Genomic DNA, 143,332 nt, shown 5'->3' on the forward strand with positions numbered 1-143,332 from the left:
TTCAAAGTTGTATAAGTGGTTAGGTTACAACTAGAGTAAAATTTTTGCATCATAATTTAAGTGAGGCACCTTATATCAAGGGAGCCACAGGTGAGAACATAGTTGTTTGTTATCACTGCCTGGGACTTACTCTAGAGTTTGTAATTGCATTGCATTTGGTTTCTAAGAGTTTGCCCACAGTGTTTTACATTGTACAAATGTGGAAAACTTTCTAACAGTGCAACTTGATTGCGAGAAGATTGCGAGAGAGAGTCTGGTCAACAATAAATAAACTAGGAGAGCCTCTGACCAAAGCTAATGTTTTAACAAGGGGACTTGTGCTTGTTGGGGCAGTAACTGTGTTCATTGGCAAGGTTTATTTTTTAACACTATTGAATAGTTTAGTCTAATAATAGCATTTATAACTTGCATTTCTGAAGGTAAAAAAAGAGTTTTGGTTTTGCACAGGGAACAGTTGAAATAGCAGACCACGTGGAGGTGCTACAATGGCTGGCCCAGGAGAAGGAGTACATTGACTTGTCCAGGGTGGCAATCCACGGCTGGTCCTATGGTGAGCACTTTTTGACATTTTGTTGAACCATACCATTGTTAGCATTGCAGTGCTGCCCTAGCTATTTATCTAAGATGACATTCCCAACGCACAAAAAAATACATGGGCTCACAACACCTCTGACGAGAGGTGCGGGACATGCTTGATGTTAAAGGACACTTCCTAAGGGTGTGGGAATAGTACTCGAAAGCGTTTGATCCAGGATATACTTAATTCCGTGCAAAAGCATAGTGCTCTGCTGTGTCTTTATCAAGCCCCAGTTCACAGTCATATGTATTCATTATACAGTTAAACCTCGGTATAATGATGTCCATAAAACGGGCACTCACTTTGTTATATCCAGATTTCTTAATCATACGAGTTGCAAAACTGCCCCATGTGTCAAAATCCATACATGCCATTGGCCAAAATTGTGATCTGCTGATTGTAGTGCCACCTGTACATAAAAAAACAAGCTAATAAATGTCATTTTTGTGTGTTGCATATTTAGCAGTGGTCATTAATGTCATGTTCTTCCGAGACAGCACACACACGAGGCTCAGTCGAAATGCTGACTGATGTATGCGGCCAGCAGCACGTTTATTTCAATGATTATAAAAGCGATAAGAACGCCATCTTGTGGCGCTACATCAAACCGTCCAGGCTGATGCACGGCCACCTGGATCGGGGCGCGCGGCGGTGTTGCTCCGGCCGTCCCATTCGGCGCGCGCCCCTTTGAAAAGTTGTAATTGAGGTAGTTCAGACGCGCGCCGCGACGCGGCGCTCTCCTCCTACCCCCTTGCGAATGATGCCGCGCTGACCGCGCCGTAGGCAGCCGCAGATGTGTTTGGAAAAATGCACACTGGACATCGTGCACGTGGTGACTGGAATCAAGGTACCCTATTATGTAATGTTAATCGGGCTTTACACAGTGAGTGTTCTCTGTAGCATGTTACAATCGAGATAGAGCCAAGCAGCGTGCTTAAGAGACTTCGTGTGGCGCGGCGCGTTCATGTGCCATATGACCACGGCCGCTACATAAGTGCCATGACACATATATTGTGCCGAGTACGTGATTTTCCGTGCTTCTCATTCTTTGTTTTGGCAATCGTTTCTCCCACGGCCGCCTGGACCGGCGCGCGCCATGCTTCTTTCTAAAGGAAATACATTTTGTCGTCGTCGACACTGCATAGCTATCTTCTGCGGTCGAGCGCTGTCTTAAGAGCATCACGTTGCTGGAAAACAATTGCGGTAATGATAATGCTGTAGTCGTTTTCTCCTTGCCCATGATAGGCAACATTTTGATATGGGCACGTCTCTTTGCATTCTGAAGTTCCCACGATACGACAGTGATGTGAATGCGACGTTCTTATTTAAGCGCAGGCCGCATGTAGGCGAATTTGAACGCGAAAGCGATGAGTGACGCTTGTCTCCTGCGAATTAGCTAAGGGTCGGTCGCGCAATGGCCACTTTCTCTCGTTTTGGTATCGAATTGTCGTTTTAACGCGACAGCATGAAAGAGCCCGTTTCCCAAGCAACATTTTATCCTTGGCAAAATGTCGGCCTGACGTCGCTGGCCAACTGCACTCTCGTTGGCTCAACCTTGGCAACCAATGTAGGGCCGGTCTTGGGGATTGACATTGGCCTCATGTGGGCCTGCGTCGGCACCCGATGTAGGCCCGTCCACCGTGGCCGACGATGCCGAGTGCATGCCGCTCACGGGTTGACCAAGGCCCGACGTTACATAAGCGTCGATTTACCGACGGCCGTAGGTCGGTTGCGGACGTTTCTCGCTAGTATTGCTCTGCTTTTTTTTCTTATTTTTTGTGCGTGTTATAACAAAACGCATCAATTGTTTTTCTGGTGTGTTGGTGCGTGTCGTATTTAATGTGAACGGGCAGTTTATAGAGGCGTTTAACTCTATCTGAATTAATTACGGGCAGAGACGGTAATGAATTACGGGCACATGTAAGACGGAAATAAACGCCTGTAACGGTCTGCACTAATTAACGTGTTAATACGTAACACACAATAAAAGAAAGACGTGAATATAAGTTTTCTCTCTTTAGATGTTTCACATTGTCATACCACATTGACTTCAGGCAAGTAATTTGTTTTTTAGTCTGCGTTCCACGAGGTTACGCCTGTTAGCTGTAGCTGCGACTTTTTCACAATAAAAAAAGACGTGAATATACGTTTTCTCTCTTTAGATGTTTCACATTGTCATACCACATTGACTTAGGCAAGTAATTTGTTTTTAGTCTGCGTACCACGAGGTTACGCCTGTTAGCTGTAGCTGCGATTTTTTACAATAAAAAAAGACGTGAATATACGTTTTCTCTCTTTAGATGTTTCACATTGTCATACCACATTGACTTCAGGCAAGTAATTTGTTTTTTAGTCTGCGTTCCACGAGGTTACGCCTGTTTGCTGTAGCTGCGACTTTTTCACAATAAAAAAAGACGTGAATATACGTTTTCTCTCTTTAGATGTTTCACATTGTCATACCACATTGACTTCAGGCAAGTAATTTGTTTTTTAGTCTGCGTTCCACGAGGTTACGCCTGTTAGCTGTAGCTGCGAGTTTTTCACTCGCTTGCCTCATTTACCGTGTTTTTCAGAAACGTGCCGTACTGCCGCGTGCCTTACTGTAAGTCAACACCAAGAAAGATTACGTTGCCCCGACGCCAAAGTGGCATTCCTTCCAGCAGGTAAAGCTCGCGCACTCAAGGCCGCAGCATCCCAAGGGAAATCCGCCAACCTCCTTTAAGGAACCAACCTTCGGATCGTTTCCCCTATTCTGGAAGCACTCAGAAAAAAAGGTTTTTTTAATAAATCTCGTGCTTTCCTTCGCATGCACGTATACTTTTTACTGATATGCTGCAAAGAACACCAAAACAATTTTCTTGAAATGTTACTCGCGGGTGTTTTCGCTTCGGTCACCATCATCACGACAAGGACTGGCGCGCACACACACAAAAAAATAAAGAATATAGCGCTAGCCGCCATTCATCCTTTTATGTGCTTTTTGTGAGGGTGGGGCAAGTGCTATGCTAACTCACGGTTACTCTACAGCGATAGCTTCAAGGCGCCGCAAACCTTCCCGCATAGAGCGCAAAGGAATGGAGGGGTAGTAGGCGCGCGCCGCGGTGCGGCGAAAGGAGCGGTCACGCCCCTTTCTGCAATTACGCCTCCTCCGTCCGAATGGGACGGCCGGAGCAACACCGCCGCGCGCCCCGATCCAGGTGGCCGTGGCTGATGACAGCAACAACATAACAATTAAAACCCTCAAAAACCCTGACGTTTATTATAGTATTTTCAAGGCCTCGAAAACTAGGCTTGTGTGAATATTCGAACAGTTTGAATATTTGAAACGAATTTGAGTTATTGTAAATTTTGAAGTATTCGAAATGAACTAATAACATATATAAACCGCATGTAACCCCCTGTAAAGGTGGTTTCACTGCGGTGGAGGGGCGCTATACCGTGAATACACCTTTCCAGGGGAAATCTGTACTGCTGCGAAGCCCCACTTCAAGGTTAAATAAACAAATTGCCCTCACATCGATTCATCCTTTTTTTTAAGTTTAAAAGCTTGTTATATTACCTTATATGCTCTAAGTATAGTAAATTTTAACCCTTTGCTGTCCGTTGTCGGGCGCTGTCCGACAGCGCAACACGGCCGTAGCGGTCGGCTGTCGGGCACCGCCAGACAAGGGTGTTTGTGGTTTAGATTTCGCTGTTTTCTCACTGCGAGTAGCGCGCATTTTTTGTATATATGAAGTGCCATCTCTTGAGGAATAAGTGAGGTTTACTTTCTTTTTACACTAGGGTGCAGCACTATGTTGAGATCGGAACTTAGGGCGTACCCACTCGTGCGCGGTTCGCTGAGAAGCATGCGTTTGCGTTTTCGGTTTTCACTTTGCGGTTCGCTGAGAAGCGCGTGCGTTTTACGGTGCTGCTTTTAGCGAAAGCGAGGATGACTTTAATGAGGAAGAGAATTACGTGCCTTCACCAGACAGTGATGACAGTGATTCGACAGAAGTGAGTGACGAAGATGACGACGGGGGCGGTGGAGACAACACCTCTGTTGACACACAGGAACAGTAACAACCCTGGCCTGCACCCAGGAGAATGCTTTGAGCGGTATCATACGCTGCCGAAATATCGCTAAAGGAGTTGCCTGCAGAATGCAGGAGCAAAAATAAATATCCTGTGAGTTTTTCTTCCACAGTTTGTGCTTTTCTTCGCGGTGCAAGAGACTGGCAAAATAGTTTCGGACAGGTAGAGCCGGAAAGTGGGTAAAAGTTTTGGACCGCAAAAGGTTTAAGTGTAATGTATTTTACAGGTTATTACTTGCATTCTACCGAAAGTCAATTCCTGCTACTATTCAAAGTTGCTTCCGCTTCCCTTTGAACCAAAAAGAATGACATTTGCACATGCCTTGTTTCAAACTTTCAAGATGTGCACGTTAGTTGAGTTATGACAAATATGCTCATTTTTCTTTATAATATGTGATATATGCTATTTGAATTCGATTTGAAATTATTCGACCAAATCACTATTCGCTTTGAATTTGCTTCAAACCTAAAATTTACTATTCGCATAAGCCTCTTGAAGACCCTTAAATTTCCTTGAATTTCGTCAGTACTTTTATACAGTCAGTTTTTAGTAGTTGCCTTGTGAATAGACCTGTGCGAATATTCGAGCTCTTCAAATATTCGAACGAATTTGCTTTGACATGAATTCAATATTTTCAAAATTCCAAAGTATTCGAGACGAATGAATAGACGTATTGACAGTATGTAACGCATCCGAAAAAGATGGTTTCAATGCAGCGCAGGGCTGCTAGGCAACCACCTATTCAAGGGCACTGCCGCGAAGCCATAGGGTTACCTGCACTCTGATCAACTTTTTAACACGAAAGTGTTTTATGCCGGGGTCCACCAAGACTTCACTGACGTATTTCCGTCACGGAAATGACGTCGAAAAAATATACATGATTAGATGGCAAAGAAAAAAAGTTTCGTCCAACGGGCATCGAACCCACGACCACTCGGTTCGTCAACAACAGATGCCGGGCATGCTATCCACTGCGCCACGGTCACAGACTCTAGAGGCTTTACAAATGCGCCTTTTATATCTACCACTCTCCCAGTCGGCGGGGTGGTGTTGCCCTCTGGGAGCGGTAAGGTAAAGTAATTCGTTATTACTGTGGCCTCCGCGATTAGCACCTGCAACGCATTACACGTCCCTCCGATTCGGCGCATTTTCAATAGACGTTCAATTTTGTCAATGCCTTAACATACCGCGAGGTGGCGACCTTAGCCTAGCGTCGTAACAGTGTCGGCCTCGCTCATAGCTCTGCGACATGCACCTGTGTCACGTGGCTGTAACACCGCGTTCCCCGCTCACACGCTCGCCCCTAGAAAAATCGCGGCCGGGCTATCGGGGCGGCACGACGCGCTTTGCGTTTCCCTCTAGTCCGGCCATGGTGTTAAATCACATTTTAACATGCCCGGGATGGCGACCAAGTTCTGTGTCCAATATGCGACGCTCTTCTGGCTATCTCACCTAGTTCTCTGATTACGCTTTCACCAATAACTACTACAGCTACCACAAGGGTTTGTTTAATCATTTGGCAGGGACGTCAGTCGTCGGGATGGAGATGTACCACCAATCATCAAAGTGGGCACATCCACGTTAAACGTGCTATAGCTGCCAGACATCAATGTACATTGTGCAAACTCTCTTATATCCCTGTACAGTAAACATTCAGTTACTTCTGTGAGGGCACGCTTTACTTTCGTGTTATTCCGATTCCTATGACGGAGGGATCAACCATGTTTTTTTTTTTTATTAAAGGGGTCATGAAGCACCCCTTGGGCTTGTTGAAAAAACACATCCTGCGGAAAGCTGACACGGCTATGAACTGCTCAGCCAAATATTGCAGTCGTGCGCGCCGTGTAAAGGCTACAAGCGGAACGCGAAGTTGCTGTTTTCTCAGGCGCCCTGTTTTCAAACGGAGGCCGGTTCTCACTCTCGTCGGTGGGCGGGGCGTCTGCCTGTTGACGTCGCGATCTGCATCTCCACGTCGCAAAAGACATAGCATCCTCATTGGCCGATAGCCAACATAAATCGAGAGCGGCGTTCGGATCAGATGCTCTTCTTGCCACGGGGTGCCACCACTTGCCGGCGCCACACTCCTCAGTACATGGTAGCCGCACTCACGCACGCGAATCACAGCGGGAGAGCGATCATGTTTCATGATGCGCGCTGACGTAACTTCTTTTCCCCGTGCCATCCCTCCCTGTGTAGCTTCCAGTGCGCTCGTCGGCACGAGAAAAGAGAGAAAGTGCTGAGAGCGTGCGCCAAACCCCCGTAACTCCGCTGATTCTTGACGGATTCGAGAAATTTTTGCGGCAATCGATTCAGGAGGCAGTAAACTCCGATACTGATGTCATTAGATTATTACTTGGAAAAGTGGTTCATGACCCCTTTAAGGCTCCTTTTATGGACTTATATGGGCCAAGTATGGCAGATTTTGCAGCTTATATCTTGCCCCCCTCTATTATTCCAATCCTACTACCTTCAAAGTTATTGTATACCACCAATTACTATTCACTTTGAACCAAAAAAGTGATTTGCACAAGGCTTCTCTTGAATAGAGAATTTTACTTTGTGTTAGGAGGGGGCATGTCTGACCCCATCATAATAGTGCACGTGCATGTTTGTATGTGTGCGTACATATAGTATACTCATACAAGTTGAAAAAGTAAAGCTACCCTAATGCAGTACTTGGGAGCCTAAGAGTGGCACTCGCACTGACGTTGGTTAATCTGTGATTAACGGTGAGCCATTTTCCCCCTGAAAGCTTTCTGCACCTAATGAGGTTTTGCACTGCCTCCAGGATCGGAAGCATTGCAAGCTTTCTGCGCCTCGGCTGATATTGCACTGTCTCGGGCATCGGCACACCCTTGACTATGCGACGATTTTGTGTGATGACGTCGTCACGTGATGTCATAGTGAGTTATGTCACAAATTTTGGCGACCTGTGACGCCATGATGGCATCATCAAGTCTTATTACGTGACTTTTCACATCGTTCGTCTTGATGATGACAGTAATTTTTCTCGTTTGATTAGGCACGTAAGGTTTTTGCCTTAAAATATAACTTCACTTAAACCACAACCATGGGTGTCCAAAGGGGGGTGCGACTTCCCTTGGAACTTCAGATAATATTTTTCTATGCAGTAGCACTAAGCTACACAGCTTGATTAGCACACTCAGGACCTGGCCTTCAGGATTGCCATTCAATTTCACACGTTACAAACTATTGACTAATCTTGTCTGTCATGCCACGGCAGTGAAAGAAAGGCTGCCAGTGCTGGATGCCTCCCCCATCCTTGCAGATGCACCCCCCAGCAAAAAATTCTGCGGATGCCCTTGACCACAACCATCAATATTATGCCAGTCAATTTCATACCAGTACAACCATCATTCCGTACGAAGGATAAAGAAGACAAATGTCTGAGCAGACAAAGGTGTCAAAGAAAAGCAACACTGAAAAAGAGATACATGATTACCTATCTGAAGAAGTTGGAAGCAATGATTGCTGTTTCAACAGTTGGTGCCAGTAATTATGCTGAATCAGGCAAAAGCCACATGCGATACGACCTTCTTTGTCAAGTGAAACAGCTTCAGAAAAACTACAAAAGAAAACAGCCTAGAGCTTGCAAAATGGATAACAACTTGAAGTGGAAGGTTCACAAACTTAATGTCAAGTCCACTGTTTGAAAATGGGACTCTTTTTTTTGTGTTTGCAATGTGGCTAGATAGTGAGGTTAATCAGTTTAAGCAAACCAGCAGAAGGAGTTGAACTCGTTTCTTGAGAGCCAATGCCCATTGTTGCGGTTTGATGGCACGGTTTTCATGCCAGGCGTATACAGTATATGGCATGCGGAAAGAGCAAAGAAAAAGACGCAGGTCCAGGGTGTTTTGGTGACTGATCTTAGTGAATTTTCACGTTTATCTGCATGGCTTAACAGCACAACCTCATGTGTTTGCGCTGAGTGCAGGGATGAGACAGCTGCGCATATTGCGCATTTTTGATATGATTCTGTTTTCCTGCACCAAGCTGCTCCAAAAGCATAAAAATTGCAAAAATTGCGCTGATCTGCCCCAAAACAGTCTCAAAAGCCAGAATTTCGATGCCCACGACAGCTTCAGCAGGGGCAATTAGGCAGAGTGCTGAGTTGGCAATATGATTTGCTAGAAATTCCAAGACAATGAGACGTTCGCAGACGACATAGACGTGCCCAAGCGTGTTTCTTCTATGCACCTTTCTAATGAAGGCTCCCATGGTGCCGTCATAATTTTCCCTGACTTGTTGTGAAACTTAAGGGAGGACGTGGGGATCAAATCGCGAAAATAGCCAAAAAAAAAAAAACAATTTTTCGAAAACACTCGTTTTGGCATCTGTGGTCTCTTATTTACGCAGTATCTAAACGATTACGCTGAAAACGCACTTTTAAGTGCCCGAAAAAGAAATAATTTTGTAAGTGAGGTCGGGGAAAAAGAAGCCCAAAATCGCGCTAAAACGGCGCAATTCACGGCGTCGTATCTCGTCATTCCTGCCTATGAGCGCCGCCATCTTGGCGTCGTTTCAAAGCTCAAAGTTCCGCCATTCTGGCCCTCTTCGCTTATGATCACAGCATAGAAAAAGCGCAAAAAAAAAACATTGGAGGGGAGTTCTCACGAACCTTGCAATGTACGCGGCGCTCCTATTGGCGAAGCACGTGGCACCGTTGAGAGGCGCTTTTCTATTGGTTGTCGCCACGGCGACGGCCGCTGTGTTTACTGAGTGGAATGCTCGCTGCTTGATCACCAGCGATTCCAACCCTAGGGATTTATCCCTAGATCTAGGGATTTGCTGTGTCTTAAGGGATTTGGTGTTTCTTTTTTTTAATCTAGGGATTTTTGTAAGGTTCTGGGAATGTTGCAATTTGCGACCTAATGATAGGTATGACTCAGGAATTATGTTTTTTGAACTAGAAAAGCTGTAGGGAACGATAATTCTCGCTATTTGCTGTTTTTCATTTAAAATAGCGGTGGTGTTCTGCTGGGCCGAGTGAAGATGATCGCAGTTCTGTGACGAGAGACTCATATGCCGCATACTGGGAAAAATAAAACTTTGTCGTCCTTAGTGTTTAGCATGCACGCGCGTGTCATATTGAGCACCCTGAGCGATTGATGCTTTGTGAAACAAAGAGAAATTTTGTCTTGTAGTGCATATGAAAAAGTGCCAAGTTCAGGCTCGCCGCATGCCTTTACCAGTGCAAAGTATCCGTATACACCTAGTGCGCGCCGACAAAAGCGCCATATGCGGCGAACTCAATCATTGCTCTCGGGAAAGCAATCAGACGGCCGCCGTGGTTTCCTACGTCGTTGTACGTGTGTTTCCGCGTTGTTCACATTTCCGTAGTGAAATAAGCAACGTTCGTCGTATGTGTGGTGGCCGAAACTTCGAGGGATGTCGAATAACAATTGCTGTGGAGTGGAGTGCTCAAACACCTACAAAAACGCGCCCGGAACACGGTTTTACTCACTTACCGCGAGGCCTCCTGAGCAAGAGCGACGGAAGCAATGGATCGCTGCTGTTCGTTGGCAAAGACGAGCCGCTTCGTCATTGTGCGGGTTAACACGTCGCTTCTTGTTCTAATGCATTCGTACTGCCATATCGGTGCTCGCTGGATGCACTCGATCATGTTGACACTGGTAGACGACCAAAGTTATCAGCCTGAGCATGCGTTGGTTTCGTTCGACCGCCGTGCAAGGCACTTCGCTCAAACGTTCTATATTTCAGAAGTGTTGTAGCTCGGGCGAGTTGGTCATCCATGAACTTAACTTGTACTAGCGCGGTACATGTACCGCGCTATTACAAGCTAAGTTCTATATTTATTATTTACAGAAACAAAAATGCAGCAGTGGTTGACTTCAGAAAGAACAAGAAGTGATTGAGACGTCACCTTTGTAAACAAAACAAAGCGGATGTTCACCACCAGCTGCACCTCATAGCTGGATCTTGTTACGCTGGTCTGCGCGACGCACCTTTGATATTCACCGGCATGACGATTCACTCCACGCGGACGTTCGTTCTCCTCCGCAGTCGGTCATCACATGTCTTCTCGGCGACCCTCTTCAAAACTTGTCACTGTCATCTCTTGATACTTAACTCACAGCACTAGATCATCAAACAACATGTCTTCTGCGGTCGAGTGAACGATGCTATCACTAGAACGACATAACTTCTTCGCCGACTAACTCCTCACTGACTGACTCTGCCCCCGCGCGCTTGCTGCGCTTGCATTGCCTGTATCGGCTCGCGCCTCGGTTCGGGAAGGTGCGCATGATTCGTCTGTGCGTAGCACAGCGAAAGCTAGGGAAAGGGCGAGATCCTCTCACCGATTCGTCTGCGGAATCAGACGGCGCCGCTGGCTTGGCTTTGCTTTCTCGAATATCCCGACCTTTCACGTTCGTTGGCTGTGTCGGTGGCGTCTTCTGCGGAGAGGGTAAGAGGCGCCTTTTTATACTTGTTTTTTCGATGCGCGCGCTCTGTCGCGCACGAACCGTCGGCGCCAGGCTTTCATGCCGTCGTTCGAAATCGGCGACGTGCGCTTAGTTAAGCGTTCGTTTGTGACAGACATCGTGCACAAGTCCACTTTCGTAGAGGCCCACGCCTTTCCTGCAGCTGCCAGTGCAGAATTAGTTGTCTGGCACCCGCACGAAGGGGAAATAGCAGCTGCGAACTACATTAATCTCCTCACAGCAAAGCTGTGTAAAGCGCTGTCGTCTGCTCGGCTTCCCGCACGTACTGTCGGCGGCGCCCGCTATGTGGCTATCAGTGGCGCCTCTATAGACGGTGCACAAGGCGTATAAAATAACTTCTGGACCAGGAGACCAGTACTATTGGGCGAGTTGGTACGGATTCTTTATTATGAAAACGGCGTGACGGAAATAGACGAAAAGACTGTTCGTGTGTTTTCAGTATTTCCGTCGCGTCGTATTCATAAGAACGAAAACAGTGACAAAAATATTTGGCAGCGTCTCGTGCACCGCACGGAAGTGACGTCACCTCATTAAAATAAACTTAAAACAACTCACTTGGACAGATTATTACTTTATAATGTGTTAAACCTACACAAATAATAAACAAAAAGTGTTTGACGAGTTAGTTAATGTACATTTGTTAATGACATATCGCAAACACCTTAAATCCAGGGGGCACTGCGAGAGGTAACAGTTTTCTCACTATGATGTGCGGATTGTTGCATTGCTGTTGGAAGTACTGCATTTTCTAGTGTGCGAAATTGCGATGTCAAACGTGGTGTCGTCGAAGATGAGAGTGTCCTTGCAGCCGAGTACCTCATTTTGCTTGTCGAGAAGGGCAAGGTCGACGATGAAATAGATGTTGTTGCACAGTTTATGTGAGTTAACGTCCGGACCCACAAGAAATCCCAGTGCGGCTGCGAATGTTTTTACTAAGCCTGTGATCTGCGATGGCCAATGCTCCTGCACTGCAGGCTTTTCGCAAAGTGCGAACACGTATCGGCCGTTATCATCCGTTGCTAGGTAAATCATGCTGTGCTGTCACCGGCCGTGTTATTCAGCTAGGCAGACAAACTGTTCGGCACTGTTTTGTAGGTAGGTGGGCTAACGCAGTCGGCTGTTGCCATTGGGCATCGTTTATCAAGTGCTGATCGCCTAGAGTACAGCGTAGCCTAGAGCATCACGGCGACACGTCAGTATTTTGAAGCGACTTAGTCTGCCGATTACTTCGTGAGGCGGTGACGGTACACTGAGCGACATAACAAGGTTTTGTGTTGCATATTCGTCGTGGCTACAAGAGACGAAGAGAAACAGTAACTGCTAGCTGCTAAAAAAATGATGGCACGAAACGCGTCCATCATTATCTGTTATGGTTATCATCTGCCAGTCATGCCTTGCACTTGGAACACACGCAATGCGATAGTGCCAGCCGGAGCAAAATTCTAGCGCTATGGTGTCGCCGGCCGAAAGCACAGACTCGCCCAGCGATAGTCAAAGCATGTTGAAGTTCGACTGTACCGAAAGCCACGCTTTACACTGTTCGCGTTCCTTTTCATCGCGACAGTACATCACCACGAGCCGTTCGCGAAATATAGGCGCCCAGTGACTCAATCATGAGACCACGTCTGTAGCAGTACGTCTCCCTGTCCTCAGAGCCTTGATAAACCGTGCAAATCAACATTCTGGACGCGGATGCTGGATGAACCGATGCAGCTAGTGGAGAGGCAGTGATGCAGCCATCTGCATCTGAATTTTGCGTGTCCTCGTGTGTTCGCCGAGAAAGTGCATTGATTCATAAAACAGCGTATCATAGTAAATAGAGCCAATTCTGCGGCGGTCGTCAAACATCGAATATCAAAGGACCTGTAGACAGGACCACCAGCAGCGCTGTAGCAGCAAGTCCGGCTGACGGGAGGCCGATGGGGAGGCATACTCGCTTGCTGACTCGGCGAATTCATGGCATATTCAAACGGCGCGCCAAACCGGAAAACGCATGACGTCACTTCCGTGCTGTGCAGGAGTCGTTTCTGTGTGGGAGCGGCTTGTGCACCGTGCGGCGCAGCAGTCTCTGCCAAAATATTTGGCCATATAGGAAGCTGATCGAAAGTACACAAAATGGCTATTAGCTAGTAAAATAAATGGTCCCTGTATACCTACTGCAAATCCAGCAACGCTGATTGCAAATGTGGAAAATTCACTTCAATGAGTGGCAAAGGGTACTTGACAAATTTGTCTGTCTCTGTAGCGATTTGCGCCATCTGCAAGCCCTTTATGTACAATAATACCGCAGAAAGTGTAGAAGAGCTTCAGTGGCTGTTAATATGATAATTTTTACTTCTTGATAACGTTCATATGAATTAAGCCATAGAGCGAACTATCTTTATCTTTGCTAAAGGTTAATTAACGAGTAATGACATCAGAAAGTCAATCTAGGGATTTTTCTAGCAATCTAGGGTATTTTCAGGGTCAGTCTAGGGATAAAACGATGACTTAGGTTGGCATCACTGTCGATCACTCCGCGGCCGTAAGCACGTGAATCGTCGCTGTTCGAAAGGTGACGCGTGTACGGAGGCAAAGTGCAAGCCTGTTTAGTTTCGTACGGGGGACAGTATCACATGGATCGGGTGAGCCAGTGATTAGATTGGGGCGTACCGACTGGCTTGTCGGCACGTCGTGTCATCGCTTGCCGGGGCAGTAATAAAGCGACAGTGATGTAAACCATAGCGCTTTATCATCAAAACGCTTACTACTTATCAGATGACGTGCGAGTGCCGCTTTACCGGCTTACTTCGGAGACGCAGGGGTGCAACAGCTGCGCCAATGTGATACAGTTCCTTATTTTTGCGCCAAGCTGAGCCAAAATTGTTAAATTTGTTGAAATTGCGCCACGCTGCGCCAAAATGCCCGACCAGCTTCAAAATTTTCTCAGTTGCGCAAATTTTAGTGAGAAATGGAGGCCGCGTTGGTCATCTGCGGTGTGGGCATCATCATCCAATACAGACGCGCAGACCCTAACCCCCCCCCGCGAAAGAAAAAAAAAAAGTCACAGTTTCACCCCAAGGACGAAGCAATGAATGCGATAGCAACAAATTGTAATATTAATGAGACTTTGTAACAAATAGGATATAAATGTGAAGAAAGTAAAGTGGACGAAAAGATAACTTGCCACCGGCAGGGACCGAACCTGCGACCTTCGAATAACGCGTCCGATGCTCTACCACTGAGCTACGGCAGCGGTCATCCTCTCGTCCACTTTATGGGGTATATATTTAAACTTAGGAGCGTTAGTCAGCGCCAATAGCAGCCATGGCGGTGAGTATGGAACACTCTTTCTTCTGCCTGTTGGCGTCACGTAACACGTGATCTTTTTACGAGCTGGCAGCTGACCAATAATCTCTCGCGTACTACCTAAGGCATCGAGTCTGCCAGAACGAGACCCTTTGCTATGAATGAAGGAAAGAAGATGGCTTTTAAGGGCTCGTTTTTCTTTGTTAAACACAATATTAATGAGAACTAACAGACAATAATGCCAAGGAAAGTGTAGGGGGTGTTTTTTGAAGTAATTAGAATGTAAATGTGAAGAAAGTAAAGTGGTCGAAAAGATAACTTGCCGCTGGCAGGGACCGAACCTGCGACCTTTGAATAACGCGTCCGATGCTCTACCACTGAGCTACGGCGGCGGTCATCCTTTCGTCCACTTTATGAGGTATATATGTACATTTAAACCTAGGAGTGTTAGTCAGCGCCAATCGCAGCCATGGCGGCGAGTGTGGAACACTTCCTTCTGCCTGTTGGCGTCACGTGACGCCATGCGCATGCGCATACCGTCTCTCTGCGCACGCACATACCCTCTCCTTACACCTCCTCCCCACTTCCCCTCTTCTCTCCTCCTCTCCCCTACCCCTCTCCACTTCCCCTCTCCTCTCCTACGCTGCCCCCTTCTCGCGCGCCTGTCGACCGCGTTCCCCGCTCGCCCTGTGAGAATTAACGGCCAGGCTAGAGGGAAGACACAACGCGCGTAGCGTTCCTCTTCGCGTTCCACGACGCGAGATCGGTAACATGCCCAACGAACGCCAACGGAACGCGATCGTGCAAGTGCTCCGGCTTCGCATCGCCTCATGGTCCCCTTTAGCGGGAAAGGGTGTAATATTTTTTTTTCGTTTTTCTTTTGCAAACGTTTATCAAGGGAACCTAGTTTGCAGGACCTTTTTCAATTATTTTGCATGTTGTTACTTGGGCTGATAGGTCGTGTGGTTTGTGAAAAGGTAGTGTAGCTCATACCTGGCGATAATCTGTTAAAACACTTTCTCCAGAGGCTGTTTCATTGTTGTGTGTTGTATTCTAAGCCAATTAAAATATGTTCTTGTCCCCCTAAATTGCGGCAAATTAATTTTTTCAAGCTTCTATGACAACATATTAAATGCCGCTAACTGCTTCAAGTTAAGGTCTTCCTGCTCCAAAATTGAAATTTTGCTGCTCCAAAAACTGCTCCCAGTTCAATTTCAGCTGTCTCACCCCTGAGAGTCGTATGACACTGAATACTACGTTCACTGAACCACTCTTCACGAACAGACTGTTGAATGTGGCATCAAAATCCATCGTCCGTGACAAACAAGGATTGCTTAAAGATGCTTGGGAGCAAGGTGACAACATGGAATGCAGCAACTCTGCTCATTTATGCCATATGTTCTGTTCTGTGACATTCTGCTGATCATGTCAGAAAATTGAGCAAGAGCCAGGCTGGCACCGGTTTTATTTGAGAACCATGTGGTAGTAAAACCCACAAATGTAAAACCATGTGTAAAATAAGAATAAGATAAAGTAGTGTGATGGATATTTAAATGTTTCAGCCAGAAATCTTGTCTTTGTCAGGGCAGTCTGTAACGAAAACAATGTGCATTATATTCACAAGAGTGTTGGCTGCATGCTCGTAGTGCCATAAATCACTGTGCAAATGTAACTCAAGCCGGCGGTTATGCAGGTGGCTACCTGTCATTGATGGGGCTGGCGCAGCGGCCCGACATTTTCAAGGTAGCCGTTGCTGGGGCACCGGTCACCTCGTGGGAGCTCTATGATACCGGCTACACAGAGCGCTACATGGGTTCCCCCCAGGACAACCCTCAGGGCTACAGAAGAGGGTCGGTGCTCTCCTACATCTCGCAGCTGCCCAGTGAGCAGAATCGGCTGCTCATAGTGCATGGCCTGATGGACGAAAATGTGCACTTCACACACACCAGCCAGCTGGTGGCCGCCCTTGTCAAAGCGGGAAAGCCTTACCAGCTTCAGGTACTGGGAGGCCGCTTGCCTAGGCATTGCCCATGTGTTGGTTTTTCTGGTAATTCAATCAGTGCTCTTCAATTATTTGGCAGTTTGCATCACTGAGCTGGCATTGGTTGGGTTGCAGGTGTACCCAGCTGAACGACACAGTCTACGGCACTTGGACACAAGTGAGCACTACGAGACCACGCTACTCAGCTTCCTGCAGGACAACCTCTGACTCTGCCAGTAGATGGCATGGTTGCAGATCCGTGTTTCCAAAATGGTGCGAAAACCAGGGCTCCCAAGCCAGCCGTCGCTTTGCCATGCCGTGGCGGTTATTCGCACTACTTTTCTGGTTGTGGAAGGCGATGGAAGGTATTCATTCACGGCTGCCACGTAGCAGCGCTGCCTACTGGCTCCTCCACGCTACAGAGCAGCACACGCCCTGAAAGTGAGCTGCATTCGAGTGGCTAAACATCATGCTCAGAGCACACAGGCTGATGCTGCTGCAGTGGCCCAGAACAAGGTTTTCTGCTTGTGCTTTGCCCAGCAATGTGACCCTTGCTGTCTTAGCAGGCACAGTGGTAGTGCAGCTTAGGCTGGCCATTGTGGCTCAATCACATGGGTTGCAAGAAACCAGTGCTCTGGTACCAATCAGCTGCCGTGTCGTTGACCCTGCAGTGTCATAAGGGAAAGTGTTTTGGTTTACTCACCAAGTGTGTCATATGCCAATCAGCATTGATTGCTGGATGCAGTCACTAACAGTGTGCATTCTTGTCAGCGTGTGAAGTCTTCTGTGTGATTCCCCATCTGTGCCTGGTGATAACAGTGACTTGCTAGGTGTGACTTTTAACAGGACAATTGTGTGTATAAAAGTGATCAAACACCCTCACAGGGGAAAGCCTGCTCTTGTGAGCAGGTTTTTGCAGTCTCTAAGGCAGGGGAGTGTCAATGTATGCAGTTATCTTTCCTGACTGTTTTTTCTGAACTTGCGGCGATATTTTATTACATTTAACTAGGTAGGTCTCCTATGCATACTTTACAATGTGTGGTTACAGAGGTGCCTTGAAAATTGGCACGAATGTGTTGTGTTTGACTGCAGACCTTCGCATGTCATTTGACAACACACTGATGTGACAGCTCTTTTTTTTTTTTTTTTCGATCATATCACCTGTAGTGGAGGGCTGGAATGACTGTGCCATTGGCTCTCACTTATGCCAGTAATGACATTGCAAATGCTAGGTAGGAAAAGCAAGATTAATGCTTACCTAATGTCTTTTATTTATGTTAACACATGCTCCAGCATGTTAGTGCTGATGTTGCCAACATGCTAGTACGTATTGCTATTGTGAAATAGTTAATTTACATGGTGAGGAAGTCTGTGTGGTATCATGAATGAAATCATTGCAGGATCTTCATAAATGATTTTGGGCAGATGTAAATTCCTTCTTGAAGGTTGTACTAGATGGATTGCTTGTGGCAAATGACATGGAAATCTGATTGCTGTGTCATTCTCGTGAGCTGCATTTGGGGATATGTTCAGGTGTACTGGTTGGATAGTTAAAGAAAAAATATTAAGGAAGAAATACAAAATTTCAGCTTTCTTTTTCCACGATTTATTCGACTCCACTGCTGTCAATAATTTTTCCGCATGACTTTTGCCTGCTGGTTGAGCATGAGACATCACTACTGTGCTTATGTTCTAACTCTTCTTTCACGAGTCAACAAATCAAGTGCTGCATTGTGGGAAATAAAGAAAAGTGCTGTTCAAACTACTTTCCACTTGACCAGACATCCTCCTTTCCCTCACATTTCAAACTTTCATAGTGCGGAGGCTAATTAATTTTTACATTTGTAGAAATAGTCCATTTAGTAAGTGTATTTGTCCCTCCTTTTTTTTAGTGAATATATGAATTGAGAGAACCTGACATTTCATGTTAGCATGGTGATAGATGCTGTCAGAGAATCAACTGATTTGTATTTTTACTGCAGAAGCCCATAAGCTTTTCAAACCATGGTGTTATTACCCCGGAAACACGCCTGCTTGAAGGGCATAACAAATGTCATTGCAGAATCAAATAGGCACACTGTGTAAAAAAAGCAGGAGGAATAAATGGTTCTTCTGAAAGCAAAAAATAAAAATCAGCACACATGCACAAATGTGAAATACAGGAGTTTGAGGCCAGTATTCACAAACCAACCTTATCTTAACGCTATAAGGCGGCCTTTCGTAAGGAAGGGAAAAGTGTAAGGATAAGAAAAGGTCTCAGTGCAGTTTCATAAACTCGCCTTATTTGGTTTTAAGGCAGCCTTACGGAAGGCGGCCTTCGTCATAAGGAACGAGCATGGGAGCGAGGCTATCAACTTTTACTGACTCATTGTTGGTTTATTAGCAAGAAAAAAAAGCTGTATGCTCGTCAAAACAATAAGAAAAACGCAGGAATGCATACCCGTGCAAATTTCGGTAAGAACGTGCCTCGTTTTGCCGCACAGTTTGCTCCTTTTCTCTGCTAACGTTTTACCGTTGTCATAGCAACCGGCGGCTCGCGTAGACGCGCCGGTCCACGAAACGCTGGTTTCTACGAGGGCACCGACAGGCGCGTGAAGTTGCGAGCGGTTTTTCTCCGTCTGCCTGCGTGTGTGCGTGTGGCTGTTTGCGTGAGTCATACATACGCTTCTTACTGAGTACAACAGAAAGGCAAAAATTGAATTTCAATGAAGATTCAGCGCTTGTATTCGACTTGAAAGCGTCGCATTAGGTACTTTTAGCTGGGCATTGACGGTCCGCTCCGGTCAGACCGGCGAATGCACACGAACGCGTAGAAGGAACTGTAGTGCGCGTGACTCAGTTAGCACCCAAACACGTTGAAAGAACTGTAGTGCGCGTGCGCAGAGCGATCGTGGGACCGGCGAAACGTAGAATGCATCTCGCTCCGCTCGTGAAGCCAACTGACCCGAGCGTGAAGATGCGTCCACTTGGTTTTGCCGTCGTTTTGCACCCGAGCTCACCGCGTCTCGGCAAAAGGCGCTCGTCAAAAACACGAAATGTATGTAGTGAAACCTCGGTGATACGATCACAGCTCATACGAATTTTGGGGTGATACGAATTTTTCGTTGGTCCCGGCCAAGGCCCATTGTCCTGCAATGTAATGGAGTACGGTTGTTGCGAACCGATTTTCACCCAGCGACGTTTGATACGAACGTACGCTAGTGCTGTCCACGGTGTCGCGGAAGACGTGCCAAGCACGTGCGAGCGCGGGAACGCAAGCGTGGGCATGCGCGCCGCACCGCCAAATCGTCAGAATCATGGCGTAAGAAAAACAATTTTCTTATGGTCAGAATAAACCTTCAGACACACGTCACGGCCTCCGAGATTGTGTGCGCGAATCTTTGAGGCTCTTATGTGCCTCGGTGTGCCTTCGTGTTTAGATTACAGAGGACATTAGCGCCATACTTTTTTTTTTTTCTCTAACGCGTTGACGTGGGCTGCGGCCCTGAAAAACAATAATTGAAAATGTTCGCCAGCTTTCTTTTGTCTCATGCTAAGTTTCCATGCTTTCTGGTGATACGAATTTCGGATGATACTAATATTTTTGGTGATCCCGCGAGATTCGTATCACCGAGGTTTCACTGTAGTTCCTGCACTCTCTCTGGACGCTACATCTGTGAGGGGCTGAGCGTAAGCGACGCTCAGCAAGAGCCTATTGTGATAGCGAAGAATTGTGATTGCACGCGGTGTTAGTGAAGGACAACGCGAGAAAGCAGCGGCTACATGAGTGCAAAAATGGGTAAAAAATATCCTATCCTGCAGTGAAACACGTCGGCTTCCGCACCGTACCCCGACTGATTTTTTCACACGTTCAATAATGCGGGGCAGTATGGCAGAGGTATCTCCACCAAGTCACCATTCACAATTTGAAGAGTCCCTGCGCCGTAGAAACAGAGCGCCACCAGCAGGAGCGGTGGCACGAGAAAACCGACGTAGTGGGGGCTCGTTTCTTGCGGCAAGCTCGGGGACAAAGTGCTCGCTTCGAGAAGCGGAATCTGCTCAGCAAAACACCGTCGCTGAACTCTTCCCTGAAATTTTGATGGTTGCCGAACACTCGCACCGTTAATTGCACATATGGACGCTCATCGTGTACGTCACCTTTTCTTTAATGACTTTGTAGAGCTTCTTGCGTAATCAGCCATAGCGGGCCGCATAAGTGGCGCCTTAAGGTACCTGCCAGGCTACCTTATCGAACGCCACCTTATCACGGCGATAAGGTTAAGGAAAGGTTGAATTGAGGCATAAGGTTTGTTTATGCAACGCGTTAAAGTGCCGAAAAGGTAAGGAGGGCAAAAGATAAGGATAAGGTTGGTTTGTGAATACGGGCCTGAGTGCAGTGATTTAAAAAGAAAATGTTGGTTGAGTTAGTTTTGTGCTTTGACTTTAGCATTTTATAACCCAGAAAAGCCAGTCTTTGAATCCTAGGGTTGTCTGGAACCTGCTTTGAACTTGTGCTGCACTAAACACTTCTGTAGTGCCATGTGACATAAGGAAAGCTTTGAGTGACTTCGCAGGCAAGATCTTTATGCCCATTGCAGCGCATTCACCGGTGGTTTGTGGCATCGGTTGAGTTTGGGTAGTGGCACCTTGGAGAGTTCACATGTTCAACAACTTTAATATGCAGCATTTTGCTGCTTGACTGGCTCTAGGGCTGTAGTGGCGCTCTATTTAGAGCCTGGTATAGTAAATTGTGTTTTGAATTGCATAAGGCAATGGAAGAATTGAATAAAGTGATGAACAAGGGTACATACAGACTTGTGGCACTGATTTCTATGTTTCAAGTTCCTGTGCAGGAGCTGGTAGAGCTTGAAATGCAACTGCCTAAGCAGTAGATGTGCATCATTCACATTTGCTCTACTTTTAGTTGACACGACCCTGTTGTTTAAGTGACGACATAGCCAGGTGTGCAGCTAGGATTTTATTTCAGAAGCCACTCTGCATTCCTGTGTGTGTGTGTGTGCGCGCGTGTGTGTTAATGGCCGATCACCCGTAGTGGGTCGAGCCATATCACAGGACCCAACCAATCAACGCGCCGACCCAGCAGCGGCGACAGCCAGAATGGAACACTCGCTACCTACACGCGTCAGCATCGTTCACTCTGGAGGACATGGACGCGCCTGAGAAAGATCCTCCGGCGACCAAAAGCGAAAAGCCGACGCAGAAGCGGGCAAAGCGGGACGAACGTTCTCGCCGGCGCGCCGAAAGCCATGAGGTATCGCAGGCTTCCCGACGTAGCGACACGGCGGGGTCGCAGCTAAGCTCGGGGTTGACTGGTGTCGACGACAGGTCTCACGTCTCGCGGCGTTCTAGCGGTTCCCGTCGCACTCGGCGTTCCGCGTCCCGTGAGTCCAGCAAGCATGTGCCTCCCGATAACGCGCGGGCCGAGGTTGCAGTGTCGCCAGTGTCGCGTCCCGAGATTACGCCGGATATTCACGTCGCGCCGCTTGCTCGGATTGCTTCACCACTTCCGGATGTTCCTCATCCACCGGTCACCCCGGCGTCGCCATTCGTCCTTCCGTTGGCCGGCGACCCGGCTCCAGCGGAGGCGTCGGGAGCCGTGCCCTCGCTGGATGAGACCTCTGAGAAGCCTACGTGCGTGGCGCCTGGCGCTTCGATGGAGCCGCCAAGGCGCGCGTCCAAACAGGAAGCACCGGCAGGGACGCTGCAGGCCATCGCGACAGAACCGGAAGCGGCGCCGGCTGAACAGCTGCGCCCCGAGGAAGCCGCTGAACAACGGCCGGAGCCTGTTCAGACAGCTCGCACCAGCAATGCACCGGTATACCACTTATATTGCGGGCGGTCATTATAGGCTCGTATTCAGACTTCTCCATGTTCAGCCTGCTTGTCAGATTTTCGCTGCCTGCCTCGTATCCTAGAAAGAGAATGGAAATGGGTGCCAGCTGGAGATCTTTATATATCTGCATGTCCATCTGCATGTCCATGCCGACATCGAAACGTGCGCGCTCTCTCTCCCGGGACCTGTCGATTGCCCACGGTGGGCGGACACCGCTTTCGATCCACCGCTCCGACCGATCCCTTTGAAATGCGCGCCTGAGAGAAGAAAAGGCAAGTTGTGCGCGCGCGACATCCAGCTGGCAAAGAGCCTACATAAGGGACTCGTGCTACAGTGCGGTAGTCGTACGTACGCCCTCTGCTAGCGGGCTTTACCAGCGGGTAGGGTGCCTTGATGCCCGCGCTCTCCGCGCATCGAGGCACTCTACCAGCGGGCCGTACCTCCCGCCACCTGGTTACCTAAAAAGGAGCCCGAAGAGGTGGCCTAGTGAAAGATCGCCAACGTCAGTGTAAGCGCTCGAACCAACGATTTTAGACTCGAACGCAAGCGTCCTAGCTTCCGTTTTCTATGTGGGAATCGCGTCAATGCTCATGCATTGGTGGTGAGAGAAATGCCCGACCAGACATTAAACGTGGGTGTCTGTCGAAAACGAGTTGTTTGAAATTTTGAAATTCTTAAAACTTATCTCGGCGGATCGAGGGTTCTGAATCTGATATAATCCAGGACAGTCCAGAAGAATCGCGGTCCAGAAGAAATGCTGTAGCTCTGAGGATCTTTACTATATTCACAAAACGAAGCAGGATACCAGGAGCGTAGCCAGAAATTTATTGGGGGAGACGGAATGGGTTCGCGACCTCCCTTTATGTAACGTCTTGCGTTACATGCATACACACAAAATTGAAAATTCCGAGGGAAGAGCTTGAATCCCCCAAACACCGACGTCATTTCCGTAACGAAAATGATGTCAGTGAAGTCTTGCTGGATCCCGGCATAAAACACTTTCCCGTTAAAAACGCATAGCAAGCAACCGCAGACAGAAAAGATATGGAGAGTAGTGGTTTCGTAGGACGAACTCGCCGCAGTATAGACCTTTTCAAAGGAGAGAAGAAACACCTCTCTGCAGGGCTTAGTCTCCCTTCATCGGAGGGGAAGGGGGGCCCTAAGGGCGGCGAGCGATATATATATATATATATATATAATCTGTGTGAAAGGCAGTTTCGTCAGAACTCTCGCAGGCCACAGAACTGGGTTATTTTTGATATACGATCACAGTGTAGTAAAGCCGACTGTCTAAAAATTGAGCGAATGCTTATGAATGCTACACAAAGAAATATATCATTCAGAATCTATCTCGCGTGTTTGATCAATGTGCCGATCCAATCAACCACTACAAACAGGGCATTTTAGAAATATTTTTTTCAAAAATAACTTGGGATGTCAAAGGACAACGATATGCGAACTCATACCAAATAAGTCTAGCTGCAAAGCAGAACATTAGTTCGCTCACTGCACTGAGAACCTCAAGCACGGCAACGCTATATTTCATTTTTACACGTACCTCCCTAAAAAGTAGGCAAAATACATGCGTATTTTGCATTGCAACAGACTCGTAATACACAACTAAACGAATGAAGACTGGCTGTTGAGCTAAAGAGACGAAGGTGAACCTTTACCGATTGACGAACAGGCAGCCTCACGCACAGGTGCCTCGTTCAAAAGTGTGTTGTAGAGCACTGCACGGGCCGATTTTTCCGGCCCGCTCGAGCCCGGCCCGGTGTTCCTAAATGTGGCCCGTACCCGGCCCGGGCCCGAAAGGTTTGGGCCCGGCCCGGCCCGGCCCGTTTCAGCTAGTTATGCCTTGAGCATAAAGGAGGCACTGTCCAACCTTCGGTGATTGTGAAGATACCTGCCGCACACAAGATATTTTCTAGAGATTGTTTTAGGAACTTCTTTCAGTGTCACAACTTTCACCGGTACTGTGTATACTTTCGGTGACTTACGCGCGTAACACTCTTGCGAAATGATTGCAGGGCAATATAAAATATAATTGGAGTCGTAGCTGGCTCTTTCATGTACGCACGCAGTGCTAACCATGCAATCTCATTTTTGCATTTCAAAGAACAACTACAAAATATAATACTTTCATAAAGTGGAGAAAAAAGCATGGCAGACATTTTTAGGTTGAGTCTACATCAACTGCATACGAGCTAGGGCTGTTGAGTAAAAGTAGCAAGTCTCCTGCAAACTTCATCTATTGCACAATGCAATGAAAAAAAAAAAAAAAAACGTGCTCTAGCTGCTTCTGGGAGGATTACACCAGGCTGGGCAGCGTTACATAAATTAAAGCTGTCGTGTTGACTCCTCGGCAGGCAACTGCATCCAACCTACTCTACGTTTTCGTGTTCAAAACAACAAGTTTCTTTGTCCCTCCCTTCTTCCCTGAGTCACCGCCACCGTCACCGTCACTCGGGGAAACGAGTGTCTCTATGGTCTGGCGCATCGCCACTAGTAATGGGAAAATCAACAACGGCGTTTGCCCTGGGATAAGAGTCGCTCCGCATCTTGCACTTAAAATGCACGAAAAACAGCTCCTGAGATATTAATGACTCACAAGTCGCGTTGGCCAGTCTACGGGCATGCGAGCGTAGCTGCATACTCGAAATGTTTCCCTAGATACAAACGTGCACATCTTATACACACTAATCTAGGCAGCTTACCGTTGTTTTCCTTACACGGTACCCAAGAACGTCTTTCACTCACTATAATGGCGGAAACTTATATTAGGCGTTTCTTGAAATCCCGTGTAGCATACCGATGGAGCAAAATTGTAGACGTCTTGTACTGTGCAATTTCTATGCACGCCAATGCACTCCAGGTGGTTTAAATTACCTGGAGCCCTCAACGACGGCGTCTCACATAGCCTGGGTCACTTCGGGAAGTTGAACCCCACAAAACAACAAAAACAAAGCCACACAACGTACACACGCAATTATACCTATACGTATGAGACCCGGGCCTAATACGGGCCTGGCTCAGGCCCGAGCCCGACCCGAGCCCGAAGATCAAGGGCCCGAGCCCGGCCCGGGCCCGATCCAAGAACCCCTTACCCGGCCCGGGCTTTCGGGCCGGCCCGGGCCCGTGCAGTGCTCTAGTGTGTTGTGCCAAGAAGCTCAGTCGAACATGGCATGGTGTGTAGCGTTTCGGGCAATTGCATCCAGCAGTACGATGAAACCTGTTTCTTTTTTCGATGATGCCTCATCAACCAAATAATTGTGATTAAATCATTATTCAAAAGATTGGAGAGCTGTAATTCTCCTGCATAAAAAAACACTACTGCATAAGCACTACTGCATAAAAAAAATCAACTCCATTGCTTGTCAAATGAGTGCCGTAGTGCTACAGTTGACCAGCCAAGTGGGGGCCGAGCCGCTCCTTAAAAATTGGGAAGAAGGGGGGCGCCCCCCGCCCCCCCCCCTGATTTTAAGCCCTGCCTTTCTGGACTGTGGCACGGGAGTACAAAGGCTGACGTCACAGCCTCGGCAGTTCAATTTAGGGGGGTCATGCCTATTTAGCACAGCCCAAAGGGGATCATGGCGGCGCCCGAGAGCCTTCTGTGAAAAGGCCAGGAGATGAGGGCGAAAATTCTCGATGGTAGGTAATGTTGTTGCAGACGCCGTTTCCCTGCAGATGCCTTACTCAGTCTTGCTTTTCTTGCATCGACGTGCACGAGGAAGAGGGACCAGAGTCGAAGCGCCCTGTTGTCATCGCTGCGATGGCCATAATCGTCTTCGTACTGGTGGTGGCAATACTCAAGCACCTTCGCGCCTCAACCGCCGACGTCACCGGATGCGTGGGCTGCGCAAACAGCACGCAGTCGATCTAGCTGGCTGTTCCCGATGCCTCATGGGACGACGACACGGAGTGCACGTGACCGGGGCCGGGAACCGGCCTGCGTGAACAGGGGGAACACCCATTGGCTTGCTTGTCGCTCTCGGTCGTGGGTCCTGGGCAGAGAACTGATGTTGTTGCTTTGCATACGTTTGCCTGACATACCGCTGCTCACGACCTGCCGTCGGGCCGCACGCGCAGCCGTTGTGTTTTGAACAGTACGTCGAGCTGTTTTACGCAACAGGCTCGCCGTTTGGTTTTGCACTCGATTCTTTTACATTATTGCGTATTTTTGCTAAACGTGTGAGCGTGAATACAGTGCGACCGTTTTCATTACCGATGCTCTGGCGAGTCTATTTTCATTGACCCGTTATTGTTGGAAGCTCGGCTAAATCGTTACTGACATTCGCATGAATAGGCTCACATTCGCGGTGAAATTGGAGCACATTTCACACATCACCCCTATTGTTCAGCTCCCGCGTCGTGTACACTAATTAATAACCGCTAGTTCCCTCAAGTAATTACCATGGTAAATGCACAATACAATGTACGCAGATGCATGAACTGACCGCATGCAAAAACGCGCGCACACACTATATCAAGGCTACAACGCACGCGACATCTACTCTGGACTGAGGGCCCGACGAAACTGCCTGCATTTAATTTTTATTTCTGAATAAAGTTTTTTCTTCCTCTTCCCCCTCTACTCTAACGGCTGCTTGACGGCTATTTATGCCCTCATTTGGAATTGCACACATTGTTCTGTTTACAAATAATCAATGTTTTCTACGAAGTATCTTGTGCCCTATACGCAGTTTTCATATATGTGTGCCATCGCATAATAAAAAAACGGCTATTCCAACATTTTTATTCATTTGTTTCAACATACTGCAGACCTTCTCGGTCCAAGCAGTAGTGGTACACATGATAGTTACAATGGTGACGAAAACAAACCAAAGAAAACAATTCAGTGCTGGGTGAAGTGTTAACAACAGTTTCGAAGATAACAGTGTTTAAATCACATGAGAGAATACACAAGCTTAAAGGGACTGTCTACCGTCCTTCATCGCTTTTCTGTTTTGTACCGCAATAGGAAGCGTACCGTCTGAAGTATCAAACCTTGCAGCGGTTTCTCCGGAAAGTGAGTAGAAATTTTTAAAACGGAATTTTTCTATCTGCGTTCGGTCTTTTCCATTGGCGTGAAACATGCCCACAACACTGGTTAGTGAACGCGATGACGATTGTAGTGCCGGTAAAAATTAAGATCGAAAGCATATGTGTTTTCTGTAGAATTACTTTATTTTCGCTGAACACTAATGTAATGAATGTAAAAGTCGTTTTCAGTGCGCTAGCGGTTAAATGAAGCCTTATTATACGATTACAGATTGTTTTGCTGTAATATCGCAGTCTATGCGTTTATTTTAGCACTGCTGCAGCAAGTTGATTCGTCAAAAAGAGACGATAAATGCACGCCTTCACAGCGCAGCACATGTGAAACATCCTAACAACATACAGCGGCACGGTACGAGCAGCTCGGAGGGCCGCATGGCATAGCGCATGAGTTGAAGCAGACGAAATCGAAGACGGCACCGCAAGCAGCGCCACCGGGCGCCGTTTTGGATGCGTGAGAAAAAAAACAACAACAACAAAAAATTACTCTCTGACGCAACCGAAAGTTGCTTCAAGTGCGTAAAATACAATTTCAAGTTATACATGTTTGTTTTTAAGCAAAATGAGTCTAACTGCGAGGATTTCTTGTCCTACAAGTAGATTGGCCACATCGCTGTTGGGTGACGCTAGCGGTCATTCTTTCACGATTTTCAACATCAAATTAAAAATATAATTCCTTTTTTATGGGGCAAAAGCATGCTCGTTGCCGCCAATTTGACGAATGATCTCATTTTCACCACAATCAGAAAAATTTTTTCGAGTGGTAGACAGTCCCTTTAATACAAAATGTAAGAAGAAATAACAGTTATAATAAACCATGTAGCCCTACTGATAATTTTAATAATTTATTCACGTGTTAATACACTATTTAGATAAAAAGATGTCTTTGATTTCTTTAGCAAAAAATTCTACCGTTTCACAGTTCACCCCAGATGATGGTAGTTGATTCCAGTATGCTATTGAGGTTAGAAAAGCAGTCTTTTTGTGAATGTTGTTGTGACTTTTAGGTAGCCTTATTGTTGTGGTTATCGTTCTTGAGAAGTGCCTGAGAGGTTCAAGGAGATGTTCTATCCTGGATATATTATAATGCTCATGATACAAAAGATATAAAAATTTAAGTTTCGAAATTATTCTACGATGATCAAGACAGTACAGTCCGGCTTTTTTACGCAGGGTGGTAACACTGGTATACCTGAAATAACTTGAAAACACAAATCGGACTGCTAAATTTTGGACTCTCAATTTTGTTGAGAAATTTTCTTGATGAAGTAACGTTTGTCTAAATTTTGCATAAGGTTGTCATAACTGCAGCATAATATACTATACGGCATCTACGAAACATCTGGCAACATAGGTGGCTTAGTAGTTACCTAGTTAAAATCACTAAAAAAGCCTCCCTGGTTAGTAACGGCAATATTTAAAAGCCTTACTAGCCGCTGGCTAGTAAAGAGATGCCGCGAATATAGCAAAACACGCTAGAAACTGGTAAATACATGCAGTTTACTGACTTTTTTTTTAAAGAGAGTATTTGTCAAGTGTAACTCACTCGCAAAAACGTTGGGAGGTTCAGTCTTGGCGCCCATGATCAACCTTTATCAGTGTGCAGTTGAAACTCGTTTTAACGAAGTGTTCACCATGCTCGAATTATTTCGTTACGTCGGGAAGTTTGTAAAATCGAGAGAGTTTCAGGTCCTTCAAGATCTAAAATTGTAACGCTGCGACACTGGAAAGCTACCACGGCATTGTTCTTGCCGCCAATCCGCCTATGAAAAGTCAGCAAGGGTGGTCCGGACATAAAATGTGACTAGATCACTTTATAAGCGATTTATAAACATTCTTACGTAGAGCATTATTCTTAGAGCATGTGCAACATATGTATGTAAGTTACACGTACAGTCGAGCGCGATTTGACGGTTATCGCGCGAGCGTCGACCGGCCTAGCATATACCAGGTACATAGCGGCACGTTTCGGGACAGGGAAAATCAAGATTTCGCAATCTTCTCTCCATCGTTGGCTTTTCCATGCTACAGCAATCGCCCCTACGACGAACTCTGCACCATTTATCTGTATTTTGAGCTTTCCATTCGTTGCAATCAAGCGTATAGTTCCTTGGCTCTTCGAGAACGATAGCGAAATTGATTTGAAAGATATGCATGGTAAAGCTGGTTCTTGGCACAGCTTCATTTAAACGGCTTGGAAGCTGCAGAAAATATAGACATCGCATCGTTATATATACAAAAAAAATAAAAAAGAGCTAATGAAGCTTGCCTGGTGCCTCCCTCTCCTGGAAAGAGGATTCTGGGCCGAGGCGCTGTTGTAGTTGTTGGTCGACGCTCGTGCGAAAACCTTCAAATCTCGCTCGACTGTACAAGGAGCCATAAGCCAACACCTAGTAACACATTACCCAATTTATGATCGGAATCCAATAAAAGGGCATTGTGCCGTTTTTAAACAAAACATTTCCGATTGTGCGTCGTACCTGCGTTGACATACTGTAATCCTCCCTGCCCTATAGACTTACAATATGATGATGATATAATGTGCACACTGGATGGAATTCGTTGTCGTCATCTGTCTGTCCCCGTTCGTTTCATTAGTTCAAGAAGAAATTATGAACGTCTGATAAGATGTGTCCAAGAAAGCTGCAAACTTGCAACAGCCGCAGCAGTGGAAATTTCATGATGAGTTAACTAATTTGTTGAAGTAACTTGAGATACAAATGACAAGAATCGTATCTGGTAATTCCTACTGCTAGGAGCTTATATCTGTGTCTCAGATACTTAACGTTTCGGTATCTTGCATCGTATCTTGCCAGCCCTGCCTGTGCTGTCCTTAGCGTTAGCTAAAGTGACTAAAGTTTTCCTATTCGCGGAAATGCTTACATTTAATGCGAAGCATCCTCGTACAAGTTAGCCCGATGTTTCCTGCCGTTCCCCAAGAAAGCAACGCCATCCTCATATTGTGCTGCTGTTAGAGCGCGCAGATGTTATCAAGCACACGGTTGGCGCTCGACGTGACCTTTAGAACCGGTAGAACGCCGGTGAAACAATGCGAAATTACTTGTCACTCTGGAATTGTAGACAAAGCACGGCGGGCCCGGTTTTCACACAAGTGCGCACTGACGAAAGGAAGGACGCACTCCGTGCTCTGCCCTGACCGGTGAAAGCGGTTACGTCACCGGTGAAGACTTGGTGTAAATGAGAATCGATAAACCACTGAGTACTCATTTCAAGGAATGCATAAACGCATAATTTTGTATGCATGATCTAGCAATGTAAATACTTCAAGTATCATCATCTCCAACAGTGGGATGTCATCTTCACAACCTGAGGTGTGTGTTACGCTTGTGAAAATTACCACAGCTTGTGAATGCCCTTCTACCTCAAAACGGGGCTTCGCATTATAGAGTGTGTTTCACGTACAAGAATCTAGATTAAAAAAAAAAAAGTGCTTAACTACAACCGAATGAAACCAACGACATATGGTTTGCCGTCATGTGGAACTAGTTAGGGTATTTTTACATTGCGCTTAACTGATTAATTAACGGAGGTCAATTATGCAACATTATTAGTATTCACTTTGGACCAAGTGCGTTTTGTTACGTTGTAGACGACAATCCGAAACGACCGATCCCATTTTTTGTGGCAACGTACAGAGTCCGTTAAAAGTTCCCAAGCCACCCTGCCATAGGAATGCATGGGATAGTGGCCTGAGAACTTCTGACGGACTCTGTACGTGCTACGTTTTCAACGTTTTAAGAAAGCCCGCGAAATATGAAATAAAACCCCGTGACTGCGCTACTTGCGCTGCCGCATTGCAGCGCTCTCAACCATGCTTCGAGCGAAACAACCGTGGCGAATGAGCGGTTTTACAACGCGTCAGCAATTTTTACGGCGACACACGGTAAGGAAGCGCATCGTCACTGATGAACGAGGCTGATGGTAACGCGCGCACGAGGGCCGGTGGCAGGCAATGCTCTTTTTAGCAGGGGGTCTGTGCTGAGAACCGACCTCCATTCGTGACGCCACCCCTGGCAAGTGCTCTGACCTCCTCCCTTCCACCACCTCTTATGTGAAGGACATTCCGTAATCTTCTGATTTGTGCCACGTAATAAAATTCTTTCAGCCCTGAACGGATTGCCATACCGCTACGGGGTTTCAAATGTGGTTGCGCTATACCATGGCAAGCTTTAAACTTCGGGAGTAAACTACACATTTTGTAAGCCTGTCGATTTCTGGCAGGCTTTAAGCCCCACATAGGCACACTCCGGTCTCTCAATCAACAAACGAAGCGCCGAGCTACGCTTGTGTAAAAGGACGTGAGACTGGGCGGCTTGGTTAAGGTTAATTTTCAATCGTAATTGTAAGGCAATTTCTGAAGGAAACTGATATCGTCATCAGGCACGTGTATGCAAAAACGCACGCGAAATCAACGAGGCATTCCCCATTAACAAAAATTGTGATTCTTGTATCTCATTTACATCCATCAGCCTAATGGCTTGTGAAATCAACTTTCTTGGACATTTTTGCACACAACGGTGACACCATGGATGCGCACGCATGTGGTTCTTTTGGGATATTTATTTTATTCCTTCCAGTTTGCAATAAGTTGGTGGTTCCGCGCCTGTGGTGTTTCTTGCCTTGTGCTTCTGTTTTTTGCGCTGTCTTAAAAATACGCTTGCGTGAATGGTGCACAAACGGCCACATTCAGCACCAAATGCGGTCGTGCGTGACGCAACAGTGGCGTGACATGCATGATTGAGTAGTAGCCTAATACATCTCCGCAAGAACGCCGAAGGAAGGAGCGTGACAATTAGTCACGCATTGGTAATCTTAACGTGTCATGAGCTATGCAAGTTTATGCACTGCTGATTAACTCGTCACACCTCAATTGTTTAGACAAGTGTACTAAGTTCGCTGATCATTCCCGTACTCGTAGCTTTCACATACTAAACCTTTCAACATTTCATACTAGAACAGACATGTTCAAACAATTTTTTCCTGTCGTAAATAGAACGTTGAAATACCTGGAGATGTTCGTGCATTGCCATTTTGTGTTTTTTTGTCTTCAAATGTATGATGTTTTAGCCCCATTCCTGCAATGGCCCCGGTGGGGCTGCAGTATGCAAAAATAAAACAAAAATAAAAAAGCATAAGTGCTGACAGCAGCAGGTAATGCTACTGAAGTCATCACACGGGCGGCACTTCGCGAACGGCAACATCACCACCTCCACTGAGCTTAGTACGCCTTTTATGCAGTTTTATAGCATTCGATCGACCCTTTCCTGGGTCATCTTCGACAGAAACAGTTGTGTGATCTTCGAAATGAGTCGTGTACCGAGCAGATCGAGTGCGCTAAAAATAAGGCTCAATCGCGTGACACACTTCGTGACGAATGCCGATTTGAGCGCCGTCGCGGTGAGGTGCCACCGCGGGCGGTTCAGGTGTGGCGTGCGGACGACCACTGCGGATGGGGCGGCGATGGGCTGCGCAGCGCTGAAGGTGCCGTGCGGCGCTCGTCGCCGACGCACCGGTCCGACGGTCGACTTGGTCGTCGGCAGCGCAGTACGAGCAGCGGTTGCCTCGCTTTCCGAGAAGAGGCTTATCCTTGTATTTGGTAAGCCGCATTGCTGGGGTTTTCCTTTAACAAAACCGGCACGCCGTTGTCGCGGACTTTCGACCACCCAGGGTTCTTTAACGTGCTCCTCAAACTAAATACACGGGTGAAGTCGAGGCTCGTGATCTCGTCTGGTCGGGATTCATCTTTGGTGAAAATATTAAAAGACGCCGACCAAGGCGAAAATATATTTACTTACGTTTCGGCTCCCACGCGCGAGCCTTGTTCTCATGAACTGCCTCTTTTTGAGGTAGTTCATCATTCTCGGTCCCTGTAATGCGCTGCTCCGTGTAAAGAATCCGAACCAACTAGCCTGGCAACGTGTCCTTGCAAATTATGAAGAAATCTCCCGTGCGAGAGCCGAAATGCCAGTGAATATCTTTTCACTTTGGTCGGCGTTTTTCAAAGTTTTCGCCAATAAATACGCGGGTGTTCTTCGCATTCCGGCCCCATCGAAATGCGGCCGCAGTGGAGCAGAGTTCGAGTCGTTCATTCGTCATTGTACTTACATACTATAATGAAATTCATTCGAATGAGAAGAAAAACACGAAGAAAATGGCTTTCGATCGCCTTGGAATCGTCTTCTTAGGCAAAAGGGAGCGTGTGAGTTTTTGTTTTATTCATTTGTTTCTGTATTCCCGGTCTTCTAATGCTTTAGTTTCGGCCACCACTCCAGAGAGGGCGCTAGAGGTTCCACTTTAATGCTTTAAAATTCACATTTGCAGCGACCTTCTGGAAAGCTTTGCTGTAAAAAGCAAACATGAGCGACATTAGAGCTTTACGGTGATTTGCACGTAATGCAGAAATTCAACAACATATCATTAACGAAGTCGGCTGGACAATCGCAAAGAGCACTGGACAAATGGTAAGCTTTGTTTTTCCAGTCATGGATGTGTAAATATTGAAGGTTAGCGGCAACAACAACGACAACAACAGCAACAACAACGACAACGACAAAAAAAAAACAAACAAACTGATTCACAAGCATGCCGTTGCAACAGTCCGAATTAAGGTGTAAATATTGCCTGTCCTGTATACTGAAAAAAGTTGAATCCACGCACAGAACGCACTAATTTAATTGTATGTCTTTACAACACCGCCTTCCGATAAGGCTCGCCCTTCGAATCCTGAAAATGAGGAACATTTCGCGCTGGCTTGCGCACTGCACCATAGCACGGAAGATCACGACTTTTTCAAGGTTCGACATTTTCATGATAACACAAATAGCGATGTCACATTTCTATAAAATGTAGTGTGTTGCGGTGTGCAGAGCATTATCGGCATCCTTTGCCGTTGCAGTGATTAAAGGGACCGACAACTGATTTTTCTCGACCCAGTTTTTTGCGGCGTGGCAGGAAGCTCACCCTTCGTAGCGTTTGTAGCTGCAGTGGTTTATCCGAAAAGCACGTAGTTATTTTATAAGCAGCATTTTTCGACTTGAAAGGCTCCAAACACGCATGGAGGCTTGCTCCAGCAACGCTGAGAATTGATAGCGATGCCGCTAGTCCTTGTGAAAGCTGTCGTTGTTCTGCTTTCGCAGGAGTTTCGTACGCGCGAATAAACAGTGATTTAATTTACATTTGGTACACGGCTTGTATCTGTCACCTCATGTTTACTGCGGTGCAACGAAAAATACGAACGCTATAGCTAACTTGGTCTCAATTGCACAGGAGGTCCCGGGTCTCGCAAAGGTCAAATCGTGAATGACCTTGCGAACTGCTTCGGCTTCGAGATGGTCAGTGCTGAGAAGTTAATCCTGGCCTACTTTGCTCGTCACCTGCACCTGCATGAAGAGACATCAGGGCCCGTAGGGTCAACTCAGTCCGTCGAGGAAATGCTCAAGGTAAGTGCAGTCCATGAGGGGCGTTCTTTTATTCCACTTCCGGATACATCCTAACTGTCTGCCCGTTGCCGGTTTCCACGGCAAAGATTTCCAGTTGCGACACCACACGAGACGCATTTCTGACGCATTGTGGCGTCGCGTCGTACGGGACCGGCGCACACAATGAGGCCAAGTGGAAAAAGCGAATTTTTTTTTCACAATGTCATTTTCTTTTGTTTTTGGTCATGTTAAATGCGCAATCATCATTTTGCTGCACAAAGTTTCTGTCTACGCAGTTTCTTTCCAAAGATACAAGCAAAAATGTTAGACCACCCGTCATCTACGAAACCGAAACTGAAAGTGCCAGTTTTGTGTGCGTCATAAAATTAGCTTGATATTTAGTACTTTGTTGGTTATTTAACAATCATGTCAGGTGCGAACATGTAATAATGCTCTAATAGCATTGTAAACCCATCATTTTTATCATAAAAGTAATAAACTTTCTCTCCAGGTGGACGCGCAACGTCGTACACCTCGAGGAAACGTATGTGAGCCTGTAAATAATTAAATTTGCTTTGTATGATGCGTCATTTTAATACTGGCAACAGAAGCACATTTGATATTTTTAATCAAGTTGGCTTCGAGCCTAGCCTCTACACTGCAAAAACTTGCCTCAGAAACGATCGGCACCGCATCGCGAAAGGGTCCTATCACGGCACTGATGCTGCAAAGCAAGCTAGGAGAGAAAAGGGGATTTGCCGCTTGAGCAATGGCACACAAGAGTAAGGTCCAGGATGGAACTAGCTGCAAATATCGATGATTTTAGGGCTATTGGTCACCTATGTGTAAGCGCTGCACATGTTTCAAATCTTTTTTGTTGATTTTCTCAGAACTAACATTTTTGCTATTTTTCCGTACGCGAACATTCATAACATTTTGCTAATAAAGGTTTTTCATTAAAACTTGGCACACTTCCTTATCACATTAGTGGGTGTGCAATGAACTTCAATAAGCAAAATCGTGCCACCAGATTTAATATGGCTGCCTGTTATACAAAGGTGCCCCTAGTGTTAGTGCATACTTTTCTGGCTATTTAATCACTATAGTTTTTGGCATTCATCTGATCTCATTCTTTGACGGGGTGCCACAACCAGCTTTCGTAGACTTGTCCGCCATTTTCACGCCCAGCTCGCATGTCGGGTCATGGCAGTAGTTGGCAGTGATTTGTTGCGGGTGTCAGTTCGGCGTTGGCCGAGTGTTGCCGCGCGAAATTCCGGGCTGATGTGGCGCTACAAACACACACCATTGAGCGTGCGTTATCGTATTGTCCTTGATGCTTGAATGTGTGTTTGCTGCGCAGGCGCGGATTTAGGGTACTTACGTATGTGGTTCGTGTAAAATAAAGCAGTTGTGAGTGGCGCTCTGTCCCGTCGTCTGCTGTTGTGGTGTGTGCGTGTGTGCTCTTAGCGCCTAAAGCAGTTATAACACGAACAGATACCAACTTGCCCGGCAGGAAGGGACCCTGAAACGTTTTTGACAATATTGTACAACCGCATTGAACCGTTAAAGTGCGAAGGATCATTTGCAGCCCAATTTAAGCTCTCTGCGTCAAGCGTCCCCACAGATCGCAGCGGCGCAGCCGGACAAGTTTTCAACTTCAAGCTTCCATTATATACATAGCATTTTTCCAGTATACGTGGCAGCGGCGACCGATCTGATTGGATCTTGGGACGTTAAGCCCCAGATAATATTATTAATTATCTGATTGGATATGTCCACTCTATACGTCACTGAACCTCCGGTGGGCAGCGAGCGTCGTCTGCCTGTGTTACAACGCGCTCCGTGTTGATGTGAGCGGCGCGACAGTGTTTATCTCGAGGTTTCTTTTGTAGGACATACGCCATGAGCTGCCCAAGCTACGTTGTGTGCTGCAAATGTAGAGGTTGGTGACTCGTAAAGCTGCGACAAGGCAATTAACTGGCGAGCGGAGCCACTTCAGCTCGTTGGTGCAGCGAGCTGTCCGATCAACGCCAGGATCCACGCGTTTGCGGCTTCACCCATGAAGACGCAATCACATTGCCCGAGTTTACGCTTAGCGGTGATCATTCTCGAATACCTTTTGTAGCGTTAGCTACACTTGCCTAGCCGGAGCCGATTTCGCGTGGATGGTCATGAGCCGTGCTGAGCATGCGTGAGGATCAGTGATGTCACACAGCTGGGTCACCGGAGCTGGCATCTCACGCGCTCTCTGACACCGCCGCGAGCGGCTCGCCGCTGCTGGTCTGCGCTTTCGGGAGGAGTGGCCTCGTAGGCGCGGCAGACACGCTGGCGCCGGCGCACGCGCAGACTCCGCCACCGCCGCGCGCTGCTCGCCGCTGCTGGTCTGCGCTGCATTCGAGAGGAGTGACGTCGTAGCCATAGATACAGTGGCGCCGGCGCGCGCGCAGCTATTCGCCTTCGCTGTGCAGTCGCCGTCTGACACTGCGCTGGGGCCGCTTGATAGCGCCTCTGACTGGCGTTTGCAGGCGGGTAACGCCATGGAGAAGGAGAGCGCAAATGCTGCTCGACGGCGCAGAAGAGCCGAGAAGCTTATCTCATCGCTGAACCGCAATTAGCGGTTCAGCGTACGAAGAATGAACAGAAGAATGCTAATAATCCTAGACAATCTGGAAAGCTAAGAATATTCAGCTGAACCTTTGCGAACGCTACGTATATCCTGACATAGCCGAGCTAAGCCACTGCAATTTTTTGTCCGCATCCTTTTTGTCGTTTGCAATTGTCGGCGTACACGAGAATAAAATAAGAACGGCTGGTAGTCTTGCGGCACCTGTCGGAGCAGAACCGCTCCGTCTCCGCTGCCCGACGTTCGACGAGTTAAGGAGGCAAGGTAGTGCTGAGAATGATGATAACATATCATTGCCCGTAGCTACCTTGATACAAGGTGCGTCGTTTAATTTATGGTGCCAATGATTTAATAATGTTGTAGCCTAAACGCTGACAAAATTTCAGAAAGCAGTTTCAAGGTCCCTTTAAGGGGACATCATGCAGCAGGCCCGAGAACAGCATCATGTGATCCGTGCCTAAATTCAACCGACTGTCAAGGGGGACGAGAACCTTGTGAGCCTGTGGCTTCTACTGGAACTGCTGGGCCAGGAACTGGATTCGCGCTGGCGACCAGGCATTGTGTTTCTCGCCGATCCGGTGCCAAACCTGCGATACATGCTGCCCAGCAAACGCCAAATGCGACGCTGCCAACGTGACATGCAGCTCTTCGAGAAACAGGCATGTATAACGGCATGCATTTGGCTTGTTTTGCCTGCCATACCGGTTGTGGCACACGATGCACAAGCTGTTAGGAGAGTATACTTGCGCTGTGAAATTCAAGGCATCTTGTTCGAGGAACTTGGCTAAGCGACTGCACGAGGTGTTTCATTGGCAAGTTGTGAGGTTGGCTCGGTCTGCATAAGAGCATGCCTAACAAGTGCTTAGAATACACATGTATAAAACTGAGCGATTACAACTTACATAAACAAATATTGCTGTCATAAGAGTAACTACATACTTGCAACGTGCAGCTGAAATTTTAGCAGGAGATAAATGAGAACACTTGGAATTGGCTTTAAACTTGCCTGTCCAATGTGTCGTCATACATCCTTCGTCCACACAACCTTGGTTGTATACACACAATGCTGCGTAATTGTACTGAAGTCGAGCGTTTTATCAGAGTCGGCGTGAAAATGGCATGCAAGTTTCCAGCGATGAATTTTGTCGCTGAGCAGCTAAAACACTGCTTCAATTCATGCACAACGCAGGCCTTGCAGCACACATATAACACACATACATGTGCACATTGAACATTGTCTTACAGGGAGACTAAAAAGAAAAACGATTTTAACGCGAGAGCGTTAAAGAGCTCGTTTCGCAGTAATTGTGGTGTCGGCGTCGTTGGTTGTGCGCGAAAAAAACGGCGCTTTCCGTGGGTGGAAATGCAAGAAAGATGCAAATAAAGAAATAATAAAAAAATCTTGGGTTTGAGTCGGAATCGAACCCAGGAATTTCGCGGGGCAAACTGCCACAGAGCCACGCCCGTGTTCAGAAACAAACAAACAAAAAAAAACACTATATGAATGTCATGTAACGGGAGGAGTCCCAATAACACGTGTAATATTGCGTAGCAGAAGCGTAGAATCACACCAGGCGTGAAAACATATGAATTGCACAATGAGCGATTTGTTTAAAGGACCACCAATTACAAAGCGCACGGGCATAATTAATTATCATTATCAACATCGTCAACAACGTGTGCAGCTGCATGCGCAGGTGCTCGTGCTGCCGTACAAACGCGTAGTGGGTACCTAGCCAACTCGCCAAAGGAAGAATTATGTCGTTCGCAACTATACCTGCAGTAGACTTTCTAGGATATCTTGAGAAGGCAAATTTACAGGCGCACTTGCTCTTCTCGGGACCAAATAAAGTTCAGTTCAGTTCACAGACGTACCTTTCCTTGCGGCACGGTTTAGGTGTGAACCGAGAAGCGAGGCCAGGCTAGCGATTGAGGTGGTGGTGCGAACAGGGCCTGGTTACGCTATAGCGTTCTACTCTTGAAGGCGACGCTCAAGCGTCTTACAAGTTTCTTCTCGTGTTAGTAAATTCAACTTTCTCAATACCAAAAGCATGACTCTTGGCGCGAGAAGACGCATGGTGCGCGAGAAAACTCTCAGAGAGGAAGTACAGGTAGCGACGCCACGTTAAAGTTCTCGCAACAACTTGCGGTGACGTTACAGATTTTGATAGAGTATACTGGAGCTTAATCGGTGAAAATGACCTACAGTGTCATCTGAGGGAATCAGAGATTTTCGCCACCAAGCTTGAGGAAATTTAGTTGAGCCAATGTGGTCTAAATACGAAAGAAGAAACACTTTGAAATGCGCGGCGTCACACTGGCATTCATGAACAGAGATTTCGGTGCGATATCTAAAATTGAAATTTTAACTTTCTCTTCCAATAGTAAACCTCTCATGGTGAAATTAATGAAAGTAGAGTTTTCAAAGAATAATTTCTGCACTCTAGTGTCCCTTTAAGGACAAGTCTCTCCATAAAGAAAAAGAAAAGCGACGCTCACAAGCGTCAAATTGTGAATAGGGAATAATTGTGGATAAATGTGCTTCGACTGCGCAGTGGCCGTGCCTATTCGCTCTAAGTCTGTGCGTACCGGAGTCGCGGCTGTGTCCACCAGCCTCTCGTTCCCGCGCACCGAAACTGGGTGACGAGAAGGACATCGCAAAGACAAAGGTAGACACATCTTTTGCTGCTTTCGTAAAACGTGCATCATTTGCGGCATAGGTTCTCGAAAGGGAAACCAACACCGCAATAATTGCACTTTGTCGAGGTTAAATAACTTTTAGCTTCTCGCGTCCGTCTTTGCTTCCGTATTCATTTTCTGAAGAAAAACAGCGCAAAAAAAAAAAAACGAAGACAAGAAAGAAAGAGGACAGAGGGCTGTTGCTCTGTGTCTTCTTGGAACTGAATTCTTCTGCTGAATTCTGAACTGAATTCTTGGAACTGAATTCTTCTTGCTCTGTGTCTTCTTAAAACGCAGAGACTTTCCTCTCTTTCTTCCTTTCCCTTTTTTGTGCGCTGTTTTCCTTCAGAAAATGAATACGCATCAGTCAACCCTGCTTAATGTTTTGTTACAATCTGCTCCCCTATCTTCGTTTTCCCGCCTTGGTAGCTCAACGGCTAAGGTGTCCCGCTGCTAAGCTCGAATGCGTGGGTTCAATTCCCGGCCACGGCGGCCGCATTTAAATGGGGGAGAAAGGCAAAAAAAAAGGAAAAAAAAAGCCCGTGTACTCAGATTTACGTGCACAGTATAAAAAGAAACGCAGTAGGTCAAAATCATTCCACAGTACTTCACTACGACGCGCTTCATAATCACATCGTGGTTCTAGCGCGTAAAACCACACTGTGGTAGTAATCAGTAATTAATTTTTTAAATCTTCACGTTCTCTTTAGTTTCCTACTAAACGCCATGACCATTATGTATTGTCATCGTCCTTATCTCTGTTACGTCAAGCTAAAAAATCACAGCATATCCACGGAGTGAATGATGATGAGTGGGCGAAGCTGCGGAGGTTCATCGGTAAACCGTGAATCTTCCGTGAATTCTGCCCAGTACATCATCACCGACGTGAGATCGGGCGCGTTTATACTAAAGGTTCGATGAGTTATGACGACTTGCAGCTCACTTTAATTTTACATGTACGCTGTGAATTTTCATTGTTTAGAAAACCATTGCTTTAGAAAACATCTGGCGTCTTTCGTTAAGCAGCTGGCGCCTTTTCGTTTTGCTTTAGAAACATCTGGCGTTCTTTCGTTTTGCTTTTACAGAACATCTGGCGTCTTTCGTTGGTTTATTTCATCAATCAACGGCGTTTTGAACAAAATTTTTATTGTTTAATCACGCACAGGAGAAATCTCACCAGGCACTACCTTGGAGGTAAAGAATGGCTGCTAATGGGAATGAGAGACAGAAGAAGTCGGCTTTTAGCTAACGCTGCGAATTTTTTATTGTTCAACAACGCACAGGAAAAATCTCCCACCGGCACCACCTTGGAGGTCAAAGCGTAAGACTGGTTACTCACTACGACTACGACTACGAGGGACGAACGGGTGCCGCCTTAAGGAGCTTCGCCCCTAAAAAATCACAGCATATCCACGGAGTGAATGATGATGAGTGGGCGAAGCTGCGGAGGTTCATCGGTAAACCGTGAATCTTCCGTGAATTCTGCCCAGTACATCATCACCGACGTGAGATCGGGCGCGTTTATACTAAAGGTTCGATGAGTTATGACGACTTGCAGCTCACTTTAATTTTACATGTACGCTGTGAATTTTCATTGTTTAGAAAATCATTGCTTTAGAAAACATCTGGCGTCTTTCGTTAAGCAGCTGGCGTATTTTCGTTTTGCTTTAGAAACATCTGGCGTTCTTTCGTTTTTCTTTTACAAAACATCTGGCGTCTTTCGTTGGTTTATTTCATCAATCAACGGCGTTTTGAACAAAATTTTTATTGTTTAATCACGCACAGGAGAAATCTCACCAGGCACTACCTTGGAGGTAAAGAATGGCTGCTAATGGGAATGAGAGACAGAAGAAGTCGACTTTTAGCTAACGCTGCGAATTTTTTATTGTTCAACAAAGCACAGGAAAAATCTCCCACCGGCACCACCTTGGAGGTCAAAGCGTAAGACTGGTTACGCACTACGACTACGACTACTACGACTACGACTACGAGGGACGAACGGGTGCCGCCTTAAGGAGCTTCGCCCCTAAAATATATCCCAATTTCCACTTTTTTCAGAAGCTCCTAAAGTGTTGACGAAGCACGTACTGAAGGCTGAACTGGTTGTACGATGGACAGTGGCTGCTATTCTGGACACTGTCAAATTCCGCCATCTTGTCAGATTACGTAATGACGGCTTTTTAGGCCAATCGGAGAGGCCTTAGCAGCTCCAGGCCAATCAGACTTGTCCAATGGCGGAATTCGACAACATGGCGCAATTTGACAATGTCCAGAATAGTAGGCAGTAAGAATAAGGAGTGTGTTGTGTTTCGTTAGTTACAATTTTAAGAGCGACTGATGCTGGCCTGTGCAACCAGGAATAATCTTGTACACGCACACAGAATATGTCTACTGAAGGGTGCCCGTCGCACTTTAAAACTGGCCAGTCTGTTGGCCCTTCAAAAGCTGGGGGTCGCGTGACCTGAGCAGAAACGTCACGTGTGGGGCCGATAACCTACACCGTGCTGCTTCGCACTGCTTCGCCAGCATCACTACTGGCAGGCAAGGATGGACAGCGACATGCCGTTATGCCAATGACGTCACACGAGACGTTTCTGCTCAGGTCACTTGACCCCGAGATATTGAGGGGCACTCGCTCCCGTTTGAAACACTGCACGCGTGCATAATGCAGCGCATGCGCGCTCAGCCAGTATTTTGGTCCAGCTTGTCTGTATTAAGGCGAACGTCTTATGTGACTAGTGAGTGAACGAATTCGGCGTTCGGCGTTGACAACTTGAATGGCGCCAAAAGTCAAGTGCGGCGCATACCCGCATACCCCGGGTAAAAATCAAACTGAGCTAAAGGTGAATAAAATGCGAATTAAAGGGAATTAAAGCAGCAAGTGTATTCCAAGTGATTAGAAGTAATCAAAGAGTGCATAAGAATCACATTATCAAGGCGAATTACATGTGAACCACACGTCAGTTCTGATTAATTAAAGGTGCCTCATATGTGAATTAGCACTGAATCAAGTGTAAAGTGATTTGAGGTGAATCAAGTGATATCAATTGACAGCGAATCACTCAAGCGTTGAAGTAAATTAAAGTGAATTAAAGGTCATTTATATGTTTGAGTTAACAGTGAATCAAACGTGGGAGCATAGGGTTTGTCCTGTGCTGTCCTTAGCATTAGCTGAAGGGATAGTCAATTTCTATATCTCATTTGCTGTGGTTTTGTCGCAAGTATGAGCTGTGTTCTCGCAGAAGCGGTACCAGGAGTACACGGAGACCGTGCACGAGTTGCTGCAGTACTTCAGGGATGCCAACCGGCTCGTTGCAGCCGACGTGCCACACGACGCAAGCCTCGTTTCCGAGGAACTGGTCAAATTCCTGGATTCACTCGGATTCGTTCCTCGCTGCACTCTCGACCCAAACGTCGTCTTCTTACCCGGTATCGCAACGGTGTATCACTTGACAGACGCTTGCCGTATCACGAGCACTCAAATGATTGTCATAATATCGCTCGGTTTTTTTTTTTACACGCGCTTGTCACTAATTTCATTGATGTTTCATCAAAGCTGTTTCCATAAGCAACCGGGACAGAGAAGAAGATTGGATAGTACCCCAGCTGTAAGAGGCGACGGTGAGAGAGATGATTATTTTATGTGCAAGTAACTTCCCGATTTAGTCCAGAAGAGTTTCACCTGGTCAGAGAAATGTGTTGTTGTGAAACAGCTCAATGACAAGCGACAAAGCACAGATATTATTTCTCCTCTTCGCGCCCAAGTTGAACTTGTACCAACAAGCCCAGCTTAGCACCCTACTTAAGATTATTTAGTTGTTTCATTCCTAACATTATTTTGAAAATTTATTTAGTAGGCAAAACACGAGGAGCAATCTTTGAAATACATGAAATGCAATCTATGTAGACAGCTATCATCAGATTTTACTTTAAATTGGTGGCTTCTGCTAAAACAGTATCCAGACTGAAAATTTTGCCCACGCTTTGTCTTAAACACCATGAATCACTTTACAAAACCACGTAAGGTGTATACCAGTTCTTCAGAAAAAGATAAATTCATCTGACACCTAGGGACCAAGGTGAAAATCTTACAGTAACAGAACTACTGCTGTTTCGGGAGTTGATAACGGAGTCAATTATTTTTCCCGTACGACCATTTTCCGATTCTCACGTGTATCTTAACTTTCTTGGAAGGCGGATGTGGAATTAGCCATGAGGCGCCAGTTCATTGTACTGTCGGAGGATGTTTGCGATCTTCCTCGGCAGTCGCGTACAGTAGCCATAATTTAAAACAGCGCAGGAGACGGAAGCACAAGACACAGAAGACCACAGGACAAGGCGCTGAACTAACAAATGACAGGTTTATTGCAAACCAGATGAAATATATACACACACAACCTCTTGCGTGCACATCCAACGCCATCATTATGTGCAAAATTGTTCAAGAGGGGTGATCTCACAATCTATTAGACTGACTGACGAAACTAAGATGCAAGGATCCTGATTCTAGTTAATGTGTAATGCCTCGATGATTTCGCTTGCGTTTTGTCCACGTGTCTGAAGATGACATTCGTTTCTTCAAAACTTAGCTTACAACCACACGTACGACAATGAGAAGGCAGATGCGAAGACCCTTTAAGTTTTTATTATGCCGACGCAACCTTTCGCTGAGGCATGCGGCAGTTTGGCCAATATACACATTTCTTGCCACAAGATAGTGGAGTGCTGTAAACAAAGCAAGCAAAAGAAGCAAATCTGTTACGGTGATTCACTGAGCACACCTTCCCTCCCGTTGTCCATCGCAGCAGCACAGTCCCCCCTCACCAGAAAAAGTAACATTCACATCATATTCCTTGGCAGTCTTTTTAAGGCGACGGAAAAACGCATGCACATATGGTATAACCGCTCAATTCTTTGACTTAGCATTTGAGCAGGTTCTTACTCTAGGTGTCGACAGCTTCAAGGATTGGTGCAGCCTATTACATACGCTGGATAAAGTAGAGTCTGGGAAGATAGCACGTTTTAAGCGATGTGCTTGTTGTTCCTGGAAGCTACGCGTCATTTTGTAGTGGCACGGCTTGCTTAGGGCCGAGTTTAGGGTATTAGAGGCAATACCATTTTTTACAATCTTGGATTGGCCAGAACAGTAGCTCAGCAGTGATTTTTTAGATCAAGGAGAATAACACCAGCATACATGCATTGGTTCAAAAACATGCATAAATCTAAAAACTGAATACAGCTATCGTTCGGCAACTCGCATTTGAACGTTAAACCAAAGGACTGATCGTTAAAAAACTTCATCACGTCATTAAGAAGAGAATTGCTATCATTAGGTAGAAAAATGACAAAGTCATCAACGTAGCGAAAAATAGTTTTGACCAACCCTTGCACCTTACTTGCTATTGCGCGATCCACAGCCGACAGGATTATATCGTTACTTTCGAACCTATAAATATACCAGACCAGGCCCATAGCCAGGAACTTTTTTCGGGAGGTGGAAGGGGGGGGGGGGGGGTTACTTGCTGAAAAAACAAACAAACATATTTTCATTACTTATTTACGGAAAAACGTCACCCTTCCTCAAATCTTCGAAAGGGGGGGGGGGGGGGGGGCGAATATTAATTTTGTTAATATTCTTCCTTCTTTTAGAACAGTTATAGTGATGCGTGTGTTATTAGAGGCCGTTCAATAGGTGGATAGCAAAACGGCGCGTCATCTGCTACGGTACATCCGGTTCGAGGCATATCTCTTCGCTGCTTCAAGGCGCCTGCTGTTTAGTGTAATCGGGAAGGAAACGCGCACTTCTGCGGCGCGTTTGTTACCGGTTGTCCAGTGATTGTGTTCTTGGAATCTTTTGCGAATGGATACGTGATATTTCGCATTTTAGAGAAACAAGCGAGAAGTGGAAATGGGCAAACACGGGGAACGGTGAGCTGTGGGTCTCAAGCGCAACGTGCGAGTACAGATGTACGGTTATGCTTTAAAACACGCAGTAATATTTTGCAGAATCAGCTTCGTTTAGTGTATTCGAGCTCAAACGGCGGCTGCCTCAGAATCACTTACGCATATGAGCACATGGTGCCAAATGTCAACATACGTACGCTCCAAAATCGCTTGAACTTCCGACAAGAGTACGCCTGCCCGATCAAGTACGCCGATACAGTAAACTTGCATTGAATATACTGCATTGCCTACTTTCTGTGAAATTTATGAAAACTGCTGAGCGTGTAAAAGGACAACGTACGGAACAAAAACGCCGCTCAGTTACTGGTATCGTAGTACGTAAAACGATCGAAGTTGGTTTTGAAGCAACCAGTTGCATGGTATGGCGTCTCTAGCATTTCAGGAACTTGCAAGCGGGAAGTGTCCATACCATTTAGTGGAAATCTAAAGGCAAGTGTATGTTGAGCGCGAAGAATTTCGCACGCATTGATCGAAACACAATGTTCGAGTGCGCGAGGGAACGACATCTCGTGTAAAGGAAGATTCAGAGGCGTAAAAGAAAAGCGACAAAGCTGCGAGAGTTGTTTACGCTTTGCGCAAGAAACGTTTTACTATTGCCATTCACTATACGAACCCGAGATGGTATCTTTTCAACACAAAAGTAAACAAATAATTTTACGATTTAGCAACAGGAAAACAGATTGGGCGGATATTTCATTATTATGTGCAACAAACATTTATATGCCACAAAATATGCGCGAAAACGCCCTTTGCGGCGAAACAACATGCATATGTGGGGAGGTGCACGCCACGTGAATGAGGACATGACCATTCGCACCTTTATAACTATTCCGTAGTGATTGCACTTGTTATTCAACTGAGCTGCACATACTCCCAAGTGTTATGCAGTAATTTGTGAGAAAAAGGGACCGAGATTGCAAGATGGAACACACAGAAAGCGACGGCACTAGCAACAGCGCCCGTTCGGCGGCACGGCGTCTCGAACTGGAAGTCGATGCAGACGGGCGCCGTAGCCCAGAATCCTTTGCGAGAGCCACGTTTTTGCTATCCACCTATTACCACGCAGTGGCTAAGGGCAAACGGCGACACAGTCGATCGAGTGCCATTATCCACGGCAGTCCAAAGCAAGGTGCTGGATCACTGGCTGGTTCCCCAGGTGAGTGCGTGTGGTGGTCTATTGTCCTTGCCATCTAATCTCTATTTTGGATAATTCTCTAGAGTGCCGGTGGACTTACCTTCAACCTTTGTACTAAAGGACATGCCAGGCTAAACTGCTGCGTAAAACACTAGGCACAGATCAGGCACGTAGCCAGGATTTTTTTTCGGGAGGGGCCCAAGGCCTAATTGTTCGAAAGAAAGTCTTTCCATGGCAAAAAGAAAAAAAGTTGCCCGGGAATATAGAAGGCCGGAGGAATTTCGGGGGGGGGGGGGGAGTCCCCCCCCCCCTTGCCTACGTGCCTGGCACAGATAAATTACTAAGTCACCAAAAGTGGTAGGAAAGCAAGAAGAAACAAACAACTGACCAATGAAAGGCTTACAGAACAACAAAGCTTAGTGCTGTTGAACAGATGCTACTATAAACAATGAGAGGCTGTCTGCTCGTAGCATATTTTACTTTCAAATTCGAGAATTTCTTTATCCAAGATTACCGTCCACTGGGCGTGACTAAATGTGCGGTAAGAATAGTCATATCTGAGGCGCGCCACAATGGGTTTGTTACGACCGCATTGTACCTGAAATCTGCAAAATGATTTTCATTCACAGCGCTCGATCACTTCTTTATGTCACTACGAAAAATTCACCGATTCCCACGTCTGGGCTTGCACAGTTATTTTTGTACATTTCATGCTGGAGGCCACCGTGCTGGAAAGTACAAAAATCACCCTGGCTACGAGTGGCGCTGGCTAACACTCCCAGGGATTGCACGTACAGAAATACCCAACGAAGTGGACGGGGATGCGCTTTCCGTTGTAGCTCAATTGGTAGAGCATCGGACGCATTACTCAAAGGTTGTGGGTTCGGATCCCACCATGCAATTTCTCGCTACATTAATTAATTTCAATTTACGTCAGTATGACTACACTACAGGTAAAGACGACAAATAATGTCCCCCATGCTTTCCCTGGCCTAACTGCCTGCTGAATTCGTTTGGTTGGGCTTGACAGAGAAATGAGCCCCTCGAATGAATGAATGAATAAACTTTAAGTGATGTCAGTTTGGCAGTTTCTTTCGGGCGGGGCGGGAGATAGCCCCTGTCCCGTCCCACCCTCCGTCGATGAAAAAAAAAATTCCTTTTACTTCCGTCAAAGCGAGGCATGGTATCTCTTTTTGAGGTAGGAATGCTGAAGATTTGCTTACGCACGTGTCTTCTAATCTAGCTATCTCACAGCGCTTTGCAATTTCTCTCTTCATCGTACTATACGCCTTATACGAAATAGAAGCTTTTTCAAATATCGGGATGCGGCCACGATCTCGGCAGTGAATACTCAAATAACTCGAGATTACTTTTGTGACGTTGTACGGATACAGCGACGTTATACTGAATGAAAGTAGCACTGTGTCCTTTCCTTTTTTTCCGCTATACTCATGAAGTCGCGCTTGCACACTACCTCTTGGCTGCCTGTCTTCGGGCAAACCATTCCGACGATACGCGTTAAACGATTGAGAAAACTTGCTCCCCCGCGAGGAATCGAATCCGCGATTATACGTAGAGCGGTGAGCGAGTGGCTTTCCTGGGCGTTATTTTGGGAAAGGGCACAACAGATTGCACTCGAGCAGCGCCCCCCTTGCCACATGCTCGCCCTGTGTGACTCACATCAACTGGCATGACAAAGGCTCATTCTCTTTCCTGACACGACTCGGTGACACTTGAGAATTAACAAAGTAATACGTCAAATGGATCAACGTACTAAATGGTATTCCAACACTGATGCATACAATTTTGCGAATGAATCACTTCAAGCATTTATAAAGGATAACAGCTCTCTCTATCAGAACAACAGCAAGAACAGGAAGTATCGTAGGGCTTGCCTTGACCGCATGTATAAGAGCGTTTAAACATGTGCAGTACTTTACTGTTCATCTCCGAATCGTTCTCAGGGGCACGGCAAAAGACACAATGGAAGTTCAAAGAAACCAATAAAAGGATTGATGTTTAAGCTCAACGGTGCATGTGTGAATTCTCTCACATTGACTTAGACAATCATTGTGAGATAAGCGCTACTGCAATCTTCTTTTTATTCAGTTGCAGTTAATCGGGCTGAACCTCAAGACTGCAAGTGTCTTGGCATCATTCACGCTGCCAACAAGGTAAGTTTCGCGGCTGAATGGTTTAATACAATGCACCCAGATCTAACATACAACGTCGCTAAGTCTCGAAGCTTTGTTAGTACGCCCGTAGGAGTTTAACAAAAATATCGTTAATAACATAATGTGCTGGCGTGTCTGTGCTGATGTTGAAGGGACTTTCCGTGTCAAGTAGGATGTATAGACTATTTACGTGTGCGTATGTGCCACCATCTTTAGCTGTTAATCTTGCCGTTTTGTATTTGTAGGAACCAAACGAGCGGTGCTACAGTAGACCCGTAAGCATGAAAACAGCTGTAACGAATGCACTCGACACTTCATCACTTTGCTAATTTGACATCACGAAAGATAAACTGAGAAGTCATCAGTATTGAAGCCGCAGATGGTGGCGCCCATGCATAAAGAATAAAATTAGTCTATAAGACAACAACTTAGTTTAAAAATCACAAGGAATTGAATGATTCTTATTTATGTGCTGCACTTGTTTTAGAGACCGCCAAAGAGACTTCACTTTTGTAATTGTCGCGTTTCCTTGAGTTTTTGCAATCGTCAGCTACACTTTTTCTTTAAGGCTTTAAATGCGTCATCAAACGGAAAGAGCGACCGTCAGCGGTGTCGGCGTCAACACGAAATGATGCATGAAATTATAATGCGATGACGCCACAATTACGTCACAGGTAGCCATAACTTGTGGCTTCATTATGACGTCATCACATGACATCGTCGGCCGATCCCCGAGGCGGAGGAGGAAAAAAAAATGAAGAGGATGGCTTTCGCCTTCAAGTCGTCTTAAGCGAATACATAACGGACCTTGTGAATTTTTCCACACTAAGGTTCCTCGTGAACGAAAGAAGGGGAGTAGATTTGTTTTTTTGTTATCACAACCTAAAGAAACCGACGGACAGTGACGCCAAGGTGGGTATTATGATACTGGGGCAGGACTGCTCCAAAAAGAATCAGACAGCAGGCCAGTTCACAAACACACGTCACACTTGTATTGCACCTTCCACGCTTGGACAAACACACACACTACGACATTCCTAATGTAAACCGCGCGAACTAAGCTAAGTGAATAAATGGAATGTCCGGCCTACAGTTCAGGTCGTCGGGGTAGTCGCCTGGGCCGTTGTTGGTGCCACGTCGCAACTTTTCAGTGGTGAAGTCGACATTGCTGCAGCGCCGTCACCTGCAGTGACGAAGACAGAGGCCGCAGGGTCGCCGCGTCGAGCTTGGGTGGTTCTGCGCCACGGTCGACGAACTGAAGCCGACAACACACGGGTTTTGGCAGTAGAGAGTTGTGCCCTTGAGCCCCAACAGTACGCCTCGGAAGCCCCACGCCAGCCCTTCTGTACCAGCGGGGCCAGGGCAGGTTCAGGAACCCGGCGCCAGCTCTCCCGCACGGTCGCCCAGCGGGGGAAGGAGCCTGCCGTCCTAGACCAGTCGTCTAGCGGAGCTATCCACTCTGCTGGTGGGAGTGTCGCAATGTGGCCCAGCGAGGTAGTCCTGCCTCGAACGACGAAGCTCGCGCGCTGCCGAAGGCACGAGTCATGCGCCCTCTTGTTCTTGTTCACCTATATCTGTGGCTCACACCCACTGTAGGGGATTGGCCAAGAATTGAGTGGTTTTACAAAATGTTGTGGAAATTTAGAATAAGAGAGGTTATAGAATAGAAATATTGCAAATCATATCTCACGAGCTGCCGCTGTCTTCCCCGTCGACACCGCACGGCACACTATTGTGATTTTTGGGTTTCTTTTTCTCGTGCGCGCACCACATATTATTACAAGTATAAGGGACATTTTTTGTAGTCTTTACCTGTAGTGCAGTAATTGTGACATAAATGGAACGGAATTAAAGTGGACGAAAAAGCAACTTCGCCGCCGGTATACGGACCGAACTTTCGGTTCCAAACTGGGAGTGTTCCACACTCGCTGCCACGACGCTGGCTCCCTGGTGTACAGTCACAGAAATACCCAGTAAAGTGGCAGGAGAGTGATTGCCGTCGTAGCTTAATAGGTAGAGCATCAGACGCGTTATCCGAAGGCGGTAGATTCGGTCCCTACAGGCGGCAAAGTCGCTTTTTCGTCCACAATAATTCCGTTCCATTTTTCTCGTATTTACCAGACTCCAGTTAAAGACTACAAATAATGTCTCCCATACTTTTCTTGTCTTAATTAGGCTTAGGTTACTCGTATAGTTCTGCAATGCTTGGCATAAGACTGGTGTCGATAAAGTATTGATTCATTTGCGTGTTTGATGGATGCATGTACATACGCATTACCTCTTGCTGTCCCCATCACCATCTTCATTACTCTTTTTCCCCCTTCCCCTTTTCCCCTGGGCAGACTAGCAGGCTAGAGCGCTTAAGCTCAAGCCGGCCTCTCTGCCTTCTAATAAATTCGCTCTATCTGATGGATGCATGCTTTATGTGAAATTTATGCGGAGTCGCTATTAAGCGGTTTCTCGTGTTCATCGTTGTGAAGTGCTGTCCACTGAAAATACGACGCTATAGAAATTAGTTTGGACTCACTTATTTATGCGGGAGATCTTGTGTTCGAACGCGAGAACAGAGCAATCAGTTTAGGGGGTTTAACGCCCCAATGTGACTCAGTTTGTGTGGCGCTGGGCTCCGGATAATTTCGGGCACCTGAGGTTCTTAAACATGGGCTTCTAGCACTCCACCTCCATAAATGCGAACGGGATCGAACCCGCGTCTTTCGGGTCATCAGCCGTGCACCGTAACCACTGAGCCACAGCGGCGGCAAGACAACAGGAAATAGCGTACAGTCGTCAGCAAGCTTAGCTCGAACGCTCCGCAGCGTGTCCTGAAACGGTTTGATTGACGCCAGCGCCGCGTAGCTTTGCATCCTGTTGCCCAGATGTTACCAATACATGCCGACATACTGTCCAAGTATACCGAGGTATTATCTCGGCAACAGTGCCCAGCACTTCGTGGCTGGCATCAGTCAAACCAGTTCAGGCCACGCTGCGGAGCGTTCGAATTACGCTTGCTGACGACTGTACATGTACTGTTGCACCCTACGGCCACCAGGCGGTGCAACGAACAGTGCCGTGCTAGAGTTACTGTATATGCTACATTTAGTTAGCATACCTAAAGGTGGCATATACAGTAAATCTATGCCGTGCTAGAGTGCCTCGATGTCCTCCTCGCCTGCCCCTCCGGTGGGCGAGGAGGACATCGAGGCACTCTATGCCGTGCCGCGGACGGCTCAAGCTTGAAATGCGACGACGATCTGGAGGAAAATGCCAAGCACACGTGACAATCATGTGTTGACTGACGGATTTTGCACTTCCCAAGGATCTTCAGGCTTTCTGCCAGAACGGTTTCACTCCCAAATTGTCAGTCTTGATGATAAGCGCACTGTCCATCGTCTCTGTCCCCGTTCTTGCCTTCAGTGTGTAAGCAGAAACTATTAACAGCCACCGACTAGCTCAGAGCACCGCTTTGATGTTAATACATGCGAAGGTCGTTATCACAAGAATTGGCGCTGATAGAGCAAGGTGAACGCAAGTTTACAAACAGAAAGCTCGCTCGGGTGGGGTGAAGTCGGGGGCGAAATGCTTGCTTGGCATGCACCTTGCATGCTTCAGTAACGGTGCATTCGATATCGAGTTGGTGGTGGCAACGTCTTTTAGGGCGAAAGCCCTGCGTGTCTTGAACGAAAAGCCGGAGTAAATGAAATGAAGCAAAAAAAAAAAATATCACGTGACCGTGCGAGCTGCGCGTCACATTTATTTAATGAGCGTCTCGTGAGAGCGTCGGGTTTCGCCTGTGCTCTCCTTAGCGTTCCGATTTCGACTTCTATTTTTTTTTTCGCCGAGTTACGGCGTATGGAGTGCTAATAAGTGTCGTAGAGAAACGCACTGTAGTAGTTCGGAGACTTTGCAAAAGAGGAGCGACCACGTGTGTTGCAGGAAGGGCAGCAGGGTCTTCTGGAGAGGCCGATGCGGCTGGCGAACCAGCCAAACCGGCGCTTTTACACCGTGTGCTGGGAGAAGCCGGCCGACGATGGCGACCGAAAAGAGCGTAAGGTGTGCCAACGAAGTTCCACTTTTAGTCGTTGTATTATGAAAGTCATCCCAGGAAGGAGGGAACCACCACTTTGTAGCTTGAAGCCTCAAGGAAATCCTTACGGATTTCCTTGTGGTCCATGAGCTTCGAGTTGTTGACGGATTCGCCCAGGCGCTGCCAATTGCTAGCTTCCAGGTTAGCTCAATTGTTAGAGCGACCGCCCCGGGAAGGCATTGGTCCCGGGTTCGATCCCCGGACTAGGACAAATTTTTCAACTAGGAGCTTTCCTTGCTGAGAAATCCGCATGGATTTCCTTGTGGCTTCGTGCTACAAGCTGGTGGTTGTCAATTATCCCTTTCGTAATTCCGCCACCTTGCGGGATTCCATAAAACCCATTTGCAATAATGACGATGACAATATGTTCTCACCAGTGTTTAGGCTGCTTTTCAAGCTCTTAATTTACGTTGTTGATAAAAAAAAAGAGTAAGTTTACGTAAAAAACATAAGAAGACAAAAAGTCAATAACGTTTCCCTCTACAGAAGCGGCTTTTCGTAGACCGAACTTGCGTTTGGAAAGTCGAAAATGAAATGTAAGCTCATGTAAAGAAACACAAAGACAATCACTGACGTTGCGCTTCAGCACATCGAGCGGCGATCAAGTGAAATATGAATATTCAAGGCACTTCTTTTCTGCATAAAAGGGCGCAACTGAGCGGGGTCGCCAGAAGAGCACCAAGCAAATCAATTTCAATTTCAATTTCAATTTCAATCAATTTTTATTTGGCATCCTTTGAAACGTGTCATTAGCATTTATGTTCATGTGTTCATTTGTATATACTTGTGAATATTGGCAACATTACGATGACAGCCGTCATGTTAGAGAAGAATAGCCGGAGTCACACATAGCCACAGACATCTGCTTAAACATATTAAAAAACCATTTATATTCGCTAATCACTCGTGTACCTTCGACTAACAATACCAGCTCACGAAATTGCGAGCCACTCCGAAACACCCCATTGAAATAATAATATGTTTGTTTCGGCTGCTATATCAATAATTATAGCTCCAACTTGGCAGAGAAAGCCAGTAATAAGTATAACAATATCCCAGTACAACACAGCCGCCGTGACACGAGCTCTTCTGAGAAACAGGCTATAGTCAATGCTGATAGTGTGAAGGATACAGCAGTACGACGCGAGCACATAAAAAATAAGCGCGCAGAAACGTCTCTGCATGTTTATTTACTGCACTAGCTTCTCTACGCATGCGCGGCGGAGTTCTACGAAATGCGTTTGTAATAAACTTCATTTGTATGTGCAGCCTCTGTGCGTTTATATTTTCTATGTGCTCGCGTCGTAACCTGCCGGAACCTTCACACTGTCATAATGTACCGACTGGCCCACAAAACCTTACTAGTCAATGCTGGTTCATTTCCTTTAAATGAGGAGTCGGCCATTACTGTTCTAAATGTAGCGCGCCTTTGAGGAGACATGAAGGTACACAAGCGCTCCTGCTTGTCTCTGTGCGGCATACGATTCAAAGTGCAATGCCTGGCGTAAATATTCCTTCTTTTCGATTCCTTGCTTACCGATCCCCTCTTACAAGCATCCGACCCCTTTGATTACGTGAGAAATCATAATATCTGGGCTCGAGGGCACATTGAGACATATGCCGGCGTTAGTGCTTGGTGTCATTCAATACGCGCTATTTTGTTGTTTTTGTTTTAAAGGGACCGACAACTGATTTTTCTCGACCCAGTTTTTTACGGCGCGACAGGAAGCTCACTCTTCGTAGTGTTTGTAGCTGCAGTGGTTTATCCGAAAGGCGCGTAGTTATTTTATAAGCAGTATTTTTCGATCTGAAAGGCTCCAAACACGCATGGAGGCTTGCTCCAGCAGCGCTGAGAATTGAGAGCGATGCCGCTAGCCCTAGTGAAAGCTGTCGTTGTTCTACTTTCGCAGGATGTTACTGTAACTATGCTTAACCACCTTTATTTTGAGCTTTCCAACCATTTTTGAAAATAGCAAGCTGTTACAATGGGATGTGTGCCTTTATACACCTTCCCGGTATTTGTACAGACTTGTGTGCGCCTGCGCTCAAGGTTGCCGGCGCCTGTGCCATGGATGGCTTGTCCCGGCGTCGTTACTCTCTCGATACACGAGCCAAGCCAAGTAATCGAAAACGTAATGTGAATATGCACGGCCGCACCGAGTAGCAGCGCGCGTCATTTCTGAGACGAAGTGTAGGTAGCAAAACTATGTCGCTCCAAAATCTTATCGACCTGGAAACTGCGTGCACGGTTGCATGAGCACGCTGAAAAGTTGCTCAAGACGCGCTGACGAGCATGGGATCATTACGTCACGCGAAGGCAGCGCCACTTTAATGCATACTGCTAACGCAGGCCTATATTGACATTATTATGGAGTAATACCTTTTAATATAAAGAAACGAACAATATTTCAATACTAACAAAAAATCGTCGACCGCGTACAGCAATAAACGGTCACGTGGCCGTCTTCATCGGATCATTCATATTTTTGCCACCAGAGGCGCCACATGTCATTTTTCGCGACTTTCAATTAAGAAATAAAAATATAAATCCATATCTCACGAAAAAAAACAGGGTTGGTTTGAGTCAGTGTGACGGACAATCTTTACATCAGTGGAGTCAACTCATTTCACATTCTGGGCAGTTATCGGTCCCTTTAAGACGTGTTTCGCATAAACTGCATACCGTAGAGTTTTGTTTTTTTCATTCGTTATTTTTCCTTTGCTTGGACACTGACTCGCGCGATGTCGCATGTCCGCTACTCCCAGAATGGATTTCCTAATGGTACGGACGATAAAAAACTTGTGTAACATGAAAAAAAAAAGCAATCTACGGCTCCTATAACACGCCAGTTGCTGACATTCTGTGATTGTGGGCAAGGCATCTCGTTGCTTCTAGATATACCTGAAGTGTTATTTTGTACCTTCGTGCCAGCATGATATGTTTTGTTAAAATACGACAGGTGCTGTTCAGCGGCGTTGAGAAACTCGTCGGGGACAAAGCCACACGCTCCGTAGGCACAGCGCTGGGCGAGACGTACCTGTTTCCCGAAGACACGGACTGGAATGCGTGTCGGCAGGTGGCGCTCTTGTGCTCGAAGCACCTGCACTGGCAGTGTACCGATCAACGAAATGGAGCAGACGCTAATCAGCCATTTTCGTCGGACACATAAGTTGACTCTGTCTTCAGATAAGACTCTAATGCCATATTATCGGGCGCAGACGAGAGTTATTGTAGATTGAAATAGAGGAACGTTTTACGCGGGATCCACGTGATTCTTTACAGGATTCATATTCCAGATGACGTGCTGCACAACCGGCCTCATCTCGTCAGCCTCAACCCGCCCCCCCCCCCCCCCATACACACACACACACACACACACACGCGCGCGCGCGCGAAGCACGACACGAAGGAAATAGTGAGAGAGCAGGCTGACAACTGCCACCTGGAGGGGAACAACTCCTACGTACTCTTTCGGGAGGAGGGCAGGGATAGATGAGAGCAAAATAGAAGGAGAGAGAGAGAAAAAGAAGATAACAAGAAAACGAAACAAATGATGACTACTCGGACAAATATAAGTAAAAACACGAAAAAAAAAAGAAAATAAAGAGGTTGAAGCCATTGCACTCTGACGGCCGCACTGCCTCCTCGGTCTGCTCTCGTCGGCATGCTGCACAAGCGCGTGCAAGTTTTACGGCATACTACTCAACAACATATTCATCGTTTTGATAAGGACTCAAGGTGCAACTCGAGTGCCGATACAGTAGCGGCTACAGATTGTGAGCAAGAAATGTCAGCAATATTAATGATAAAGAAGCTTTCGTTTCATTTTAGCAGGATATTCGCACCATACTGCCCCTTCGCCCTTTATTCTGTGTACAATATGTATGGTGCCATTTATAATAAACGAGTAAATTGTTTGCAAACTTAGCAAAAGGAGCCACCTTAATCGCGCTTAAGTAGCTTCGCAACATTAAAGTGTGTGTGTTCAGATACATATACTGCTGCTGCTAACATGTATACAAATACTTTAAACGATTGTTTGTGTATTTGGAATGCAGAGCTTACGAGAAAATTAGATAAGGCTTTAGACATTGTCGTTTCCGGCGTAAGGAAGAGGATTGGTTTTCAACATAACAGAGTCTACGTCTACCTCTAGCGCATAACACATGCACAGGCCGTCAGCTTACATGAATTACATGCTTCCTTAATAAACATTTAGGCAACAACAGCAATAAAAGCTGCTCAAGCTTCAAAAAAGGAAAGAAAAAGAGAAAGCTCACTAGCGTGCACTTATTTACGGACGTATCCGCGCACCGCAAGCGCTTTGTGTAGCGCGTTTCACATGCTGCCGAGCTGCGGTGGGATTCGCAATGGCGGCCGTCGTAGCAGACGACGCGCCTGTCCTCACCCTCAGCGGAGCGCGCGGGCATCAAGGCACCCTAATCTCGGGGCGAATACTTGCCACGCACTGACCGATTTCAAGTGACGACGTCATACTGTAATATCATCGTGCGACGCCATCGCTTCCTCGGAGGAGGTCGCCTGGTCTTTATTTCTGGTCGTGGAGGGACGCGGGCGGACGCCACAAATCAAGAAAGTGTTCATTTTACAGCTTAAGACTTCCACAAACGGGCGGCCAGATCCCTTTGGTTCATAAAAAGTGGAGCTATCGTTTTCAAGAAATACAAGCGTCGCCACAACGTCCGTGTGTAGGTGCTTGAGGACAAGGCTTATATTTCAGCAGCGGTACCAGCAGAATGCACAAACCGCACCTGTATAAGAGACACGAAGAGAAGAACAAAAACTAAATACGTGTGCAATCGGTTGCATGACATAAGGACCGCAATTTCAGCGTTTAACACGGAGTAACCATTAGAACAGTAACAATTCCCGCTTTCAATTTCTTGCTATTACCGGGATGCCATAGTGTCCAGCAAATATTGCTGTGAGCGTCCATACGGCAGTCATTAAGAAGAGACTGTCCAGATAGAATAATTATTTTGAAAATTTCTACTCGCAAGGAAACCTTCGTTGAAAAATATGGAGTCCTTGAGAAATGCTAGTAAATAACGGGTAAGTTTGGCCTGCTTGGATACACATATGCGGATGGGCTGCTGGGTTACCATCATTCTATACTTCGCTCGTGCAGTCTAAAGTAACTTCAAAAAATAGGGTCATTCCGTGTGAACATCCTGTATGCTTTCATGTAACTGTACGGTCAGCGAGGCGTGTTTGATGACCCTGGAAGCAAAGTTACCTCGATTTATTTGCGACTCAAGAGGACATTGCTGTCTGAAAGCGGACCGCGCAATACTTCGCAAGCACGAACAATTCAGTTTGAAATGAATACCTTTAATGGCACTACTTCTTGTATCCCATAGTTTCGAGAAAAAAACCCAAATAAAGAAAAAAAAAACATAATGATTTCTTGCACGTCATACCTTGCCCCAAATGGGAAGTGTAGACTTTCAGTAGGCAAATTTTGTGTTAAGCTTTTCTAGAAGCAAAGAAGAGAAATAATGATAGTTTCTTGGGTTTTACGTGCCAGAATCACGATACGACTTATGCGGCACGTTGCACTGGAGGTATCCTGACATTTTAGACCACCTGGGGTTCTTTAACGTATGGACTGAAATAGCACAGTACATGACCTAGCATTTCGCCTCCATCCCGCGGCCGGGATCGAACCCACGTTTTCGGGTCAGCAGGAGAGCACCCTCACCAGTGTGCCACCACGGCGGCTCGTATAAGAGAGAAAAAAAAATCGAAATTGCTTAAAGGGGTACTGACACAAAATTTCGCGGCCGAGATAGCGTGCTGGATCGATTCCCGTGTACGTGCATGTACCATCTGCAAAATATCGACAGCGAATAAGGCTTGGAAGGTATTTTATATGAATTTTGAAGTTCGCGAGCGCGATCCAGCATTACAGGCCGCACCTGGTACATTGACACCCTCGGAGGTGACCCAAGGTGACCCCCCTACTTCCCCTACGTAACCTTTGCAGCTGGTACAAGTGATGATGACGTCGTAGCCGCCATTTCTGTTTTGACGCGCTTCCCGACGAATCGCTCCTCGCCAGCGGGTCAAACCTGAAGTGATTCGCTACGTCGAAAATTCTTTCCATCCCCGCCGCAAGAAAATCGTCGTCATCAGACGACGATGAGCTCGACGACGACAGACCGCGCGGAAATGCGTCACTGTTCTGTGTGCTGACGTGACCGAGTGTTTCACTCGCTAGGTGGTGATAGTCGCACCCGGCGGCTTGTCGTTTTTGGAGCTCTGTCAAACCGAAACTGAGGCTGTGTCAGTAATGAGGAGCTTGTAATTAATTATCACTCGCGCGCTGCAGCAAACGATGTGCCGTGTTATGACTAACAGGCCCCCAGCAACACATTGCAGCAAAAAAACGCGGGGCGAAAATATTTGTGTCAGGACTCCTTTAAGTATGTCTAGTACTCTAGTAGAATGTTCATAACCCTAACTGGTGTGCGAGCCGGGGTACTCAGCTCTACACGGTCGCGTATCTCGCTAATGAATTCTTTCGTCGCAGTAGCAGAGGCAGACCGCTGAAATATAAGGTCCATGATCACGGCTGATAAGAGCCCTAAACCAGGCACGCTTCAGACGTAATCACGTTTCGAGATAAGGGCAGTAAAGTAATGAAGCGTTGAGTCCGGACGTTGTCGTATACTCAGCGCGAGGAGTGCCATTATTTCTGCGGGACAGCTGAGAAAGAAAGGCGATGTGTTTGCTCCTGTAGCCGTGATAACAATTCACACTGCACTGCACCGGTGGTTTTCCAAAGCACCGCTACTGGTACAAAGTTTAGCCACTTCAGTATCTGAACTTCCCGACGGCAAACAGAGAGAAAAAAAAAAGAAACTAGTCTGAAGAAAACGACTCCGACGAAGAAAAAAAAAACTTCAAGCTTGTCACCACTGAAAGCATCCAGGTAAGTTTCAATTAGTTGTTGATCATGACGCTATAATGAAGGTGTCAAACCATGGCAGTAATTGTGACATGATTTCGTTAACAAAAGCTTGCAGTTCGTCGGGCTCCGTTAGTAGGCTGCACGTGGCGGTGAAAAATTAAACGCATCTTTGTTTTGAGGATGAAGTGGGCTTTAAGAACAAAAATATCGGTTACTCTTTTTGGTGAGTCCAGACTTGCCACACATATTATAAATCTTCTTAAATAAAGATACAGATGAACTTTCCTTTGGAAGTCATTATACTCTCATTGGAGAGTCACGGCAGGGTTAGCATGCATTTTTTTAGGAGAGTTATGCATTGTATGTGGCAAGTCTGGACTCTCCAAGAAGAGTAATGGAGAGTCTTAGAGCGTGTAGTTTCCAGTTTCTCTTTATTGAACACCTATTCGTTCAATGATTATGGACACTGAGATCGATTTCCTTTAAAGTTTATGAATCTATCATCTTCGACTCTTGGCTTGAATCTACGTACGAACATTAGCGGCGAAATCATTAACAACAGAGTTCTGAAAGAATCATTTATCTGTCTAAGGCGATTTACTGTTTCACTTTAGTGGCCCTTCAGCTATCATTTTTCGTTTCCATGGCTCGCTGCGTCGTCCTCACTTTAAGTGGAACCCTTCTCGTGGGCCTCCATGTTTGCCCCGAAGGTAAGCACCGCTAAGATGCAGAGAGAGAGAGAGATAAGATTCTTTAATGAAATGCCCGGAGAGGTTAGCCTGGTTTGTCGCCTGGCTTGCTACTCCAGGTGTCGGGTGATTATGGTATATACAATGATCACATATACACCATATACACACAAATAGTACATACAGACACAAACACACATATATACATAAGAAGAGTCCTAAACAGGCTTTGGTTAAGCTGAGTGTTCCTCAAAAACGCCAACAGCGCTTTTGTGCTGCGCATCGCACAACTGTTGTCTTGCCACGGGCCGAGAAGGTGCCGCAGCTCCAAGCTCGTGCCGCGTTGCAAATGAAGTGCCTCCTTCAGAATCTGTCGTTCTGCGTCGTAATGGGAACAGTCGCAGAGTACGTGCTTTAGGTCTTCCCGAGTGTTACATGTGGTGCACATGGGTGAGTCCGACTGCCTGATCTTGTGCTTGAAGTATTTCGTGTAGGCAACGTCAAGTCTCAGCCGGTGAATGCAAGTTTCATCTTGTCTGGTTAATCCCTGCGGCACATGAAAGCTACACGTCGGGTCTATTCTGTGCAGCGGTCCATACTGGTTGTTCGCATCGCTCCATATTGTTCTCTGCAGATTACGCGCGAACGCAGACACCAGAATCGCTGCGTCTTTTCTTGAAAAAGGAATTTCAATTTTCTCAGATGCTGTGTCATGCGCAGCTCTGGCAGCGGAGTCAGCTCGAACATTCCCTTCGATGCCGCAGTGAGCGGGCAGCCACTGCAGTACTACATCGTGGTGTAGTTCATGAGCATTATTGCCTAGGCGCCTGATGTCTAGGACTAGTTGGTCTTGGGTACGTGGAGATTTCAGGGACTGCAGTGCGGCTCGTGAGTCGGAGAATATCACCCAAGAGTCGGGTCTCTGATCTTTAATATATGCAAGCGCCCTCCGCAATGCAGCCAGCTCAGTGGCAGCGGCGGATGTACGGTGGCTGAGAGTGGCTGTGATGGTGACATTCGCCGACGGTATCCACACACCTATAGCAGATGATCCATCTGTGACAGACCCATCTGTATAAACGTGACGGCGGGTTCTATAGTTGGTGTTGATGTGTTCAAGAGCGAAGTACGTCAACGCTGGCCCAGGTGTGTTTCTCTTGCTCTTGAACCCCGGCACTGTCGTGACTATCGTCCAGGAAGGAAGCTGCCATGGAGGCCCCGACAATATCGACGGCGATGTTCATACGTCGGGGGGAGTAACATTCGCACCTCAGAAATGCTGACTGAAGCAAGTGGATGATCTTGTACCCTTGCCGCAAAACGCAGACAGACTCGGAGGAACTCTTGCTTCATTAGCAGGGCAGCCGAAAGACGTTTGCTTTCTGTCAAGGTCCCGACTGTCGATGTATTTTTCGGTAAACCTAGGCACACCCTCAAGGCTTTGGCTTGCATGCTCGTGAGCACCTGAATATTTGATTTGGTAAGGCCCTGTAGTGCAGGAAGACTGTACCGCAGGAGACCTTCACATAATGCTGTATACATTCGCAGCAGTGCACTCACGGAGCAGCCTTCAGCTTTACTTGACATCATGCGGAAGATGTTCGCGTATGATGCGAGCTTCTCTTTTAGTGATCGAATGTGAGGAGACCACGTCATGGATCTGTCGAAGATCACTCCCAAAAATTTGTGACTTGACACGTATGGGATGTGAGAGCCCGCAAACTTTAACTTGTAGTGCGACATATCCCGTTTGGTAAAGGCAATGGCGGCACACTTGTCGGGTGATATGGATAGCCCACGTGTTCGTAAAAAAGTCTCAATGGATTTAATGGCCTTCTGCAGTCTTCCGCGTAGTACTCGACGGTTGCGGCCACTGCTCCATATGCAGATGTCATCTGCATATAAGGATAACTCAACCGATGCAGGGACACATTTTTCCAGACCAATGAGCGAAACATTAAATAAAGTCGGGCTTAATACACCACCCTGAGGGACCCCACGAGGCACTGTATGAAAAGTGGTGTCGCCGTCTTTCGTAGTCATGTACACCGACCGGTCAGTGAGATAGTCAGAAATCCAGCTGTACATACAGCCACTGACTCCTGCAGACCTCAGAGTGTGTAAGATCGCCTCGTGTGTCACGTTATCAAATGCGCCCCTGATGTCAAGGAACACAGCAATGGTAATGTTATGTGCAAGTTTGTTAAGCCTAATGCAGTTGGCAAGACTGATGACGTTATCTATGCTATTGCGGCCCTTTCTGAAACCCGACATCTGTGGGGGATAGGCGTTAGCGCTCACCAGAACCCAATCCAGACGCCTCGAACCTAGTTGGAAACGGGCTCGAATCATCCCTGTCCTCAAACCTGGCAAGACTCCAACAGATATAAACTCCTATCGTCCGATAGCTCTTCTCAGCTGTGTGGGGAAGATTATGGAGAAGATGGTGCTAAGATGCAGATGGCCCAGGGAAAGGAAAATGATAGGCGAAGGACCACTGAAACGACACATTAAATCAGTTTAGACAAATAGATAACCGCTGGTCATCGAGAGCGACAGACTGTATTCCAAGAGAAGGCAAGCGCGCGAGGGGGAGGCAGGAAGTTAGGTGGGCATATGAGATTAAGGAGCGTGCTGGGATAACCTAGCTTAGAGGATCGGGTTAGCCGGAGAAACGTGCGAGAGGCCTGCAGTCCGCCTGATGGTTACGATGATGATGAGGACGATGCCATTGAACACTGGTGCGTTGTTTTGACGCCATAATAGTAACTCGATGAGTACTCCCTCTACGAGCATAATTTTTCTTGGTTATGTTATTTACATAATATAGAAACAATGCATAATAAAATTAAAGTAGAAATAAGAAATAACTGGTTCTTGATTGGTGAACTCAGAATGCCATCTACTAGCCTACGAAGCGTTTTGCGGACTGTGTCTACAGCTGGTATGACCCATGCACCTGTGGCAAAAAAAGAAAAAAAAGCGTGTGCAGTGCTTAACGATTCAAACGCGACTCCAAAGCTTCTGGACAAGGTAATGTTGGCTCTGATGTAAGTGTTCGAGCCCAAAGTACGTCCGTATGGCATGAATTTAAGATGATGGAAATGATGCTATGCTCATTACTTAGCCATAAATTGCCGCGCGTCATTCCGGGAATACTGGGGTGCTATGCAAGATGGCTCGAGCTTCTCGGGCACACGAGTTTGCTCCAAGCCCGCCCTACGGCGGTCATGATAGGAAGACAGTGCGGAGCGCGCGATAGCAGCGTTGATAAAAACGGCTACAAGAGCGAGCGTGGCAGTGCGGCATTTGCGGCGGTTTTCAAAGGAATACCGCGTACGAAAACGCGTCAACGCCGCCAGTCAGTCATCATTTCAGCAGTGCGGCAACGTCAGCGTGATTGCCGCGCTATCTTTTTGCCAACTGGACATCGCGCCTCCCAGAGGCGTGTTCGTGGGCGTTTGTCCTCTTTCGGAAAATTCTTTCGTTCCACCTGCAGCATGGAAATTCCCATTCTCGAAGGCAACAAGGGCGCACACACAGCACTCTCGTGCAGCTCGTTTCGTTCCTCTCGAATATTACAGATAAATAAATATACAGGTTACTGCAACTTACATTACACGACTGAAAATGTTTCTGGAGTAATGAATCGGTAGAAGCAATGCATCCACAAAGAAGTAAACAGTAGCGTTTCTCGCCGCAGATGCCACCAGGGGCTCTTGCTTCATGGCTGTGAGTGGTACGTCTTGAGCGCGGTGAAATTGAATGCGAGACATCCTAGCCACGTGACGATATAACCTTTAGTTATTCGTGCGTGTGTGCATAGTCTGTGCGAATATGCTCATAGAGGAATCGCGCCGCTCACTGGCGTTGTGGCGTGAGCACTGCTCCTCGGCAAGTGCAAACGCGGTGGGCGGACCCGATCTTCGCCGCGGGCGTCGGTCAATCAAACTAATTGACGCGCGAACTCGGGCACAAACTCGTTGATTCTGAAAAGGCCCCAGTTCAACTCGTGACTGTCATCGTGCCGGTGTGCCTGCCAAGCGGTTCATGCGGCGGACGCTAAGCAGCAAGGGCGGAGCCAGGGGGGGGGGGGGGGGGGGTTCAACCCCCCCCCGCAAATTTTCACTTTTGCTTGCGTATATATACACGCACACATACATACGCACGCACGAACATACATAAAGTATGGTTGAACCCCCCCCCCCCCCCCGAAAAAAATTTCTGGCTACGCCCCTGGTCTCAATTAGCTATATCAGAGATTTTTAGCGTGCACAGCATTCCGGTATACGCAAAGGGGTCTGTGGAATATCGGCATAGCGAATGCACACCAGCGGAGAAATAGAATACGATAGGTTTCTACAATAACAATTCTGTGCTTGCCAGGTTCTTCTTTGCACCGCCAGATGACCCCACCTATCCGGCCTCTCACGGTTACGGCTGCAGTAACCCGGTATTACGCTAGCGCAAGGAAGTCCACGGATGAACTAACATTCACTAATAACGCTACATACGTGTTACTTGTTAGCGATGATATTTATGTATAGGCTGCTCCACTTCGATAGCTTGTGGTCGTGTTGGCGTGTACCGTACGTGTAATGAAACGCCACGCACTTTCCGCTTTTTCCGCGCCTCGACGAGCAGGTACGTACTACGCAGCGGTTCCTCGACATGCTGGCACGTAGTCGCTCCGATTGATCGCACTCGCGCTGAGGAACACACGACAAATCAGTCGATACGACACGATGAATCGCAGGCACGGATCGGGACAGCGAGGAGAGCCACTGGCTGGGAGTGAGAGCCGGTGAGAGCGTCGCCTGTCGTCGGCGGTGTCGGCGGCACAATAAATACACTCAGTTCGTCGACGTCATTGTTACTAGAGTATCGTTACTCAGGAATGTATGATCGGAATGTATCACACCTGTTACGTAGCACTAGTGTCGATGTCGCAGCGTGATCAATCTTCCGTTGAGCTTTTGTACGCTGTTTGCCCTCGAAATAAAATTACTTCCACGCGACGGACGCCATTCAAATTTGGCCAAGGAGACCTATGCATACCGAGCAATCGAATGAAGGGCACATCTCGACTTTGAAATTTGATGTCAGTGCTCCTTTAAGGGCGCGGTCGCGGTCGCGATCGCTGGCGCGCGCGCTATCTCGAAAGCCATCACAGCGGGCGGCTCGTATACCCTTCTACGTGCTGCGCTCTCAACGCGAAGTGAATGATGCGGAGAGCATCTCTCCCTGTAGCGGCCGTATTCTCTTACACCAGCGTTTTGTATTTACGCGAGATCGGATACAAAACAGTTAGCTGCAAGCCTCACTTCGTGTAACACTACAATTTGTTGCTATCGTATTCATTGCTTCGCCCTTGCGGTGAAACTGTGATTTTGGGAAGAGGGGTTATATGCGGAGCTGCAGGTCGGCATGGTACAGCACCGCTTACGGGATCTGGCCCACGGACGGAATTTTCGCATCAGCTGGCCGCATAATGCTACGCATTAAAATTCAGCGCTTACAGGTTCGCACGCTAAACGAGCACCGTGTGAGAAGTGTCACAAATAAATGACGAGGACTTGGAAAACATCCGCCGACGTGATGTCATCTTCGCCGAATAACTTTGATGACGTGTATTATAGAGCCTTCTGGCATTACTTATGAGGCTTTGTTCTGCGGATCCAAACCTTGGTTTGAGTGAGAATTTCCCGCTGAGTCAAGAAGCAAGAACAGCTGCGCTGTCGGGATGCGCATCTTAAAGCTGGCTGTAGGAGACATTCCGTCCGCCACACAGCTGCTGCTGGCTGACTGTACTTGCCATTGGGCTCACCTTGCTATCGGAAGGTCAACTGGGATACGTGGAGAAAAGATTTGTGCGCAGCATACCCAACCCTTGCGTAGCGACTGTCATAGGCGTGCACAGTGGGGGAGCAGATGCTGTTACTGTAATATTCATATGTGCGGTTTTACGTGCAAATACCACGATATTATTATGAGGGATGCCAGAGTGGCGGGCTTTGGAAACTTAGACCATCTGGTGGTCTTTAAGGTGCGCTGTTATCGCAGCGTACACGGGCCTCTAGCATTTCGCCTCCGTCGAGTTGCGATCGCCGCGGCAGAAATCGAACCCGCGACTTTCGGGCCAGCAGCCAAATGAACTCTAAATTTGCATACAAGTCAATGCCGTAGGGAAGTTATTGGTTATGGTTTTGTAAATTAATTTTTGCATCCTAAAGATTTATAATGCGTGGTTGTCATTGGTTTTGTAATTACTGTATTTGAATTTGTGTCATGGCTGATTTTAATATTATAAAGAAGCCTTTAAATAACTAGGCCGATCTTAGTGTCGTATGTTCTTTGCGTTGATAATTTATTAGATACCCGACTGGAAGAGATTTATACGTCCAACTATATTCTCGTCCCGCATGTGCTCTACTCATCAATCCTTGGATATACGAAACTATATAAGTCAGTGTACAATAGTGCGACGTTTTGACTGCACCATAACTGGGTACGTTATTCATTTCGCTTAATGCGCTTAAAGGGCCACTTTATCCGGTGTCTGCATTAGCGCTGCTGTACGGACTCCGAATAACGTTCTTGATATCTGCCAGCATAGCAGTAAATAAGAAGAGAGAGAGAAAAAGAAACCGCTTCTTTTCAAGGTGCCCAAAGTCGCGGCTGAGGGCTGACCAAGTTCGGTGGACGCCGCCGGATGCAAGCTTGGCATTATGGCTTAGTCAAGAAAAAACATCGTTGGTTAATGACATCCTTAATGTTCTAGTGGTATACTGCTGATATTTAGGCGTGGCAGAGCATATACAGTTTTGGTAAATAAATGGTTATTTAAGCAGTTTTGAGAGCAGGAATATAATTCACAAAGCTCCTCTTTCCAGGGGCATAGCCAGAAATTTACTTGGAAGGGGGGGGGGTGAATAAATACAAATGTTACAATAGGTTTGTTACAAATGCGTGGAAAACGTTTTTTTTCCTTCGTTATCTTGGGTAGTCTTGTAGGTTATGTAAATGAACGCGAAAAAATCGCCTATATAAATAAAATATAAGCGGTATAATGTTGTAATGCTATAAGGTGAAGTGTTCCATAGTTTCAATATTATATAATTGTTGGGGTTTTACGTGCCAGAACCACGATATGATTAAGAGAAACGCCGTAGTGGAGGGCTCCGGAAATTTCGACCACCTGGGATTCTTCAACGTGCACCCAAATCTAAGCACTCGGGCCTCAAGCATTTTCACCTCCACCGAAAATGCGGCCGCTGCGGCCGGGATTCAATCCAGCCACCTGCGGGTCAGCAGTCGAGCACCTTAACCATTAGACCTCCGTGGCGGGTCCCATAGTTTCGCGGCAATATAACAAAATGCATGTAATCCATCGTTAGTCCTTATCTAGGGTAGGCGTAATGGAGCAGTTCAGGTAGAACGTAGTGAATATGGAGACTTTTTATATCTTAACTTTCTTGACTGGCTTAGAACGGCGTTGTGTAAAAGACTGCGCAGAAATGGTTTTAGAGAACGAATTTGAATGATATTTGCTGCCTTTCAGAAAGAAAGCTAATTTCTGTAGTGAAGTACAATCTTGAGATACTGTTCGCACTTGTTTGAAGAATTGCGAGAAATTAGTGAGTTAAAATATATTATAAGCACAATGCTCTCACATGTGTAACAGTGTGCCAAGCACAGATACCACAATGTTGTAAGCTGCATAAGTTAGATAATCTAAAGCCGACCAGTTTAATATTTCAATTTGCAGTTTGCGTTAATGTTGTACAATATCTATAGGGGCAGCGTAACAGTCGTTTTGAAATGTTAGTGACATCTACTTCCGAATTTTCTGCTTTAGATGCATCACTATATGTGCAGGCTCCACAATTATATTATCGTTTGAAAGAGCATATGCTTGGGCACGTGTGTTTAATAGCGCGGTTGCAAGAGCCACGCTATTTCTTTCAGTTGTTCTTTTTGTGCGCAATATAAAACTCGATATCATTTTCATTGCTGTGTCACAGACTTGAACTTTTGATAACGCAGTGCCTCCTTAAAAACATTCAGCCAATCCAAACAAACAAATACATTGACGGCCGAAACAAACAAAAAATGTTTCCTGCGGGTACTAGAGTTTTTCTTCTTTTAAATACATTCCGTCTCAGCAAAATCGGTGCAGTGGCTGCTGAGCAAAACAATGCCTGTTTTTCTAATTGTGTACAATTAGACAGGAGCCGTCAAACTAAACCGGGTCCATACATTATCTGTTAGGCTGCTACAGAGGGTGAGGTGGTGCTTCTTGAGAATTACGTGGTACGATAAGAACCCGTATTGGTCAAAGTTACGCCCACTTGAAAAGCAAGTTCACAGCACGATGAGTGTGGGCTGGAGCGCATACGGCATGCATTTCCAAATCTTGACAGGCAATTCACCACTGTCCCTAAAAGGAAAAGCGTTTGATTACTAGGCATTGCCAATATGCGACTGAAGCTTGGAGGGTAACAAAGAAATTCGAAAAGTAAGCACCACGTAGCTTGCGATGGAACGGAAAATGACAGGCATAACGTTAAGGCATCGGAAGACAGCAGAATGTATCAGGCAACAAAGAGAGGTAGCCGATATTCTAGTACATGATGTGGCCCAGAAGTTCGCCAGCATAAAATGGATCGAGCTCGCACTAGATTCAGTAAGTTATGGAACATAGGGAGAAACTTTTGTCCGGCAGTGGGCATGTAATAGGCTCAGGGTGATGATGATGATGATGCCGTCGAGGTCTGCGCTACGGCGCCAAGTACTTATGGGGCGACGGTTACATCGATCAAAGCACGACCGCCAAATTTTTGGGTCATTCATTCATTCATGCTGTAGTCATACTGATTCGTAATCGTCGTACATTGCCATTTCGTCCGGAGTGAAATGGCCTGGAAAAAAAAACGAAAAGAAAAAACGTTTAGAGTGGTCCTCATGCGTTACATAATCGCATCCAAATGGGATGCATGGATGCGTAATTGAATACGGTGCAGGATTGCCTATGGTAGGCAACAGCAGCTATTTCAGTTTCGGGTGCAAAGAAAGATGCTTTACTCGTTAATTTTGAAGCACCTATTTGGGATGTCAAAATTTTAATGTGTACCATTCAGGGCTGCAAGATTGCTCGAAATTGATATGAAAAGCGCATGAAGGCATGCGGTGATTAGGTACGTTCGCAGCTTTCTTATCAGCGGCGTTAAGTTTGTGGCTTGAAAAGGGCAGGAGTGACATACTTGCTATGACTGAGAGCTTATGCAAATATTCGTCATCTTTAAGCTCAGGAGCTGGATAACTTGACACTTCGTGTGCGTTTTGATATATGCAGGTCCACCTTAAGGAGAAACTTTTGAATGGAAGGAAAAAAAAAAGACGTTCTCTGGGCATACGCAATGATAGCAGTATACGACCGACGTAGCAATATGTATACAAATAATCGCAATAATGTGAAAGATGGAAATGAAAGAGTACAGAGGGAGTACGTCTTTCGGAATAAACATACTGATAGCTCAAATCTGGACACAGCAACTCTTGTGAACTAATAATTGTCAATAGGCAAACGTCTATAAGCTTCCACAACGTGCTCGCAGAGCTCACTCATACGACATTGTCATTAAAACTGTCCCATGTTTTAGTGCCGAAGCATTCGAGGGTCTTACTGGCAACGTCTATTTTAGGTATGATATTCCGATGGCGGAGTGTAAACTCAGTTGTTGGAGAGGATCAGGTCAGAGACGCTGTACTTAAGCTTAATTTGTTGGTGCAAGCTTAATACGTTTTTGAAAAGGACGTAGACGTTACATATATGCATAACTGAAAACAAGTTATTAGAGCTACTTTGCGTCACAATTCTGGGACATATTTGATACAGCTCTTTTCTTGAGGTACAAGTTTTGCAAGTGGTACGCCAAGTAACAATGTAGTAAAAGAAAAGTCCCATTAGGCGAGCACAGGTGAAAGCCTCACGTGGCACTGGTTGGTCACAGCTGAGATATGCAGTTCGAAGAGGCTCTGCATCTGGTCGGCGAATTCGGCGTCTTCCAATGGCTTCTCATCGTGTACCTGGTGGTGTTCGTGGCTCCCATGCGAGTGATACCGCTGTTCGCGCACATATTCACGCTGCTCGAGCCGCCGCACTGGTGCCGCCAGCCCGAACTCGAAGATCTGTTCAACCTGACGCGCGAGGAAGCTCGAGACCTGGGCGTGCCTCGCGAGCCGGACGGGAAGTGGAGCAAGTGCACAATGTACGACTTCAACTTGACGGAGCTTGGTTCCTGGACGAGCTTGCCCTCCACAGACAACCTGCCCGTTGTGCCCTGCCGGTCTGGGTGGCACTACGACCACTCCGTCATTTACCCGACCATCGTGTCCGAGGTATACATCTCTTTGTTTGTTTGCTTGTTTTGTTGAGTCCACCGATCTAGTACTAACACTTATGTAGTCAAGGGTTGGACGGAATTTCCTCTGGTCAGGTATCATGATGACGATGAAGATGTGGTCACTGGCCAAATCAAGATTCCCCTTGACTTGGTCAGTGACCGCATCATAGAGACGTTTCGGGACCCGTACGGTTTCCTTGATCACACTAGTTAGTGTGATCAAGGAACTCGCACGGTTCCCGAAACATCTCTGTGTTTTCATCTTGACTTGGTCAGTGACCGAATCTTCATCCTCAGTACTAAGACTTGTTTCACAAGCTTATGCACTGCGGAGTTGAGGTAACATTAGAGAACATTAACAAATTGACGCTACGCTGAACCCGAGACGCAGCCACCGCGCAAGGCTTATCGGCCCAGCACCAATCTGTGTGTTAAGTGAGTTCGCGTATCAGCTGTTCTGCATTTCCTTCCCTATTCTTTCACTGGCCCTTCTTCGTCCCCCTTTTTTGTAGGGTGCCTCTCTCTCTCTCTCTCTTTCTCTGTGGGAAAACGAAATGATGCTGAATTAGCAAACATTGCAAAGATTAGGGACGAGCAAACGTTATATTGTTTTATCTGCACACAATGAATAAATAAAACAGTTCGACAAAAGATTAAAGTAAGCATCCGTGGACAGTAGATCACGCAAGTTTGTTTATGGTTCTTACAAACCTACTCTATAAATTTAGTTCTGTCTTTGTAAACGAACGAGGTTCAATAACTCTCGCATGAGTTAATGTAAGCCGTGTTATTTAACACCCGCCGACGTAGCATAGCGGCTGTCGTGCTGCGCTGCTAAGATGAAGGACGTGGATTCGCTTACAGGCCACGGCGGTCACATTGCATTGAGGGCGAAATGCAACGGCACTCGTGCACTTTGATTTAGGAGAACGCCAAGGAGCCCCGTGTGGGGTCTCCAACTACGCCGTACCTCATAGTCAGGTCTTGGTTCTTTTGGCGCGCGAAGTTCCAATAGAGTATACTTTTATTGAGCAGTGTGATTAACAAGCGGTGCTGGACGCTATATTAGGACTCCTGCTCCGCTTGTAGCTGGTTTTACTAAGGATGCAATGAAAAACAGTACAAAGAAACTATTATAAAATATATAATTTCTTGAGCCAGTATTTTTGCCTGTCTGGCTTTGGTAATTCTGTAAAATTTGTAGGCCTTGCACATAGGACTATGGGGAGGAAGCCTTACACGCCGTTGCAATATGATATGATGACGCAAATATATGAAAGGCTCATTCATGGCCATTCGTAGTAGTTTAGGCTTGCCATTATTAAGAAAATGTTGGTAGTGCAAGCTGACAGGTCAAAAAGAAAGCAAGACACTCAGTTCTGAGCCGAACGCTTTGGAGGTGGAAAAAGCTTGGTTGTTTTCTGAGCTACTGTTCTAAGAAGCCACATGTAGTAATATGATTTACGTAGTTTGGGAAAGAAACAGACATTGTAGGTGAAGCCCAGGATTTTTTTTAATATCGCTATACTTAAACACCGTTAATTTTATTCAAAAGATGCCTCTAAAATTTCATTGGAATGGCACAAAATGTCTACAACGGACTGGCTGAGATATTTTGAGCGTTTCGATTGACAAAGATGTTTTGCTAGCAAATACATTTCAATTGCATTTCATTCAAAGTGCTGCTTTATGTGCTCCTTCTTATAGAAGTAGGTGTGCCGCTCAAAAATCACGTAGGCTTTTGTCACCGATAAACTTCGACACTATAACAGCAGTTTTGGTTCTCCAGAACGATTTCATCATAGAGCAGGTAGCGCAGAAAATACGGGGACACAAGAAAGCAACATAAACACCAGGCGAGCGCTAACGATCAATGATGAAAGAGTGGCGGGGTTCTACTCTATAGCGACACTAGCGCTCGACACTAGCGACACTAGCGATTCGATACTAGCGCTCGTCTGGTGTTTATGTTGCTTTCTTGTGTCCCCGTATTTTTTGCGCTACCTGCTCTACGATGAATTCTTACAAACTCGCCCAGATTTCCGTTCTCAGAACGATTTCTTTTTGTTTTCCCAGATGGATTGGGTTTGCGGCCAGACCTGGAAGGCGTACCTGGCAAACTCCCTCTTCTTTGGCGCCATGTCCATTGGAGTGATTGGGATCGGCGCCATAAGTGACAAGCAAGTTTGAATCTTGATGGTTGTCATCGCGATTTGATCTTCCCGGTCGCGGCGGCCGCATTTCTATGGGGGCGAAATGCAAAGAACACCCGTGTACTTATATTTAGGTGCATTTCAAAGGGCCCCAGACAGACGAAATTAGTCCGGAGTCCCCCACTAAGGCGTGCCTCATAACCATAAAGTTGTTTTCGTACGTTAAGCCCCAGCAATTTATATTAATTATTGCTAAGATTTAACCTTCATTCCGGTAGGTGGCTTAATTACTGAAAACAATGGTTGTTTTATGTCGGGGTTTGTGGGGAGGTTGAAGCTGGGCGACAATGTGATCGTGGGTGCGACGACGGTACAGAAGCAAAGTCGCCAGTAAACTTAATGCACGTGAAGCTCAACCCGTGTTCCGCTCTGGAAAGCACAGCAATGCTGGAGTGACGTAAATGACGGCGAGCACAAAAGGTGGTTGTCGAAACCGCGGCTCAAGTCAGTCCGGTATTCAGCCAAGCGCCTGTGCATATTTCATAGAAAATACATGATATGATAAGCTGGGCCAGGCGATTAGACGTTAGTTACAAGCGCAACTGATAATAATAATAATAATAAAGCAGTGCCACGACGGATGGTTAGTGGCTGAAGTGTACGATCCTGTTTAATTTGAGTTAGGCTTGTTTTGAAACTTTCGTTCTTTGAAACAAATCGACCGTCCTTAAGTAAATGGGTAAATACGAGGTCCTCGTTGTACTACCTGATCTCTGATACTAAGCTTCTTGTTTCACAAAGGGGTTGATTAACGTGATTATTAAGTCAATGCGTATGTGAATCGATCTTCTGGCAGAATCGGCCGAGTGCCCGTGATGATTGCAATCTACATCCTGGCAGGAGTGGGCGCTGTGGTCACCTACTTCACGCAAGACTTCTATCTATTCCTGGTCACCCGGATTATTGAAGGAGGCGTCATTCTATCCATCAGCATCATCCCTTTCGTGTTGGGTAAGCCCTGTACTTCGCATTAAAGAATTTCTTTCAGTAAACTGGGCGAAAGTAGTGAACCGACGCAATTGCTTATATTGTATATACTCCAGCGACTGCTGCCAGGCATTCTGAAGTTTCAGAAAGGCAATCAGCTGGCATATGTGCGAGAAAGAGAAAAACGATTTTTCTCCTATTAGTAAACTACAATTTCACAACATTTAAAGCACTACTCTTACGGCAAGAAGACGCTCGGAAAGTGAAAACAAACAAACAAACAAACAAACAAACAAACAAACAAACAAACAAACAAACAAACAAACAAACAAACAAACAAACAAACAAACAAACAAACAAACAAACAAACAAACAAACAAACAAACAAACAAACAAACAAACAAACAAACAAACAAACAAACAAACAAACAAACGTCAGTCCTGCGCGGAAAGCGCAGCGTAGTCGCAGCGAAAGCTGGAAGAGCGGTATTTCTAGAGCCCTTTGTAAACTCTCTTGGGGCTACTAATACAAGTACACTTGCACGGTACCCACTGCGCCACAAATCGTATTTTTTTGAAGTTGGGAAGCGCCCACTACGCCATTATTCGTCATTCTGCGGAGAAGCGAGGTATCATCTGTAAGGCATTATGTGCACTTTGCTGATGCGGTGGCTGATGACAATGAAGAACGGGAAAGAGGAAAATACAGGTAGCGACGCCACATCCAAGTTCCCACAACAGCTCGCCGCGACGTCTCAGAGTTTGACGGCATCTCTAGTCCCGGCGTAATCCTTTATCAGTTAAAATTGTTTACATTGTGGCCGGAGGGACCCAAACTCTCAATATAGCAAGCTTTCGGAAAATTTCGCTCAACGTTGGATCTGAAAGAAACTTATTCGTACACTTGCAACAAGACTTTCGGTGTCCTAAATAAGGGCCCAAGAGCAGCCTTCGAATTAGCAAAAGTCTTCCACGATCAAGGAGTAAGTGATGTTTAGGAAAAGGTAAAGCCGTCTATCTTTATTTCAAGCGGTCATAAAGCACCCCTTGGGCTTGTTGAAAAAACACATCCTGTGGAAAGCTGACACGGCTATGAACTGCTCAGCCAAATATTGCAGTCGTGCGCGCCGCGTAAAGGCTACGAGCGGAACGCGAAGTTGCTGCTTTCTCAGGCGCCCTCTTTTCAAACAGAGGCCGGTTCACTCTCGTCGGTGGGCGGGGTGTCTGCCGATTGACGTCGCGATCTGCATCGCCGCGTCGCAAAAGACATAGCATCCTCATTGGCCGATAGCCGACGTAAATCGAGAGCGGCGTTTGGATCAGATGCGCTTCTTGCCACGGGGTGCCGCCACTTGCCGGCGCCGCACTCCTCAGTACACGGTAGCCGCGCTCGCGCACGCGAATCACAGCGGGAGAGCGATCGCGTTTCACGACGCGCGCGCTGACGTAACTTCTTGCCCCCGTGCCATCCCTCCCCGTTTAGCTTCCAGTGCGCTCGTCGGCACGAGAAAAGAGAGAAAGCGCTGAGAGCGTGCGCCCAAACCCCGTAACTCCGCTCATTCTTGACGGATTCGAGAAATTTTTGTGGCAATCGATTCGGGGGGCAGTAAACTCCGATACTGAGGTCATTAGATCATTACTTGGAAAAGTGATTCATGACCCCTTTAAGCCTTGAAATGTTGGTCAGTAAAGTATCTATATCAGGAGTCATGAAAAACATCGTGCTCTACAATTCGTAAGACCAAATGGAGACCAATCGTCATGCTGGACATATTTGTAGAGAGTGTATTCTACGGCACACAGAATTATAGAGCGAAAAAAAAGAAAAAAAAAACACAGAAAACTTAGTGCACTAGGCTCACGGAAATCGATGTAAACTAACTGTTCGTCATGACCAGAAAAATGACTGAAGCCTAGGAGACGTCGCTAAAACAGTCAAGATTGAACGATTGTATGGCATTTGTGTAAGAGGTGAAATTTATTATTTTTGTTTCTAATACACTCCGGGCCAAATGGCGTCGAAGAGGGTAGTGTTTACAATAAATAAAACATGCAAAAATGGGTACAGTGAGTTCGAGTTATGATAAAGAAGACACGTGCGATGATTTTAGGCGACAGAACTTTTCTCGCGGCTATGCAACGTTAGCTGGTGATCCGCAGAATAGCTTCTTTTCAGTGATGGTTGCGACGCTTGAGGGAAGGGTGGCTGCATTGCTGAGATGTGCACGGGGAATGAAAGACTGAAAGGCTGGGAAAGTGCATCACATCCAAACGCCGTGCTCTTGATTTATGTCGGCTATTAGCCAATAACATGCGCTCTGTTCTTCGACGTCAAACAGCAGGCGCCAGCATCTTCGTAGAGAGTGAAACAGGCCTCTGTATGACAAGAGGGTGCCCGATAAAATGGTAACTTCGCGCTCCGCTTGTAAGCTCTCCTCGCCGCGCCCAACTGCAAGATATGGCTGAGCTGTTCACATGGGTGTCTGCTCTCCTCGGGATGTGTTTTTTCACCAAGCCCGAGGTGCGGTTCATGACCCTGTCAATGCAGTCGTAACCAGGACAAGAAAAATGGTTAATTATCAATTGATTCCAGGTATCTTAACTGTCGCGGGATGTTTGTGTTGAACGTTGGCTAACCAGTGTAGCGGTGATTGAAAGATGGATGCGTGTTTTCTACTGCAGCGTTGGAGTACGTGCCAGCGCAAAAGCGGATGCTGGTTCTGAGCGCTTTCCGGTTCGCCTACCCTCTGCTTGGAGTTTGCATGCCGTGGGTGGCGTACTGGCTTGCTCACTGGCGCCTTCTCAACGCTGTCGTCGTGTTACCCTGCCTTGTCGGGCCTGTGGTTTCCATGTAAATAAACTTACGATACAGATAATTTCAAACGTGGATGAAGGGGGGGGGGATATGGTGCGATCGAGTGACCTGATGTTTTTTACAATGCGCCTTTCTTTTTGTTGGCTACGCAGGGCAGCCTTTGGCTATAACATTTCATTTTTTTTTCTTTCATTTGCGAGTCTGAGCCAGTTTTTCTTGTTTTCTCTTTATCGCCTACAGAAGAATCGGCCCTTAATAATGATTTTGTTTCAATAATGCTCATTAGCGACATGAATCAGGCGAAATTTTTGGATCTGTCTCTGTTATCTCGACAGGCCCAAACGTTTTGCGATGGCGTTAGTTACAGAGTTTCTTTAGTGTATTTTAGATGTACAGTCGCGCTCATATGACTTGCAACACGGGAGCGCGTGGCCTCACGAGTTTAATGACTGCGCACGGCTTCAACTTGCTTCATTTTTGTACCTTATTATTATTGTCTTATTTGGGAACATCCCCCAGTGAGAGAACAGCGTTTAGTTGTAGAAATAAGGGCTAGTGGAAGGAATGCGAAGTTTTTAAACTCGTGCGGCCACACGCTCCCGAGTTGCAAGTCATATTGAGCGCGACTGTACGTGGTCCTGTGCATTTGCTCTAGTTATGACAACCGGTAATATCCTCTCCGAGTGGACTCAAGACCGTTTTCAGAAGTCAGGATTCTTGGACCGTTGCATCGATAGCGCAGTATAGGCAACGAAGGCGTTGCTGGTGTACGTAGACATTGTCGGAAGGCGTCTCTGACAGCGCCTTCAAGTGTTCTTCCATGTTATATCTTTCGTGACACCCTTATTCTCAGTGCACGGTAGCAAACAGGACGTGCATCTGGTTAACCTTTTCTTGCTTCTCTCGCTCGATGTTTGCGAGTCCTCAAGACACACGACGATAATGAACAAAAAGGCGCAGCAGTCACATATTTGATGAGTTAACTTTAATGGGCAAACATGTACTGTTACTTGCGCTGAATACGTGCGTGCAATGCCAAAGAAAGCCAGTAGCTCAGTGTCCAGCTATTAGCATATTAATACTACCATAACGGAAATGTGCTGCTGTTAGCATGTGCGCTTACGTCTAACTTGCAAATGTAATGCGTGGATGCTCAACCAAACTCTCTCTTCCAGAAGTATTACGTGGTTTCTTGACTCGTGAAATTATTGAAACACCATATTGGTTCGAGTAATAAATAAGTAGGTCAAAGTATGAAGAGAAAGGGTGAGGAGGTCATGCTAAGTTGCAGGCCGAAACCAATGCAAAAATATCCTTTTCTGACCTAACTCCAAAACGCCGTTAGTTTTACTTTCTTGCGTAGCCACGGCTCGTGAGCCGAAGGTGACGAACGTGGAAGCTTCGGAGAAAGTAATTTCAGTCCAGTGTCACTGATAACTGCTTTGTTTTTGTGCTTCTTGAAGTTTCATACCGGAGTCCACTAGGTGGCTGCTATCCAAAGGAAGGACGGATAGGGCGAAAAAAATCCTGCTTCGCGTCTCCCGTGTTAATGGCAAGAAAGTGGAAAGTTCAGCACTTGACTCTCTCCAGGTGAGGGATATTTTATAATAGGTTGACAACTGTTGTTACCTGCACTACATTCGAATGTTTTAAATGCGAAGCATTTCTTAGCGAACCTCACGCACTTTGGCCGTTTCTATCTATCTATCTATCTATCTATCTATCTATCTATCTATCTATCTATCTATCTATCTATCTATCTATCTATCTATCTATCTATCTATCTATCTATCTATCTATCTATCTATCTATCTATCTATCTAGCCGCCTGCGTCTGGGCGCTCTCCTGGTCGTCTCCATAACTTCTAATATACCAAAATTGGCATAGCAGGGGATCAGTGTATGACGACCACGATTCACTGGTCATGACATGAATAACGCAAAATACCTGTCGTCTACGTCATGAAACCCTTTCTCTCAGTCACATGTGGTATATACCCGTGAACCAGAGTTAATGTTATGCGGGTATGTGCCACAGGTGATACAGAGTCTCAACCAACAGAGTAACGACGAACACACGCACACACGCAAGGAAAGTCATAATGATAATAATTGTTGGGGTTTCATGTCCCAAAACCACGATATGATTGTCAGAGACGCCGCAGCGAAGGGCTCCGGAAATTTTGACCATCGGGTATTCTTTAATGTGTACCGAGATCGCACAGAACACGGGCATCTAGCATTTCGCCTCCATCGAAATGCGACCGCCGCGTCCGGGATCGAACCCGCGACGTTCGGGTCAGCAGCCGAGCACCTTAACCGCTACACCACCGCGGCGGACGCAAGGAAAATGAGGAAGCTGAAGACAGAACGCCAGGAGACGCTCAACTACCATTCATTCGCTCACGTGGTCCGCAACGTGGACCACGTGGATTACGCAAAAACCGCGGTCAATGCTTCCTACAATGAATTTGCTGAGAGAACCAGGCCTCTCAACATTACCGGTGACTTGAACATTCATTTATCACTTGGTCCTTATACTGCGTGAAAGATGGCTTGGATGTGGAGAGGGCATCAAAAGACGTCGCTGCCACGTCCACGACAGGAGGCATCATAGATCACTATATCGTAAGAGGCACCCAGGATTTACGCCAGCTGCACTATACCTTGCCCTTCACTACACTTAGACCCCTCGTAGCCGCGATCACGAACGGATCCGACTAAAGAGTCCGGTCCAGCTGCTGGTGCTCACTGATCACGGTGATGATGACCTTGTTCAAGAACTGTCAAGAACCCCTTCTGCACATAAACACGGGTTCGTGAAACGTGCGTGCGTTCTCTGTCATAACGGACAAGTATCAGCATAGCAACTGTAACTGTGACTGTAACGAACGTGCTGTGCGCCTGCGCGTGCCACTCGGCTGTGTATATATCTAGGGAAACTTTCCTGAATGAAGCTTAGTTGCGAGTAACGCCTCTCCTGTGCATCTGCGTTCCTCCTTTGTCCTGTTCGGATTCGCGCTATCCAGTATGGAAGAATATAAGCACTACATATCAGCTTACCGCGTCTGGTGTTGGTAACACCCATGTTGATGTTAGCATCGTTACGCAGCTGTAAACAACTGGTTATATAATACATTTGCGACTGTTCAACATATGCGTGTGCGTATACAACTTCCATATTTCTCTAGCGTCATTCCGTAACGTTTCGCTCAATGTGAAAAATTACGCAACAGTTACCATCCCGCGCATGCTTCGTATGACATCGATTTCCACGGTACGTGGGATCTGCCGAATTTTATTTTGGAATAGAATACTCACGTGAGCTCATTCTAGTTTCAGTAAACCTGTTGACTTGTTTTGACGAAAATGGGTCACGAAACATGCCCAATCGCACATGTACATATGAAACCATAATCGGCCCAAAAGTCGCGGCGCTGGGAAGCTGCTCAGTTTTCGCTCTTTCATGAGCTTTTTAATTACAACTTGCTCCATGGAGGCTTCTTGTAAATGTTCGCAATACTTTCTACTCACTCAGACTAACTTTGTTCAGGGTTGCCAGGTTTAGCTACTTTGGGCCGATTTGTCCACTTTTCTGGGCCGGCCGAAAGAATATGTCGTGGCTACTTGGCAACTTTTTGGCTACTTTCTTGTTCCCTCGATTTGAACCAAATGATCAATACTTGGTGCCGTCGCTGGCGTACGACTATGCGGTGTGAAAACTTGGCAAGTAAGGAATGTGTCCAGCTCCCAGAATTGAATTAGGCACTCGCATTAAGAAAAAGCGTTTAGATGCGTGGCTCGGCCTCGAGGAAAACTATTGCATGGGGCCTCGTTTTGCAGACCACCTATTGCTGAACGCTACTTTAAATCAAAATTGGAAAGGAAGAGGACAATCTAAAGCGCTCCGCATCCTGGGCGCTGTGCGCTTATCGACATTAGAAACCGAATATCCGACGAACTGCTTGTGTTATTTCTTAGGACTTGGTACGAATTGCGACTGGGGTGCATTAACTGCTCATCACGCAAGAAGTGATTGCGAAAATGAGTACAACATATGATTCAGTGCCATTATCCCAGCAACTGTAATATTGAGCAGAGTCATGCCGTACTCATTTTTATTGTCGCCACAGGGCTGTTACTTCTAGCGCTCTTGAGAAAGGTCACGCCAGACGCGTAACGAGAGTGTCACTATAGTTGGTTACAGCCTATAGGAATAAAAACAGGCTCTGGCCGCGAAACTGAGGCGCGCTTGTCAGTCAGAGAGAGTTGTGCAAGCTTGTTGCCTTTCTGACTGTACGTACTTTTTCTGTGCTAATTTAAACACACACATGTCGAAAACTACAGGTTCATCATTCCTACCCGAAATATGACATTTGGCTGGGCAGCGGTGTCAGAATCTTTGATGAAATTTGCCAGGACGTTCAAGTTTTCGACTTGTAACCAGCGACAGGTATATGCTTATGTTTGGGAACACCAACTACCTGAAACACGCGACATGTGCTTGGCGTCACGGAAATGAGCTAGTGTGATTAGACGGAACGCCTATGCAAATTGTCTCTGGGTAGGTATGAGACGGTGTGACGCATGCGAAGTGGCACCAAGCGCTAACGGAAAGCTCCGCGTACCCGATTCTAAACCTTCTTAGTTTTGCACCAAATCATTGCGAAATTCAGCAATTTATGCTTGAATCTTAGCAATTCTGATTTCGTTTTATGCCGTACTTATTTAGATTTTCGCCAAAAGGCTTTTGCATTCAGTGATATAAATGAAAACGTCGGCACTCTTTTCACACACACGTTGTTACTTTTGGCTATTTTTACTGCCCTTAGCTCAAGTTGGCTACTTTTCGGCTAGTTTTTACAATTTTCTGGCGATTTTTTGTCTTTTCGACCTGGCAACCCTGTCTTTGTTGAGCCTGTTAATAGCTTCGCAAACTTTCTTCAGCTTTTTTATTTGCGCGAAATCCCAACGTTGACGCGGTACTTAAAAGCAACCTTCTTGAACCGATTAGAAAAGGAATGCTCGTAGGGGGGATAATGGCAACTGTATTACCACCTTGTTCCGAGACAAGACATGAATGTTAACGGTCTTAACCTGTGACGTTAAAATGTAATGCCTATTTCGTGCAAAAAGTTTCATTTAGAGAAGATCCTTATGAGCTGGTATGGGAGCAACTAGCGTAGAGTAACTTACAAAAAGTAAGAACCGGCTCACTTTTTTATACTAGCTTTAATTGTTAGTGTTTTGTGCTTTGACGTATTAAGGGAAGCTGAAGCACTTAAAAAAATGACTTTGGAGTGAGTAATCACAGTTTGTTCCCTGCTGAATTTGAAAATCGATGTGAGAGTTCTAAGAAGTGAACGCAAATATCATTTTTTTTTGGGAAAAAAAACAGCGGCTGCGTCCGCAGGGCTTCTTGAGATGCTGAGAGAACGCGGTGACGTCATCTTCGGTGTGCCGCGTCGTCTACAACAGCAGCACCGTTGAAGCGTGGCCTCCTCAATTAGCTCCGCCAATGGCGCGCAGCCCGAGCTAGTGACGCAAGCCACGGTTGAAGATACGAGAGAAACCTGTTCACATTGCACTCGGTTGTTTGTCGTTGTGGCATATATCGTAATCCAGCTGCAGAACTTCCAGCGTCTCTATACTTAATTTATCCTCCAGTACATAAACAACTCTCTCGCAGTTCGTATTTGTGAGTGGCAGGAACCTTCCATCGGAGTGCAGAGCGGCTCCGCCAAAGGAACTGAAGATGACGTAGTTCCGTTGTTCGTTTCCACGCCCACACTTTCGCGTGCTCGCGTGGGCGGAGCAAGAATTTCTTTTTTTGGCGTATTCTAAGACTCCTACTACAACAACTGCGAAAGAAAAAAAAAAAAACGCCAGGCCTGCGCGGAAAGCGCAACACAGCCACAGCGAAAGCTCGAAGAGCGGCATTTCTAGAGCCCGTTATAAACTCCCTTGTGGCTGCTAATACAAGTACACTAGCAACGTACCCACTACGCCACAAATCATTATTTTTGTGAAGCTGGGAATCACCCATCACGACATTACTCCTCATTCTGCGGAGAAGCGAGGTATCATCTTTAAGGCATTATGTGCACTTTCTTGATTCGACGGCTGACGACGATGAAGAATTATGAGTGAGCCTTTTGTAATGGGTTGGAAGCTTTAAAGGACCCACTAGTTACGTAATTCGCATTGTATGACGCCCGGTCGTTATTTCACTCTCCCACCACGCTTTATAACATACGCTAACGTGAGAAAGAGATAGAGAGAGGGAATTAACTTTATTGAGACTCTGAGGAAATGGATCATGGGAGCCTTATGGCCTTCCTTGGCAACCAATAGAGGTGCACTTGCGAGGAACCCACTACGCTATAAATCATCACAATTTTTGTGAAGTAGGGAAGCAGCCACTATGCAATTTTTCGTCATTCTGCGGAGAATCGTGGTACCTACTAAACACCTGTAAGGCATTACGTGCATTTTGTTGATGCTGTGGCTGATGATGACGAAGAATTATGGCAGAGCCTTCTGTAATGGGTTGAAAGCATTCAACAACCCTCTCGTTGCGTAATTCTTATTGTGTGACGCCTGGTTACAGCATTCGCGTTGTGTGACTCTTGGTTGTTATTTTGCTCTTCTACCACGCTACATTACATATGTTAATGTGGTTCCTTCCCGACATGAAGCCTGTATAGGGTTTTTTTGCAAAGCGGTTTCAAGCACCGGCATGGCTCTGAGGTAGAATACTGGGCTCCCATGCAGAGGACCTAGGTTAGAACCTCGTTCCATCCTGGATTTTTTTTTCTTATTTCGTTTTTCTTATTTCGAGCGATAGTGGTTACGGACACCGGCGGCGGCGGCGGCGGCGGCGGACAACTACGGCGCCAAAAACGGCCCTTGTTATGATCTCATAAGAGCTTTCGCTGTAAAAAATTATGACATCGTCGACAATGATGTCGGTCCTTGTTAACGACGAAGTTTTACCGAATTCTAAAAACAATTCAGCTTCCCTTTAGCATGATGCACGTCTGTGAGATTTTCACTCAGCCACTCATTGCAAAACAACGTCACGAGTGCAATATCCTGCATATGAAATCATAACGAACTTGTCATAGTTTCTTGCCTAACTTTGCAATATCTTGGACAATTTCAATGCACATATATAATTAACGAATACATTCGGGTACATGAAAGTCGGAGAGCTTCCAATGAATACACAAGGCACTGTTTTGACAAACATATCGGGATACATTCTGGTACACCAAGAATTATTGACGCACCAGGAAACTTAAACGTCTTGTGTGCAGTCGCAGTTCATTTCAGTTTTATTGAGGCGTACAAATGTGTTTCAACGCCGCAGATTCCAACCAAGACGGACGCTTCTAAGAAATCGTCAACAACGGACGTCTTCAAGTATCCTACGCTCCGCAGGAGCTTCATTATAACACTTTTTCTTTGGTGAGTGCAAAAACATGCATTTGTGCAAAGAATTATTGTTCGCAAATACTGTTTAAAAATACTTGTATCATCATCGCTACAATGTACCCTGGATCGAACCACTGTCTCGGCAAGAGGTGACTAACCGACGGACATTAAATTTGGGGGTGGGGATACAGGAAAAGAAAATCTCATTACTTGGACGCGGTCGCACAGCGACGCACTAGCAGGGGAATCAACGTCACGCGTTGTCACTCTTTGAAAGCCTATTATCTGCTTCTCCTCGCTTCGTCACGGGTGCGTGTAAGACGGCGTTTAAACAACAGTTTGCTGGAGGATTGTGGTGGCAGCGAATGGTGTGGTGCAAACTTGGCGCGCCTGTGCGCAGGTTGATGTCGTGCCTGACTTACTCGGCTGGCCAGCTGTACGCTGCCACGGCAACCGACGATCCATTCGTGATGACGTCGACGACCAATGCGGTGGACATATTGGCCACGGGGCTAGCTCTTCCGCTAGCTGACAGGTGGGGCCGAAGACCGAGCATGGTGTGCGCCTACGGTCTGGCTGCTGTCTGCTACGTGGGCGTGGCAGGATTTTTCGGTAAGCTGAGTGGCGTTTATTGCTGCTGGTAAGCCGGTAAGAGCACGGTAAGCCGGTAAGAGCACGTGGGAAAGGAAGAACGCAATAAAAAAAATCACATTTCACCGCAAGGGCGAATCACTGAATCTGATAGCAACAAATTGTAATGTTATACGAAGTTGGTAGCTAGCTCTTTTGGATCCGATCTCGCGTAAGTCCACAAATTGCTGGTGTAAGAGAATACGGCCGCTTCACGGGGAGGTGGTCTTTCAGCACAGTTTCTTTGCGTTGAGAGCGCAGCACGAGCCGCGCGCTGATGGCTGTCGAGATGGCGCGCGCGCCAGTGATCGCGACCGCGCCCTTAGAATCAAAGTTCAAGGTTTCTGCTCGAGCGACAACTCCCCCCCCCCCTCTCGCGTCTTTTCATGCTCGTTCAAGACGGGTGGGGCGTTTCCTGTCTGCTTCGACGGCAGGCCTCGCGAGCGGGGTGATGGTATCGCATGCACCCTCCGAGCGACGGAGATGAGCCGGCTTGTTTGATCTCTGCGTCAGCTGCGTTCGTCGCCCCCGCTCGCGCGCTTTTAGCCGCGGTCGAACACACGATGGGGGGGGGGGGGATGTTATCAATTTGGACTTCGTACGGGACATGACGGCAAAAACCCGTCGAGAGTGTCCACATAACTGCTGCCGCAATAAAAAAATGCGGGAAGTTTGCACTGAGTCGCGCAAAGCTTGGCACAACCAAGCACGGGCCCATTGCTGCTCGCTGGGCAACCTATTTCTCTATTTCTTTATATTTTTGCATAGAGCTGGGCGGCCTTCTTTGTTTCTCATTACTTTTATCTTTCTTTCTCCCTCACTTTATTTTTCTCTCTTCTCTCTGGTTCTTTCTGTTTTTTTTTGTCTCTGTTTATTTCTATTTCTTTCTTTTTTCTCTCTCTGTCTATTTCTCTACCTATCTCTTCCTTTCCTATCTTTGTCTCGCGCTCTCTATATCTCGCTTGCTTCCTCTTTCGTTTTAACTTTTTTTTTCTCTCTCTCTCTCTATTTCTTTCTTTCTCTTTCTGCGTTTTTTCTCTCTATTTCTGTCATTTTTTATACGCCTAGTTTCACTCTCTCCCCTCCTCCTTTCTCTCCTCCTCACCCTAACTTCCCTTTTCTACCCCCTTGCTATTCGATACCATACAAGGCTATGCTGTCTTCTATCAGCATGTCTGAATAGCCGATTTTTTTTCTTTATTACCTGCTTTTGACATATAACAAACATACACAAGAGGAAACGCTATTTACAATACAACACTGGTTGTATAAAAAGGCAAAGAGATCGTCAGGAAAAAAAAAAGGGAAGGGCCATACTGGGACTAATGAGGACACTCTAAAACTCCTTCATTTGTAAAAGAAGCTCCACACGATCTAACCAATCGGGAACATCTTCAAGAAGTTTTTGTTCTTCATCAAAACGGGTTATGCTTTCTTTGAAGTATTGACGCACCGGACGGGCGTCCACATCAGCGTGCCGTATGGCCATCCTGCACTTCCATGTGCTGTGGAGTGTAATCAACATTATTTATATTTATTACATTAAAAACAATCTTTCACTCACATCACTATCTTCCCGTCGTAAAGTCACGCGTCTGGTCCTTTTTCACAAACTATTCCACCATCCAACTCTCCGTAACGAACTCATTTCACAGCCGCAATACATATCGCCTCGAATCGACCATCGTCACAAGGTTGGTCTTGAAACGTGTCACACAAAAAGCTTCTTTCAGTAATTTATTATCCGATCATCCATTGAATGGAACCACCTTCCCGATGCCATCATATCAATTCATGATAATCACTTGTTTAAAGCCGCTTTATCTAATATTGTATAAACTGATTCTCCTCATTTTTTTTCTTGTTTGCTTTTGCAATATGAGTGCTTGCTAGCCACCCAGGACTTGATTTCTTTTTTTCTACATATATGTTTTGCAACCTAAGTGCACTATTTATTATTGTTTATCACTTGTCTGTGAACACGTTACCTGTCTTTGTTAATTTAGCTAAAAGTGTATAACTACATGCCTTTTACTGTAATGTTCTATCTGCTTTTTGTTCTTCTGTCGTTTGTTTTCTTATTTGTAACCACTCCCCTCTTTAATGCCTTTGGCCCTGAGGGTTTCAATAAATAAATAAATAAATAAATAAATAAATAAATAAATAAATAAATAAATAAATAAATAAATAAATAAATAAATAAGATGAAACGGTGTCCTGTCATCACTTTCAACGGAGAGATACCGAATTCCAGGGTAGGTCTAAGGGGAAATCTTGCTTTGGTGGTACGCTGCAGTACGTCCCATAAACACACGGCGTCCCAGCAGTCGAGGAACATACGGTCTATCGTTTCTACTTTTCTGCATATGAAGCAATCGGTTCCCCATGACACAAACATGCCCTTTTCCTCCAGCCATTGTTTTTGACTGGAAGTGTACCTGAATGTAGTTGAAAGAAGAATGTTTTCATTCCTACAGGTACCATCATTATTTTGACCCTTTTTAGCACATTTCTCCATCGACCCCCAGGGTACATGGTTCTATACAGCGGTACAGGTGGTACAACGTCACAAAGGTCTTTGTACAATTTCTTCCGTGCCACAGCGGAAAGATAATCGAGCGAAACGCGAGCGGAGAAGAAATTACTCGCTAAAACTACTTCTTTTAGAAATCTATGTAAGCTTCCAGGCAAATATTTCGCCGATACAACAATGTTCGGCAACCGTTTGCACAGGCAAAGCTGATTGGTTAAGACGTTCGCTTGCGGATCGTGGGTACGCGGGTTCGAATCCCGCCGCCCCATGAGGATTTTTTTCGCCAAGATTTTCTCTTCCTTTATATCTTTATTTTTTTCTTTCTGTCGCTCTCTTTATTTCCTCGCTCTCACCCTCGCATCTCTCCTTCGCTCTGTGCTTCCCCTTGCAATACGCCGGACAAATCGGTGCACGTGTTGTTCATGGAGCGAAGATGAAGGAGTGGACTAATATAGGGAGAAGAGGACGAAGACAGCGCGTGCCGGTTCATGATGATGATAATTTTGGGTCACGACACATTACGCCGAGCTAGAACAGCTTCGATGTAAAAAAATCGAGACCATTCCACTCGGCACCGAAGGCGGGTGACCAGCGGAGCTGACGGTTGCCAACGCTCCTTTGGGAGTTGTCCAAGGGTAGCGTAAGCGCAGTTTTATTGTAAACTGCGACTTTCCCTAGAACACTGTTTTCGGGCGGCATCGGCATTACGTTTTCTTTCTAGCGTTCGTCAGCTTCGTGAGTTAAAGAGCGTTTGGCGAAAGGCATGTTTGTACCCAATGTTGGCAAGGCCAGAATTTTCCTCATGCGTGCAATTCTCCATGTTGGCTTTACATGTTGTCCTGCAGAGGGCTTTTAATTTTATTCCGCCACCAGTGCACCACCGTATAAACATAAGCGTGCGCAGGGTTCCTCATAAGAGAGCCCCCCCCCCCCCCCCCCCCACCCCCCCCTCTCCCAGTGCGCACGCCTATGCGTATAACAGGCAGCAGCTACGACAGACGGTAACTGCTGCTGTCTTCGGTCTACGCACTCAGCGATTCGCTCGAAACTAGAGTACAACAGCTCCGCTGCAAAAACAATGCTGGCCTAAACAGCTTTGACATGTAGCAACTGACCTAACAAGATAGGATTTTATAGACGAAAATTTGATCTGTATAGTACTGCCGTATCTGCAAGACAGACCACCACACGAAAACCACTCCGCCATCCTGGATTTGAGTTCACAATGCTCGTTGTGGAGATCGCACAGACGGTTCAGTGACGCACTACGGTTATCCAGTTGAAGAACTGGTCACTGTCGGTTGCTGCCTTGGTATAAATCATCTTCTATTGCAGCTGCAGATTCATGAATGATTGTTATGAACATCAATTTGAAACATTGCTTGTTGTAAATGTCATTGAACTGCTGATTATTCGTTGTATTGTACAGGACGACTTACTCAGTACCAAATTATGAAGCCTCCTGAGGTCCTCCAAGTTTGAAAGTTCTGCTCCTGATTTGCTGGAGGAAGTTTTATGTCGTAGATGGCTGCGAGGGGGTCTGCATACAATACAGCAGCTATAAAAAAAAAAACAGCCGTGCTATATCGCACGCCTCAACATATTTGGTATAGCATTATACGTCATAGGGGTAAGCCACAACACTGCGTTTAAACGAATCACATAGTGTCAAAATGAGTCTGTGTGGTGTTGTTGCAGCGTTATATGCAGCTTCACGTCTAACTTGGGTAGCTAAGTTAATATGAGTTGTTCTCTCAGAATTTCCACGATGTACGCCTAAGAGAGGCTAGCAAATGACATTATTAGATCGTGTGGTTAATCATGAAACGGTAGATGAGCATTTATTTTTATGCCTGTTTGCATATCGAAAATATCATGTGGCCCTAATTCAGAAGCTGTAATGCTGACTCCTGTTGCTATATTAGAGTTGTTGAACACTTCCTGGCATATGAGAACCAGCTAATCGGAAAAAAGCCAACTATCTCACGGCAAATAGCTGTTGTGAACTATTCCTGAATGCGCGCAGCCTTATTTTATGGTGCGCCTAATCGCTTGCTGGTGATGAGATTTTGTTGCAAAGTGGAAATTTTTGCCTTTTGCAAACTGACGCTCTTTAAACAAAAATGTAACGCTATACATTTGTATTTCAGGCAAATCAGAGGCAATATTCGCCATCCTGATGGTGGGTCGGTTCGCTCTTACCACCGCTTACAACGTGGGCTACCTCTTCGCCGCTGAGATCTACCCGACTGAGATACGCTCGCAAGCGCTATCGATCAGACAAGCATTCGGCTCTCTCGGGAAGTTCCTCAGCGCTCAAGTCGTGCAGCTGGTGAGCTTATCTGTTTCTTCCATTGTTTCTAACAGAACGTTGAAACGGAGTGCACGAGCAGCGTTTCGTTGATTCCTGTGGCTCGCTGCTTCGCAGGCATTCTACGGCCGCTTCCTGCCTCTGTTTATCCTGGGCGGGCTATCTTGTGCGTCGGCACTCATCACGCTGCCTCTACCGGAGACCAACAACCAGCGATTGCCGGAAACGCTGGAAGAGGGCGAGGCGATGCGAGATCTACCCAAGCCCTGGTTCCCGTGCCTAGCGAGGAGAAAGCAGGAGCTAAGCGCAACCGGAACTCGGGGCCGCAGCATGTCCACCATGTCAGCCGCTACTATCGACAGCGTCAGTCCGCACTAGAACTGTCGTGAGAACAACGTGGCGTTGTAAGCAAAAGTACTGCCATAGCCAGGCTTTACACGCGATGAGAGGCACCTCCAGCGGTCTTACACCACGGCACAGATCGCCGGGCAGAGCTGCTGCAAAGTTTTCGCAAAATACAAGATTACATGGCAGCAGTGCTTGAAGCCAGTTAAGAACAAAATAGTCGACCATAACTGTTTTTTATTTACTCAGCGAAGGAAATGTTTGTCATTACTAATTAATGAAATGAGCACGATGTCTTCTTTCATAACCCTTTCTCCAAACACATGACATCTTTATTTTGGGTCGTTAAACCCCAACAATTATTATTATGTCATCTCTAATCCTTGTTCTCGTAAGGGCCATTCTGGCACAAGATTGCATTCTAGGCTGAGCCTTTGCCTTATCGACAATTCAACGTATACTGTCTGTAGTAGTTTCTATCAAAAACAGTTAGTAATAGATCCATGCAAACGCTGTAAAAATCCTTGACGCGCAGAGCGTAGAACGACAGGCTCAACCAATATCAAGTAATTGCATTTTCTGTTCGATTACTTCTTGCGGAATGGAATCAGACCATCTGTGAGGCGTGAGGAAAGGGGTTAACAGGTTAATAAGTTTTTATGCATTTTCAGGTATTCGCCTGACATAAAATATATGGAATGAGTTTATCTGATGGAAGGAAAGCCTTTAAGTTCCTGAACTGCGCCAGGTGGAGTTGCGCGGGCAGACAGCCCGCCATCTTGGAACACGACAGAATAGATGCTTTATGTCGAAAATTAGAGCCAATGAAAACAAGCCACTTCTGTAGAAGATTTCTTTGTGAGAATGACGGGGAGCTATGTCAAGGTGTTTCTTTGCAGAGGAAACTGGTTGGTTGAAGTTTTCTAAATATTACTACGAGGAGATGGGAGGAAGCGTGCTTTTGTGCCAACATGGTGAAATGGAACTCCAACAGGAAGTGGTACTTGCTTTCACACCTAGAAATACATGCAATGGGTGGCTACCAAACCTGTTGCACTGAATTGTCAAGCTCTGCATACTGATGCATTTGACATGACTTTCAAAGCCAGTGTTAATACGCAAGCGCTCTTAGGCTACACTTCCCCGTCCGTACATTACGTAACGCGTTACGGTCCATAGGAACACAACGGGCCTTACGTAGGTGCGTATAATAACGCCGCGCATGACAATTCCCCAGAAGGAAAGGAGTTTCAAGTTTTCTTCCTGATCATTATAAATGAGCAGCCCACTGGCTCGAGATATCCAGGATGCCTGTCGTTGCGAAAATCATTTATATGCGTCGCGAAAGCGGCATATAAATGATTAATGAATGATTATAAAAATTAATGGTACAGAAAATGCATTTTGGGTACCAGCGCTGAGAAGTGAGTGAGCAGAGAATCTTAGTTAAAGTCGGAGAGACAATGTAAGTGCTGGTTTTTTCTCGTTTCATCTGACGCTACTGTGTCCGAGCTCCCCAACCGATGCAACTCCATGTTTGGTACATAAGCTCTAAATTTTGTAGGAAGTGACGTGTTTTGGTGTTTCATACCGTGAGCGTATTATACTCATGCTATTACTAACTACAGCCAACAGCCAACCCCGTATATAAATTGCGTTTTGTACCAGATAGTCATACTGCCCGCTTCTTCTTCATCTTGTAGTTTAAGTCGTCGTAATTCAGATATGCCATCACTGTTGACTACGTGTCCTCGATTTAGGTCTGAGTGAAGTTCTATGAACTTACACGACTACATCTCGAAAAGCATAAACCAGAAGAACCAAAACAACACGCGCAAAAATTTTCCACGCTGTTTATTTCGTTTTCCTGTTTCCGCTGTCGTGGTAAATAATGCGTATAGACGTTTTAATGTGTCATATCTACGGGCATGTTTTATTACGTGACAGGAGCCGCCATTGAGCGCCTTCCGATAGGCATCTGCTCGCTTGTTGACGATGTGGTGATGCAGCTGCGGTTCAGACAACTGCATTTTCGGTACCAGCGCTGAGAAGTGAGTGAGCAGAGAATCTTAGTTAAAGTCGGAGAGACAATGTAAGTGCTGATTTTTCCTCGTTTCATCTGACGCTACTGTGTCCGAGCTCCCCAACCGATGCAACTTCATGTTTGGTTTTGCCCTTCATATGCTAATCTGTGTGGCAGCAAGACTATTAACTGTTGGTATCTTTTTTTTCTTTTTTGCTGAACAATTTTATTAGTCATAAGGCCTAAAAAAGCCTGCAGAAAATACCTTTCTTCGAGCTGCTCCGACCCCAGTGGTCGATTCCGACCATGTCATCCTTGTCACCAGCACTATGATGCTCGGGGCTACTTTTAAGAGTACGTTCAGCGGTGATTAAAAATTATTCACAGCTGGACAAAAAAGCTTCAAGCGATTGTGCGATCGTGTGCCTGCTCTCTTATACGAGGCGCATTAAGCTTACCTATTATTCCATGATGTCAGTGCTATGAAAAGTGACACTCTTAGAATAACAGATAGGTGAGCTAGTTGGTAGGTATTCGTGTTAAAAGACTGGGCATAAACACGGTCTGACAATTCAAAAGGCGCACAGTGGCGGAAAAGAAAGTAGGCGCACAAACTTATCTGCGCGTGCCCAGGCAAGGGGAGATGCCTATCAATACGGCACGCGTGGTGGCCTGCACGAGAGATAACTGATCAGGCATTTGATTTCTTCTTTATGTCTTCTTTATGCAAGTTAACCGACGGTGGGCTCACGCATGCGCTACCACTGTTATTGATATGCCAGGCCTGAGCCATTAGACGCGTGTCCTCATTCCTGTGCCTGTCATCGAATGACGGCGTGCATGTAAGTAAATTTGTCAGTGTGTTTTACGAAACAAATGTCATTCCACTTCCCGTCAATTACCAGCTCATTTTTCCTGTGGACGACGGCGCGTATCCTACCTAGATTATTGACAGCCGTAAAAACATGAACGCCGTGTCTACCCCCCACTTTCTTTAGCCTGTGAGATACGCAATGAATGTAAGGAGTATATCGACGGCCCGCTTGCTCCTGTTGCTTTGTGCAACAATGCTAGGATTTAACAAGACGAACTTTTTTAAACGCTCAGCGAGAATGGCCACTGCAACGCGAAGACAGCCTACACCTAAAATACGCGTAACCTGCGCATGAATGTTGGCACTCATTATCTGCTCACACGACTTGGTGAGAGGAGACTTGCGGCATCACATGGCTATGCACACATGGGCGTACAGGTGGCCGTGCAGGTGTGGTGCATAAAGTTCCTTTTAGTTTCGGCTGCTTCTACGTCGGATCAAACAGAGATTAATGGAACATAAGAGGTATCTAACTGGAAACTTACCATCTGTATTTAAATTGTCGAGAATGTAAGTGCACGCCGCAGTTCGATGAATGCGCAGTTTTGTACGGGCATTGGAGGTAATTTTTAATCAGGTCATTGTAGGTAATTTTCGATTTAGTCCTGGTGGTTCAGCTCACCGTGAGAACGGGTGTACATGGGTGACGTAATCACGGGAACTCCCTGTGTGGCGTGCGAGGCTCACGCACACGCTGTGTGACGCAGTTCTTGCAATTCGCCGCAGAAGAAATCTTTACGCCCTTCAGCATTCGATATATACACACGCGAACTCCGGCTGCTGGAGAGGGTTAATGCCTTCATGCTCCTAGTTCGCCAGGCGTTCAGTGGTGGCGCGCCTGAGTAGGACCCTGGTGCGCGGTGCCCAAAGTGCTCGCATTAAAAGGTCTGTAGCTCCAGAGTTATCTTAATCCATTTTTTTTGTACAAAGGTGATAAGTGCTGAACACGTGGAGAATATTATGCAGTTTGTGATGGATAGACGACCTGTTCGCGTGCACATTTACTCTTAAGGCGACCCAACACCGATGAGTATTCCCAGATTGAATAAATGTATAGACGTACATAGTAGTCGGCACTCATACAGCTCGGCTTCATTGGAAAGCTAGAACATAGGGAACCGGTTTCACAAAACGGGAGGCAGCTTCCAACGAAGGAATGCTTCAAGAATAATAAGCCATAACTTAGAAGACATAATCGAGTTACAAGAACAAAATGGTCAATACATCTTTAGTTAAAGCTCACCACGCAAACAGGCCTCCTGGAGTATCTGACAGCACCAATACAATTTGTTAAAACAGATGTCTTTGACGGATCATCATCATCAGCGAGAGCACACTCTCAACGGGGCCGAATACGCGTGCCGATCGGAATTATCGGCAGCACGATAAGGATATCAACTTTAAGGTAGTATATATTATCCAGCCAGAAAAAACGATCACACAGGAAGCGATGAAGCAGGCGGGAAAGCGGCTGGAAGTGGCGCAGGATCATTTGCAAAAATACGTTCTCCACCGTTTCGTGCGATTGTTTGTTTTGGCTGGATATATATTTCCCTAATGCAATGCCCCAACTAGCCCAACAACGTGTTATACGAGGACATTAACGTACGGCTGTGCGTGGGAAGTGCAGCGAATATATGGCAGAAAACACCAGCAAAACAAAAAAGAAAAAAAAAGAAAGAAAAGAAAGAGATAGAGCATATTTTTACGTGGATTCGGCAAAACCGTGAACCACCTGGAACCTGAAAATGATCTCCGAATCTAAGAACGGGCCTTCTAAGTATTTTTACTGTCCTACTATTGACCGTAGGTGTGAGCAGGAATACCGTTACGGTGGCAAAGCTTCATCGCAGCACCCCCCTCCCTTTTGGTGGAGTCCAATAGACAGCATGTTTCACAATGGATTAAAAAAATGGAAATAAATCGATGACGCGCTCTTCACAATGACCTGCCTTTGGTCCCCATGGCTTTCGGGGAGTAAGGATGGGAAGTAAGCAGTTCTTGGAATGGAACATCAGGGGCCGCCATTATCGTCAAAAATCCTGCGTGGCCGTAACCCTGCTCTGTAAACAATGACGCGGCAGTTCCTATTGAGCAAAGGTATGCGTTATTTTTAGGAAACACTTCACAGCGCTGGAATGAGACAAGCGCACCTTTTGTTGGATCACTGATATCATCAGTGCGTTTCAGTCTGCGTCGAGACGTCAAGACGAAATTTCCACCAGTAGACACTGGTCTCGTTCAGCATTCCGGCTCGTTGGACATTACAGCGCAATCTGGCATCATCATATACGTAACCCCTTTCACAGGGCGAGATTCGGATTTTTCGCTGTGGCTATGCCAACGCACTTGTAACCTGCAAACGGAGTCAATCCACTGAGTGTATGGGCAAGTTGGCACACGTTCTTTTGAAAAGAGTAATGACATCGCTTTGCTTGTTTTCTTCTCTTGTTTAGTGTTTTGCACTCTTGGTCCTTTTTAGAGCAAGTGAGAGCAGCTGATCTCATCCTTGGACATTCGGGTCGGGCTCTGAATCGCCTGAAACGAGGGTCATCTAAATGTGCGAAACGGGAAGCAGCACGGTGAAAACGAAGACTAAGCAAAGGAGCAAGCAATTACCACACCACACGAAGCGCGTTTTTACCGCGCTGTTTTCTGTTTCGAGATGTTCAACCAACTAGACAACGAGTTCGCCTTATTAAATGTGTGAACATACCTGCCGATGCAAAATAAGAACGCTGTAAGCTCATTACAACACTGGGACTGATCGGCATTGCCAGCGTTGAAAAAGCTCTTGCTAGGGGTGCTCACTATGTGGTGCTAAACGTAGGTCCAATCAGCGGGCCATTAGTTATCCAGCGAGTCGGGAGCCCATTGGAGGGCGACTCGTCATTTCAAAGGAGAAACGAATGAATTAACTAGTTATGGGAGTAGTAGTAGTCGAAAAATACTGCGCATTTAATTTTCCACTACAGTCACAAGGTCTCGTGGAGTGAATGCGTATTCGTATGTGTAAGAAACATTTTGCCACAGGCGGAAAGCTATGAAAGATGCAGCGGCTGACGACGGCCAGCCACGAGTAGAGCTCGCGTCATGAGGGGAGCGTCACGGTGTCGTTGGCGTCGTGGCCAGTGGTGTTGTAGCTCCAGGCCGCGGTGGTGGCGGTGTGCCGGGCGACCGAGACGAGGGCGGCGAAATTTCTCGTGCGCTTGGGCTGCAGCTGGTATGCGGCCAACACGAGCAGCACGAGCATGCAGGCGACCACGGCCAGCATCCAGAATAACTGGCGCCTCCACCAGACCGGCCGAGCCTGGCGCGACGAGGCTTCGCGCACGCTCACCGTAGTACTGTCTGCACGACGATCAGCCAGCCGGATATCAATTTGACGCTGGAAGGCCTGCACGCCGCGACACTGTCAGGCGTCTGTACCCGTCGCGCACTCATTTATTTTGAAATACTGCAAGCCAATCAAATGGCACAAGCAGGAGGGTCTTCATGTACACTAAAAAAGCGTACAATAAACAACACAAGAGATAAACACACGAAATGAAACATACGTTGAAGAAAAGTAAAAATTGTGTCATGAAGTATGTTTTATATTTGGTAGGAACAAAATAAGTGGAGGCGTGCGAGAACCAGGGAATGCTCGATGTTCAAAATACGGCACTGCATTCGTCAGAGGTAAATAGGCTAGGTGGCAAACAATTCCACTCCGCGACCGTGCGCGGTAAAAAACGATTTCGAAATGCGTCTGTGAGAGCCAAGATTGGTGCTAACGAATGCTCGTGACTGTGTCGCTTTGTCCTCGTACTAAGACGCCAAACATATTTCGGGAGAAATAAATTCATCCTTCCGGGAAAGCAGCTGTGACGGAACGAAAGGCGATTGACTTTTCTCCGGTACGTAGGTCTATTGTCCAGCTCCATTAAATCTGAAGGAGGCACAACTCTTAAATCATAACTGTTGAGCCGTCGTCCAAGACATTAAGTTCTTGGCACACATACACAAAAATGACATTTAAATTTTTGCTTCCGATTTTCAACTCGTAGTGACAGCGCTTAAAAGTGTTGCAGTCGCATTTACAATATAAAACAGTAGCGGACGTACTGCAAACATTTCTTGAAAACCATTTGCAACATGACTGACTGTCACAGTTGCAACCAATGCCTTAAAATTGGGAGCTAATCAAGCTGAAGATCCTGCATACGTCATATTGTTGACATACCGCACACAAGCTCTTACCTAACCACTCTTCAGGCTTTGTTCTACTTCCCACAATGTTTCATCTTCGACCTTTTGCGCTGCCAACAAGATATCTGGCCAGGCTAGGCAAGAGCACCTGTAGAAAACATGGCGTCACGCCGACCATCAAAACAGTCCAGAAGATTATCCGAAAAACCGCGGCCCTGTTACAAAACAAATGGCCGTGGATGTTTGCTGACAACCTTCCTTCTCGGTTGCCAATGAGCATCCGTGGTGGCAGTGCGTGTTCCGATGCAGCTCCTTCATCTGCCGCCTCTCATCACGCGTATACCGTCTCCGTTCATCTGGACTTCTTACGGCTTACCATTTTAGCCCGAGCATTGAAAAACCGAGTGTCTTACCGCGACTTCCCAAGCTGGATCCATGCTTGTCGTTCTTGCTCAAAATGTAGACGTGATGATGTTGCTGATGATGATAGCCACACTGTGGCATATTCCCACACCGGATGTTTGGATAAGCAACAGTTTGCACGCTTAAGGTAAAATAATCATAAAACAATCAATGGTAGGCGACAAAGCAGGTGAATAAGATAAGCACACATAAATAATGCGTAATTGATCGGAGGTAAAAACAAGAAAAATAATGCTCAAGATTTTCTACTTCCTTAAAAAAATCAATGCTAAAAAAAAAGAAGGACACTGTCCATCCATGGCAGCAATATTAACCTGCCGCATATGAAATTACAAAGTGCTATACATGTGGCTGAAGCCCAAAGTCGAGCCACCGAAAAAAACAAGTTAATTGGCAACCATATCTGCTGACATGATTGGCCAGCGTAGTCGTTGAACACCACGACAAATTGTATTCCAAAGGAATTGAGCGTCTTATCCACGTTGGCGCTCGCGCTGGGCTTCTTGCGCGAGAACTGCTCGGTCTCGCGTTAGCGCATGCACTCGGCAAGGTCCCTGAACGAGAAATGATACAATATATGTGTGGCATGTCTTGTATAATTTGTATAATCTTGTATATCTTGTTCGATCGTTTAGCTGATGCCTGTGGGAACTAGTATGTTTGCGTATGCGCATGTAAAGAGCGTCTGCCTTTTCGTTTTCCTCCCGTAGTTACTAAACGACACAATAGTTAAGGACCAGTTATGCACATCCTTGCAGTTTTTAACAGCGGAGCTGTTTAAGCCGCACGTAAAAACTTTGATGTCCGCAGAAAGCCACGGGAAGTGGGCAAGCCCCACTACCGAGTACAGCAGGTGTGAGCGCTAAACGGAAACTCTGCTCGGCGAAGTGGAGCACGTGAAACACGGGAAAGAGAGAGACGGCGACAGAATGAAAAAAAAAGAGCAAAATAGTGAGAAATAGAGGGAATAAATACATAAAAAGATAGAAAGACAGAGAAAGGCATAGAAAGAGAAACCAAGAAGCAGACAAAAAAGAGATAGAAAAAAGAGAGAGCAACATCAAAAGAGAAAGAAAGAGAGAAACGAAGAAAGACAGAGAAAGAAGCAGAGAGATAGAGGGACAGAAAGAAAGATAGAAAGACATAAAAAAGAGAGAAAGAAATAGAAAGAAAGAGGCACGAAAAAGAGATACAAAGAACGGAGCAAGAGAGAAAGAAATAAAGAAATAAAGAGAAAAAAAAGAAAGAGAGAAGGAGAAGAAACAGAGAGAGAGAGAGAGGGAAAGAAAGGTAAGAAAGAGAAATAAATAGAGCAAAAAAATTGGGGGACGCTTAAGCATCGCCTTTAAGAGTTGAACGCGATAGCAATATCCTGCCCCTAGTGCGCACTTCGAACACTACGAGTGTTTAACAGAATGCGCGCAATAAGGTGTGCGCCTTATGTAATGGGTAGCATGCTTTAAACCAGGAGCAATTATGCGCGAGGACCTTTTGCGAAGCTGCGATGCACCCACTACGGGGTCTTAAGGGAATACGCGCAGTAATGTGCGTGCCTTTTGTAATGGGTGGCTGTCTTTCAACCACCAAGTCGTTATGTTATTGACGTGGTGTGACGCCCGATGGCAATGTACGCTTGTACTACGCAATATTACTGCCATATTACATCTCGTACTGTGACACCTGTATGCAGGACACGTATTTTTGGGAAGCATCAAAGTTACTTTCAGTGCAACTCCAAGCAGAGGCGTGGCTGTGTTGTAGAACACCTGCTTGCCACGCAGACGGCCTGGGTTCGATTCTCACTCGGACCCAACAATTTTATCATTTATTTTATTTGCAGCTTTTTCGATTTTTCGGTCACGGACAAGATGATGATTTTTCGCTCACAACCAACGGTGCCGACGCCGACGGCGGAATTTCTGCGATACGAGCTCTTTAACGCTATCGCGTTAAAATGAAACAGAAAGTGAGAAATAGAAAGTAACAGGTACAAAAGACAGACACAAGAAACAGAGAGAAAGAGAAAGAAGGAGAATAAATAAATAAATAAATAAATAAATAAATAAATAAATAAATAAATAAATAAAGAGAAACAAGGAAGGCCGCTCTTCCTTCAGGCTTGGCACCCCTAAGGCGAAGCTGGCATCATTTTCATAACAGTACCGCGCGAACGCTGAGCGCGGGATATGGTAGCGTCTAATATTCTCGAAAGGTAACGAGATCTGCCGACGATGCGCACAAAGCCTACTGAACTGCAAGCGCCGTCTGCTACGTTGTTTGCTTCATCCGCCCCTTTTCTTTATTTTTTATTTCTGGCGACCGGATTTCACATATAATTGCTTAATGACACGAGCAGCCTCCAGGTGTCAACAGGCGCCCACAGCTATGTGCTTTGTGCGCTTGCGCATCGTCGGCAGATCTCGTTACCTTTCGAGAGTATTAGGCGCTACGCTATCAAGCGCTCAGCGTTCGCACGATACTGTTAAACAATTGCAAGGGTGTACTATCGCTCTCAGTATGAGCTACATCATGCGAGTGCGTGGCCGAGCGCTTTGCAAGCTTGTACAGTGGCGCCGACGAAGGCATATTTTCGAGTTATCGGGAGAGAGCTTGGCTGCCTGCTCGTGCCAGCGCGCATCGCCCCCACTTGATTGCTTTTATCCTCGAAGTTATCATTTCCGAAGCTGATATCACCAAAGAGCAGAACGATGGCGAGGGTAAAAACCGGTGGAGGCGATGCGCGCTCGCAGGAACAGCCACACTCTCTCCCGATAACTCGAAAATATGCCATAATCGGCGCCACTGGGGTTTTCTTTTTTGAAAAAATAAAATACGCTTAATAACATTGCTTTATACCAAGTTTATCAACAGAGTTCCACGCTTCACTTTTGCGCAGTGGCAAATGATCATGCGACAATTGTCTTCAAGGTATACACTAAACAGTTATTATTTTAATAAGTCTTCGATTTCGCTCTCGTGAATGACACGCTTATAACTCGAAATGCATGCACAATCTGTTCAACACATCGAGATAAAAACAGCCGAGCAAATAGAAAGATATGTAGTCTGTAGTTTTCAATATCGCTGAACATAGCGGACCGAAAAGGTGAGGTATCCTGTTGCACGAGAGCTTTTCCAGCAAAGTTTGTGTAGTTCACTGCATAAAGGAGTGTTCTTCGAGGGGGGCGAATTCATTTCGCGGCCAACTATGCAGCCACGTACAAAGACGCTCTTTGGCGTTAATGTTTCCCACACGGAATGCAAAAATATACGAAATTCTCGGAGCAGCTCACAAGCAGCGTTCGGTTACTGGTGAGCTATTCTCTGGCATCTGCATGACGCGTTTAAAAAAGCGGCGAAGTACTTCTAGGGACCGTGGTACTACTAAATGTCCGGCCGTGCTCTGCATTCAACGCGCCTGCTCCCAAAGCGCTTGGAAGGGATATGGCGGCGAGAGGTCACGTAATGCGACTAAGCCAATCGCGCCGGTGGCGGTGCGCGGAAAACAGATTCGATACTCTGAAATTTTTCGAGTGACTCTACCTTTGTACGCTCTGTAACTTCAGCGCGGACATCGCGGTGAAAACACAAGACATACAACCCGCTCCCTCCAACACGCTCCCTCCATGAGGCGCACGCAGGCGACCACGCCCCGTAGGGCGAAGTGCACCGAGGTGCGCGCGCGCAACGCTACGTGCGGGGCGATGACCTTTAAAGCGCGCCTCTCGCGCAGTTCGCGCCATCTCGCTGGTGAGTAAGAAAACACGCTGAAGTAGATGGTGTATGTAAATAGCTTGCCGTTAGCATGCTGAAAGACGGTACCCTTCGTGGCCTAGCCGTGTAACGCCGCACGCTGCGGAGCGAGAGGTCGGCCGTTCAATTCCGCGCGTCGGAAAGTATTTCTAAATTATTTTTCTTTGTGGTTTGTATATATATATATATATATATATATATATATATATATATATATATATATATATATATATATACGGTGCATGGCGACGGCAAAAACCAGCCGAGACTGCCCATATAATTGCTATCGCAATAAAATTGAAACGAACGCGCCACTAACACCATAGCCGTAAAATGAACGATTGGAGAAGTGCAAGTAAGGCCTAGGTGACGAAACGGAGCCTGCGCAGGGTTGGTTGTTCCTCAGTGACATAACTCAAGCCACCATGGGGGAACAGCCGTAAAACGGGTGTTATAGTGGTTTTGAAAAATAATGAATGAAATTGAAACAAAAGGTACAAATTTTTAATTTCTGCGAAACATGTAAGGTGTTACCACGCGAAAGTCCGTAGCAATTACTGATAACTCTTAAGAAAAAGATAAAAACTTCCGAACTAAAAATAAACATTCAATAAGAAAAATTTTGACATGTGATTCTGTTTGTCTCGTGCAGAAACTTACACACGGCATCACAAACGTTCCTGGGGCTATAAACCAGTACGGTAGCATCAATGGAGAGGACCACCACTAGTGACAAATTCAACCACATCCTTCGGAGGGATTCTTTAAAAAAATTTTATTTGAATTGTGGAACCGCGTCGTGCTACAAAAATGTATAGATTCAGGTTCCTTGCAATAAAGGAACAAAAGTGCAAGACCGGACTTGTGAAAGTGCATATTCACTGAGGGAACTCGGTAGCCTACTTAATATGTACTGATGGGCTAGTTGGTGACCCATGATATTTGATGAAGCAGCTTACAAAAGGACACAATCACGCACACATAAAGTGACGCAAACGCAGTACAGCGCTTGTGTATACTGCGCTTGTTGCAGCACAGCGCTTTTGTTTGTGTCATGTGTGCGTGATCTTGTCCTTTTGTGCGTTGCTTCATCAAATATCGGTAAGATAGTTTTTTAACTGATATTAATGACTTTCCAGTGAAGCACCGTCTATTGCTTAAAGAAAAGTCACAGTTTCACCGCGAGGGCGAAACAATGACTGCGATAGCAACAAATAGCCATGTTACACAAAGTAAGGTGGCAGCTAGCTCCCTTAAGATCGGACCTGGCGTAACTCAACAAAACGCTGGCGTAAGGGAAACGCGGAAGCAACCTTCGTGCTGGCTCTCGCTCCAATGCAAACAGTGAGAATACATCATGTACAAAGGTATGAGCAGTCTGCCGATCCCTGCCCAGATACGGGGCGCGCGACCGCGCAGCTCATGCCGGACCCACGCAGCACCCTCTCCGGGAACTCCATGACCATGTCGCCCGACGGAAGACGGCTGACGCGTTTGCCCTCCGATCGTCAGCTGCCCGCACACGCTTTCACTCGCACATAGAACTTACGACGAGCAGGGCGATGTCATCGCAGTTGGACTTTATACGGAAGCTCATGGCGACGCCGACGACGACAGGTAAATGTGCCTTGAGTGTCCACATCGCAATAAAAAATTTAGTTGCGGGAAATAAGGCACAGACAAAGGAGAATTGGCCAAGTTATTTGTAGTGGCGAATGATCTGAGCCGCACTGCAATGATACATGCCTAAACCCGCGTTGTAGATTTTACAGAGCCATCCCAGGACGATGGCGCATGCGCACATTAACTCAGAGTTAAACCTTTCTGGCATGGTAGCTACAGCAAACGTACGAAAGTCCTGTAACTTGCGAATAGAACGCTTCTAATGTATCCGACATATGAGGTGAGGTTAAAGAATAATTACTGGCAATTTGTTCGCATGACGGCTGATGACAGAGACGGTAGTAATATGCGTAAATTTAAGGCGTTTGCCAATAATTCCAGCTGAATATAGGCGCAAAGTCCGGTGGTCGAATGATAGGCTCTGAGGGCACTGCAACAATATAATGAAAGCTACGAGTAGGTACGGCTCGTTAGCCACACAGCGCAGCCCGTATGGTTGCTTGCCGCTTTTCAATGACTGTCTCATTGTGCGCAATTACAAAGAAGAAATCATCGGACTGATTATTCCATCGGCAAGTATTCATAAGCTAGGCTGTGTTAGTACACCCTCACTATAGCCTTAACCGGAAGAAACTCTTCGATGTTTCTCTCTCTGCGCATGCATAAGTTCTTGTATTGAACGAATAACTGCGTCTATCGGTTTTAAATAAATAACTGCTGAAACTTACCCCATGTGGGCATCCCTTCTTGTCCACGTCTTCGTAAGTTTCTGCGCTGAACAATAGAAGATATCTCCAACCAACAAGGCCAGAAGTCTACCCTTGCTATGAATAATAATTGGCGTCCGTTAGAAGGGGTTCACACAGTAATAGAGGGAAAAAGAGAAAAAAATAATTCGATGCTTTCGTTACTGCGCTGCCGTATTCTACCGCTAAACTTTATTGATACAATCATGATCTGGCCTTATTACCGATATAAGCTACTTTTACCGCATAGATAAAGTACCGAATATTTTTTGTATTAACACGAAAGCCGTAGATGCTTCATAAAACGCGAAAATTCACCATCGGCGACATCGGCGTCAACACAAGTGATACAAAAAGTCATCATCACATGATGACGTCCCCATATGACGTCATATATGCCAAAATTTGTGACGTCACCATAATGTCACATAACGTGACGCCACAAGATGACATCGTCGCTTGGTAAAAGGTGAACCGATCACGGAGGCAGTGCAAAACCAGGTGAGGTGCAGAAAGCTTGCGATGCCTTCCTTCATGCAGGCAGTGCAAAATCACGCTGTCTGCAGAAAGCTTTCGGGGGTGGGCGGCGGTGCATGGCATGCAGGAGGACGCAGGTGGATTGGCGACCGCATGCAGGAGGGGCAGAACAAATGTGAACATTTCCGACGCGCGCGAACGCGGTTTTCCGGCCGCTGTGGCGTTTTCGCTTTCTCTTCGCTCCTCACGCGTGAATGCGCCATTGCAGTGGAGCTGTTAAAGGAGTACTGACAGGATTTTGAGATATCGCAAAAGGGACATTTTTTGTTTCCTCGGTATGCAGTGTCAACGCTCTCCACACACCGGAGTCGGAGAACACGTAGAGAATATTTTAATTTGACTTTGAAGTTTTTGTCGCTGAGCAGTGGACATTATCCCGACGAGTGAAGACAGTTCCCCCGAGTTTGTGAGTTCTGCGTCCTGCATGCAGCCTAAATCGTAAAACTCACTGTCAGGGTCACTAGACGACAATTCACTCATCGTTGTTTATGTGCACCACGAGCAGATGACGGATTTGCCGCTAGTACGTCGAGATTTTCTGTATCCCCGTGACGTCACACTGCAATGAAACGTCACTGAGAAGCTGCCCCCTCGATATTGAAACCGAAAGTGTTTTAACGTAGCGGTAATTAAAATATATACGATGCATTCCCAGGCACCACAGTATTGGTTTTAGGTTTCTCGACACCAGTATCTTTATTTAAAGCAACAATCCGAAAAATGTTTAAAATTTGTGTCAGTGCTCCTTTAAGCGGTTTCGCGTTAAGCCGTCATGCCGTTTCGGGTTGGCAGATAATTATCATCATGAACCGCCATCTTCGCCCTCTTCGCCATATTCTGCTTCACTTCCAGAACACCTGCGTGGATTTGTCCGGCGTGGAATGCAATAACTTTGATGGGTGAGAGAACCAGTACAGAGAGAGAGGGAGAAATTCTTGGCCAAGAAGAATTGGCGAAGCTTGCACTAAACCGCGCAAGGCTTGACACAACGAAACTGGACGATTCTGAGGGCTAACCTGGTTGCTTCGAGGTTGTTTCTAGGCCTTAGCCAGGTGACGAGGGTTGTTTATAGGCTGCTTCCAGGTCGTAGCTAGGCTTTAGCTAGGTGATGCTAGGTTGTTTCTACGTTGATTCTCAGCGCAGAGAGGTTCGAGTTAAACCACATACAGTTACAGACACGACACGGTTGTCCAAACTCGTGCTAAAACGAAGCGTTCGCACCTCTCATAGATATACGGGCACGTCGTGGTTGGCGCAGGCCTTCCATCGCTTCGGGGTCTTCTCGCAGACGCCGTTGCCTTTCCCGTTCCCCAATATTCTCTCCTTGTACGTACTGGGGGTCCTCGGCTCGCCGCCATCGCTTCGCAGCTATTTGTCGGGCTAACTGTTGCCTTCTTCCTTTTCAGTGGAACTTGTGTGTAGTGGGATTTACCCAACTTATATGGCACATACCCGTTTATGATGAAGATAGTTTTCTGACAGGCCGCACAGTGGCACATACCCGTTTGATGACGATAGTTTTCTTTATTTTTTGTGCACCACTAGTGAGTAGCGGGATTGACCTAATTGATGTGGCACATACCCGCTTGTGATGACGATAGTGTCGTGGTACGAGATGCGAGGAACGATTTACTAAACGAGTTCGCTGTTAAAAACATACTTGACGAGATTCGAACCCGTGTACCCACAATCCGAAGGCGAGCATCGCAACCACTCGGCTATACAGACACAATAGCAGAGCATGACATAGCCTTCTGTAGGGTAGTATAGCAAGGGGATGGGAGGTGAGACTGAGGAGGAGAGATGCGAGGAGGAGGGAAGCGAGGGGGAGAGAGAGTAAAGCATAGCACAGAAAGAGAGAGAAAGGAAGTGAAGAAAAACTGAAAGAGAAAGAAAGGCAGAAGGAGATAGAATCAGAGAGACATATAGACAGAAAGACGAAGAGATAGAAAGAAAGAGGAAGCGAGAAATGGTGAGAGAGAGAGGAAACAGAAAGAAAGATAGAAAGAGCGAGAAAGAGAAAGAAACACAGCTATAGAGAAAGAAAGAAATAGGAATAAACAGAGACCAAAAATACAGAGAAAATAGAGTTTAGAGAGAAAAAGAAAGAAAGCGATGAAGAAAGGAAGAGGAAAATAAAGAGAAGCAGAGATGGCCTCTCAGCTTCCTTCAGGCCCAGCACTACTAGTGCGAAGCGGCCTTAATTTTTTCCTCTATTTTCTTTTTTTCTTGAGCACAAGCTTACTCTTTTCCTCCTTCGCCATTCGATCTGGCGGAGAGTGGGTAGGGCGTACATGAAAAATCTGCTAAGCAAAGGCAAGTCGCCATGTGGAAACGTGGGCTCCAGCGACATTCTTTTACGGCTACTTCTCATAGTTATATTACTTGAAGCTTATTCACACCTTTCGTTTCACCTAGACATTTTTTCCTACTGCGCCAATACATGCAACCGTAATACTTAATACGAATTTAATAAAACGCTTGTAAAACTACCTTCTTTTTGGCCTATACCCCGTAATGGGTATGAACAATCGATGGTGAAAAGAACAAATATAAAAGAAGAAGAAGAAGCAGAGGGCGGCCATGACCGTTAAAAGTAAGAAGAAAATCTGGAAGAGGAGGAACGCTGTGCCGACCAGCATCGTCCTTATTCTTTTTCTCAGTGGTCGTGGGAATGCTGGTAAGATGTGCGAAAGTGCAGCTTCATTGCGTCAGACTGCGGATATTTTTCAAAGATGACTGAGATGGCAAAGTCGGATCATCCAAGGCGTTCAGCGGCAATCTCTTTCGAACACACTTTCCTTTTCGGAATATTTCAACGCGTCGGCGTCCTTGAGGGACAGCTTTCCTGGCACGCTGCCATAGCAGAGTTAGTACAGCGCCACAACTGTGCTACCCGAAGACATCGAGCGTGTCCTGCTCTGAGCTCGCGAAACTATTTTCGAAAGTGGTGGACCTAAAGTTACGTCTAAGCTGCGATCGGCAGTGTGTTATAGGACTTGGAAATAATCTTGATCAACTACAGCTTAGCACTCACGCCAAGCGTTTTTGTATTTTACCCAATATGGAAGCGAAATAACTATCCTGGTGACAATGTTGTACATTTATGCGATCGAAACTACATCATAGAAGCAGCACCTACTATGAATTGAATAAGTAGTCGCAACGAGACCACAATAATGAGGCAAATTGTGAAGTCGCTGGAGAAAAGACATCCAGTTTAGAGGGATTCGCTGAGAAAGGCGCACTTCTGAATGACTAACACATGATTGTACGCAGATGAGCTTGGCCCGTTTATTCGGAACTACGAGCTGCTGTCATACCCAGCCCGGCAACCGAGCAACGAGAGCCTCCGAAGGGTGAAGCGTGGTGCAGAGCAGTGGTCCGACGCTGAGCGTGTTCGTTTCAAGGCACTTGGAAGGTGAGACATTGCTCAGCAAGCCAAGCACTGAGGTTTTCAAAATAGATTCAGCCAACAGTTTATTTTCACAGAAAGAAATAAAGCGAAAAATAAGAGAACGAAAGCTCCAGCCACGTCTTCTATCAACCACCGTCATCACTACACTAAGCATATGAATACGTCGCTGGCTTTTATAGTAAGATATGAGCAGCAAGACTGGCCACTATTTCATGTGACTGCAATGTCCTACAGTATTTAGGTCATTTTGAGCAGTTTTACGCATTATGTGTGACAAATTCTGGAGCACAGGTCATCAGTCATGAAATTTATTTTACCCTGCAGCATAGTTGAAAGTAATGTCCTCTGCCCACCGAGCGCGGCACACATTCTCTTTAGATTGACGTAATATACCACTGGTACTTATAGAGCAGGATTTTCCGGACTGGTTGGCTCGTTAGTGATTGTTCAGACAGTAAAGATTACAACTCCGCAGAGTTTTTACGCCATTCTTACACTTATTTTTTTAGAGAGTTTCGCCTCGTACTGCACCCTGACCTATCTTCATTCTCCAACGACTTTGTCATGACCACACCGGGAGGTGCAGTGGACGTTGACCTTTCGCACATCTTCTCCGGTCATGTAGAAGGTCTGTACCAGCCTCTTGCTTATGTAAGTGGTTTTCACGCGAATGTGCTTTATTCCAGGCTCCACCAAATTTACTGACGTCATGCCCATCACGGAAATGACTTCACTAAGTGAGCACACTAGCTTTCTAGCATCCATGCAAGATGTCACTTTATTCTGCTTTTCGCGTAGCTAAGGGAGACGTCTTGCTGATGTGACCTCTAGCAGACGAGTTCGTTCATGAATTATCGTCGGTGGACGTCATACCTCGCTAACAGCAGTAAGTGGAAGGCACTTTCGCGTGGCGCATTGGGTGAAAGTGTCAAGGTTCATCGCTGCACGTATGTTCGAATAGGGTGCATATACCTGCTGCCATTGTTTTTATTGCAATGCACTTGCACTTACTATCAAAGCTGCCACTACTTCTATGAAGCTGCGTTTAGCTTTCGTGTTATGGCCGATGCCTATGAGAGTGGTCCACCATTATTTTTTTTTTTGTTTTTACCTTGATGAGTTGAGGCACAGTATTGGTCAGAAAGTATGTATAATAGAATTGTGTAAGAGCGCGAAAAAAGCTGAAATATATGTAACACCCCAGTGCAGCACAGGTTAATACACAAAGGAGAAATAATACCGGGCATCAGACTAGAGGTCTAGAATTCTAGTAGTAGCAATAGACAGCCTGAGTCGCCACAAAAAAAAAATAAATAAATGCTATGTCACGTGGTTTATTCACGTACAAACGTGAAGGAATGACGAGGAACGTCGAGGGGCCAAAATCCAAGCAAGCGCAAGCTCGGGTCGCGTGGCTATCACTAACGCTGTGGCTTGCTTTCTTGGCTGCTTCGTCGTCGTCTATATTGTTCACTACATTTGCCCCCGGTGAATAGCGTAGCCATCCTGGCGACCTAAGGTGTTGTCAATATGGCAGGGTCATAATAGGGCTTGAGGCGACTCACATGGACAATTTCCCTACCACGACGACGTAAGTCTTGGGACGGTGTCAAAGGCTGAACCTCATAATTGACTGGGGACGTACGAGTGAGAATGCGGTAGGGCCCGTGATATCGGGCCGGTAATTTTGACGAAAGGCCAAAAGTGTTCGGTGGGATCCAAAGCCAAACCAGGGCACCTGTCGTGAAAGTAGGGAGAGGTCGGTCGGTGTCGTGCCTTAGCTTCGGACGGCATTGGTCCTCTGTTGTAAGCGAACGGGCCAATTGTCGGCAATCTTCGGCGTACCTGGCAACATAAGAAATTGCAGTGTATTCAGATGAGTCAGGTGTGTAGGGAAGCATAGTGTCAAGCGTGCATGATGGATCGCGTCCGTACAAGAAAAAGAAAGGCGGAAAACCTGTGGTCGCATGCGTAGCGGTGTTGTACGCGTACGTGGCAAACGGAAGGACGGTGTCCCAATTGGTCTGGTCTGATGCGGTGTACATTGTCAGCATATCGCCGAGAGTGCGATTAAATCGTTCAGTGAGGCCATTCGTTTGCGGGTGATATGCGGTCGTCATGCGATGAACGATGTTGCACTGAGCGAGCAAGGCTTGAATAGCGTCAGAAAGAAAAACACGCCCTCTGTCGCTCAAAAGTTCACGGGGAGCACCATGGCGAAGGACAAGGTTGCGTAAGATGAAAAACGCAACTTCTCTTGCGGTTGCTGTGGGCAGGGCTGCAGTTTCCGCGTAACATGTGAGGTGGTCTACGCCGACAATTATCCACTTATTTCCAGAAGAAGTCGAGAGAAGCGGTCGTATAAGTCGATACCGACGCGATCAAATGGACGCGCCGGACAAGGCACAGGCTGAAGAGTACCGGCTGGGCGTTCAGGTGGAGCTTTACGGCGCTGACCAGCAGTACAAGCGCGTACGTACTTGCCCACAAACGTATACATGGCGCGCCAGTAGTATTGCTGACGGAGGTGGTTGTAGGTCTTGAGATCGCCGGCGTGAGCACTTTGCGGGTCGTTGTGGAAAACAGTGCAGATTTCCGTGCGCATGTGGCGTGGTATCACTAGCAGCCACCTCCGACCATCAGACGCGTAATTCCGCCGATAGAGGAGGTTGTGTTGAATAGGGAAATGTGTGGCTTGACGACGTTGTCTGTATTGTTCACTATAGCAGTATAGAAGATATAAGGTATGACGCCGAAAGCATCGTGTGTTCGGCGCATAGATGATTGAGAATTTCTTTGTAACCCCAGATGAGTTTAATCGGCCAGCAGTATATACACAAAAATATTTGGTCATTCTTTTAATGCTCCAGACACATCAGCAGGGAGCCGTATTTATAGAAGCCAGGGAGCGTATACCAAAGCATTACTTTGAACGAAAGCCGGGTCAAGGGTCGTTTCTTTGTCAGAAACAACCTTAATGAAACCAACAGACAGCGAAGTCAAAGAAGGTACTGGGGACATTATTTGTTGTTTTTAACTGTGGTGTAGTAATTATCACGTAAATAGAAAGGAATTAACGCGGACAAAATATAACTTTGTAACCGGCAGGGACGAAACCTACAACCTTTAATTACAAAGTTTACAGCCTACAGATTTTCACAAATTAACAGCACTGCAGCGATTACAGACACCTAATTACCGAATTCAGAATTAATAAAAATATATTTGTGCAGTTCAAGTGAACGAGCACGCGACTGCGATCATATTCTATAGTCTCATAGTGACCTAAGCGCCCAAATTCAAACGAGGGTCCTCGATAGCAGCGACGTCTGGTGTTCCTAGCAGATCGCATCGTTGTAGGTACCATGGGTTGCTGCCATTGACATAATCGGATTACGCCAAATTGTCAAACTGCTATGGCGGTATTTTGAACCAGTCAGAGAGGCCATAGCAGCCCTCTCGGCCAATCAGAACTGACAAAGCAGTAAATCCTACAACATGGTGGAATTATCGACAATGTTCGGAATAGCCCCCATGGCCTGTATTGCTATTAGAATTGCTCTGAATCCACAACTTCATCATAGCTATAGAGTTGACAAAAGTGCTTTCGCTGAGGAAATGTTAGAAACTAGATTTTATTTTGCTGACAGGAAAAAAGAACACATTCCTGACGCACACCTGCAACATAGGTGTAACTCAAGAAAATGATTGCTTGGATTTAACATATGACGAAGCTGTTCTTAAGAAGGACACGTGTCACAGTACTAGCCTAATATACGTTTATATTTCGATGTTGTCGTTACAGAGCAACGAGGTAGCCACTAATCAATGGATTGAAGAAAGTGACATTTTGAGCTTGCTCGAACAGTCCACCATTCATTTTACCTAGAGCTGTGTTTGAAATGTTTTGTAGATAGATTTGGTTACATCTCGGGATACCTCCAGGCTCCGTCACAAAAGACACTGTGTATTCGTGCTACGAATCATTGCTGTCCGTTTTCTCTTGTGCGGATTTCATTTGTTTTCGCTCCTTTCTCTGCCCTCTATTTTATGTATTGTTTAACTTGTAGGCGAATAAATGTATATATACTTGAAGTTTTTGTCTCCATGCAGTCTGGCGCTTTGCAACATTTCAGGCGACGCGGGGAGTCGGGTCTTTGGCTCTGTCGTCGATGGTGTATTCCACGGGCGCATCAGCACAGGAAGCGGGCGCATCTTCTACGCCGAGCCAGCGTGGATGTATTCGACGTTACAGTACAAGGGACACACCGTCTTCTACTCTGCCGAAGACGTGCGACTGCCGGCACAGCTGAGATCGCACGGTGGATGCGGCTTTGACCGGCTGCAGGCATATATGCACCGACAGAACGTCGCGATGGGAGCTCGCAAGCCATTCCAGCACTTGGACCAGAGTCCGATGGAGCAGGAAATGGTACAAGCTGCGATTAATAAGACGTTTAAAAATATCAAAATGCGTAAGCTAAATTTCTAATTGCCATACGGATCAGCGCACACGAGATGATGGAAATTTCCGGAGCTCTCCACTACGCGTGCCTCATAATCATATCGGGGTTTTTACACGTAAAACCCCAGCCGTGCGAGGACAAGAAATACAGACGCTTGAACGAGTGGTTCTACTTTAGTTTTCTCGTGTTTCCCGTCCCAGCCTGTACCATGAATTACACTTCAGGCGTATATAACTGTCGCGCTAAATAAAGTGATACATTTTCCCGACCGTTACTCTTTCGGTAGCGGCAAACAAGGCTCTCAGCCATGGACAGCAGCCAGAATGACGTGACCGTAGTTTGGGTACAAGCCCTACAGCGCTTCTCTGAAACACGAGAGCAGTATGACCCACAGTTCGTGCCATGTAGAGGTAGTCGTTGATTCTAAGGAAGTCTCCAGGATGCGCGCTGTCATTGGCACTTGCCACTTTTATCAAACTCGGCGGGAAGCGCCATGCGAAGCTCACTTTTTGTCAAGGCAAGGACAGCTGCGTGAGGAAGTGCAGGTGATCCACTCATTTCGCGCTCTACCTACTATATACACTGTTCTTGCAGGATTTTCATGACGTCGTCAAATTCAACCGCGATCATATCCTCGTTGTAAAGTTTATCAAAACGCCATCTTGGCCTAATAAGACGTGGCTGATGCCATTTGAAGGAAGCGTTGACGGCATCAAACTGTAAAGCTGGCTCTGCTGTTCGTAGCACACTTTTTTATTCCAGAATAATCTAATGCTGATACGAAGAAAAGGGCCTTGCCTGGCATCTAGTGCAGTGTACGGGGATTTAAACAGGATCATCCCGCTTTCCAGGCCGACCTCTCCTCCTTCTTCTCATTAAAAGCATCTTCTTCTTCTAAACAGGATCATCGATGGCGCCGCCCCTACCAAAATGGCGGGAAGCGGCGCGTCCGACGTTCCCCTGACTACGCCGATCCGCCCCCTGGCAGTAGGAGCAAACCACGGGCTCGCTCGGGCAAGGGCCGTCGCAGAACCTCGCGCCAGGACTCCACTCGACGAGTGTGCCATATGCAGGTATAGTGTGGGCGCTACCGCCCGAAACCTCTATCACAGCTACGGCGTCCGAGCGAGTTTAGTTCGCGCTTGCCGGCAGCGTTTGTGAAGCAGGACGTACAGGGACGAACTAGAATTAGGGACATCTATTACGGCAAAAGGCTTCTATATCTCGTGTGTTCAATGACTGCGGGATATGGCGAGACCTGACGATACTCTGCGAGACCTGCCGAGGCTGCGGCGTCAACAAGAGCGGTACAAGAAGTATCGCGCGATCACAGATGATGTCGTGATGACGTCACAGATAGCGAAAAATTGTGGCGTCATATGATGGCGTCATCACATGGAAACGTCGCCTGGTCAAAACGTGGCTGATCCCGTATGTAGTCCAACAACGGGTGAGCGGTATCGAGGTTCAGGATGCAGGGGTGATTCAATGAGCGTCTCGTGAGAGCGTTCTCTCCGTATCGTCAGTTGAAGGGACTGCCGATCTTGTGCCAATAGTTCTGATTTCCGTTACTGTAAAAACCATTTGACGGACCGCTTTCCAAGGCATCCAGCGTTACTTTGGAAGCAAAAAGTTCTTACTCTTTTAACGTTTTAAAATTTTTATTTAGGACTTTCTCCAGCCCAATGAAATTGTAATTCTTTAACAGCCGAAAATAGGGCAACGTGAGCAGCACAAGAGATATCATATATCTGCTTGAAAGATCGTTGTCCACTGTAAAACAATGCGCGATTTTTTTTCTGTGCAATTATTTGTTTAGAGCACGTGCGTTGGTTTCCTTTGGCCGCATAGGTCGTCGTAGACCACTTGTTGTACGAATTCTTCGCCAAAGGGACGGACGACAGCACTGCCCGCGAGCGCATCACTTCGATGGTTGGCACGCACATGGCGTCCACAAACTTAATCTACTCCACTACCGACTTCAAAGGGATCGTCGGCATGCGCTTTGTGATACAAGACCTCAGGGTGAGCCCGCTTTCTTTTATCGCCTAGAAAAAGAAACACAGACACATGTCTGTAAAACAGTTCACAGACAAGAGGACAACGTTGAGAAGAATGCGCAAGTAAGCGCATTATTAGGAAATGTTGTTGGCAAAGGATAAAGACGTGCTAAGAAACCTCAGGGAATTCAGGATCCAAGGAGACACACTGTATCTTATTTTGTTCTTTGATATGGGCCCCATTTTAGTCCTCCTGCTGGGACACTGCAAACCGTTGGTGTAGTGCGCGAAATTCGGCCAGTGCAATGCTACCCCCTGTCCTTGATTAAATTATTGCTGCGAGACCAAACTGCTGTTTAACTCGATCAAGCAGGTTGCGACGCCAGAAGTGACACGCGGCGGTGCCTCCTCTGTTGCGCAGATCAACGACACCAGTGCTTGCGAGGGTGCCGAGGCGGCGAGCAACCCGTTCTGCCGGAATGACCTCGACGCCAATCTTATGCTGCAGCTCTTCGCGCTGGAGGAGCGCAACGACTTTTGCCTGTCATACGCGTGGACCAATCGCGACTTGGGTGAAGGAACTCTGGGACTCGCTTATCTGGCCTACGCTAGTGGTAACCACCGTTGAATTCGCGTACGCACATGCACGAATAAGATGCGTTCGCACTATTGAGTGGATGACGTCACTGGTTGAAGGCATCTACCTAACGGTATTTATACGTTGAAACATCAGTGTAGACTTGACTTCTGAGATCTGACCAAAGGACATGCAATATGAACACGGCGGCTTGAAAACGATGGGGTACTGCGAATGTAAAGTTCGTTGTAAAGTACAAGAAGAAACTACGGTCTCCTTTCATTCGGTGGTTTTTCGCGTAATTTTCTTTTCGCTTACAATCACATGTTGCAGGGGCGTGGCCAGGGTCCTATTTAAATGGTAGGGCAAGGGGGAAGAGGGTCTGACCCTCCTGTGTGTGTATACACACACATACAAACTGTCGAGATTTCGGGGAGGGGGTACTTCTACCTCCTCAACATATATCCGGGCTACACCTGTAACAAGTTGTGCTGACGACAAGCTTTTAAAGGAGCTGAAAGAAAATACTTGGGGATGAGAGAACAGCGATCGATGTACTTACACAAAAATTAGTAAAATTTTGTGAAAATAAACATAAACACTGTCAACTTACGAGCACCGCGCTGCATGGTCGTGTGCGGCGCTTCGACGCTACCGCTCTTGAGCTTTTTCCCGTCTTTCTTTCACTTGCTAATCGTACCAAGAAAGGGGAAAGCAGCAGAAATATATACAGATGTGAGTAATGGGAAGAGTGACATTTTCGAGCCGTGTGAAGCAGGAGTATCAGAGAAGGCCAACTCTCGAATATCGATTTAAAATAAATAAAATAAAAAAGCTGCGTACAGTATGATCAGCAACACAATACCATGCTTGATTCGATATATGCGCATCACGTGTTGCACGGCAGGGTTACATCTGGTACACGATCACACTGACGATAAAAAAATGGCACAGTTTCATTGCAAGGGCGAAGCAGTCAGTGCGATAACAACGAATCGGAATGCTATGCGAAGTAAGGCTAGCAGTTCATTCCTTTAGCATCCGACCTCTGAACAAAATACTGGCGCCGCGGGGGAAGCGACCTTCATGCTGTCTATCGCTTCAACGCAAAGTAACCAGCGAGAGCACGGCGAGGTATGAGCCATCTACTAATCTCCACCGAGATGGCGCGTGCGTGACAGCAGGAGCGAAGCCCTTCCAACGTCCCTCCATGCATTTTCGTGCGACGGAGGCGGCCGGCGCGTTTCTTCACTGCTCGAGCCGCGACCGGCTGCAGCCCTTGCACGATGCGCTGGGTGATGTTAGTGTGCCTCGATGTGTGCGCCCGCCTAGGTGATGTTATTTCTTTGGACTCCATACGGAACATGATGGCGATGGCTGTCCATACAGTTGCTATCGCAATAATAAAACCGCTACGTCATATATTTATCCGTGTGGAGTGCGGCGCTCGTTGAGTTAGAAGATAGAAGCGTCGTACATTATTTTGAAGGAACGCAAGAATAGTAGTTTTAAGATTAGTGAAATAATAAATTGCATTGTTTAAACCAAGACAGTCAATTGATAGGCCGGATAAGAGCGAGACGTGCTTACTCAACCTTGGGTAACTGCTTTGTATAGGTTACCTCCTGCCTGTGTCTGTTCAAGAATCCAGTTTTCTGCTCAAGAACAACAATCCATCGGAATAACAAATAAATCTTCATTTGAAGCAGTCTGTATGTAGATTGCAGCACTTGTCGACGTTCATACGTCCAACCGGTTTGTTCCGAACCGATAACCAATAATATCTTTTTTTTTTTTGGTTGAAGTATGGCTCAGGTTTAAGTGCATTCCATAATATCGGTTCAGGTTCGGGTTCAGTTCTGGCAAAAATCCTTATTTAAAGGTGGCCATTATTGTATCCTTCTTTATGTTTCAGTTTTGTTTTCTCGCTGTGTACACATCGTCATTGTCATTCAGTTTGGGTTGCTACATGACTGCGACGAATAAGACAGCGATTTACGTCGGTTCAGTGTCATGCGTCTGGCCTGCGTGGGACGCGACAGTCACCTCTTGTATCTCTGCGTAAAAGTTAAGCGAGTTATGTGAACGGCGAAGCGGGCTGGCGTCGTAATATATGTTTTCTTCTTGCCCTGCACCATGGCGTGTCTGTTCTGTGCACGGCCAACCGCAGTCGGTCTCGCGCAACTGACCCTGTTTGTGCTGCTCGTACGCAGATAAGCTGGGAGGTGCGTGCGAGAAATTCCGGTCGGTGAACACTCGCGAGGGCATCCGGCGCATGGCACTGAACACGGGCGTCATAACATTGTACCTGCACGGTGGACCAGTTGCATTGGCCGTCAGCGAGGTCACAGTGGCCCACGAGATCGGCCATAGCTTCGGCGCGTTGGTAAGTTAACGCTGCTTCAAGTTTCCCCACCCGTATACAGTGGAACGTGTTCTACTTTTTCACCGCAACACTTATAATTTATGCAGTGAAATGTAGCAACAAAGAGGTCGCTTCGAAGGCACTTGAGGGACTGTGTACACTAGATCTCATACAAATAGTAGTATTCGTGTACGAAGGCTATGCAGATGTTTCGGCAGCGTGTTTCATTTGCATGACTCACCAGTCGTTATCAAACAGAGAGGGCGGAAACGGGGTGAAAGTTTCACGCGCGCGTCGATCAAAATGTATGGCGTGTAAAAAAGGTCTTAAATTCTTACCATAGGGCATACGATAACATCTGTCAACAATCGAAGTATGTTGTGCAAGTAGAATAAGAACTAAACATCATGGAATCGTGAAGGGGATATCAAGACGGTTATTTGAAACGAATAGAATGAGTTTGCTAGATATAGTCGCAAAATATTCAGCTAATCAAATTCCACTGTATGTGTATTACGTCCAAATTTTGGACTTTCTCAACAGCTTTTCTCTTAATTGAACGCTCTCTCTTTCTGTACAGCAATCTTACCTCTAGCTTATCGTGTCCGGTTGACGCTCCCATCAGCTTTAATTTGTAGCGCTTCCGACAGATAGGTATTCCCTACTTTTCTTTCCCGGTGGTTATCTTGATAATCGTTTACAGTCTAGTAAGTCAACTTTCCTTTTTTAAGTAGGCATACGTAGTTTTTGTAAAAAAAGCAGATATTGATACCCCCCCCCCCTCCTCCTGCCTCCCCTGTGCGCCTGTTCACTCCCAACACGAGAGCCGCTAAAGTTTGTCATTCGCCCTTTATCCAAAGGAAGTTGCGGCAGAGCTGGGCAGGCATGACCCATTACCTCGTTACATTTTTATGGCACAATTGTTTTAACAGCGAAGTTGTTTAGGGCGAGCGTTGGTCCGTGACGCGAAAACAAACATCATCGTCATCGTCGTCGTCGCAGCAACGGCGCGTTTTTTTGTTTTGTTTTTCGAGCCTGGTAGCACACACATCAAGACTCCGTTATAAAGGGGACGCTCATAGCATCCATCCATACATCCATGCACTAGCACTGTGAGAGGAAAGTGTAAAAGGTAGAAGGCGCGTTCATGTAGCCTCCGTTATGGGTTGGCGGTAGCTCAGTGGGCTAAACACCCGTCAGCCATCGTCGCGGACTGAGAGGTCATGGGTTCGACTCCTGTCAACGGCAATTGTTCATTGCCATTCACTGGCAGTTTTTTTCTTTGCCATTTGATGGGGTTCGTTTTGCTGACGTATTTCCGTGACGGAAATACGTCATGAAAATCTTGGTGGACCCCGGCATAAAACATTTTCGTGTTAAAAAAGGCAGAAAAAACAGAGAGAACAGAGGAGAAGAAAGAGAGAAAGAAAAGAAAGAGAAACAAAAAAGACCACCCAACTCCGCGCTTCCTTCATGCTTGGCACCACTAGTGCTAAGCTGGCTTGATTTTTATCGCACGGCTACCTGCGCCACTCTTACATTATTTTGCACTTCAGTCGGAGCTCGTGAAATTTTGCTTAATAAAGATAAAGTACGGTACAAGAAAGACTTAGTGTTACCGGTGGTGCTATGATGTGAGCAATAACATGGTCGTTTATTGAATGGGGAGTTGTAGATTTGTAGGTTAAAGCTGTTTATTAATTATTGAACTAAAAAACCTTTCTGACCGTGCAGATCATTTTCTATGCGAGTGTTCGTCGGGCTTCTGTAACACTTCTACAGCATGATGAGACACCCGAGTTTTTGTTTTGTTTTGTTTGTTTTGTAACACTTCTACAGCATGACGAGACACCCGAGTGCGCCCCTGGTGGCGTCAATGGCAACTACATAATGTTCGCCCGGGCGACGACTGGTCTTCAGCTCTTCAACCGGAGATTTTCACCCTGCAGCATACGCAGCATCAGCGCCGTCCTGTATGCCATCCTCAACGGCCTCTACGATAAGGAAAACTGCTTTCTCTGTACGTCTTTGTTATTGTCTGGGCAACGTTTCGCTTCATGGCGTAGAGATTATTGCTGCTGCAAACGTTTCAGAAATTTGCAGCACGTGGGTCAGTTTTCGCAGCCTGCTAAGTTACTTTGCCATTTTGTGCAGTCAAACGAGAGCAAATATAAGAACGGCATGCCAGCAGGGCCCCTCGCGGAATGCTCGTGTGACGTATTGCACAAGATTACGTGAAATATGGCTCACTAGCCGCCTGATAAAAGCAGCGTGCCCGTAGTCCACTCCTGCCTTGTTAGTTATCAGCTCGAAAGCATAATTAGAGGCTAATAAGGCGCTCGCAGGGGTGAATACAATGCAGTGCTCTAGAAGGTGCTTTTCTTCCATCAAATGATCGATGTAATGCGACACTTCGTAACCTGTAGCCCCCGTTCAGTAGGTTACGAAAAGAAATGTGTTCACGACGCGCTGATGGCATGGAGCGGCGCCATCTGGTATTTTCTTGTCCACAAAGCGTTTTTGATAAGCGCCGAACACACTGAAGGGACAGACAACCGACAAGAACGTGTGATTAGATCGTAATGGATGTGAAAAGATCGTCAGTTACAGTCACATAATAGAGCATTTTTGTCGCGATTTGAATGAGATTTGTATTTTAAAATTGCGTCTGTTAGTCACACAATCCAGTAAGTCATGCTGCCTTGTGGAGAAGCCTTGGTACTCCGTGGAAGTTGTTTGAATCGCTGTACGTAGTCTGAAGTTGCTTAGGCAATTCGTGCTCAAAATTACAGTCTACATGTTATTAGGTACACCCGCTTTATTCTGCGCTTATTACGAGGTAAAATGAATTACCACTGAGAAGCGGCGCTGCGTTCGCAACAAATAGGGGAAACAAAGTCCCGTGTCGAGCTTCGGGCGCGCGACGGGCACGCATGCGCTGCGTGGCGCAGCGCATGCGAACACGAACCGCTGCAACGCAGACTTGATAGTACCTCGCTTCTCTACCAGCGTATGATCGCTATCACACTACCTATTACTGCAGCATGTGTTGCTTGCACGACCTCGTCAGCGCTGCAGATTTAAAAGAAATCTGATAAAAAAAATTACACCATCTCCCGCTAAAGGGGACCATGAGGCGATACGAAGCCGGAGCACTTCCAAGATCGCGTTCCGTTGGCGTTCGCTGGGCATGCTACCAACCTCGCGTCGTGGAACGCGGAGAGGAACACTACGCGCGTCGTGTCTTCCCTCCAGCCTGGCCGTTAATTCTCACAGGGCGTGCGGGGAACGTCGACAGGCACGCGAAAGGGGAGCAGCGTAGGAGAGGAGAGAGAGGGGGAGGGGACGCGCATGCGCTGGCCCTCATCGCGGCGCTGCGCAGGAGAGAATTTCGGCATGTCGAGCCCGCATTTCAGAGGAGCCAACTGGGGCAAGCGCTGGACTGAACGCGCGCAGCGCTCTACCACATGAAGTAGAGGAGACTAGAGGAGGAGAGTAGCGTATGCGCCGTGAGAGCAGAAGCGAGAACGCAGGAGAAGCGCAAGCAGGTGCTGGTAGAGAAGTGGAGAGAGCAACGCGCAGCTGTTGGAGAGAGGGAAGGAGGAGAGTCGCGCATGTGTAGCGTCAGTGCGAACTACGCCGCGTGCGGATTACCACGCCGCGTTACATACCCCCGAGCAAGAGATACTTCGCATCTAAAATGTTTCTCGGCGTTTTCCGCGTTGCCGTTCCATGGTTCAGTTACACCCTGTGCACCCGAATTTTTCATCGTTCCGTGATTAGGCACTCGGACCGGCTAGCTTCTGCTGCGCAAAATAAAACGGGTATTTTAGAAATTGTTTGTCGGTCTCTTTAAGATTGTGAGTTGACGAGTTGAGACAACTAGCGGATACGTTTTATGCCTTCCTGTATTAGTGTATTATTACTGTCTATTATACAGTTTTTTTTTTTTTAAAGAATGCAGATATTAAATACCCTAGTCTTTCTTGGAGAACTTAAACGCAGAAATTTTGGTCTGTCTGTTTGTCTGTCTGTCACCCGATTCAGCCACCCGGCCAAAGTTGAACCACTTGCTTACCGCTCACCCATCTTGAACTTGTACGGCTGTTAATACTTGTGAACGTTGTCGATGAAAAAGTAACTATTACGCATACCTGAAGCGCAACATCCTTAGGTAAGTATTAGGTGGTGTATTCCTTGAATAGAAAATACATAGATACGTAATTCTAAAGACCCTAGTTTCTTAAGCTGCGCTGAAAATGCGGCTGCGCTGAAAATGTGATGCGCCAACGAAAGCCCTCTGCCACGGAGGAAGGAAAGAACTTTCCTCCTCGTGCCCTCTGCACAAGCTCGTCTCCCGACGTATTGCCAGATGGCGCCCGTATCTCACGCAGCGCTCCTCTATTGTTCTTTGGACGACATTTGCAGGCGAAGCACGCAGATACGCGGCCAATTTTTTATAAAAGTTCTATGACACTAAGGCTATTGTCGTTTTCGCACATGAACTCCACGTCGAGGCGGTAACACTTTGCCGCAGTAAAAGTTAAAATGACACTGTTGCGACTAATTAACAGAAACTCGTTCATTAACTTTTTAATTATTGACTTCAGGGCAAGTGTTCATATTACAAAAGTGTAGGTAGTGCGTGCCAGTTTATGACACCTATTTTTTAGAAATCGCGAAAGTTGCACGTAGTTCGAGATATTCGTCATCGAAATTCAAGGGTGAAATCAAAATTGATCGCGCAAGGCGCGCACGAAGCACGACTTTTCTGTTACGTCAGACCGGAACTACCCGTTACAATTAAGGGAGTGACGACATTTAAATGACGACGCGCCGCGGCCGAACGTTTTTGTGAAAAGCTGCAAGTCACCTCACATATGCCCGTGCATCGCGTTACTTTTGCGCGTAGTGTTTGGTGCTTATCTGTTTCTTTCACAAAGAGAACCGCAATATGAACCTTTTCTTTGTCTGGGAAGCATAAATTTCAGGGGCAGCCACTACGGTGCTTCTTGCAGACAAGCGTCGCGCCTCTTTACAGTTTAAGAAAGAAACAGGTAATCGCCACCCATCGCACGCATACATTAAGCTGTCTACTTGTGTATTTCAGAATGCTTGCCAATTTTTCAGGCCGGATTCTGCTTTGGCGCGCCTTCGTTCAAATGTCGTCGCTTCCCTGTCACGGGTCGTTTTGGTGTTCCGCCGCGTTTTGCGCGCGCCGGGCTCGATCACTTTTGATTTCACCCATGAAAATCGATGACGAATATCTCGAACTACGTGCAACTTTTGTGATTTCGCTGCCTGGTGGGTAAAAAAATGGGTATGCCATAAATTATCATGCAATACAATTTCTAATACAAGGAACTGCACTTAAATTAATAATTAGAAAGTGAATTAACGAGTTCTTGTTAATTCGTCGTGTCAACACCATTTTAGTTGCGGGAAAGTATTTCCGCCTCAACATAGAGTTCATGTGCGAAAACGACAGGAGCCTGACTGTCATAGAATTTTTATAAAAATTCTGTATTGTCTAAAAAAAAAACACCCTGTATTTTTCTCTGTATACGAGTAGTGTGTGAATTCATTTATTATTGTGCCTACTTTTTGCTATCTGTTGTTTATATGTGATAGTGTATAATCTCCCCCCCTTCCCCGCCCAATCTTAGTGTAATGCCTCTAATGGCACTGTGGGTGTATTGCGTAAATAAGTACATAAATAACACAGACGTTGAGCACCGGCTTGCTGCCAGTTATTGTAGGTCAACGCATCCATCACCGCATTTTCAGCTCACCAGGAGTCCTTCTGCGGCAACAATGTGCGCGAGGAGAACGAAGACTGTGACTGCGGCTACCACGAGAAAGACTGCCGAGACCTGTGCTGCTACGCGCGCAAGAATTCGCAACATGTTCCTGGCTGCACGCTGCGTCCTAATGCACAGTGCAGGTGCGTCTGAGTAACGTCTTACGCGGAGTTGTCACCTCAAAATAGTTTCATTGCAATGCTACCATATTGTTTGTCAACACAATCGAGCTATAATTATATTCATTTGAGTCGCTGTCAAGTCAAAAGAAGTAACAAGAGACTGAAATACGCAATTCAGAACGCTGAAACTTTAGAAGATGAATTTTAAGTTATGATAATGCACGGCGTACAACACTGTTTGTTGGCCTAGTTGGTACTTGCTTAGTGACATATTTTAGCCGCGAAAGAGCACATGCACAAAGCAAAGCCTGTCGTTGTGTGTTTCTTTGCTTTGTGTATGTGCTCTTTCGCGGCTAAAATATGTCACGGCGTACAACGAAGAAAGAAAACGGTGATGTGAAAAAGCACGGCCGCTCGACGAAAAACACATGGCCGTGGAACAAGTAAAGATCGCGAAGCATGCTCTTTATCGCTGAGAGAGAAGCACGCTGCGCTGAATGATCAAATGAAAGCCAAGGCTTTAAGATGTATGCGGTGAACGTATCATACAGAATAACAAAGTTACGTTAAGCGTACGCGAAATATACGCCATCAGAGATGTTGATATAAAGCAGAGGTCTCAAACTCACCTCAGCTAGCGGGCCACAGTTACGAAATTTGATCGCGCTTGGGCCGAGGCAGTAAAGGAGGTTGGAGCGGGTGTGTGTGTGTGTGCGGGGGGAGGGGGGAGGGGGGGGAGGCGTTCGATGAAATGTCAGATAAAATTGGCGTGTGAAAAAAGGCGGCCCTTCCCAATCTAACTTTATGGGGCATTTATGATATAGATTGAATCAGGACTCGAGAAATATGGATACCGATCGTTAGAATGACTTAAATGTGAACGCCGATTCTGAAATGTATAGTTTTTGTTCCACGGTTGTGTGTCAACATTTGGTGTACATGACTGCATAATGCGCCTCACAAGAAAAAAAATCGCAGCATGTCCACGAGGTGAATGATGGTGAGGTGGGCGAAGCTCCGGAGGTTATGGGTGATACCGTTAATCCTCCGAGAAGTTCGCCCGATAAAATCGTCATGCAAACACGTGAGGTACGGTGAAGATCTTGTTCCTGATGCCAGAAACCGCGGTGAGGTTATTATCGAACCAAAGTCGATCACACACGTCGCAACTGTGGCCAAACGAATGAGCGAGAAATTCCCGCTCGAACCGCGCGTCGGCTCCTTGAATGTGAGACCGCTGGCGCCGCTTGGTCGCCGCTTCCCGCGCACGAGCACCATCAAGGTCTGCCAGGTGCCGCGCTCGCTTCGCCGCCGCTTCTCGGGCTCGCCTTTCGGGGTCCGCTGCTCGGAGTGCACGTTGCGCCGCGGCGTCATTGGCGCGCACAGTCGCGGGATCCGCCAGGCGCCGCGCTCGCTTCGCCCACCAACGATCCGGCACGTACGGCGACGATCCAGGGGACTGAGAGAGGCACTCGTTCCCCGCGCACCCAGGCACAGCCCGCGCAGCAGCCAATCGGAGAGTAGCGGCACTTCCACCGCCATCTAGTGGCGATTCACACAAGCGCACTTTTGCACACACTTCTAGTGGACTAACGCCATCTAGGAAATGAGACGAGAAATGGTGATGACGGCACAGATTGTGTACAGCGCCTTCTAGAATATCATCACTCAACTGCAGTTTGTATGTACTTCTATGAGACAGCGCCATCTATTATACTGCTCGGGAGATACTGCCGGTTACGCCTGACGCGTGACAAGGTTAGACTAAGAGGAGCTACGCCCCTAATATCGGACGAAGGCAGCCTTGTGCGGGCCGTGGGCCGCAGCGAAAGGTGCGCGAGCCGCGTGCTTGAGACCCCTGATATAAAGTCCACGAAAACGCACTCATAACAGAAGAATGCCCGACATCGAGTGGTAATGCGTTCCTCTCGGCGCTGTAGACAATTTTACGCAGGACACATGGGCGCTGTTAAACGAATGTGTTCTTACTATTGTATCTCGCGACATGAACGAATAAGATCCCGAAACGTGGAATGCGCTCACCCAACCATTTTCACCCACTGTAGCCCTGCTCGTTTAGTTGTTAAAGATAGAAAACGCAAAAGTCAAGAGCCCAATATGGTGGCACCGAAACGCATCCGTAAAATAGTTCATAAGCAAATGAATATCGGTATTCTCTCATTCTAGCTTGCGGTGCTGTACAATTGTTTCACCGTGCTTGGTCCCGGTTGGCCTAAGTTAAACAAAAACTACACATAAAGGCCTAACTGAAACATTGAGTGCTCGTTGGCAATATTAAAAAAAATTCGGCAAATCCCACGCCTTGCGGGTATCGGTTTCATGCTAAGCAGTCAGCCAGTAGCTGTCCTTGCTGCATAATTTGGCTTCTAGCCAAGCGTTACGAGGTGGATCAACGTGTTTTTGTAAGCGTAGTATGTGGGCACATCGTGAGCTTACCAGGTCAGAAGTAATGTCGACTGCACTGGCGTTTAAAGGGTAACTTATGGTCTGACGTAACCTAAGCACCCACATTAGAGTACAGACGTCAGTATTACCGAAACGAAGTGCACTTAACAGTGCGATGATGTGAATATCATGCGTAAATATCATTAGCGTTCTCCTCCGGGGTCGAGCAAATATAGCTTGCTGAATCATAGGAATACAAATGTAAAGTTTATTAATTAGAATGCTCTAAAAACGGAGCCAACACTGGAACCACAGTTGAATTTAACCCTAGATGACGCATGTATCATAGGAATACACATGTAATGTTTATCGCCTTGTTATAAAAGTATACAAGGCGTGTCCTGAAAGTAATGCCAGTGAATTTATTGTGACGCGACTGTACGTCGGAGCGCGGTTGAAACTAGCAGTTGGGGAACCTAGCTAATTAGCCACCCGTCGCTCAGTGTGCTCCGAGCATCAGAGTGTGCAGGACGGGCCTGTCCATTGGAGTTGTTTTTTTAATCTTGTGCAAGTGAAAATGCAGCGCTCGTTAGAACAAAGATGTCGATCAAGTTTTGCGTGAAACTTGGCAAGATCACGGTGGAAACTGTTACTATGAGAAAGAGTGCTTACAAAGAACATGCCCTGTCAGATCGGCAAGTGTTTCGGTGGCACAAGGCCTTTTTGGGAGGCCGGGAAGAGGTCGGCGACGAGGACCGCACCGGACAGCCATCCACGACCACCATGGCTGACAAAGTGACGCGAGTGAGGCAACTATTCAACAGAGACCGACACTCAAGTGTTCGTTTAATGGCCGACATGTTAAACATTCCGAAAGCTTTACGAGGAAGTCCTCAAAAGGCTGAAATGCAGGGTTCAACGCATCCGGCCGGACATCGCAGAAAACTAGAAGTTGCACCACGATAATGCTCCGGCCCACAGTGCCGTCATCGTCACCGACTACCTGGTTAGAGCAGGGGTGCCAATGATCCCCTAGCACCCGTACAGCCGGGACTTACCCCCCCCCCCCCCCGACTTTTTTTGTTTCCACGCCTCAAAACACGAAAGACAAGAATTTTGGGATGGTGGACAGGATCGAAGCAGCTTGCACCGCAGCATTAAAGGTCATTCTGGAGGAGGACTACCGCAACGCATTCGAGAGCTTGAAGTCTCGCTGGAGGCGATGTATCGACGCAAAAGGAGACTATCTAGACGATTTTTATACACTCGTAACGACAAATTCAATAAATCATTTTTAATGGACTTACTGACATTACTTTCAGGACAGACCCTGTATAGCCAGAACTGCAACCACAATTGACGTTGCACCGGCATTATGCCTGCATACGGTCTTTTTGCAAAGCAGTTTCAAGAGCTGGCATGGCTCTGGGTTAGAATACCTTACTGCCACGCGAATGCTTGGGTTCAGTTCCTGCTGGGATCCTAATTTTTGTTTGCATTCGTCAGGTCAACGCTGCCGATGTCGGTTTTTCTTAGCGCTCTCCTATTTCAATTACCAAAGTTTGTTCTCGTCGTTCCTGGATAGATCTAAAACATCCTGTCACCTGTGGCGCATACCCGTACACCGCGGCCCGTGTTAAACGGGTATGTGCGACACGTGTCTGGAGGAAAGGTTTTGACGACGGATGCCGCAGGATTTTCATGTTATTTGTCAAGCCCTCTTACCCTCCCATGCCAATTTTGGTCTACACTAAGTTAAAGAGGCGATCACGAGAGTATCCAGACGTAGGCGGCTAGACAGACAGACAGACGGACAGACGGACAGACGGACAGAGGGATAGATAGATAGATAGATAGATAGATAGATAGATAGATAGATAGATAGATAGATAGATAGATAGATAGATAGATAGATAGATAGATAGACAGACAGACAGATAGATAGATAGATAGATAGATAGATAGATAGATAGATAGATAGATAGATAGATAGATAGATAGATAGATAGATAGATAGATAGAAACGCTCAAAGTGCCTTTGGCTCGCTAAGAAGTGCTTCGCATCTAAAAGTTAAAGCCAGTTCACGGTGTAAGAATATACTCAGGTGATGACACTCTTCCCCCAATGCATGGGAAACCGCAATCCACGCGCGTCCAGATAATGTTCGGGTTCTTATCAGATGACTTGCAGAGGGCGCTACGAAAAGCGGGGCAGTCGTCTCCATAGCAACGCGCATGCTGCTGATAACGTGAATTTTTCTGTGCCATTTTGCTGGATAATGTGCATCCGCCAAGCGGCGTCGAGGGGCGAAATCGAGAGAGCAACAGGAGAGGGCACGGCGAGCACGGCGGCGATGACGTAACGCCACCGTGATTCGGCTACTCGCGGGCGCTCTCCGTCTCAAGCCATTAGATGGCGCACCGCTCAACGCACCGACGACCGAACATTTTCTGGCCGCTTATGCGAGCGCAGTGTCAACACCTGAATATTCTTACACCGTGAGCCAGTTCCACGCCTGTGCAATCTGAGAAAACAGCGGAGCTGGCAAGCAAGCACCTCCACCTGACGAACGCAGATTGAGTTCTTTCATCATCTTCTTCCTTACTTCTTTATCCTTTTCTACGCGTCCTTTTTTTTCTTTATTCTGTCTTTTCTTTTCTCTTTCTATACTGCCCACTGTCCTCCTTTCATTCCTCCTACCTTCCCATCACTCCCCTCTCCCCTCACTTCTCTTTCTCATCCCTTACTATGCTATACTGTACATGGTTACGCTATGGCAGGCTCGTAGCCAGGGGGGGGGGGTGCCCTAGGGGCCAGCCCCCCCACCTTGAAATTCTGATGCAGTGGGGTGTTTTACCGAAAGTAACTAACGAAAGTAGGTGTTTTTCTAAAATAGTCGAGGTCTTCAGCAAGTGTCCCCCCCCTCCCGAAAAAAAATTCCTGGCTACGGGCCTGCGCTATGGTTTACCCTCTCACCTCCTGCTTTGCCTCCTCACCCTAACATCAGTGCTCCTCACTCTCACTTCCCTTCCCACTCCCTTGCTAAACTGTAGTATACAAAGCTATGACATGCTTTACCCTCTCCCCTCCGCTTTTCCTTTCTCCCCACCCTCACATCACTTCTCCTCACCCTCACTTTCCTTTTCCACCCGCTTGCTATACTATACTATCCATGGCTATGCTATGCTAGGAGCAGCTTGCACATACCTGCTTTCCCCTTTCCCCTCATTGTTCCCTTCCTCCTCACCCACGCTTCCCTTCCCACCTTCTTGATATTCTTTACTATGCATAGCTATGCTATGCATAGTAGAGAATTCTGTGACTGGTCACGCTTTCTGTGACTGGTCACGCGGATCAGCGGAACGAAAAGCTTAAACAGCTCCGCTTCAAGGTCCTCGAAGAAGTCCGCTTGTCGAAGCGTTGACTCCAGCGGTACCCCGCGTTTCAAGGATTATTCAAGTGGTGTAGTATATGCCGCAACTTTACTGCAGCAGACAAGATCGATCTGTCAGATTGATGGCATTTTTCTGGAAATATGGGTGTTCTATATATAAAAAAAAATAACTGCACTACGCTGCAGGCTTCGCAAATAAGAGAGTGAGTGCAGATGCAGGTCGTCTTGAATTAGCATGTGATGACCACCAGTTCGTCGTAGACAACTTACTGGTATCCTGAAGATTCTTGTGTGTAGTCAGTTCTTGCAACAGCCAGGAGCGAGAAAATGTCATAGTAGGGTGGAAGATGAATATGCGGAATCCTAGGTATGCTGGCGAGAGAGCGATTGTTTGTGTTAGACAACTGGACCCTAGAATCAGCGGAAGTGTGTGCGTATCTATAGATCAGATACTGAGAGGAGAACCTACTCATGTAAATGAAATTCACCGAAGAATAAGGATGGGCTAACAGTGGACATCCTCAACTCATGACCGGTAGCTTGCCTCTGTAAGTAAAGCGGAAACTGTACAACTATTGTATTTCGCCAGTTCTAACATATGAGGCAGATACTAGAGACTAACAAAGAAATTAGTAAGAGCCACACAGCGTGCGTAGGAACTAAAAATGATAGGCGTAACGCTAAGAGATTAGAAGAGAGCAGAATGGATCAGAGAACAGACAGGAGCGGCCGATATCTAGATGTGGCGTTATCATCATCGCCCATCATCATCATAATTTTCCAGCCACCGCGCTGCGCCTCTCGCGCAGCTCATGCCGAGAGCTCGAGGCGCGAGCCAGAAGTGAAGAACGCGCTCACGCTCCTGGCGGTCTGGACGCTGCAGCCACCGCCGCTCCGCTTCGGCCGTTCGCCTTCCAAATAAAGTGGCGAGACAACAACACGGCCAACGTCGGCCGCCATCATGTCATCTCATGTCACTCTCACTCACTCTACACTAGACATTTAGAGAGAGAAATGGATGTATAGTCGGATACAACTTAAGTCCGGAGAGGCCCCGCCCAGATGACCGAAGCGCGGCAGCCGATCGCCTCCGCGACTGTAGAAATAGTACCGCTCATGTACTCGGCAATGTACTCCGAAGGTGGGATCAGCGGCCGTCCGGCTCTGAAGTGCCCGCCCATTGGTGAAGGCTTGTGTGCCTTTGAGAGGAAATGTCGCAGACTTTTAAACTTGTATGCGACTATAGGCAGATCCCGCCATTAGGAGGACAGATAAGCGATGTCAATTACAGCGCCGGAGTAACTTACAAGAGGCGCGGCCGAGGAGGACAAATGGTTAGGTGGAGCGACGAAATTAAGAACCCTTCCAGATGGTAAGGCCAGTGTCCGCGTAATAGAGTTACAAAAGAAAACAACAAAATATGTGGACCTTACATGTCGCTTGTACGGTGCAGATGTCTGGTGGCATTAACTGAAGGGTCTGGAATGGTTACCAAGTGGAGGAAGAGGAGGGTGGCCTAGGAGCAAATATTAAAGATTGTGCACGCATCGGGCAGAGTTGCTTGTCGCTGGACAATGTAAGTGGCTGTCGCAAGGAAATGCCTTCCTCGTACAGTGATGATAAGATACCGTTGATAACAGTTACTGCGTGCGAAAAACGAGCCTCTCGAGAAGGTTGGACACTATGTGTAACGCGACGCGCACTTCGTGTTGTCTCTGTGCAGCCCGTCTGCTGGAAGCTGCTGCAGCACAGAGTGCCACTTCATCAGTGCGAATCATCAGTGCTCGGCGGAGAATGAATGCAGTCACGCTTCCTTCTGCAGATATCCTTCGCTAAACGAAATTTTATTCCCCGGCCACGGCGCAGTGAACAACCAGGTTTTGTCCTGCCGCGCAGTTTCCTTTGAAGCGAAATACACGCTGTCAAGCGCTGGACCTTCGCGCAACTGAGTACATACCACTTGCCAGCACTCACTCGAGTAGACCTAGACAGTTTCAGCTCATATTGGTCAGAAATTTGACGAATATTTGCGTGAAGTTTGCTTGGTTTCTTCGTTGAATGTTGACGGCGTTTGCTGAAGCTAGAACGCGCTGTATGAGCGCATATTCGGCAATGTAATACAATCCTGTGGTATATTCATATAAGTTACAAATAAGTAGTGTAAAGCAAGTTTCATCAAAGTCAACCCAGTAGTTTACTGACAAAAAGTGGGACATATATATCCCACTGACTCATGAGAGCGTTTTCAAAAAAGTGGGAAAACACTGTCCCACTGTCTTACGAAGGCGCCATCTCGAGATTGCATAAACGGGTATTTGGGTTGAAATGGCCCAAGCAAGTGGCACAGAGTATCGCTTTACAAGGTGTGCTGAGTAAAGTTGTGGGGATCTCATTCCAGCAGTAGAACACCACCTGCACCTGTGCATCTTGTGAGCCGTCATGGCGCTGTGGTCTGTTCCTGTAAAGCTTACTTAATGCACCAACCATATTATTTCTCAATTTCACGGTCCTAACTTAGGCTGTCGAAATTGTCGAGTACCGCTGTTGTCCCTGAATATGCGCGTACTGTTCAAGAGGGATACGATATCAAGAAAAATATTTCTACGCACCATTATCCGCAATTACGCTGAGGGATGAGCGTGGCAATATCGCAGGGGATTGTTGCGATGCATTTATCGGCCAAGTTGTTCCTAAATTTTACAAAAACACATGATGACTGGAAGGTAAAATCACTTCTCTGAAAAACCAGAAAAAGAGGAATTTATCTGGTATTTTGATTGGTAGGTTCTTTCTATCTAAGAAAGAAGAAAATGCAGAAGCTATTAGAGAAATTGATCGAAATTCAACGTCACTGTAACACTACTTTCGCCCTTCGAAATTGTGGCGAAATATTTTTCCTCGATAATACCAAGACTTAGGTAAGATGTGAGTGGCTGATCGTTGCGCTAATTGCAACGAGTGATGTGGGAGAAAATTTTTCTCGCAGACGAATAAGTGGGACATCTGTATCCCGCGCTGTCGCACAAAGGGTTAACACTAGTGACTGGCGGCCGGAGCGGCGACATCGCGGCACACTGCGCTGTTCTCGAGCGCGCCGATTGTGAGAGCGCCAAGAGCATTCCATTTTCTAAGGCAGGGGTGGTCGCCAGTAAGCGACCCATCTGGTATCTTGCACGTCGCTTAACAGAAGAGTCATGCCCTATGCCGCAGCTGCGCACATTTACCCGCTTTACCCTTTTTTTTTCTTCTTGCGAGTGTGTTTTCTTGCGCTGGATTTGTGAAAGCGGAGTTATCTCAGTTTTCCCGGGAACGAACAATAACTTTCGGAACGTGCGCTTTAAAACAGATCGCTTTTTGGCGGCCATCCCTGTTCTGGAAAATGGAACATGCCTGATACTCTCGCCATCGACACGCTCAGGAACCGCAGCTCCGCGTGTACCGGTTTTGCCGCTGCGGCCGGCAGTCACTTGTGCTGACTTTTTTGAGCTGAACTGTACACCACAGGAAAAAGACTAAAGCAATAGTTTTCAAAAAGCGGGACGAAACGCCATCAGGCGATGGGAAAAAATGAAGGATGAGTGAACTTACTGTTGGAAGGCATAGAGAATATAGCATTGCGATGCTATGTACGCATCTTTAGCTAATAATAACGAAAGAAGACAGTTGTTGTTGTTTCGGTCAGCGTATGTGAAAGTCCTTGACATAGGATGATCACCGGTGTGGCAGCGCAGTGCCCTGAACCGAGGCACAAGGCCAACTTGTCCGAGTGCAATCGTGGCACACAGGTGTGCCTGTCGGGCCGTTGCGAAGGCTCCATCTGCCAAAAGTATGGCTACGATGACTGCCAACGCAGTAGCACTGGGTCGTCGCTCAGTCCCACGGACATGTGCCTCGTGGATTGCCAGCGCGCCGGTCAGTGGCCGTTTCTTCTAGCTGAAACGCCAGCCTTTGATTGTTAAGCGCTCTGAGCCCAGCTTCATTCTCAGTCAGTTGAACCGCAGTGTTGAACCAGTTGCTCGAACCGGAGTGTCCACAGCAACAACACCGGGTGTCGTTTCCCATGAAAATATGTTATGGGTTAAAATAACAGAGCGCTGAGGTAGTTGGTAAGTATTCACGTTAAAGGGACAGGGCGTGCAAACACGGACACAAGAAGGAAGTCAAGACACCATAAACACGTTTGTGGTGCCTTGACTTCTCTCTTGTGTCCGTGTTTGCACGCCCTGTCGCTTTAATATGGTATGGGATTTTTCCCACAAAGAATGTACAAACTAAACTGTCTAAGGCAATAAGTATATTGAGAAAAGTTCGAAACTCTTTACATGTCCCTCAAAAGCTAATACTATATATAACACACTTTTGATATCTCATTTGCAGTATTGTCACTTGGTTTGGGGCAGAGTTGTGCGTAACGCGTTACAAGTAATCGATTACTTTAATCAATTACATTTTGTTGTCCTTTTGCGATATGATCAATTACTTTTTTCGAAACTGTAATGTCCTGGGTAATTTAATTACATTTTCTTGTAATCGATTATCAATAATTAATTGCTCATCCAGAAATATATGCGAGCGCTCCGCAGGGGCCCCCCGTCCTATCCGACGGGGACAGAGCCTGTTTCTTCACCTTTTCCTTGGCCTTACCATGAGAGCCGCTGTTGCTGGCCTTACCTAAGCGCCGGCAACAGCAAAGCGCAACGCTTCATAGAGGAAACGGACACTAGGATCGAAGCACTGCGCAACTACGAGGTGGTGCGCAAGGCGTTCCTACGTTAGAGCGCCACCCTTCCCTCCAGCGCATGCATTGAGAGAGTGTTGAGTGTTGCAGCTGATCTGTTAACGAGGAAACTTGGAAGGATCAGCGACGACAACTTTGAAAAACAACTCTTGTTGAAAGTTAACAACGTGTAACGTTCTATCACAGAAGCCACAGTAAGCCTTGCAGCCTTCTATCTACCATGCAAGCCATAGTAGTTCGTTGTATAGCTTGAGTAAACTTGTGCTACTGTGTTACGGCAATCCAAAAAAAAAAAAAAAAAAGAAAACGGCAGGAAGTGGAAGATGGAAGCTTGCGATGAAAAAATCCGTAAACAGGCATATACACACGATAGCTAAGGAAATCAGTTCCAGCCTTGAAGAAGACAAGTCCACATGTCGAAACATCGGCTCGAGCACCCACCCCCTGTTTACGGATTTTTCATGTGTTACGGCAAATAATATTTGAAGGAAAGTAACGCAAAAGCAATCGATTACACTTCCTTAATTGCTCAGTTACTTTTCTGGGGCTGTAATTGACTACTGTGATCAATTAACTTTTAAAGGAAGTAATTCTAATTGTAATCGGTTACTTATTTTCTCTCATATGTACAACTCTGGTTTGGGGTATGGCACTAGGGTAGGTTAGTTTATACTACAGAAAAATGAAGACCAATACAACGCTCACACTTCCGATCTATTCCGCAGGTTCAAGATAGCGATACTTTCTGCCCCGTATAAGCATCAGTTGTTATCATCCCTGCAATCAAAAATCGATAAACGTGAAACAACACTACGGGCTATTTAAAACTTGCCGCTCGATATTTCATCTTGTTCCACTTGTCATCATGAACACAGGCATGTTCCACGATCAAGTACCAACTACGCTCTTCACCTTGTTAAAAATAGCCTGCCAAGGACATTAAACAAATATGAGCTTACCGAAGAGCAGTTGCGTGTTCTAACGAAGCAAAAATTATTTGCCTGTCTCACTAAAAAGTGTTGCTCTGTGTTACTCTACGCATTTTATGTATTTTGAAGTGCTATTGCTGATGTATATTTCCTTTACATTTTTATATTTTTATGCCCTTGTCTTTGTATATCGCAATTGTTTTACTTACATGTACACCTGCTCCTGAGTCCTAACGGGCTGAAGTATGAATGAATGAATGAATAAATAAATAAATAAATAAATAAATAAATAACTAAATAAATAAATAAATAAATAAATAAATAAATAAATAAATAAATAAATAAAATTAATGTCCTATGCTCCCTAACTGTCGTGTTTGCTGCCACGTGTGGGGAGACGGGGCCAATTAGGCTGCTGTTGACCCGTCTTCTTCACCGCACCATGTACATGACCTGCACTTGTCGTTGTACTCAAACTTAGAAGTTGGCTGTCTCAGAAGGGCGCTTACAAACACTAAATGTTATCCACCGCACGCCGCAGCGATGTGCAACGTACCTTTCTCTTGAGTAAGGTCCACACGGATCTGTCGCATTTACGCCGAGTGGACGGTATCGCCATTGTTCAAACGCATGAGGTTGAACATCATTGTAACGGCATTGTAGGCGAGATTTCTCGTCTTCGGCGGCGCAGGCACTGAGGGGCACTGCGTGGACACCTGCAACGAGCCCGCGCTCGCGTCCCTTTGCGGACGGAAACGCGAGCGCGGAGCTGCGTGCAACCAGAACCGCGGATACTGCGACGTGTTTCACCGCTGTCGCACCGTCGACGAAGGAGGACCGCTAGCGCGCCTCGAACAGCTGCTCGTGCCCAACAGGCTGCGTGAGTGGTTCAAGGTGAGTGCATGACTGGATGTCATTATTCCTGCGCCGAAGCCACGATATGATTATGAGGCGCGCCGTAGTGGCGGACTTCCGATTAATCTCGGCCACCTGGGGTTCTTTAACGCCTAAATCTAAATACATGGGCCTCTGTCGTTTTGCCTTCATCGCCTAGCTTAGCAAAACGGAAGAGATATAATCATTTCGCTTAGAGTATGCGACTAAACTATGTTCTTTATTCACTCGTGCAGCGTTACACGTGGCTGGTCGCGTTTCTTGGCGTGCTCTTCCTGAGCGGTGTGCTCCTGTTTATTCGTTGCTGCGCCGTGCTAACGCCCACAAATAACCCGGGCCTCCCGAAGGCTAGAACCTTAAGGGAGAGTGTGCAACGGCCGATGGAGATTTTCACGGTACGTCACAAGATCTCCTTGCGTTTTTTAGGCTTTTTAAACTAGTTATATGGTTTAAGTGTACCTTGCGCACTTAGCGTTCAGAAGGCATATCTTCCTAAGGTCGGAACAATTGCCGTGAGTTCCCGAAGATGGCGTCGGAGAGCAACAGGAGCGTGTATCGCGCTAGTAAATACTTGCGGGGAGCATACGAGTAGAGACGAAAAATACAGAACTCTAAAATTTATATCCCTGACAAGAAAGAATGTGACAGTGTGCTCTGTTGGGCATGCCTTACAATAAAGTTCAGTACTGCATTTTTCAGTGTACATTTCTTGCGTGCATGTTTAATTCGTCGAAACAAATAGTCCGTTGAAAAGTGTCAGGACATGACTAAAAATAGTACGAAGGTCAAGGAACTAAGATGTAAACAAAGAACGGTGCGGTAAAACAAACTGAGGTCACTATAATATGTAGCTATACACAATATAAACAACTAGTGTGCATCACGTAAGCATATTTCGAATTTGTTGTTGATATTTAAGGCGAAAGCCTTCAATGCCTCGCTTCGCGGCCCCTTTAGCTAAACACGGAAGGCGAATTAAGTGGTACAAAAATCTTCGTACACTACGTCACTGATGATGTCATATCGACACGTCATCGTGTGACGCCGTAAGGATGTCACAAATCGCAGAAGTTTGTGACGCCATGATCGTCACGTGATGACGTCATTGCCTGGCATCGTCTCTTGGTCAAAGGTGGTATGGCAAAACCACGTGAGGTGCACAAAGCTTCAGAGGGTGGTGAGGGGGACAACGCGATGGACTTAGAGCGTCAAATTTGATGCGTGTTTCTCAAACTGCGCCTCGCTATGTCTTGAAGGTCCCCCAATTGTATAACTTAATGCATTACCAGCAGGCTTTCGCATTCAAGAGTTACATAATCTAACACGACGATCAACTTTCTTTTCTCCCTCTTTTTTTTCCATCCCGGTTGCTAGGAAATTGCGTCGACAAAAAGCCTTAATGGCAGTTGTCGGCACGACATTGACACTATAACATTTGCCTTTGTGCCTGAGCCCTTTCCTTAGTCGCCACTTTGTATTGTAAGATTTTAGTGAGTGAGCAGTTATGACCAATAAGTCACTATTGCCTTTTAAACGTTATATTTTTTTGTGCGCGTTTCAGGCTGCTCCGACATAACCGAGCATCGCAGCGTGTGTCTGCTCAGCGAATTTGTCCGTATTATGTTGAACCCACGACGCACGAGGACGACTTTTTACCGAACAGATATCGACTACAGCCTTTGAGAAGACATTGCTTAAACGTGCAGTGTCACTAAGATTGCTGCGATTACGACAACGAAAAATATTGTTCGATATGCCACACATATGACGTAAATACTATAACAAACTGCTATGAACGCGGATGTGTTATCTTTGTGTGCTGAGCGTACACTTGCCTTTGTCTGTGGCCAGGGTTGCCGTTGGTGGCTACATTACGCCAAATTGGCTACTTTACTAGCCGCTCTGGCGATGAAAATTTCAATTTGACTCCATGTCATGACTGCAGGTTCCGACATATCAGCTTAGTGTTGTCGGTTGAGAGAATCTTCATCAATGTTATTTTATTGCGTCGCCACCAAAAATCTGATCGGTGAGCTCGTAATCACGGAAAATATCCGACTGTCACGGCGACTGCTTTTTCTGAAAAGGAGCGCTACGCCATATGTTTGGAGGGGCTAAAGCAGGAGAATGCGTTTAATAAAAGCGTGGTATAGCATACAAAAACAGCACTTGCTTATATGCTAACTCGTATGCAACACTTTATTATAATGAAAACTATGCGTTGGCGTCGGCTACAATGCACGATCTATTTGAAGGGACATGGTCCAGTTTTTGAGCGCGCCGGAGCAGGAACACATTTTCGTATAGACGAATGATGTCAGCTTTCTCCTCGTGATTGAGTCCCGGCGACGGCTGCAGCCCACCGTCGACCGAGAGGCACGTTGCGGCGGTGGTCGCCTTGCGCTTGGTTCTTGCGAGGGACGTCCGCTCCACCCGCCACTAGCTCGGCAAGGTCCATGTCGAAGAAGGCCGTCACTCTCAGCGCACGTGCCTGCTGAGAAAACAATGATGAGCTAAGCATGAGAACATTTCGACATATCGAACCTTCTCACCACAGTGTGCTAAAGTAAATTTTGGACCCTCTTGGGATTCTTCCAGTTCCTGCAGTGGAGCATTTATATGTATATTCTAGCCACAAACATGTATAATGGTGCGCGTCAATGCTGACAATGTTTGCACGAGTTTCGGAATGGACATACACCGAAATTCACTGGCCCCAACGACTCGTAACTACGGTGCCAGCTGTCATGTTACAGCAACTTCGACAGGGATTTGGCGCTAAAATTTGTGTCGTCCCAGTGTATCCGTAAATTTTTCTGACATTGAGACTATGTGCACATCTAGCAATAAATGCTGAAAATGTCGAAGCGAATGAAACGGCCTTTCCTTTTATTTCAAAAGTTTTACTTGCGAAAAGATTGAGGCGCGCCGTATTAACTTTGACCCCCTGCCGTTCTTTGACGTATACGTCCAAAGTGCGCCACGCGACCGCTTGTGCATTTGGTCACCAGCGAAACGCGGCTGCCAGGATTTGATCCGACAACTTCGTGCTCAGCAACGCAGCGCCATAGTCAATAACTAGGGGTGCGCGAATATTCAAAATTTCGTATACGAATAGAATATTTTTCTTATTCGAAAGCATGTTCGATTCGAAAAATGCATATTCCGGTTTTCCCGGATTACGGTCACATTCGGATATGTCATTCAGCAAATATCATACGGAGGGGAATATTCGGACAAATTCGAATATTATAACAAGTAACGACTTCTCAATCCAATGAATTCTTATTTCTAGGCGAAAGCCTCATATCTCTATTTAAAGGTCGCGTTGTAAGGGACATCAAGTATCACATGAGCGCGCGAGTTGCGCGATAACTTCGTCTCTGCAGCGTTCGCATGTGTAAAAAAAAAAACGTTAATATCACATGACCGCACTAGCTGCGCTTTCACTTCGTCACTGCGACATTCGCGTGCAAAAAAAAAAAAAAAAAGTCAGAATCCCTTCCCCTATCGGGAAAATGGCGCAAACGAAGCTCTGCATGCGCGTGCCTGACCTACTACTTTCTTTCTTTGCGTAGGCACGATGCCAACTCGGCCTACGCAGTTGGAATCGTGCCTAGGAATCACGTTCCGGCGCCGGCGCTAGAACGTGAGGTCATGCGTTTATATTCCGGCAAAAATGAAATGTGGCGAGGTGAAATGACAAGTGGCTTTCGATAAATGATCACATTGCCGTATCAGCAAGGGCTGATCGCCGACAAGCCCACGATTGACAGACCATCGATTATTGGAAAATGGCGCATACAAATACGCATGTGGCCTGTGCATCTTCGAGGGACACATTTTATGTATACGCCCGCCGGCGCCGGGGTTTTCGCGTACGGCAACGCCGCCACCGAGACCTGTAACTGATAAAAATTCGGCGGATTCCACGCCTTGTGGGAATCGGTTTCATGCGAAGCTGTCAGCGAGGTTCTAATACTGCATTTTTTGGCTTTGAGCCGAGCGTTACGAGGTGGGTCGACAGGTTTTTGTAAGTGTAGTAGTGTGGTGCACATCGTGGGCTCACCAGGCACGTCGACAACACTGGCGTTTAAAGGGTAACTTATGGTGTGACGTAACGTCAGCACTCACGTTAGAGCATATACGTCAGTATTATCGCAACGAAGTGCACTTAACGGTGCGATTTATAAATATCATACGTAACTTCGTTAGCGTATTCCCCCGCGGTCGAGCAACGCTTGAACGCTTGCTGAATCATAGGAATACAGATGTAATATTTATTAGACTGCTATAAAAGCGTAGCCAACACTGGAACCACAGACGTTAACCTAACATGACGCCTGTATCGTAGGAGTGCATATGCGGTGCTTATTGCGTTGTAGTAAAATTAGATAGCCAGCACCACACAGTGTTTTTCCAAAGCAGTTTCTAGACCTGGCGTGGTTTTATGGTGGAATACCTGTCTGCCACGCGGAACGCTTGGGTTCGTTTCTGCTGGAATCCTAATTTTTATTCTTTGCATTCGTCGGGTCAACGCTGACGGTGTCGGTTTTTCTTAACACTCTCGCATTTCAATTAATGTCTGTTCTCGCTGTTCCTGGGTAGATATAAGCTGTCAATCACCTCTGGCGCATACCCGTACAGCATAGAGTTCCATACTATAATACCTAGAGGGGAATCTGGCGCTAGTGTCTATGCGGGCTCCTTGAGCGGCGCTTCAACAACCATGGGAATGATGGGAAACACAGGCTTCGGATCTGCTTCGGATGGATTAGATTCTTGAGATTCGCGACGCTTGTTTGCCGAGTGTAAAACAAAGTGATATAAAATTATTTCCAATTAAAACTTGCTTCATTCTTTTGTACGTAAAACTTATTACAAAAAGTTTGCGTGACCGTGAGATGGACGTGAGACCTGGACAAGTTCAACCACCAGGGTGTGCATTGCTCTGCAATTGTGTTCCAGATCCGGCATCACGATATAATGAATTTTTGTTTTACAACACTTAAATTTTCCTCGAAATTACGCATTACCTATTTATGGAAATAACAGTACTGTATTGAGTGAGGAACACTTAACGTATCATCTGCTGCGATGCAAGGTGCGTCTGTCCAAGTGGTCTGCCCCCAAAGCATGTCTCGTTTTGTTGTGAAGTCAAGTCAGAGGAGCGTGAAGGCGCACCTACTTAGCTTTGCCTTCGTTTTGAAGCCGATTTGAACGAGTTTTTGCAAGACGCGCTTATCAAACAAACGTGAACTCTATGCAATTTCCTGCATGGGACGCTACATCTATGCGCAGCGGTGAGTGCACGATGCTTTGCTAAGACTGTCAAATACAACCTGTAAAGCTGGAACATTGCAGCAAACGAAGAGATCTAGCGGTCTTCAGCCTCTTTGAACAGAGGCACTGCTTGAATGCTTTGCAACGCACCCCACTACCCACGCCTCACGAAGCATGAAACTGAAACTGTAGCAAAAGATCCGTAGACAGTTCGCTATAGCTAACGCATAATCCGAAGCCTGTACTTCCAATCATTCCCATCAGGGGCGTAGCCAAGGGGGGGGGGGTTCAAACCCCCTCCGAAATTTCTGTTTTGTTTGCGCATATATACACTTCAACATACAAAGGCACGCACGAACATACATAAAGTATGGTTGAACCACTCCCGGAATAAATTTCTGGCTACGCCCCTGATTCCCATGGTGGTTGAACGATCGCAGCGCCAGGTTCTTCTCTAGGTTATTGTATGAAACTCTATGCCGTACACCTTGGCCCGTGGTAAACGGGTATGTGCCACACGTGTCTGGAGCAAAGGGTTTGACGACGTATGCGACAAGATTTTCACGTTATGTCATCACCGGACAGTAGTGGTGCAGAACTATCGGTAAATTGACTATCGATAGCATCAATAGTTTTTTTGAAACTATCGATAGTGTAAACGCACTGTCGATAGCGCTACTATCATAGTGCAATCAGTAGTACTGCCACGCGTGTTTATTGCTTTGTTTTGATGTATTCGGATTACAAACGCAAATACTCAAACACAGAGACACAAGCACAAAGACTGTTAGCAATGTTTGAAGCAGACCACACCGTAATGTTTGAGAAGCTTCACGATTGTTTTCAGATCATTCTGTTAAGATTACGCGCCGGACGTGAATAGTCAAATTTATTCGAGAGCTTACGCGGGAACCAGCGACAACGCTGGAACGGTTTGATGACTGATGTAAAAAAGACGACGCGTTCCACCGATGATCAGATTACTCGATGGCCGACAACTGTTCTGGCCGCTATCGGTGCGCAGCGTGTATCGCTTGTATTTTGAGTTTTGATTTTCTGGACACAAGTTCACCCGCATAAAGAGCTCCGTATTTCCCAATCTTGCTGCAGCATTCTTTGCCGTCACAGCCACGTGAAATACTATCGATACTGGTGTGAATAATAATGCTGTTGCTGGTCGGCCTTATTGCCAAAATATTTGCGACAGCCTACTATCAGCATCGCTTAATTTATGAGCAAGTTTTGGCGAAAGAAATAAATTATGTCCGCAGTGAAAATGGCGTAATATGTCCATCAATAAATTCACATCCAAAAGCAACCAGTTAATCCTTACCATTAACAAACCTTGAGCTTGATATATCTTTTTTTAATTTTGAAATCATAAAATGCAATGTAAATTTGAAGCCGCGCAGTTCCACAAAAGGTAACGCCTTACTTTCCGTTCCAGCTGAACAGTTCGACTTTATGACCATGTGCCAGCAAAGCACTCAGGTGAAAAACACGAGCATGTCAACTTTCTTGCCCTTTAGCCTGCTCCTCGGGGAACCAAGTTTATTCTGCAATGAGTTCGTGCTGTTGATTTTATACTATCGATAGTAGCATCGAATATTTTACTATCGATAGCGCCATCGATAGTATTTTTTACCATCGATAGTTCGATAGTGACTCGGCTATCGATAGTATCGATAGTACAATCGATAGTTCTGCATCACTACCAGACAGTCATATTCGTCAAGTCCCCTTACCCTCCCATGCAAATTTTCGTCTACACCAAGTTAAGGGGGCTATCATGAGAGCACCCAGAGGTAGGCGGCTAGATAGATAGGTACGTAGATAGAAACGCTCGAAGTGCTTTGCGTTCGCTAAGAAATGTTTCGCATTTAATAGGCTCCACTTAAATTTTTTCTAAATGGCGGTGTTCGCGTAACACGAAGTGCCCGGCAAAACAGCCGCACCAGATGGCTCTCGCCTTCTAGACGTCTTAGGCGAATGCGCAAGGGACTTTGTGTGTCTTCTTAAAGTGAAAGGTCATTGATACGTTTCCGTTAGCTCACGTTGTACTTCGCGGTTTCTGAACACTACCGTTGAGTGCGTAGTTATGCTGCGTTCGCGGCAATTGGCGATGTTTTAGTG

The 143,332-nt window shown here is 46.4% G+C and overlaps 7 protein-coding genes across 8 annotated transcripts in view; 6 read left to right on the plus strand and 1 right to left on the minus strand.

The window, feature by feature from the left end:
• The window catches only part of LOC119393181 (dipeptidyl peptidase 9), an 86,692-nt gene extending 70,052 nt beyond the window's left edge, over positions 1-16,640 (plus strand). For both annotated transcript variants that reach the window (XM_037660019.2, XM_049416135.1), the window contains exons 16-18: positions 448-550; positions 16,118-16,422; positions 16,541-16,640. In XM_037660019.2, the coding sequence (XP_037515947.1) occupies positions 448-550; positions 16,118-16,422; positions 16,541-16,633 (501 nt within the window). In that variant the 3' untranslated portion in view covers positions 16,634-16,640. The remainder of the gene's footprint in view (positions 1-447; positions 551-16,117; positions 16,423-16,540) is intronic.
• A 30-nt stretch (positions 16,641-16,670) lies between these two features.
• On the plus strand, positions 16,671-26,121 carry LOC119393184 (translation initiation factor IF-2-like). The gene is made up of 2 exons (XM_037660024.2): positions 16,671-22,220; positions 25,969-26,121. Exons 1-2 carry the CDS (start codon positions 21,552-21,554, stop codon positions 26,119-26,121), a joined length of 822 nt encoding a protein of 273 aa, XP_037515952.1. The 5' UTR covers positions 16,671-21,551.
• A 6,656-nt stretch (positions 26,122-32,777) lies between these two features.
• Positions 32,778-56,700, plus strand: LOC119393091 (uncharacterized). The gene is made up of 9 exons (XM_049415855.1): positions 32,778-32,913; positions 34,584-34,756; positions 37,838-38,017; positions 39,914-40,027; positions 43,280-43,466; positions 47,068-47,157; positions 49,219-49,310; positions 53,244-53,360; positions 56,355-56,700. Exons 1-9 carry the CDS (start codon positions 32,778-32,780, stop codon positions 56,562-56,564), a joined length of 1,299 nt encoding a protein of 432 aa, XP_049271812.1. The 3' UTR covers positions 56,565-56,700.
• A 3,421-nt stretch (positions 56,701-60,121) lies between these two features.
• On the plus strand, positions 60,122-90,956 carry LOC119393185 (beta-alanine transporter). Its single transcript, XM_037660026.2, has 10 exons — positions 60,122-60,350; positions 71,032-71,419; positions 73,501-73,604; positions 74,434-74,588; positions 77,247-77,415; positions 78,843-78,969; positions 84,752-84,849; positions 85,217-85,428; positions 90,130-90,311; positions 90,408-90,956. The coding sequence occupies exons 2-10, from the start codon at positions 71,039-71,041 to the stop codon at positions 90,666-90,668; spliced, it is 1,689 nt and encodes a 562-aa protein (XP_037515954.1). The 5' UTR covers positions 60,122-60,350; positions 71,032-71,038; the 3' UTR covers positions 90,669-90,956.
• Positions 90,957-96,486: 5,530 nt separating this feature from the next.
• On the minus strand, positions 96,487-98,266 carry LOC125758534 (uncharacterized). The gene is made up of 2 exons (XM_049415882.1): positions 98,137-98,266; positions 96,487-96,929 (listed from the first exon to the last, which is right to left on the minus strand). The coding sequence occupies exons 1-2, from the start codon at positions 98,158-98,160 to the stop codon at positions 96,624-96,626; spliced, it is 330 nt and encodes a 109-aa protein (XP_049271839.1). The 5' UTR covers positions 98,161-98,266; the 3' UTR covers positions 96,487-96,623.
• A 5,195-nt stretch (positions 98,267-103,461) lies between these two features.
• On the plus strand, positions 103,462-131,304 carry LOC119393092 (disintegrin and metalloproteinase domain-containing protein 10). The gene is made up of 11 exons (XM_049415856.1): positions 103,462-103,516; positions 108,085-108,226; positions 108,733-108,851; positions 112,360-112,655; positions 113,592-113,762; positions 114,541-114,714; positions 115,111-115,303; positions 117,480-117,652; positions 119,471-119,651; positions 123,419-123,575; positions 131,079-131,304. Exons 1-11 carry the CDS (start codon positions 103,462-103,464, stop codon positions 131,302-131,304), a joined length of 1,887 nt encoding a protein of 628 aa, XP_049271813.1.
• Positions 131,305-133,055: 1,751 nt separating this feature from the next.
• Positions 133,056-137,492, plus strand: LOC125758529 (disintegrin and metalloproteinase domain-containing protein 10-like). Its single transcript, XM_049415857.1, has 4 exons — positions 133,056-133,267; positions 135,714-135,916; positions 136,153-136,311; positions 137,478-137,492. Exons 1-4 carry the CDS (start codon positions 133,063-133,065, stop codon positions 137,490-137,492), a joined length of 582 nt encoding a protein of 193 aa, XP_049271814.1. The 5' UTR covers positions 133,056-133,062.
• The last annotated feature ends 5,840 nt before the right edge of the window (positions 137,493-143,332 follow it).

The sequence above is a fragment of the Rhipicephalus sanguineus genome, chromosome 5 (genome assembly GCF_013339695.2).
Source record: "Rhipicephalus sanguineus isolate Rsan-2018 chromosome 5, BIME_Rsan_1.4, whole genome shotgun sequence".
NCBI lineage: Eukaryota > Metazoa > Arthropoda > Arachnida > Ixodida > Ixodidae > Rhipicephalus > Rhipicephalus sanguineus.

What these genes read in the sequence shown, in the direction of transcription:
- LOC119393184 (XM_037660024.2), top strand. Translation starts at nt 21,552, where the DNA reads ATGGACGCGCCTGAGAAAGATCCTCCGGCGACCAAAAGCGAAAAGCCG. An exon ending in CTCGCACCAGCAATGCACCG is followed by an intron (nt 22,221 to 25,968) that starts GTATACCACTTA and finishes GACGTGCACGAG; the next exon opens with GAAGAGGGACCAGAGTCGAA.
- LOC119393091 (XM_049415855.1), top strand. Translation starts at nt 32,778, where the DNA reads ATGGGCTGCGCAGCGCTGAAGGTGCCGTGCGGCGCTCGTCGCCGACGC. An exon ending in CCGTCGAGGAAATGCTCAAG is followed by an intron (nt 34,757 to 37,837) that starts GTAAGTGCAGTC and finishes CCGACTGTCAAG; the next exon opens with GGGGACGAGAACCTTGTGAG. An exon ending in AAACGTCGTCTTCTTACCCG is followed by an intron (nt 43,467 to 47,067) that starts GTATCGCAACGG and finishes ATTACCACGCAG; the next exon opens with TGGCTAAGGGCAAACGGCGA.
- LOC119393185 (XM_037660026.2), top strand. Translation starts at nt 71,039, where the DNA reads ATGCAGTTCGAAGAGGCTCTGCATCTGGTCGGCGAATTCGGCGTCTTC. An exon ending in ACCCGACCATCGTGTCCGAG is followed by an intron (nt 71,420 to 73,500) that starts GTATACATCTCT and finishes TTGTTTTCCCAG; the next exon opens with ATGGATTGGGTTTGCGGCCA. An exon ending in GTCGGGCCTGTGGTTTCCAT is followed by an intron (nt 77,416 to 78,842) that starts GTAAATAAACTT and finishes TGCTTCTTGAAG; the next exon opens with TTTCATACCGGAGTCCACTA.
- LOC125758534 (XM_049415882.1), bottom strand. Translation starts at nt 98,160, where the DNA reads ATGGATCCAGCTTGGGAAGTCGCG. An exon ending in ATCCAGCTTGGGAAGTCGCG is followed by an intron (nt 96,930 to 98,136) that starts GTAAGACACTCG and finishes CGCGGCGTGCAG; the next exon opens with GCCTTCCAGCGTCAAATTGA.
- LOC119393092 (XM_049415856.1), top strand. Translation starts at nt 103,462, where the DNA reads ATGTCATCGCAGTTGGACTTTATACGGAAGCTCATGGCGACGCCGACG. An exon ending in GCCATAGCTTCGGCGCGTTG is followed by an intron (nt 117,653 to 119,470) that starts GTAAGTTAACGC and finishes ACACTTCTACAG; the next exon opens with CATGACGAGACACCCGAGTG. An exon ending in CGTCCTAATGCACAGTGCAG is followed by an intron (nt 123,576 to 131,078) that starts GTGCGTCTGAGT and finishes GTCTCTGTGCAG; the next exon opens with CCCGTCTGCTGGAAGCTGCT.
- LOC125758529 (XM_049415857.1), top strand. Translation starts at nt 133,063, where the DNA reads ATGATCACCGGTGTGGCAGCGCAGTGCCCTGAACCGAGGCACAAGGCC. An exon ending in CGTGGATTGCCAGCGCGCCG is followed by an intron (nt 133,268 to 135,713) that starts GTCAGTGGCCGT and finishes TCGGCGGCGCAG; the next exon opens with GCACTGAGGGGCACTGCGTG. An exon ending in GGCTGCGTGAGTGGTTCAAG is followed by an intron (nt 135,917 to 136,152) that starts GTGAGTGCATGA and finishes TCACTCGTGCAG; the next exon opens with CGTTACACGTGGCTGGTCGC.